This window comes from Centrocercus urophasianus, unplaced genomic scaffold, assembly GCF_019232065.1.
Source record: "Centrocercus urophasianus isolate 14NV4802_14NV808 unplaced genomic scaffold, USGS_Curo_1.0 seq_24, whole genome shotgun sequence".
In the NCBI taxonomy this organism is placed as follows: Eukaryota; Metazoa; Chordata; class Aves; order Galliformes; family Phasianidae; genus Centrocercus; species Centrocercus urophasianus.
Window position 1 is genome coordinate 2838033 of NW_024884800.1, and position 114120 is coordinate 2952152.

Sequence of the window (114120 nt, forward strand, 5' to 3'; positions counted from 1 at the left end):
TCCCTTCCTCCCTTCCTCCCTTCCTCCCTTCCTCCCTTCCTTTTTAATTTTGAATAATGCATTTGCCATGCAGCAACATGCTTTCCTTGTTTGTTTCTTGGAAAAATTCAAAACATATCCTTTTCATTGGAGGTTTATTTTAACGTCAAGAGACCCTGAGAAGCAACATGAACTAAAACGACTCCTACACTGCAACCAGTGCTGTTATCAATGTACCTCAGCTTACCTGGATGCAGCTAGTAGTGTACAGACTGCAGCAGAGCTACAAGTCCCCTGTCATCCTGCACACGTGTGAGCTGAACCCAAGCCTATGCTGCTGCTGTTATCTTTAATGAAGTATGCCATGCATTTCTCAAGTCACAGCTCTGATCTCACACAAGACAGTTTAAGATAGGAAGTAGCTGCAGTGACCTTGTCCTAGATAAATGTACATGAGATGATCAGTTGTACTGTGCTGTAATACAATGGTTTTGGTGTTACATCACCCTGCAGACCTCCAGATTTAGACATGCATTTTGATGGGGTGGTTTTAAGGATGTTCTGCATAGTTCAGAGGTGTAGCTCATGGGTTTAGGAAGAAGGGTTTTGCATGTACCAGCCTGAGATCTCAGTCTTTGCTACACATATATACAGAGAAAAAAAAAATCCTTCTGTAAATTCCTCTGGTTTTACAGCACTTATCTGTTAAAAGCATTAAGACTCAAATCATGGAGTTCTTAATTAACTGTTATCAAGAAATGGATGACCTGTCAGCGGAAACTGAAGCTGATGCTGTGTGTTCCTCAGCCCCCTCCTTACATGCCGTTACAACTTCTGCATAAAAACTGAAGTGCTGCCATCAAAGCAGCTCACATTATGGCAATGGTTGAGGTGGGGAAAAATAACCACCATGGAGGTTTCTCGGTAAACCTGTAGAACAGTTTTGTTCTCTTCCATCTTCCCAAAAAGACGATTTTCAAGGACGTGGCGAAAGGTGAGAAAGGCCGTGTAGAATGGAGCTCCCCCCAATTAAAAGGCCCCAACGCCCCCCCTGGTGGGCGAAATATGAAATATCACCGACATTCCCGATGGGATTTTTGGCCCTTTGTGGAAACCTTTGTTGCTCCTTTGGGCAATTCTGGTCTATATTGGAGTGCTTCCATACCAGCAGGTACAAATGTACACATGTGGATATGAAACACTTCCCTGGCATGTATCCCTACAAGCACTGAGACCTGCATGCCAAGCAAAAAAATCTGTATTTTTATATACCAGCATAGGATTTATTTCAACAACAAATCACCACCAGTTCATCAACATGCAAAAGATTCACTAAATCTACCCAGAGACTGAGCAAATATTTCAGATAATACAAGTTTTTGAATGCTGGCATGTGTTCCCTTCTCCCACTGCCTTCTATTTTTATTTGTTTTTAGCTAAAAGCCTTCTGAGGTTCCTTAGGGTTTGCCTATGTGACAAAAGGAACACCTGATAAATTATAAAGCTCCCTGTCCTGAAATAACACTCCCTTTTCATGAAGGAGTCCATCTAATACCTAAAGGGAGCCTACAAACAGGAAGGGAGTCAACTGTTTGAAAGGGTAGATAACAGCAGGATAAGGGGAAGTGGTTCGAAGTTGAGGGAGGGAAGATTGAGGTTGGATGTCAGGGCGAAGTTCTTTACAGAGAGAGTGGTGAGGTGCTGGAACAGCTTCCCAGAGAGGCTGTGGATGCCCCATCCATCCCTGGAGGTGTTCAAGGCCAGGTTGGATGGGGCCCTGGGCAGCCTGGGCTGGTGTGAAATGTGGAGGTTGGTGGCCCTTCATGTGGTGGGGGAGTTGGAGCTTCATGATCCTTGAGGTCCCTTCCAACCCAGACCATTCTATGATTTTATGATTCTGCCAACTAAAATGACTGTTATGTTGGAAGTTGCTTTCAGTATTCCTAAACTCTTGTTTTGTCTCTTGTTTCCCTAAATAGGATAAAATGGAAACACAATTGGAGATCTCTCAGTTGTTGCTTTTAGATACTCTGAATATACAAATGCATACTATTTTCTCCTTCCCTTCCCTTCCCTTCCCTTCCCTTCCCTTCCCTTCCCTTCCCTTCCCTTCCCTTCCCTTCCCTTCCCTTACCTTACCTTACCTTACCTTACCTTACCTTACCTTCCCTTTCCCAAGCACTCAATCCTGCTGAGTGCCATCCACATTTCAGGAGGCAATCTTTGCCCTATTTGTTTGCCTGTAGAAATGTCTCACCCTAAGTACAAGCTGCCCAGATGGGAAAACATGTTCTGAAACCACAGAACACAGACTTCATTCTGAGACTCATGTGGCCTTTACTATGCGTGCAGTACAGAAGGTTATTTCCGAGCACTTGTACAGAAGCTTCGGAAAATGATGCTCTTCCTTTGGAAGAGGAGTGGTTTTTCCCCCCTTTCTTTTTGACAAAAAGCAGAAGGCTGCTTGGCTGCCGTTTGTGTTCAGGGAGCAGTGCCAGAACTGCTGTGACCCAGAGGCAGAATGGTCCCCCAAAGTACTGCACTTCAGTAAGCGATCTGGGGGTGCTGAGGGACCATCCCACATGGCTGCTGTCCCCAGGACAACAAACTTCACTCCTGAGCAGGAGCCAAGTGTGCTTCCTCTGCTCTTTCCAGTTTTCAAAATGAGCCAAAGTCATTCACACAGAGTCACACAGAATCACAGAGTGGCCAGGGTTGGAAGGGACCTCAAGGATCACGAAGCTCCAACTCCCCCACCACATGAAGGGCCACCAACCTCCACATTTCACACCAGCCCAGGCTGCCCAGGGCCCCATCCAACCTGGCCTTGAACACCTCCAGGGATGGATGGGGCATCACAGCCTCTCTGGGCAGCTGTTCCAGCACCTCACCACTCTCTCTGTAAAGAACTTCGCCCTGACATCCAACCTCAATCTTCCCTCCCTCAACTTCAAACCATTTCCCCTTGTCCTGCAGTTATCTAGCCTTGCAAAGAGTTGATTCCCCTCCTGTTTGTAGGCTCCCTTTAAGTACTGAAAAGCTGCAATGAGGTCACCCAGATGCCTTTTTTCTCCAGGCTGAACAAGCCCAGCTCCCTCAGCCTGTCTTCATAGTGGAGGTGTTCCAGTCCTCTAATCATCTTCGTGGCTCTCCTCTGGACTCTCTCCAACAGCTCCCTGTCTTTCTTGTACTGGGGGCTCCAGACCTGGACACAGTACTCCAGATGCGGTCTCACAAGAGCAGAGAGGGACATCACCTCCCTGTCCCTGCTGGCCACCCCTCTTCTGATGGAGCCTAGGATCCTATTTGCTTCCTGAGCTGCAATGCACATTGCTGCCTCATGTTCAGTTTTTCATCCATCAGGACCCCCAGGTCCTTCTCTGCAGGGCTGCTCTCAAGGACCGCTCCTTCCAGTCCGTAAAAATGCCAGGGATTCCTCCGGCCCAAGTGCAAAACCTTGCACTTTGCATCCTTCGTTTGCCTACTGTATCTTTTCAAAACGCATTTTCTCCAGGGCGTAATAAACCCCGGAAGAATGGGATTCGGGAAAAGCGTCGGTACAGCGAGACTGAAGGCACTGTGCCCGGCGTTAAAGCCTTCCCAAGGATGCTGCTGGACTGCGTAGCGAGCTCGGAGCGGTGCGGGGCTGCCCGGACAGAGCCGTGCGCTCAGGGGCGGGGTGCCGGGCCGGGTTGGTGCGGTGCGGTGCGGCGGCGGTGCCGGCACATTCCGGGCAGGCGCACTGAGCTGCGCGGGGCGGCGGCACTGCGAGTTCGGAGCTCATGGAGGTGACGGAGCCGCAGCCCGGACCGAGCCCCGCTGCGGGGCCGCAGCCTGGAGCCGAGGAGATTGACATGTCCCTGGGTACGTGCGGTGATTGGGGAGCGGGGCTCCGCCGGGCCGGGGTTGGTGGGGCAGCGCGGCTTGCGCTGGGAAATGGGGTGCGGGGTGTTAGGAGGTGGTGGGGGTGAGCAGCGGGGCTGTCGGTGCTCCCAGCCCAGGGAGGGAAGCGGGCAGGGAAAGGCAGAGCCACGGGGGTGGCTGGAAGCACGGATTCGGCCCCGTCCCGGTGCTTTTCTGGCAGCACCCCGTAACTTCAAAGGGGAGAGGCTTACGTAAATGAGCCTCTATTGAAATAAAGATATGAGCCATATCCTCGGGTGTGCGGCTATTTATAGCAGCTTGCTCGTGATGCTCGCCATTCCTCTGGCAGCAGAGATGTGAACTGTGCACAAACAACTGCCCTTTTATTAGCTCTGAAGGCCTGGACTCCAGGGCTGGGGCTGTAGATCTCAGCGGATCGTCGTGTTGACATCGCCGAGGAAGGAAAGTCCTCCGGCATCTCTTAATGTTGGGTTTGTGTCCTAACACAAACCGTGTGTCATTTCTTCCCAGCGATGAGCCACTTGCTGGGGATAGCACAGCATATTCTCCTACAGATTCCTTGGTGCTGATGCACACTTATTTTAATGGCAGCATGAGGATTTTCAGCAGGAATTTGTCTGCCCCCTAATTTTTCATTTAATTTTTTTTTCCCCATGGTGTTGCCACCCTTGAAGATCTAATTCTGTCTTGAGGGCATCAGGGTACCTGAAGTGACCTCCCAGGATCCCTCATTTAGTACCCTCTTACATTGCTCTGTTAACCCCCATCATACTGATGGGAGAAGTAACGGTAACAACTGATATCCAGAGAACTGGAAGGCAATGGATTGGGCAGCTGAGCATCCAGCTCCTCTCCATTCCTTGCGAGCCCACACTGACAACCTCTTTGCAGAGGAGGGGCTGTAGGCTTCAAAGCAGCCTGCGCCCCAAATAGCACATGTCCCAGAGGCACACTTAGCTGGGAACATTAGCACATTCATACCCAGAGCATCGCTCAGTCTCTCCCAACGTGCTCTCCTCCTGGCAGACTTGATAGAGAAATCACAAAAGCAGTCACGCAGCTTATTCTTACATCTGCTCTCATTTGCTTTCCCTGGGCCTTATATTAATTTGAACATGGGATTTTCTTGATAGAAAATGACAGGTGACAAGCACTGGAGGTAAGATGTGCTGTTTGTGATAATAGCCCTTTGAAAGCTAATGGCACTTCTGTGCTTCCGCTCCGGTGGTTCATTAGGGAGCTGGAGTCATCGCTGCCTGGGAAAAGGCCTGATTGGGATGCTTCTTTCCTCCCTAATTTGGCAAAAGGCAAAACGTTTTGATTGGAGCTCACTAGATGCAGCTCTGTTACTCACTGAATATTGTCTGGGAGGTCTGAGGTTAAAAGAGGAAATTGTTGGAAAATATGAATTGATCAGGAGACGTCCCTTTGCCTTCGCCATTCCTCTTCATCAAAACAGCTTGAATTAAAAAGACCTCTTTGATTTCAAACCAGCTCAATGGGAACCAAAGAGTTCCCATACTCTACCACAGAATATGTGAGAAGCGGAATCTACCCAGATAAGTGAGAAAATCAAGAGTCAGCTGAAGATTGTGGCACTTAAAATACAAAGTACTTCTGATATTCATGGTGTGTGTTGCTTTGATCTGATCACATCCATAGCTGTGTTGTCTTTGGAAGATGGGAACCGAAAGGAAACCATCGTTCATGGCGAACAGTGAGTGTCTGCAGGGCCATGACATCCCCTCCTCTCAGTCACCCTGTATAAGTGAGGTTGTTTCCCTGCACCAAACCTTGGTTTTCCCATTTACAGATTTAGGGACTGAGCAGATTTTCACCCTGCAGTGTTTGTACAACCCACAAACAGCATTTGTATGGGTTGTGCATCAGGGGCTCCCATGTCTGGCATTGTTGCTCTTTGATGCTTTTGCCCATTCTTCTCCCTTTGACCACCTCCCAAGTCAGACCTCCACCAAAAATGTTTTCTGATGAGCACAATGTTGGTGTCCATGGAAAAATCCCTTCCTTTGTGTGGGCAGTCTTGGGGACTGGATCCTTCAGTGGGACATTCCAGGCTGGATGTGGCTCTGGGCAGCCTGGTCTGCTGGTTGGCAACCCTGCCCATGGCAGGGGGTTTGAAACTAGATGATCATTGTGGTCCTTGTCAACCCAGGCCGTTCTATGATTCTATGACATGGGTCTGAAATCTCCATCCTGCATGTAGTGAATACGTGCTGGATGGAGACGTAATTCACTGTGCTCTAATCTCCAGCATGCAGTAGCCAAGCAAATGGAGCCTGTGCTTTCCTAGCTGAGCTTAATCTCATTGTCTGGCAGCATCACTTACAGAACCACCAGCCTTGTTTTCACCATGGACAATTCCAAGCACCAAAAATGGGAATGACTTTGGTAGAAAGTGCAGCTTTGATAAATTTCCCCTTTGTGGCTGTGATTTTAGATGACATCATCAAGCGTCACAGGAAGGAACAAACAGATGCCAAAGCTGCAGGGGACGGCCGGAGACAGCAGACCAAGAACAGGAATTTGGCATATGGGTTCGGGCGGCCCCGCTCCCGTGCCTGGATGCAGAGGAACTTGCAAGGTATGGGAGTGCCGTGGGATGGCAGAGATGGATGAGAGGGGATCTCCTTGCTGTTTGTAAATATCTGAGGTGCTGCAGTCAATGGGACCTCATGATCCCCAGAACCCAACCCCTGCGGTTCTGTGATTCTATGGGATTCTGTGAAGCTGCATCACTGACCTGGAAAACATGTTTGTGTGACAAAATCAGCTCCTAAATCCTTCTCCTATCTAATTCCTGCGTGCATGTAATATGCACTTGGGTGCTGAATAGCTTTTCTCTCTGCAACAATAGAGTAACAGGACCCTTTCAGAGCATAAATCCATCCATTTCTCTCCCTTCCACCCTCCCATGAATTACTAATTCAAAGTGACTTAATATCTGTTCTCTATTCCCTTTGGCTTTGCATATTTTAATTATGCCTCTTCTGAATCCTCTTTTTCCCAGAACATGTTTAAATTACCCCTTCAGTAACTGCCTTTGATAGCTCCGTCATTGGAGCTAATTTATCACTTTCGCCAACCGTGCTATTTTTATGATGAGTTTTTTAATAATGCCGTGTGATTACACACTAATCTCTATTTGGTTCCACTAGTTTTATCTTCCAGACTAAGGAGATCTGCTGCATGAAATGCCATCTTTGTTTACCATCTTTTTCTTTTTCCTGGCTGCTGAATCACCTCGCTGGAGATTTTAGTGACATTTTGCAGCGACGCCTTTGCATTCATCCCCTTGAGTGCAAATGGCACACGAGGACAGGAGGATCACTGGGAGCACTCCCAGTTGTCTCAGATCCGCCTCCCACTCTTGCATTCCTGCTTTCCGCCACACATTGCCTCACTGAGATTTGTCCCAATTCAAAACAGTGCTGATATTTCCCCTTTGCAATTTGATTTCTCTGTCCAAAACGGAACGTGGGGTTTGATATTCTGCTGCTGCTCAGAAGTCAAACGTGGGCTATTTTTGCAGCCAACCTTCGAAAGCAGAAACTTTTGTTAGTCTAAGTATTTTATAGGTTTAACCGGGCCTGAATTCAGCCCTGCTCAGGGCAGGGACCCACTGTGCTCTGCAGAGCTGATGTCAGGAGTAATTTTAGGCAGCTCAGCATGGCTGGGAATTAAGCCCGTAATTCTTCAGGGGCCTCATTCCTCTTCAGTCCCTGCTGAAAGGCAGCCCCTCGTGGGCTGAGATGTGATAACTGTTATCAACACGCCGATCAGTACAGCACAGCACAGCAATGGCAGAGCTTTGGGAAGGTATTATGCTGATGGGAACAGCAAGAGAACTCATGCAAGCTCTTATCTTTCCTGGAATTCAGCTTAAACCATCTCCCAGTGGTGGGGGAGAGTGATGATTTTCAATGACAAGAGATTCCAATTTCAAATCTCCTCTGAGAAGTGGGCCTCAGGGTTTCTCCCCAGCCTGGCTAGTTGGGCAGAGAGACTCCTGGCCTTCACATGTGTGCTCAGAGCCAGGTTCTGAGCCTGCACCCACAGACAGGGTGCTAAAACTGGGGGATTTTATCTTTGATTAAGCTCTTGATTAATAAAGAGCTCTTTGATTAATAAATTGTAGAAACATAGAACAGCTTCGGTTGGAATGGACAAGATCCATTTCTGTCAACTGCTGTGGTCTGGGTGCCCCCCAGTGGATCTGATTGCCCAGGGCCCCATGCATGGCCTTGGGCACCTCCAGGGATGGGGCACCCGTAGCTCTGGGCAGTGCCAGGGCCTCACTGCTCTCTGGATAAAGAGACTGACATTTAACTAAAATCTCCCCTCTTCTAGTTTAAAGCCATTCTCCCTTGTCCTGTCACTATCAGACCGTGTAAAAAGTCACTCTCTCATCCTGTTTATAAGCTCCTTCAAGTACTGGAAGGATGCAGGGAGGTCTTCCTGGAGCCCTCTATTGTCTGGGCTGAGAACGCCCAGAAATACCTGCCAGACATTTTGCAGAGATGGAGCCTCCTGTGTGCCACATGTCAGGACACATATAGGACACATATATGAGGAAGCCCTGATCCCCAGCTGGCACAAACAGGGTGCCCTCAGAGCTGCTGGCCCTGCAGTCAGTTATGTGCATGGGCTGGGATGCGCCTGAGCGCACTGCTGAGCTGCAGCTCTCTAATAGGGGCTGATGGACAGCAGTGTGCTTTGCTGCTCAGGGTTGCTTTGTGCATCCTATTGCTCTGGTGGGAAATCCACAGATGGGCTCAGTCTCGTGCTGGAAAGAAGATGTTGTGTTGATAGAAGACCCTAACCCTAATGCTAACCCTTACCTTGTAACTGGTGTCAGCATGCTCTGTGTTTCACCCTGGGGCTGGAGCCTTCATTAATCACCTGCTGCCATCCTTCCTCACAACACTTCACTTCTAATTGCTCCAAGTCATTATAAATGTAGGAATCGATGGAGTGGGATCAATGCACACATCCGAGCATCCCATGGTCTGTGTCTCTGAGGTTCTCGTTGGTGTGGGGTTTTAATGCATGGTTACTGCCTGCTGAAATTCACTGCTTTTTTGCTTGATTTATGCACCCCAGTGGGGGTGTGCGCAAATTTCACTGATGGAGCACCTTGGAAAATGGCTATTTAATTATGATACAGAAGTTTATCTTATGGAGTAATTAGGCTTTAATGCACTGTGCCTCTCTGAGTGCTCTCCTCTCGATGCTTCAGCAACACTCAGAAATCATAAACAGGCGTAGGGGAAAAGTTAAATGCGAGATGAGAGGTTTCAGTGTATACACTGTGCATTAACATGAAGAAGCAGCAGAAGATGCTCCCTTCAATCCCTGCAGTAAGGATATTTCAGACCGAAAGAAAATAGATACGGGTGGGCTCATCCTCCCTAGTGGAGTAGTGTGGGCACTCAGAGCTGCTCCAGCAGCTGTGGGTTTGGCTCGTGGGTATCTGAATCACTGTATGTCTGTATGGAAAGGCTTTTCCATTTCACAGTTAATTCATGGCCATGTGAGCCCTGACGAGAGATTGACAGCTTTCCTGATGCGAGTGTTCCTCCTTTATTAGCAGCCAGGACTGTGGAGGGCTTTTTTCTTCAAATGATGCATTTGTCAGTCGCATGGATCGTGAAAATGTCGGAGTGAGATATTGGAAATTATTTTATATTGTGCTAAATTGATTTCCTTTTCAGGATCAAATTAGAGTGATTCTTGTCACGCTGTTTATACAGATACTCCTATATCATCCTAAGGCAACCTTGCAAGACATCTCCAGAACTGAACCCTGACGTGAGTTTTGAAGGTCACTGACACATTGTGTTTGTTATCTTAGGACCCAACCGTTTTAGGAGAGGCTTTGGACAACAACAGAACAACCGACGGCAATTCAGGAACGCTCTGCCCGGCCCCAGGAGAAGAGCAGCTGCTGCACTGAGTGGAGTGAGCCCTTTAAATCGCCCAGCATCAGCTCAGGAGGTATGGGAGGAAAAGAGTGCAGCTCTGCCCAATGATCATGTAGTGGTTGGCTGGGTTTTCTGCTCCTTCGTCACCCCTAAGGACAATCAGCATAAAAAATGCACAGGCACAGTCTTTTATGTGCCCATGTACAGCATTTGTATGCATAGGTGAGCACACATGCATGCAAACCAGCAATTTTCCCATTGGTTTTATAAGCATAAAGCTTGGCATGTTCATCCTGAATTGGATTCTATGGGTGTAAAGAAAAAAAGTGTCCTTCAAAGATTTGTTTAATTTTTTCAACTATTGCCATAAAATCCAATTCCTCACCATCCCCATCTTCCTGTTCTTATTTAGAGGTGACATGGATATGGTTATGGATGTGGTTCCCATATTATCCTTTAGATAATAGGGAAGCAAGATGACACAAAAGTGGTTTTAGTGGAAATATGTTGACGCCTTTCCCAGAGTTTATCTCTAAGTATCACTAAGATCCATCTGGCTTGGTGTTAATAAAAGGTGGAAATTGAGCAAGTGGACAAGTCCTCTGGGAGAAGAGGTTGTAAAAACTCAATTAGGAGGTCACATGTGCTCAGTGAGCTTTTGGAAACGCCAAAATGGTGACAACAACTTTAATGGCTGTGTCCAGGAAGTGTGAAGCAGAGAACCCCAAAGTAAGCATGCATGCACACGGAATGTGGTTATTCTTGAAAATAATGACTGCAGTGACTCAGATATGTATGGAGTGTGGCTGGATATTAGCAGAAAGCAATAAGCAGTTGCTAGGAGGCTTAATTCTGTGATAGCTTCCTTTTCTTTTGTAGGAGTAAACCAAGTGGGAAGGATGTGGAAACACATCTGAATTATTGAATAGCAGCACTGATGGTGGCTGTCCCGCAGAAATTGCCTGAGAGGCGTATGTGGTTGTGTGTATAAGGACATGCAGGAGAACTGTGCTGCTGATAAGAGCCTTCTGGTGCTTCAGGCATCAGACATTTCAACTCTTTGAAAGGGCAGATAACAGCAGGACAAGGGGAAATGGTTTGAAATTGAGGGAGGGAAGACTGAGGTTGAATTGCAGGGGGAAGTTCTTTCCTATGAGGTGCTGGAACAGCTGCCCAGAGAGGCTGTGATGCCCCGTCCATCCCTGGAGGTGTTCAAGGCCAGGTTGGATGGGGCCCTGGGCAGCCTGGGCTGCTATGAAATGTGGAGGTTGGTGGCCCTGCACGTGGCAGGGGGTTGGAGCTTCGTGATCCTTGATGTCCAACCCTGGCCATTCTGTGATTCTGTGTCTGAACTGGAAAAGGCCAATGACTGAAAACAAACTTGAGGCTATAATGTGTTGTGTGAGATTTGTGCTCCACACTTTTAGTTGTTTTTTTTTATTTCTATGCTGTTAAGATGAAGCATTCTCCCTCCGACTTGTGGTGTCATGCCCAGGACCTGCAGTACATGTTCCAGTCATTGTCAACGGTGTGTCACAAATCCAAAAGCTGAGAGTGCAGCAACTTGGTAGAAATATTCCAGCTATAGTTGCTAAAGACCGTGACAGACACCAGGTTTGAGTAGGTTTGGTAGGGAATCAACTTCCATTAAGAAAATAACAAAGTCTTTGCTGCAAGACAGCAAAAGCTGCAAAGGAAAAAACTGTTGTGAATGGCAATACGGGAATGGAGGGCAGAGAGCTGAAACCCCTCTGCCACAGCCACCAGCAGTACCCAAGGCATCAACAAGCATCAGTGCAGTACTGTCACTTCTCCTAACTTGTGCTGTCGCTCTGTCTTTGCCTGCATGGCATCAGTGCAGGTAGCAACAGCTGGCTTGTCTCTGCTCTTCCAGGGCAACAAGAATGAGGATGCTTTCCCCAAAAGCAGCAATGGGCAGCCTGAGGCACGGCGACAGCCACCACCCGGCCCCAGGAGGTTCAGAGCAGCTGCTGCCAGCACCAGCGCCCCAGGGAGAAGGTAAATGTTGGTTCCCTGTGGCTCTGATCACAGTCAGCTGTGTGCTTGCATGATGTGAGAGGAGTGCCCTGGGTGTGTTTGGAAAACACCTGGACACAAAGCAGCTCTATGTTAATAAGGTGGTATTCGATCTGTCACTGGATTTTAGTGAGCGTGGAGAACACGACTGTTCTATTGGCATTCAGCATCTAATCTGCCACTTTGGGAAAGCTTTGGAAGGATGATATAGCCTTTATTTTTACAAAAGCAGAGGCTTTGTCCCAAGGGGAAGGCAGGGAGTGGGGCTAACTCTGGGCACAGCCCCGGGGTCTGCCTAGATGTCCTCGCATCCTCCCAGCTCAAATGGAGCTTGGTGTCAGTCTTGTCTTTGCTGTAAGCAGAGCATGGACAGAATGGCCTCCAGGGGTCCCTTCTGACCATTCTTTTTTTTCCTATGATTTTGTTCTATCATTTTTCTTCCAATGAGAAGAACTCAAAGCAAACACAAGCTGTCCTTTCATTCAAGCAGAAAAACTTGTTTCTCTGAAATCCTTTGCTGGCAGAAAAACCCATAGTGCTGAACTTGGTCACAGATATCCTCATTTACTTCTAATGCTGCTTTTCATACCAAACTCAGCTATGTGCTACAACATTAAACTTTAGGAGAGACCCGATACAGTGCTGACCTCCATTGTTTTCTCTCCTGCCGCCCTGCAGGCCCTTCCTGCTGAACAGGGGACCAGGCTTCCAGCAGAAGCGGATGCAGCAGCGGTTCTCCAAAGCCTACATCCAGAGAGGGGTCAGTACAGAGGCATTTTTATACTACCTGCTGTGGATGACAACCCTTCACTTTTACCAGCCCTTGCCCAGTTTTATCTTTGCTTCCAAAATAACCAAGAGAGGTGGTTGCCAGTTGCTTTGCCTATGCAGCAAGAAACCCAAGAAAAACAAGTTTTGTGATGACACAGAGAAAGAGCTTTTCAAATATACCAAACAAAATGCTGGAAAACGAATCACAGGTTCTGACTGATAATTATTTAACTGATCCTTTTTGTCACTGATTTCACAGCAAATGGATGCTAATGCAGAAGGGAAACCACCAAGGATGAGAAGGTAATTGGCGACAAAGGCACAGAATGAACGTGACTTGCTCTTTCACGCTTGAATTGAAGCTGGAGACATCTCACTGTCTTGGCAGGTGGCAAGTGAAACCCAGCCCCGGAGCGGTTCTGACGGTTTCTGTGGCTAATCCCCAGGCGAGCCAGACCAACACGTAAGTAAATGAGTTGATTTGTTAGGATGGGAGCCCTACAAAAGCCATTGCTAATCCCTTTAGCGTTATCGCAGCTTCATGTTTTTTATAATAAGTGCAGAGCTAATGGTTCGGCCATCAAATGGTGAGCAAATGGTGCCTTGTTTTGGAGTATCTGAAAGGAGACAGTAATTATGTGTGGTTGGCTTGGTATCCAGAGCAAGGGGGAGTGGGAGCGCAGGCAGCACATGGCTGCTCACGGGCTTTGTTGGAGCATTGCTGAGCTGCTCGCAGGCACATGGCTGGAGGAGAGTGGCCTCAGGCCTGTGCTGTGCAGGGGCAGGATCTGGTGGGTGGGTGAGGGTAACTGGACCCAGAAAGCATTCCCTGGTAGCTGCAGTGCTGGAGCTCAGCTTGTACAGCTGCTGAGCACCTCTTCATAGAATCATAGAATCATTAAGGTTGGAAAAGACCACTAGGATCACCAAGTCCATCCATCAGCCCACTCCCACCATTTCCACTAACCATGTCCCTCAGTCCCATATCCCCATGGTTCTGGAATACCTCTAGGGACAGGGACTCCACCACCTCCCTGGGCAGCCTGTGCTGGTGCATCATCACTCTGAGAAGTTGTTTTTCCTAATATCCAACTCAGACTTTCCCTGTCACAACTTGACACCAGCACCTTTCATCTTACTGCTGGGAGAAGAGGCTGACCCCCACCTTGCTACAACCTCCTTGCAGGGAGTTGTAGAGACCAGTAAGGTCTCCCCTAAGCCTTCTCTTCTCCAGACCAAACCATCCCAGTTCCCTCAACCATTCTCCATAAGATTTAACTCCAGACCCTTCACAGATCTGTTGCCCTTCTCAGGACGTGCTCACGCAGATCTCTGTGATTAACACTGGGAGAGGCATGGGCTGCACACGGATCTCTCTTAACCCTATTAGTTTGCAGATAACAGGGAGCCACCTGCCTCAGCTCCATGTGTGACCACATACCTGTGCTTTCCCCCAGGCTTGGAGCCAAGCGCCCTTTCTTGCGAAACCAGAGGCCCCCGCCACGTATCACCAAGCCCCAACCCAAGGGGGTGATGCTGAGGTTCAACTTTCGTGCCATGGCCAACCAGGTAGAGGAGCACCGAGGGGACCGGCCACATCCCGCACCCTACAGGAGCCCTGTTGCTTGGTTTTGGGGCTGCCAGCTGGGTTTATCTAGCACAACCCATGAGGACAGCCCTGCGGCCGTGTTGGCTTGGGTGCTCACCAAAATGGCAGCACCTGAGAAGACTATTTGGCAGCTACAGACTCATCCCTGTTACTCCTGCTCTGTTGGTCCCTCTTGTCCCATTTGTGTGCTTGCTCGGAGTGGGGAGGTGCTCCCTGGGAGCGGGCCTGGGCGGGGGCAGCCATGTCACCGCTGGTGCTCCCCCATCCTCAGAGAGATGCAGCACCTCTGGGCTTTGCTCTTTTTTTGCTTTGGAGGACTTTTCAGTGCCACGTTTTCCATGTTTTACTCCAAGAGCCCCGGGGCGGGTCAGAAATCCTGCTCCACCGTCCTTCATCGCCAGCTCTCCTTGTCTGGACGGTTTGTTTGCTCCTGACGCCCTGTGCTCACACGCCATCTGCTTGCTCCTGTTCTTGCCAAGGACGCCCGCTCTCTGGGGGCTGGGCACTGCTTGGAGGTTTTTCAGCCGCACACAGTCTGTCGAGCTCCTTGTCTCCATGTGATGGGTGGTTTAATTGACTAACCGGCTGCGACGCACCCTCCCAACTGATGGGCTCTAATCAATACCCTGCTGCAAGCCCGGCTGCGCTTGGCCACGAGCCGCAGGACTGACATGCTCTCCCTTTCCCCCGCAGACCAGCCTGACGCTGGATGAGAGGTTCTCTGGGCTGAGGAATAAGAGGCGCTTTGCAGCAGCCCGCAGCGCCCGCCGGACGGTCACCATGCCCTAGCAGCACGCACTCATCATGGGGACGGCGGGCAGCAGCCCGGGCCCCGTAACAGCTGGCTCAATAAAACTCGATAGATTCCCTCTGAGGTAGCTGATTCGACAACCTGCTGTCTACTTCCTTCCGTGCACAGTGAGCGAGTGATTGAGGGCAGGGATGAGGCGGCACTACAGTCAGGGCTCTACGCAGTGTAGGGAGGTGGTGGAAGGGGGTGAGTGGAGGTGGACTTGCTGTGCTGGGCTCCATGGAGCGGGGGCCCCATTCCATCCCCCTGCCAGGCACCAGAGAAGGGAACAGCATTGAGTCCTTGGGCCTGCCCACTTGAGATACCAGCAAATATGGTGGCTGTGCCAAGGATGTGCTCCATCATTCTCCACCTGAAAGCCTTACAGCGTGCAGCCAGGACCCCCGCCCAAAAGTTTGCAGTGTAGGACCTTCCCCATCCTCACAGTGCCTCACCCTGCCTCGTTAGCAGCCCAAAGGCTCAGTTGGAGCGCCCTGCTATTCTGAGCACTGAGCAGATGGGTGGTCTCAGCCCAAATCTGTGCTTCCAGTGCTGTGTAGGTCTGCACTGGGGTCTTTGCAGGTGCAGCTCCACCCGTGCATAACCATGCTGATGTGGGAAGGAGGCCAGGCTACACAGCACTTGGCTGAGAAGTTAATGAGCTGAGATGAGACGTTTGTTAATGAAGCCCCGTACCAAACATGAGTTGCTGATCCATTCTCTGCCCACTACTGCAGCCAACACTGAGCGAGCCAAGCACAGCCTGTTACTGGGCCCTAAGCTGTAAGTAAAGAAGTAAATATTTCATAGACTGCTTTACATTTTACACTGAGTGTCTTTAACAAGAGACCGGATTCGGGGTTGATTTTATAGGAATGTGTGAAATGCTGCTAGCTGGTTGATTGAGCAGTGATGTATGAATCCAATGCACTGAATAAAAAACTTGTCAAATGGCACCTCCAGTTATTTCCTCTCATTTAACAGGGTTTGGGTGCAAGCTCAGCCTCTTGGCATGGTCCTCAAGGGGTGCACAGCCACCTTGGGTGCCCTCTCCCCGTTGCCTCTTTGACCACTCTGCACATGTAAGTGAGCACTTGGCCACCCCTTGGCAGCATCACTGCAGCATTTGACCTCCTGCCACCATTTCTGTGGGTCAAATGACCTGTGAAGCAGCAGGAGGTTTTAAATAGGCTCCTTGTAAAATCTCAGTTGTTACTCTGCTTCTGCTTTTAATGTTATCAGCAAAACTATCAGAGCAGACCTGGCTCTGAGTGCATCTGAAGCGAAACGAATGCAAACGGGTTTCCAGCCTAATGAACTGAGGAGGGGAACTCATCTCTTCATGCAAATAGTGTGGAAGTCACTGGAGATGAGCAGGAAATACAGTAACAAATGACAATAGACCTGACTGCAATTGTACCTTTGCTGTAAGTATGGACAAACGATGGGAGATGTGCTAAGAATAACCTGATACCTCCTTACACCATGCTACGAAGGCATGGAGTGATTCCGTCCTTGTGTTCAGCATCCCCTGGGTGTTTAGAGCTCACCCTGATATTCCTCTCCTAGGAGATGTTTATTAGCAATCCCTACCTTATATTTTTCTAAGGACTAAATTAAAATGAAGGAATTGATGATAAAAGGTATGCTTTCTTTCTAGCCTGATTCCTGCACAGGGCTCAGTGAATTTCCATGAAACAAGAGACAAAAAGTGGCTGCGCAGAGAAGGGCACCGAACTTACAAGCAGCAAGAAGTCACAGCCAACATGCTAAAAACACAGTAGGAAGGGGGCACAGAGTCAGTTTGCTCCAACAGGCATAAGAAATCCTTCTTCTTCTGTACTGAAACAGCAGAATAATGCTCTCTAAAGTTATACCAGTGCTGCATTCTTCTCTGCTCACCTTCTTTCCAGGAGCAGAGCCTCAGTACAGCCCAGTGCCCGCACTCTGGAGATTTATCTGGGGCTGTGATCGCCTTTGCAGCAATCCAGCTCTGCTATAGCTGCTGGAGACTGCAGGGCTGAAGCCAGCATGATATTTGAGATGGACTTGTACGGGGACTCTGTGTTGTTTTCTGTTCTTTCCTAACAATTCCCAACATTCCACTTGCTTTTGGACCCAGAGTAGCAGTTTGGGGTAGGAAATAATGCAACACACTTATGCTGGTTTAATGAAACAAGTTTCCAGGCATAGATTTCAGCTTCCCAGCAAACACCTTCTGCAGAAGCTGTTCTCACAGCACATGTAGAGAGCACACCTGGAACAACTGCCTGCAAGAGGTGGGCCCAAGGGACCCGACTTCTCTATCTGATCCTTCATGCTGACATTTGGTATTTGCTGTTCACTGGGTGCTTTGGTTTGATGCTAATAGTTGTCTTTAATGAGCTTAACAGGCAGGGAGAAAAGGCCAGCTTTCCCTGCTCACCAGTTCTTGTTGATTTTAGTGCTGTGTGACCGGGATTTGTGACTTCCCAATGTTTGGGGCACTGCTGTCCCAGTAGCACAGGGCAGAGGGCAAAGCAGTGCCTTGGGAACAGCACGGCTGTAGGGACCTTGAGAACAGAAATACTTTGGGCACATCCAATCTATCCTGGCAACAGAGCAGCAGCTGAGGCATGGAGCAGGGGGCTGGAGCATGTGCCAGCAATGGAAAGAGGAGCTGCTCTCCCCAAACGCCAAGTCCTCTCCGGTAAGAACCAGCTGCAATTGTACCTCCAGCACTTAGCAATGGCTGCAGCAATCTCTCTTGCATTGCACTGGGGTTCTTGTGCCACCATTTGCCAGGCTGGCTGCAAAATGAAGGCAGGCAGTGCATGAACTCACTGCCCTGCACGGGGTGCAGCCTGCTATCAGCAGCAGTTGCTGTGTTTTGGGGGTTCTTGAAGGCACTCAGCCAGAAGCTACAGGCAAAATGCTTGAAGAGAAACCTGAGATTCAAACGTTGTCTCAGGCACCACAGCTTCTGTGAGGGCTGGAATAAACTGAGCAACAAGCAGAGCACCAGCCAGGCAGGAACCAGGAAAAGAGAATCACGATGGACTGATAAAAGATTCTTAAACCCCCAGGTTGAATGGACAGGTGCCCCTCACTGTGGTATAGCAATGGGCAGGATGCCTCTGCAGCCAGCTCTGCTCCGTGCCCCACACAGATGGGGATGAAGCTCTGCTCTATTCCCTGAAAATGGGACAATTCTTTCCAGAATCTGACCAATAGCCTCTTCACTTCCATTTGCAAGAGAGCTGTTTTTCCTCAGTGCAGGTCTCATTCACTGAAGTCTTATTCCCTCTGTTCATCTTAATCAATCCTGACCATTTTTATAGGGAACATAAAGTGCTAAGACGTGGAAGAAAAAGGGACAGAAAATTAGATTTGTTCTTTATCCACTCAATAGCAGGGGTTAGGATTTAGCACTGAGCCATGTCCTAAAGGAGATCCTTCCCATCTACATCAGAACTGCTGCCAGCTCTCAGAGTTTTACTGGAAATCCTGTGATGGTGAATGCTGCAGTAAAGCCCATTTCCTGGAGACAGGTCAGGACGCAAATGTCTCAGCTTGCCTATATTAAAAAGTAAATTCCCAGTGCTGTGTTTGTGCATGGGAAACCATGGCCCAGGAGTAACTTAAAATCTCAGACGTCAAATTAAATTAAAAAAAAAACCGACGTTTTTTTGGGGGGATGTCATATTTCTAAATCTACCTCCTGAGGTTTGGAGCTTGACTCATGACTCTGAAATGCTCAGAGCACACTGAGAGACCAAAGTGAATCTACAATCACTTCTCAGTGTGGATGAGAATCTCTGCATTGCTGCCAGCACTTTGAGACCTTCGTCCTCTCATCTCCCAGTGTGCTTTGTCTCACTGCAGACCACGTTGGTTGCAGAAGCTCCAACACAGCAAGAGATCTGCTCTCTCTGTAGGTCAAGACCAGGGGAGAGTAAAAAGAAGATGCTTAGCTCTAAATCACACCAGGCTGTAGCTATTAACTGTACTCCTGCTGAACTCCAGGAGGAGGAGGGCAAGGCGTACAGCCTTCCCACCCCATGCCCTCTGAGCAATGGCACTGGAACCCTCCAGCCATAGAAAGTGAGGATGTCCCCATTTCTGGCCACAAATAATGGAGGTGTACCATGAGGTGATGGAGTGTGGTGACTGAGGGGAATCCTGGAGTGCAGCTCTGCCAGGGAGCACCACCACGTGATACCACTGTGCAGGACAGCAGTGTTTAACTCTAGCTATGTTACACCACATTAAGCCTTGTGAAGAAGGTGGCTGCAGCAGCTCTGGGCTGCAGGGAGCACGGACCCTATGTATAGAATTTCCCCGGCCCAGAGGCAGCGCAGCACAGTGATTCATCTGTGCATTTCCTCAAAGGTTCTCAGTGTCAACCAATCCTAGGTTTCTTAGTTGACCACAGTTAGTGCTGGTATGCAGAAAATGCCTGGGTCTGAGCAAAGGCAGGAATCCCACTGCAGTACAGCATCTCTGAGCTGCCTGCTCTGTATTAATTGACAGAGCAACACTCAGTGCTCAAGCCCCAGTTTCCATTCTACCATTCTGTAGTTATAATATTTCCACAAGATGGCGAATATCTTGTGAAAAACCTCACCTGAGGAGGGACTGAGCTGAGGTGTCCATCGGGGTCTGTCTTCTCTATCAGCTGTAGGAGCTTGTAGGTCCTCAAAGCAGCATGGACTCAGAATGAATGGTGCAACATGCAGCGAGCACTGGTGCAGGACACGTGGCACAGCTGAGTGTTTGCTCACTGTAAGAGAGGCTGAGGTCAGGTACCTTTATTTGCACACTAGTGGTGCTGGAAATTGCTTGTGTGCAATGGAGAAAGAACGCAACTCAACAGCTAGAGACAGGAACAAGATTTCCTTTCTCTCTGTATAAATCTGTAAGCTGTTCAGAATTTTTTATTTTTATTTTTATTTTTTTGCAAGAAACAGCAAAACCACCAACTAATTCCCCCTCAGCACAAGAGTAAAACAGATTCCCCAGGGATCTCAGGTTCTGGAAGAAGAAAAGCCTTTTGAAAGAAATCATCAGCATTCTCCAACTCTACATGAGTTCTCTCCCTCAGTGATAGCTGTGGGAAGGGAAAGGGGATCACTGAGGGGCAGGGGGATGACCGCAGCTGCATGCACAAAGCTCCCTCTGTTGCACATCCACACACAGATCTTCTGCAGGGCTGGGACACCAGGCAGTAGGAAGGAAGCTGATGAGACAGAGGCATTTTGCAGCCCACCGTGGCCAAAGGGTTTTTCCACAGCAGTCACAAAGTGCTGCAGGGGATGTCTGGGTGTCAGCATGTACCAAAGACCTCCTTGTTCCTTGGGTCTTCCAGGGCAGCACATCCCAGCGCTCATCCAACTGGCACAACCAACGCCCTGCTCCCTGCAGCATGCAGCTGCCATTCCTATACCCAAATGTGATGAAAGCAGCATTTAACCACACCTTTGGAAAACTGGGTTACGTTTTCACAGCTACCCAGCAGCACACCAGCAGCCCCAAGGACTGGCTGCACTGCCATTCTGGAGTTGCCTTGGCTTTACTCGGTGCAACAGGGCTAACATCAGGGTCAGAAGCACCTGATTCACACTACTGAACACATCTGATCATGAAGCCACAATGCAGATGAGCAACAGAGTGCTTCTGGAAGGAAAAGGGGCTTTTGTTTATCACCTGTGGGATGTTGTGGAGACGTATTTGTATCCTCCCCCAGCTCTTGAAGAGAACCAGAAGCATTCTCAGAAAACCACTGTGCTTCATCAGAAGCTTTCACTGCTACAAATGAAGCAGGTTTTTATACAGGTTATTACATACAAACATCCTGACAAGATGGGATATTCAGCTTTCTCTCTTTTGTATGCTTTGAATCAAGGCTTCAGCCCTGCTTGACACTTTGCAGTCTCCACCCTACACCTTATCAGCACCTGCAGGTGCCATTCTGGCAGCTCCCTTCCCATGGCCATACTGCCTTTGTCTGCACCCAGCACCCAGCCCTCCCCAGTAGCTGCTCAGCACTGCAATCTGCAGTTCTGAACACAGCAAAGGGAAATATTCAACAGCTTTTCAAAGAATATTCATCAAACTAGAACAGACAGGAACTTCATGCCATGGTCCAACTGGTGAGAGAGGTCCTACTACATCCTGCCTGAACTTGGCTGTTCATTTTTGCACTAAGACATGCAATGTCCCTGCCTGTAGCTACACCAGCCTTGCATTCCCTGCAGCTCTGACTTTAAGGCACCCTGCTGACTGTGGATGGTCCTTTGGCCATCCTCCTGCTTTGTCCCACAGCAGCAATGGGCTCCCATGGAGGAGGAATGGGCAAAAGGGAACACAGTTTGTTTCAGGCATGCCTTTAAAGGAATGCAGAGCATAAACCTTTTAAATCATATGAAAACCCAACTGATCATCTACTGTATTACTAGCACTGAATTCGCTTTGGCTCACTCAGGTCATTAAATTCTCTTTCATTCACTCTTGCTGACTTGGGTTAATCATGTTTACTAACCCACAGAAATGCTTGACACATTTTTTTCTCCCCTCCTCCCCACTTTTTTTTTTTAAATTCAGCATTCCCAGAAGTTGCTGGTTGCTTTTAAAAACGACTGACAAAGTAAAACCTGCACAATGCATGAGAATGCAATGCACAAGAATGAAGAGAGAAGCCCACGTCATTTTGCTCTGTTTGCCAAATCACATCAGCAGTATCAGTACATTTCTACTCCCTGTCCTGAAAATTGCACCATCTCAGCCCACTGTGCTATTTGCTTGCATTTTTGGGAGGAGACAGTCTAGAAACAGATGATGCAGTGTTACTCTATAGCAGGATTTATGCACCTTTGCACTGCTTGGCTTAGCATGCGTGCATTAAATGTTATCATAAGGGCTGGATGGTAAAGTGGTGAAATCATCTGAGGGTGCAACAGGCCGAAGAGGCACAACACAGTTCACATCCATTAGAGCAAATTCTGTCACAAATATTCTTCTGGTGGCATTTGCCAAGAAAATCAGTCACTTTCCCAGCAAGCAGAGGCTAAAAGGCAGACGGTGTTTTTCATCATTAGCTCCTGCTGCTTTCCTTGTGAGTTCTCTGTCCACAATGCTGATACAGAGCCCAAATGCTATGAAAGAACTAAAAGGGAAGCAAAGATTTCTCAGGCTTCTAGTAAATGCCTCAGGTCAAAGACCCTCTGAGCTCCTGTAGAGCTCTGGGGACAATGGGAAGGGCTGCTGGGGTTCAGGGGACCCATCGTTGCCCCCAGACTTTTCCCATTGCTCCTTTCCCAGATGGACAGTCAGATTTGGGCTTGCTTCTCGGGTACATCTTCCTCAAAAGTGCAATTTGCATTGAAGGCAGGGCAAAGGACAGCCCAGTGCATGCTGCCAAGCACTCTGTCATCCCTTTTCACATCATTTTCTATCTTCTACTGCCACTCTGTGCTGCACTGGCAAGTGTGGTGCATTCGTTCGTGTTATCCCAATAAAGATGTCAGCAGATTTGAGAAGACAGATTTGTTTCTGCTCTACCAACACCAACAAATGCATGCTTTTGTTTTCCTTTCAACACAAAAGTATGGCTTGCTGGGGTTTACCAACAGTTTCAGAGTAGGATTTGGATCTCCATTCAGATCCTGTCTAATTTTAGATCTAGAACGTATTGCCACTGTTTGGTGAGCTTTGAGTGTCTGGCTGATGCTGGCTGAGAAAAGCTTTGGGATTTATTAGAAGCCCTTGAAAAATACTGCATTTCACTTGGAGGAAGCCACTGCTGGCTTCTGCTGCAATTGGGGTCTGCAGAAGGAAGACTGCAGTGATCGGATCAACATTGCACACTCCCAATGCAATACTCAGACATCTGCTTTGTTCTGTAATAGGATGTTCCCAAGGGACTAATTAGTCTTGGCTTCGATACTATTTGCACAGCAACCCTGTTTGCCTTCAGATACCTTGTTACAGCAGCTTTGGGAGTTCATTTGTTTCATCTGATCAATGGAAGGAAGCTGGGGAGAGGAACACATTTTCCAAGAAGGAACACTAAGCCCTGATATAAGTCAAATATGTTGTGCTCAGAGCACCACCTGCATTCCATTATTGGGAAAATCCCCATTGTGCCAGGATCATCCCAAGACACTCACCCTTTTCCATCATTCTTTGCATCTTTGTCATTCCAGCCACAAAAAAAAGGCATCCTAAGACCTCTCCCTGAGCAGTCCGTAGGGTTATAGGTTATGGCATAGGAACCACAAGGCAGAGCCAGGCCCTTTGACTCAAGGAAGGTAACATGTAACAACCAGGTGGTGCTCAGATGTGCACAGAGTCCCACAGTCTGCAGTCAGGCTTGAAAGAAGGTAGCATGGCATGAGTAAGGAAATTGTGCATGAACAGAGATGCACAGAGCTAAATGCAGCATCACAGTGGAAAGATTGCTTAAAGCCAGTAAGTCTTCTCCTAAACAGAAAGGTTGAAATGTCTAATTCCTGCGGGAGAGAAACTCACTTCCCCAGCTGCCAGTTATTGCTGTGGCTGCAAAGCACACACTGCAGTGCTGCCTCTCTCCAAGATGCAAAGCTCTGATTTCCCAGCACTCACGAATCACAGAATAGAATCACACAGTCATCAAGGTTGGAAAAGACCACCAAGATCATCCAAGCACCAACCCATCCCCAGTGACCATGTTGCTCAGTGCCACGTCCACGGCATCGCTGAGGTTCACAAGGCAAACCCCAACACGCTCAGCAGGCTCAGCACAGCTCTCCATGCAGCACCATCTCCCTGATGTCCCCACTCTGAATAATCTCACTGAGGAGGACACCACATCAAGCCCCACCAATAACCTGGGGTTGGATAGTCTTGTTTCTTGGCTAAACAGTGAATAACTGAATGTGGTGCAAATAGCTACAGGCAAGTCATTTTGGGGATATGGGTGCACAAACATGTTTTTCTGCAGGGCCACGGCTGAAATGTCCTGTTCTTTCTGTACAAAAGCCTTTTCCCCAGCCCTGGCTGGCGTTTGCTCTTAGAAAGGAAGCTCAAGTAATTATTTTAAACAATAGCCTTGCTAAGTATCTTAGCATGGGAGGGAGACTCAGCTTTTGTTGCTGAGCCCCCTGGACAGATCAGGCTCATGGGTCGTTGACAAAGGGCATCTTCCAGGTTTTTATTTTGCCCTTTTTTATTTATTTATTTTTTCTCCCAGTTATGAATACCAAATCCTTCCATCTGCCTTCCCAGGAAAACACAACCTTCTCCTCAGTCGATAAATAGGGTTTTCCCTATTTTCCATGTGTAAGGGGCATTTTTCATTCTGCAAAGCCCCCAGGAGACATCACTACCAGCTATAAGGCGCTGCCCAATCCATGCTGCTGCTGGATGCCCCCATTCTCTATAGCACACAGCAAGGATCACACAGATGGAGCAGAGGGCCCGTGCCTGAATTTCTGAATTGCCTTCTGTGGGCATCTCTAGTCCTCCAGCTGCAGCTCCAAAGGAGCCTTTATCTCAGCGCTGGCACTTCCCTTGCTCAGCTGGTGGCAAGCCTGCCCTGTTGTTCTGGATAACAGCCCTACAGCCTCTCTGTGCTGGAACGTTGTGTCACCATATAACAGAAAATAGCTTCACTCGAGGATTAAAGCAAACAAAAAATTCCTAAGCTGCAAGGCCTCGATTGGCATGGGAGAAGCCATGCTGAGAGCACACAGGGTAAGAACCAGTCAGCCAAGGGACCAGAACTCAGGACAGAGCTGTGAGCACAGAGCCAGCACAGCTACCTGCAGCCAGGTGGGATTACACAACACAGCTCTGTTCCAGAATGAGTTTTAGGTATTGCAAAGGTCGAGCCAGGTCTCCAGGAGAGATTCATTGTGGTTTACTTGTTTTGTTCATATGAGATTTGTGAGAGTACAGATCAGTCTCATGGAAGAGTTGTTGGTGAGATCTCCTAGCCACAACATCCCATAAACCACAGGAAATACTGAAACAGTAAATAATAAATGTTTTACTGAAAGCAGATGCTTGTGCTCTCCCTGTGTCACTGTCTGCAACCAGCAGACCTCACCTATGGGGTCCCTTAAACACCACACAGCTGCCATCCCCACTGTCTGACAGTGCTGTGCAAGAGCCATAAACAGAGACAAAAGCTTGAAAGCAGCTTCCAGGCTATCAGAGCCCCAGCAGAAGGTCCCCACAGGGGCTGAGTGCCTGTGATTGCAGGGATGACACCCATTTTTTACAGGAGCACAGCAAGAAACATCAGAGCAGCAAGATAACAAAGCTATCCACAGAAACTGGGAACACCCATGTTATTTTGCCCTGGGATGACCAAACAAAGAACAGTGCTGAAATACCTGTGAACTTTTCAAAGCTGAAGTTCTTTCCAAGTTATCTCTAAGCACATCTCTCTTTCCTACTGCTAGTAGATAGGAAACTGCAGTTCTGCTCCACAGCATGCAGTGCCCTGCTCTGAAAGAAAGGCATAGATGTGCTTACAGCCGAGCTGCCAGCGTAGGAAAGAAGCAAAGAATAGGGGGAAATGGAAAGAGAGAGATGTTTTATAATGAGGTGCTTGGATGCAAGGAAGGAACAGGTTTCATAAATGTGAGCCACAGGCATTGCGCTGGTAACAAGCAGCCCTGCACCCGATGTGAGGAGCTCTGTGGGTCAGTCCAAAGTACTCCTGCAGGGTTGCATTGCCTGTGCTGCAAAGCACCTCTTCAGGTTTGCAAAGAGCAAATGGGAGGGAGCTGCAGCCAAGGGAATGAGACTCAAATCCCTCTGCACACTCCCCATTCTGCCTGACCTCATGGCTCTGCTCCCACCTGGGGAGCTGCAGGTATGGATGGGGGCAAATATCAATTATTCCCCTCTTGCAGGCACAAATCCTTGGCTGCACTTGGAAGCTTCTTGAGCTTCCGCACTTATGACAAGTGGCCGTGTGCTCTCAGCTCTCAGCAAACACCAGTTGTGCCTCATTGCAGGGCTGTGGCTGATCCTTGCAGGTGCTTGGCTTGCTACCAAATTGTTTCTTGGTTGCATTGCCTCATAATCATTGTTTCTGTTTGCTCACTGCCTCCCGAGGTGAGCTCCTTACCTGCTGCCTTAAGTCACATGGCGTTTGGATAGAGGAGCTCATTTCTTTCTATGAGGAAAGAGTTTGAACAATAAACAAAGAACAGAGGGAACAGTTTCAGGCTTCGTCTATGTTAAGCCATGGAGAAACCACCGGTTACTCTTTGACACTTTCATTGCTTGAAATGACAGGCATAGAGTGTTGTGTAAGAACCAAACCTCCTATTTACACATTTACCTCATTTACCATATTTGCACACTTCTTCGACTTCAGAAGTACCACATAGCTGGAATCTCCCAATGAGATCAGACAGGATGATTCTGGGATGAAGAAACAGACTGGAAGGAACTTCTTTTTTGAGTTCTTCTCAGAAAATGTGCTAGGAGTATTTTCTGCTTCCCATCTCAGGAGATGCTGTTTGCATCTTAGACTCCTCTTTCCCTTAAAAAACATAACAAAATAAAACAGGAGAAAAAAAAGCCAGCTGAGAAATTAAGACTTTAAAGCCAAAATACGCATTTTTTACATGAACCTTCTTTTTCAGCAGAGATACTTCAGGACAGTGTGCAGAAACTGTGTTTAATGCAGTTTGGTCGGTGTAGGTATAACACACAACAATAACACCACCTTTGTGCCTTTGCCACTGCACATATCCAGCCCATAACTTCTAAAGCACTCCTGCCTTTTCACAGAAACTGTGTCAGTGCACTGGGAAAGGTACACTGGCAATTAATCAGAGCAGTGGAAAGAAGCTGGCTTGCAGAGTGCATCACAGTGCCTGGCCTTGGAGCCTGCACTGCCACATCAGCATCGCTTGTGATGGCAGAGCCTGGAGGAAAGGCTGATGTTGTAGGGGAAGAGCAGCAGAGCCTCACTGAGTCCAGGGCAGCTCCGAGGCTGCCAGGCAGCAGGTTATTGCCTTGTATTATCTATCTCTCCATCATGCTGCTTCAGTACTTAGTGCACGAAGACATACAAAAGGTAGTTTTAAAGAGTAAGAGAGAATCACGTTACCAAGTCTACGACAGCAAGCAAGTTTTCATCTCAGCCAATTAATTCCTGGCTTGTGCTGTGTCTCTGACAAGACAGAGCAGGTACAGCAAAGACTGACACCACACACTGGTGTGTTTCAGCAGAGATTTTCAGAGAATGTGGGTTGGAAAAGTTATATAATATAACTTTTCTATAATAAATAGAAAATATATAATAAAAGCAAAGCTCAGTCCTACTAGGGATGTAGCACCATTTCCTAATAGGTTGGCTGATGCAGCCACCTTGGATAGGCTTGGATTTAACATCACCAGCGCAACTTGCTCCAACCCCAGGTGGGGTCCAGTGTTGCTCCAAAAGTTCTGGGATGTTCTGATGAATACAGTGAGCTGTTTCCAATGAGGTTTTCAAGAAAAGGGTGGAAGTGGCACTGAGGAACAGGGCTTAGAGGGTATGGTGGACATGGGCTGGTGGCTGGACTCAATGATCTCAGTCATCTTTTCCAACCTTAATGATTCTATGATTCCACTTTCAGACTCGACTCACTTTATTTGATGTAGTTATCAGCAGCAGAGTTTCATGGCACAAAGATGCCCATGATGATGTGGCTTCTGGTAAGTCCTTGCTCACAGTATTCAGAGAAAATCTGCCATCTGTGTTGCAGAGCCAGGCCAGGAGCTCTTTCAGACATGTGAGGGAAGTGCCATTAATATTAATAATAATAAATTATGCAAGTCTTCTTGCCATTAAAGGGAGGATGCTGAAAGGAGGAGAAGTCCCTCTGAGCCAAAGTTGGCACCACTTGCACCTGGGAACATCATATATGGCTATAATGCAAGCTAAAAGAAATAATATGGGATGTCATCCATTGAAAGATACGATTATGGGATGCTCAGCTACACTAAGCAACTTCTGCATCAAGCCCATTGCTGCAGAGTGTTTTGTAAAAGGCCAATAGCCACTCCTTCTATTGCTTTTCAATGAGACGTAAAAAGTACTTCCTGAATTTTCCCAATGATAAATGAATTTTATTATCATCTCTTTGCATTTGCACTGGAATTTTCTCATTCTATTTCAATTTTTAAAGTCTTTCTTCTTGAAAATGCATCCTCATGTTGGCAGGCTGTGCTGGAGTCACCCTCTCACATTCTCATGGTTTAACGGATTGCTCAGCTCTGTGCTCTCACACCAAATGTATGCTTCTAGATTCCAGATCATTTTTGTGGTTCTCTTGAATACCCTCCAAGCACTCAGCATCCTGGGACATATTTACATCATGATGGGAGCTGCTCGATGTTGTTTGCCTGTTTCTCTCCTTTCCTTTTCCTCACTTTGTTGAGCAAACCTCTGCTTTTTGTGCATAGGTGATATTTCTGCAGGGATCTCAATTTACCATGAATTAATTTGTGTTACATGAGCTGAGCCACTTGCATGCCCAGCAGGGAGCCAACTTGTTTTCTGAGCAATTTCCACTGAAAAGAAGGAGAAGTATTTCAAAGCACTGAGGCCAGCAATGAGGTTTCAGACCTCACCAAATACCAGCTCTGGGTTTGAGCAGTCTAGACAGTGTCAGGTGGCTGGAAAGCACCGTGCCTTCCAACCAGAGCAGGCCACCAGCAGTCAACAAGATGAGACACTTCTTAGTCCCATGACCCAAGGAAGTATAGCAAAACAACAAAACTTACCCAACAAATCACCTGCCTTCAGCATCATTTGTCAGCTACTCTTCATCCCTAAGTTATGCCCATGATGGAGCAGGTCTGACATGTTGAGCTCCATCCTCCTGGGACATATGGAAATGAGAAGGGATCAATTGCCTTGAGCTCGATGGGGCTGATGAATGGGCCTCTCTTCTTGCGTTCCTGGGTTCCAGGAATTAGAAATGCTGCTTGGATGCTTTGTTAGTCACCCTGAGTTGCTTCTCTTGCAACACTGCCTGGTGCAGGTGGATGGAGAGAGCTGGCTGTAGAGGGGCTGCTTGGATCATTGCTAACAGCCAGTGCTGCTGAGGGAAAGTGGAATGAGTGGAGAGGTTGAAAGGATTTCAGGAAAAGGGCTCTGCTGAGACTTAAACAAATCACAGCTATTCAGCAGCATATTTTAAAGGTTTTCTGCTCATGAGTGAAGATGACCACAAAGGCATCTGCAGGATTAGTTAGTATGGATCTTCCATTGCTACTATGAATACACGCTGGGGAGAGAAAGAGGGAACTGCTTCTCCTGTCCTTGTTGTGCCCTAAACTTTATGCAGAGAGGAGAAATGTATGCAGAGATGTTAAAGTCCTTCTGTGAGGTAATGAAAATCTGATAAGAACAGGAAAAATTGGAACACCTTGATTACTTCATGCTAAACCAAGACAGTCTGTACTGCAAAGAGGGCTTCTCACTGTGCATCAGATTATTTTGTGTTTCCCAAGAGCACAGCAGTTTGCTCTGCAGACCTTTGGGTCCCTGGTGGTTGATGATTCCCAGCAGTACAGGGGAATGTAGCAGCACTGCAGGATGTATTATCTCTGTTTCCTGGAGAATGGCACTTTCCTTGGTGAGAAATGCTCTTTGTAGGACACTGAATTTCAGCAAACACCACTCACAACCTCACCACAAAAGAAGTAGCTGGGTGATGTTCTACATGCTGGAAGCATTTCCCTGCTATAAGCTTTTGCTGCTTCATTGCTTCAAGCAAAGATTTTGTTACAGCAGAAGAATATTTGACCTTTCTTGTGCTTGTATACCTCAAAGAACCTCCTGACCCAATGGCATAGTCATACTGTCATAGTAAAAAAGCCACAGTAAACGGATGAGCTGCTTGCAGCACGAGGGATATAGCAAATTTGGGAATTGCATTTCAGTTGGATCTTTCCCACAGCATGAATTGATGCTATATGAGCAATTGGCCTGACCTAATGCTGCAAAACGTTCACTCCACATGATATGTTCAGCTTCGTGATTCGCCTTGTCTCGTTTGCTTTGTGCAAACACCCGTGCAAGCAGGGCTTGCTCGCATTAATGTTTGCAGCGGCTGCTCTTCTGCCAAATCAGGGCGCCTGTGATACAGAAGGGACAGTGGTTATCAGGTGTCTGCCATGTAAATGGGGTCAGGCTGCTCCGAGCTCACTCCATGCCTGGCTGCTCCCTCCCCTTTGCTCCCACCCAGCAAGCAACCGGTTCACAAACAGCTCTCTTTGTCTTGTATGTGCACAGGGCAGTTATTGACAAACAAATACATCAAATAAAAAGGAAATACGTAATAAAAACAAAAATAAAAAATCGTTTGTGGATCATTCACAGGCAGGAAAAAAGCTGGTCTTATTTGGCCTGGTAAGATGTTTGCAATGAATAATTCAATCAGCCAAAGTGCGTTTGCTAGTAAAAGAGAACAGGGAGGGAGATGTGCTAGCAGCAGCAATGAGTCGTCAAGCCAAGCTGAAAATGAAAGCAAGAAGTAGGGCACTTTGCTGCTTCCCCTCTATCCCTTGCATTAATGCCCAGGAAAGTCGAGGCCCTTGGAAAGCAGGAGTGCTTTGCACTCTGGCAGGAAACTCCAGCAACAAAAGAGAGGGCAAGGAATCATCCTGTTCATTGCTCGGCTTTCTGGAGCGGGTCCAAGCACATCATTTCAGTCCCTGCACATTTCTGTTGAGGTGGTGCCCAAAGGCCCCGTTTGGACAGAGCAGGGGATGAAGCACAGCTTTGCTGGAGGAGATGCAATGGCCGTGTCACCATCAGGAGGTGAGAGCTGCTTTCTCTGCAGCTGCCCATCCTCACACCAGCAGCAGGATTATGCGAACACCAGCTGGTTTCGAACATGCTCGAGTGAAATTTAGGAGCAGCTGGTGATGAGAGGATGGGATTATCGCAACAGGTTCCTCACCTCCCTGCATGGCAGTCAGCAAGGCACAGCACGCTGCCTGCCAGCTGCACCAGAGGAATGCTGCTCTTTGCATCACCTGTTGTGCTGGATGCACTGAGATGGGGCTTTGGGTGCACACTGGGTATGGTATGGAGCAAAGCTCTCCCCGCAGATTATTGTGAGGTGTTTTTCCAGTGCTGAGCCTCAGTTTTCTTATCTGTTCTAGGCCACAAGGGCTGTTAACCTCCTTAGTGAAGTGCCTGAGATATACAGGGGAAATCCCCTGGATAAGATGAGAGTTTGTTATTAAAACATTTCAAATTGCTCCATGACTGTTTTCAAGCCCTGTGTTGCAACACAGTGGAAAAAATGTTCTTTAATGCCTCTTTCTTCTCGTGGCTGCCTTGTTGCAGCCCTGGTTGATTGCAGTTGCTTTAATACCCTTCCCAGTTTATGCTCCATCCTCCTGCAACCCACCACCACATCTTGCCATTACCTGTGTACTTCCATCTGGGTATGGAGATGCACAGAGGTCCATTTGATGAGTAATGTGCTGTGTGCACGGCAGGATGTGTTAATCCTCTGTTTTATGAGGCTGGCAGTGCTTGCTGACTTCCTCTCCTGTGGAGATGAGATGGAAGCACTGCACTCCTCACCGGAGCTGCCTCTGACCACTGCTGCAGTTTGTTATCCATGCACCAGAGCCCCAAACTTGGGGTGGTTATTATGCAAGTTATTCAAGGATAGTAAGCAGAAATTGTGCTAACCAGAGTGTAGTGAAACAGTTCAGCAAAACTTATCTCAAGTGCATGTGGAACATCTTAGTGCATGGATGGGATCCATCCATCCCATTTCCCCTTTCTGCACTGCTGGTGCTCCTTGCAGACTGATGGGAGTCAAGGTGAACTTCCAGAGCAAGATTTCAAGCTTTGTTCTGGTGCACTTGCTCTCAGCCAGGATTTATGTACCTAGCATGCTCATTGCTTGGCCTCTGCTTCCTCTGCTGCCATTAAAGTTAAGGGACCAGTTAGGGTGACAGCAAAGAAAACAGCACTTGGCAGCTATTGCACCAGCAAAGGAAGAAAGCTGGGGAAGGACAGCACGTTCCCTCCAGGCCCACAACATATCCTGCTCCTGTTGCCATGGGGGCTGCAGAGCAGAGCCCCCAGGTAAGGCTGCCACAGCCACAGGCCAGTACACAGAGTTCCTCTTCGCTGCACTCTGCTGTTTCCATCCATCAGCCCAACAGCCATCCTCCAACTGGAAGCAGCTCTGTCATTCCCAGCCAGGCCATGGCACCCAGCACCGACTGCTTTGCATGATTTTTCCTCTGAACTTTCCCAGCTTTGTGTCCCATTGCATCTGAAAGGGACTCTGCTGCTTTTTGCAGAGGTGCCCCTCCTCGGCAACCCCCCACCCTGGTGGGCAAGGGTTGCTGTACACGTGGGGCACTCAAACGTTCATGAGCTCGTTGGAAAAAATGTCAAGCTGTGGGAAGCAATGATCTCTCCATAACCACAGAAAAGCGCAGAGTCAGACATTTAAAAGCAGACTTGGCAGAAAAAGAAAGAGAAACTCTGCATGAACAAATCCAAGAACAACAGAAAAAAAGTTTTCCTTTGCCCCTCTCGGGTTAGAGTGTGCCTTTCCATACCATCAGCTGTCTCCTGTCTCTTTTTCGCATGCACTCCATCCACTCCTGTCCAAAATGTGCTCGGAAAGCTAACCAACACTGCAGGAGTAATGCTAACTGATTTGCAGATTATCTGTACCAGAATGTGAGAGGAGAAAGAAGGAAAAAGTCAGCCATGGGATGGCACTCAGCATGGTGCCCATCATCCTAAAGCAGCTCTGTGGAACAGGGACACTCCAGGCAGCCCTTATAGCAACAGCTCTGGGTGTGTAGGATTGGGGCAGTGATGGTCGTTTCTTCCTAACCTCATAGAGCTCTGGGATGCGGAGAGCAAATCTAGAGTGCAACCGGGAGGTGGCTGCTCAGTGAATAGGGGAGGAATGGGAAACAGTTACTTGGTTGAGCTCAGTTTAGTAACATGTAATCACAGCACGTCACAAATGATACAGCATTGCTTTGTAAATAGCTCGGCTTGAGCTCCCAGCAAGGCAGGACTGGGTTTGGTCTCCTCAGAATGCACCTCTGGTGAGGAGGCAGGGCTGCCTCCTGCCACCTCTACATAGAAGCACGGAAGTGAGCATCTGGTTTGCTTCCAGGATTTGAAAGCCTTCATCATCCATTTCTGCCCTTGGGTCCCAAAAGCAGACTGTTTCTACATCATAACAATTCAGAGTGAGGCACCCACTGCATTGCCCTCCCATGTATGTCTAAAGGGTTGCAATGAGGAGGCTCAACTACAGCACGTACGTACCCCTAGTGGGCCCAGAGCTGCTCCTCAAGCCCAGAACTCAGCTCATAGGGAGCAGGGTACAACACTGCTGCGGGCAGCACTCTGCTGCCCTGTGCCTTATAGAGGCTGATCAGCAGGGAACAGCACACAGCCGTGCAGCCCATTTTTCTGCCATAGAAGAGATGGTGCTCCATGTGTCTGAGCATTTATCTGCTCCTGCTCCCTCCCAACCTCTCTCCTGTTTTTTCTTTCTGCACATTATCTCCTCGTGCCATGTGTCAGCAGCAGCTTCCCTGTTCAGCATGTGTTGTGCCAACCCCTTCCCCAGTGCAACCTGTTCCTGCATCATCCAGCACTGCAGCCAACATCTTCTGAGTAGTACAACAAAAACCAGCACCCAACCCAAAGCACACAGTGCTCTTTCTTCAGAGCTACTTCAGACCTGGGCTACTTTGGGAGAAGAACATTGTCCCTCTGGTGAGCCACCCAAAAGCTGCTCCTTCATGTGATATCCCAAAACATACACCCAGCTCCAGGAAAAGCTCCAGAAGTCAGAATTAGAGAGGTTTGCTCTGCACTCAGGGCTTCATATGCTGCCATGTAGCAGCCCTCTGAAGTGCTCAATGCTTTTTGCTCTTTGCACAATAGCAGTAACATGAAGAACTCTCCCAAGCACAGCTGGTCTAAATAACGATGAGTATGAAATATAAACAGACTTTTGGGCTGCATGCATACATCCTGCTGCTCTGGATGATTTCCAAATGCAGAACACAGTGAGCATCAATTGACTACTCACAAACTATTGAAAAGGGATGTTGAACTAATTCTGTATCCTGAAAGTACGCTGTTTGGAGAAAAGGTGCAGGGATGGCTTCAGTTTTGAGTTCAAATTTAGTGAAAAGATTGAGGCAGTGAAGTACATTTAGAAATATCTTGGCCTATAGTTCCTTCCCTTCTTCTGGAATACCTATTAAGTGGCAATGCAGCAATGTGCTAAAGCAAACTTGCAAACAGCTCAAGCTCAGAAGTGCTTTGAGAATTCTTTCTTAGAAGAGAGTCAAAGGAGACAACCTGCAGCTCTGCATCTGGGACAGTGCTCTCTCCCTGCTGCTGTTTTACCCCTCTGTGCACCCATTCACTGAACCAGCAGTGCCAGCAGTGCTCCAAGCCTGCACTTCTGCATGACCCATATGCATCATCCAAAAATGAGAGCGTTGCACCCAGGAGATCAGCCCTGAGCCATTTCTGACAGGAGTTAATCTATGGCACGGGATCTGCTGAGGGATGGAGGATTACAGGGTCATTCATCAGCCTGTCTAATGCAGTTGTCTTATGGATAGATTTCAGCATCACAAATATTTTGCAAGTGCTGCCTCAGCCAACCTTACTGCACTTCTGCAGACACTGCCCTGGCGGCCTCACTTTGGGTAAGGAGCCACAGAATCACAGAACTGCAGCAGATAACTGAATAATGCTTCATCAAATTGAATAGTGCTTCATTGCTGTCACACCAAGCCCTGGGGAGGGGCTCTGTACCTCGTATTGATGGTGCTGTTGACACCAAAGCCAAAAGCTGCATGTGGCCAGTCATAGGAATGAGCTAAGTGAGAGGTTTGTTTCATTTCTTTCTTTGTTGGAACACAGAGGGAAGTATATCTCTACCACAGTTGTTTATTAGTGGTTTTACTTTTCTCTCCTCCAAAATTGCATGTGGCACAGCTATTTGACTGCTCAGGCAGTCGTTATTTGATTCTTCACTGTGATGATTTGATTCTTAAAAACATAGTGGCAGGCAGAGGTTGTACTCCATGTGCTATTGTAGTGGAAATGCTAAATCAGGGCCCTGGGCAACCTGGTCTGGTGCCTGATTTAGTGGGTTGCAACCCTGTTCATGCCAGGGGGTTGGAACTGGATGATCTTTGAGGTGCCTTCCAACCCAAGCCTTTCCATAATTCAAAGATATCCACTCCATAAGCATGACTCAAAAAGCTCCTCTCTAAAACTCTTCAGAACCAAAGATCTTTCTTCACTCTGTTGTTTGCTCAGTGTTTTATTTGCCGGAGAACTCATATCTTGTTTCTGAGCAAGGGGCAAAGTACTGTACAGTGAGATTCAAACACTCCTGCATGGGGAACCTGCACAACACTGTTTCTACGTTGTCTGTTTTCTCCTCTGTCTCACCTGGGGACCTCTGTAACTATTAGAATTTCCAATGGGGGTTTTAAGATGCGTTTTTTCCACTGAAAGTCACCTGAGGCATAAGGGGAGTCAAGCACAGCATTAGGAAACACAGCAATTAGATTTCAGGTTGAGCTGAGTGCTTTTGGTTGCACAAGATGACATATTCCTCTCCACCCCATCCTGCCAACCCAAACCTGTTCTTTTTTTGTTGTTGTTTTGTTTTGACCACTGAGCTGATGAACACTCCCATTCCTGTGGCTGTTCCTGGGTAGCTGCAACATCAGTGCAATTTATGTACTTGGTCACATGTTTCATTTTTCCCAGCTCAGAATTTTCTTTTGCCTCGAGCCCTTAGGGATGAGGATTTGAAGCCCTTGTCTCTGCTTTCCAGAACATTTTCTCCCTTGCCAGTTGTCAGTCTGACCTCAACAGGTCCCCTGAGCATCATTCAGAGCCAAAGCCAATGGATGGTGTGCCCTTGCTTTGCAAGATGAGAGGTTTCAGAGGATGGTAAACTTGGCAAAGCATTACAGAGATGCATCACAGCACAATGAGATGCTTGGCCTCTGCTTCCTTTGCTTTCTGCACTTTCTTTCACACTGATTCTCAACTCTTTCTGCTTCAGAATGGTGCTTCACACACTTGAAGCCTGTTTCCAGCTCATCAGGACCAGCCATTGACCCAGACCATGAGTCTGATGGAAGTTCCAGCGTCTGTGGCTTGCTGAGTTCTCCTGATCTCTCAGTATCAAATATTTCCACTCTCCTGATCTCTCAGTATCAAATATTTCCACTCCTCATACACCTGCCAACACCTGCTCAGGGTACAGAAAGGTCATAGGAGACAGTCCTCACTGACAAAACCCCAAACATAGGCAGCTTTACAGGAAAGCTGGCATATTATACATGCTGCAGATAACTGCGCTGCTAAGAGAGAGATAGCACAGACAATAAAATTCAAACAATTTGTGTTTGCCCAGCACAGCAGGCTGCCGGAGGGAGCAGGGAGAAGCTCGTTCACGGTCAAGGCCAGAGAAGCAGTAAAGGAAAACTCGGGGGTGACTTTATGGACCTCTGATTAGATGTGCATGAGGGAGTGTAGACAGTCCCCATCTAGACTGCAGAATGACAGAACCATAGCGGTTGGGAAGGACCTCTGGAGATCTCCCAGTTCAACCCCTCCTCCCCCCCCCCCCAGGGGGGGGTGCCGAGGGGAGGCTGCTTGTGCGGTGAGGAAGGGAGTACCACAGCCTCACCACAGAGCAGCTGCTTTTAATAACTGCCATTGGGGCTGCAAATTTGGTGCTGAGCTGGGTGTGCAGGGATGGGTGCAGCAGGTGAGCCCTGCACTGCCGGCTGTCCACACTGCAGCAGCTGCTCGCACCAGGCTCTGCCTGCACAGGCTGTTTCAGCAGCTGTTCTCCCTAATCCCCCCCAGAACTTGTTCACACTCCCTTGGCACGGCAGTGCTGGTGGCAATGGCTGCAGCTCTGCTTGGCTGGACCAGCTGGGAGTGCAGGGAAGGGCGGCCTCCAAGAAGTCTTTATTTTCATGCTGATAAAGATCAAAGTTTTTCTCTGTTGCTCCGAAGCAGTTCCCGGCTGGAAACTGAATCACCCTTCCCCAGGGTGGGTGCCACGCTGATAAGGCAGAGCTGCACACGATGCCTGGGGCAGGCTGCAAGGGGCAGCTTGGAACAGAGGGAATCTGTGCCCAGGCCAGAAGGCAAAGCTCTTGCTAAGGTCATTTGGATCACAGCATGTGCATCACCTGTGGACTGGCCTGTAAGAAAAGTATATTTGCATTACCATTGCTTTTCCCTGTTTGTCACCCTCTATCAGTGCCATCACCACTGCCTCCATAATTATGGCTCTAAGAAACCCTGTGCACTCACCAGGATGTCACTGTAAAGATGGCACGTGGGCATCAGACACGATCATCTTTACTCCAGAGCACAGAATGATAGTGATAGAACCATAGCACGGCTTATGGAAGGGACCTTAAAGCTCATCCAGTTCCAGCCCTGCTGTGGGCTGAGTGCCACCCAGCAGTTCTACATACTCTGAAAATAGTGAGAGAGGCAGCAGACAGATACACAGGGAGGTGTGACCAAGGAGGCAACATGTAGGAGTGGGCTGAAAATGTGAAGAATCATACAAAAACAAGAAAATAACAAAAAAAAACAGCAAAAAACAGCACAAAATGTTGGGCACTGAGGATCTAGATAAAAGGCTGTGTTAAGGGGAGCACCTACCTGAGGTCTGGGTGAATACAGCAGCTGGCATTCGCTAGGGTGAGACTCAGTAGGAGAAGCCTTAAGAATCCTGCTTTATTCATTTGGAGACTATTGGCATGCTGAGAAGAAGCTGGAACTCCAGCTGAGTTTTAAACCTGGTGAGCTGCACATGGATCAGAAAAACAGATGCATGAGGAAGAACCTTCCTCCCAAATGGGGCTGTAAAACCACTACATGCTTCTCCCCACATAGCACAAAGGGTTTCTTTGGCATGTCCTACACACGGGGTGCCTTCCAGCACCCAGTTCTTTGAGGCTATGGTCTCCAGTGGGAAAATCAGAATGTTTTTCCCACTTACATAAAGGGAAAACAAGTTTGGCTGGGGGAACCAAACAAGAAAAAGATCGGCATTGCTGGGTTGAAAACAGAAGTTTTATTTTGAGTTGTCTTGAATGCTTTCAACACTTTCAACCTCTTCAAAATGTTTAGCCTCATATTTGGAATGAAGTGTCAACTGATGCTGCTTAAAAATTCTTGCACTTGAATGTATTCCTAGAGCTTCTATTCCTCAACGTTTGGGGTGATATGAGTGAGATCTCTGGGTCTATCCACCAGCATCACCTTCAAAGAGGAGTGAAAAAAGGAAAACATTTGTCTGATCTCCTGTTCTTCTGGTATAACACTTAAATAATTGTGTTAATAAGTAAACAAAACCCACACTGCACATAAGCCATCACAATCATTGGCAAATAAAGCCAGATTTCCCCAGCACACGGTGTGGCTAGCTGGCCTGACAAATCCATCAGACAATATTGCAGTCATCACCATTGGATCAAGTGTGGTTTCAGAAGACAAAGCTGGTATTAGCTGCTTAGCAGCTGCGTGAGACAGAAATCCACCTCAGATTTTCTCCCAGTACCAATCTGATGGATCATGAGCATATAATGACTGGAAAAGCCTCTTTCCGTGGATCAGGAAGGGATATTTAGTGGCTGAAAAATATTTGTATGTGTTAATGCCTTTAGCAGTGCTTCATTCTCAAATTCCTTATGAGAGACACATGCTGACATAAAACAAAGTCAATCATAAAAAGATTTGGGGTCAGTGAAACCTAAGGCCAATTGTCACTTGTTGCTCGTAGCAGCTTTTCTTTCCATGACACTGTGCTTAAATACGGGATGAGATCTCTTTGGGGGATGTACGTGTTACTCTGTCCTTCAGAGGAGCCTCTTTCTCCATGTGGGGCATGGGGTGTTGGTAGCTCGTAACATTGTGCTTTGTCTCCATCTGGAGCACAAAAGATGCTGGAGTTGGGATGGCCCAGCTCATGCCATGCCTCCATGAGATGCAGAACATGGATGTGGCCAACTGTGATGCAAGTGGGGCCCTTGAAATTTCTTAGACCTAACAAAGTAGGTCTCTAGACAAATGCAGCTTTGGGTTCTTTGGAGTTGCTGCTGGGGCAAGGGTATGAGAGAGGTGTGTACAGACCCAGCCCTAAATGTTAGAGCCATAGAACCAGTCCTTTGGGGATTACCCTTGGCTTGGCAAGGTCAACAGCAGAAGTTTCTAGTGCCCATCTGAGGACCAGTTTGCTCTTTCTGCATGGGCAGTGTCCCCAGAGCCTGCTTCCCTCAGGACCACTCCCCATGCAAAAGCAGAGGACCTCTCGCTGACTGGAGGACGTGGAGTTTCCTTGCTTGAGGACAACACAGCCTGTTTTCTAATTCTGCCAGTGCTTAGCCCACTAGAGCTAGAATGCCTTTTTTTTTTTCTTTCTTTCTTTCTTTTTTTTTTCCTCCCCAAGAATATCTTTTTCTTCTGGTTTTGTGCCACGTTGCAGCCATGAATACCCTTCTGTCCCTATCAGCATTAACAAAGAGAGTAAGACGGGCTGCTGCTGGGAGGAATTCCGTTCTGGAGCTCCTGCTGAGAAACACTTTTTATGAGCTGTTTACTGTCCTTTTCCAGTAAATGACTTTTCTTTTATAGAGCATGTTGGTTAAAACCTGCAGACCATTGTCAGGCTGGAATGTGAAATGCCAAGACAGCTCCAGACAAAAACTGCTGGGATGGGAGCTATGGCAGTGCAGAAGATGAGGTTTCTGCTCACCCATCTTAGTTGGCAGAAATGCTTTTCAATGCCAATAGATCAAATATCCATGCAAAAGACACTGGTCAAGAATTCATAGACATTTGCTCATCCAAATGAATTCTTAGCCTTCTGCTGCCTTCTCATTCCTAAGCACTCACATTAAAGTTAAGGCACAGCTTTACTTTTTGGTAACCCCTCGCACAGACCATCTCAAGACTGCACACTGCCCAGTGGACAAGCTGAAATACAGCCTGAAGGCCTGGGCTTGCTCTCAGACCTGGAGACTGCTTTTGCAGCAAGGTTTCATGTTTCCTAAGGTGGCTGTCATCACAGTAGAGCTGTTGGCTTGTCCTCATCTTGTCCTGCTTAGGAAACATTAAACATTAGCTACAGACTACTGGCTGAGGAGGAGGCATATGGGAAAGACTTTCTGCTCTACTGGAAATAAGTGTGGTTATGATTGCAGAATGCAGACCAGAGGGGAAATGAGCTGGGCTCTTGCCATCTGAGGGTTTATCATTTTACAACACAGAAATGCAATTTTCTTGTTCTTATTTGAAGAAAATAGGCCTTATTTTTAAAATGAAGCTTGCAATAGTTTTGATGTTGATTGGTCACTGTTCCAAATGAGGTATGTGGAGGGTTACTGACCTGCAGCCTGAAGCAAATGATTTCAGCAGCTGGCAGCCATGGACTGCAATGACCCAGCTACCTAATAACCTTGCCTAGAGTCAGGCACCAAGATAAAAAGTCGTTTTAACACGTCTAGATCAGCAAAAAAATAGAACACCAAGGACTGAGTGCAGGGAGTACAGCAGTGAGGCTGGGAGGGAGGAAGCTCTGCTGCCAACTGAAGCCAGCACTCTGTGTGCTCCTTCCCTGAGGACAGATCCATGCTGCTGTGCAGTGAGGACAGAGCTGAGCATTTCTTACTGGGCTGAGGTTGGGGCTAAACCCATTGCATGCACATCCTGCAGCTGCTCCATGCATTACTGCTATACTTGGTGTGCTGTGCAGGTGAGAAAAGGTAGAAAGGCCAGCCTAGCTGGTGTTGCAACAAACAGAAACTGCAGTCCCAGGACAAGGGGCTGGAAAGCCCTTGGAGAAGGCAACTGCTCTGTTCCATTCCCCATAGCAGGATCACCTCAACCCCAACCACCCCGGACTGATTTCTGTTTGCCCCATCCCTGCAGTTGCTCATGCTCTTCCCATCCATCACAAGCAGTTCCTCTGCTCTCTCCAGTGTCCTGCACATCAGTTACCATGAAAGTTGCTTTATTCTCAGCCACTTCTCTCTTTATCTTCTGTGACAACAGCAATAGCACTTCGAGTATGCAAAGCTCTGATATGTAAATGTTGGCCAAGGCACCAGCAGCCACCCACCTGCACACCCAGGAGAGCATCCCAGCTCAGCACCGTGCTGAGACACAGCAGCTCAGCCCTGCAGCAAAGCAAGTCTGCAGCTTCGGGGTGCTTGGCCAGCTCTGTGGGACACAGGAGGAGGCAACAAAGCCTTGCATGCACTAGATCTGCAGGAGAAACTGCTCTACTCACTGTGCCCTGGCCACTGCTTCGGGTTTCCTGTGCACTGGACCCAGCTAGAGCTACACAGGCGTTTGCTTTGGCAGATGTGGTGCAGTCTGGCCTCGGAGCTGTGGACATCCACCTCCAACCCCAGCCTGGCACATGGTGACAGCAGGTCCCCAGTCCCCTCTTGGGTAAAAGGCATGCATGGCCTGGGCAGATTGCCCCCTGCAGCCCTGGCTGCACTGGAAGCAGCTCTTGCAACGTGGCCTGAGTGCTGCAGAGCCGTACCAGGCAGTGCAAAGGCAGACATCAGCACTCACACTGCTGCCTTTATACACAGCGCAGCGCCTGCGCAAACACATGTGTGGCTGGACAGAGAGACATCCAATTCAGGACAGGCTATTTTTCCCCTTTGGTAAATATCCTTATCCAAGATCAGCAAGTGGGAATTCTGTGAGTCTTATCTCGGTCTGCAATTTTCCTGCTTTGCACAGTCATTAATAATTCCCTATTTATTAACACTGGCATATGTCCACACTGTCTTCCAAGCCCCGGGCTTGCAGGAATGCAGACAGCACTGCTCTGCTTCCGTTCACTGTGGGGTTGGGAGGTGGTGGGATTCCAGAGTTCTGGAGGAGCCAAGGGAGCTCTAGGGCAGTCTGAGTAAAGTGGGGGAGGAGGCAAGAGGTAGAGGGAAAAATAAAACAGGAAAGGTGAGAAATAAGTTTAAAGGAGAGGAGAATACAACATTCAAAAATGTATTATGGGTTAGAAAAAAAAATCCCCAATTTGGCTATGACCAAATAGGGGGAATATGAAGAGCATTAGAAGCGGTCAGAGTCCTTGAGAAGCAAAAACACTTCCCCAGTGGTTGAGCACAGCCTCATATTCTCATCCACAGCTGACGGATGCTATTCATCAGCTGCTACACAGCTCTGTTGTGCCTTACTTTAGCTTCAGCCAAGGGAAGGCAGAGAATGACAGTGAGGTTGTTGCTGGCTGTGAGGACAACATCCAGGTCTTCCCATCTCAAGCTTCCTTACACCATGCAATGAATATTGGGTGTTTTATTCCCCTTCCTGTCCTGTCCCAGTGCAGAACCAACTGCATGAAATTCTGACATGGTATCGCTCCCAGCACGACAAACAACCTGCCTCCTCCCCAGCCAAACTCCTCCTAAAAATTCATTCTGGAGGAATGTTATCCAGCTCCAAACATGTTGGCAGGATTTAAGAAGAAGCCACAGTCATTACCATGCTGGCATCTGCAAAATAGTCAACCTAGATATCTGACTGAAGTGATCAAAAGCAGTTGCATGTGCAGGGACTGTATACTCCACAGCTTGCAGCCAAATCTGCTTGGTTCTTCTGTCCAAATCTCTGTGTATTTGACCTTCTGCTGCTGGTGCTCTCTGGAAGCACGGTTTGCTGTGCAGACAGTTGTTTGTTCCTTAGAGTCTGGCCTTGTTGAGTCAGAGAATTAAGTAAAGAGGCAAGAACACCTCCTTGCCATGCTGTGTTTTGCTTTGGGTTTTTTTGGTCCACAACAACGAAGGAGAGAAGTTCATCCTGTTGACTGGAACTGCAAATAAAGGCTCAAGGCACCCACTCTCCTGCAGGCTTCCAAGGTCCAAGGGCCATATTAACAGCAGGTAGGGCTGCACAAAGACACGACACACAGCTCTGCCTTGCTGCTCCCAGCTATGAGCTGCAAAGCTCTCCTCACCATGCATGGGCCACCACTGCAAAACTCCCCTTGACAAGAAAGGCATCACTTCGTATGGTAGAATGTAGAATAGAGACAGTGTGAAACCCCAGGTGACCCCAAAGGCCCACAGCAAGGAGCAATGGTGGTTTCACAACGTGGTGCAGAGCCCCACATTGCGATGTGCTGTTGGGCAGTGGGGATGGCAGCAGTGGTTGCATGGACCAGGTCTGCTGGATACACTGATATTTATTTCCCCCAAAGCTCTTTTTAAGCAAGGAAGTGGCCAGAATTATTTGAGTAAGCATTTCTAGCAGGACGTAATTTCAGTTTGCTCTGCCTCCAAAATATGATGCAGATTTTCATCTGCTTTTTTTGCAATAGGAAAAAAGCAGTTCCAGCTTAATAACACGTCCATAGTGCCGCTCCGTTGTTCTCCCTGATTGATGACAAGTGTTTTGGACATTAATATTGCGGCTCCTCAGTTCTGCTAATGTTGTGAATGCGTACCCACAGAAAACAAAACAAAGACCTAGTTGGGAACAGATGCCCTAATTCTAATGGAAGAGCTTCCCACCAACTCCTTTAGAGCCTGCTTCTTTAAAGCTTGCTTCTGATGTGGGCTCGCAGCTCCTTCCGTATGCTTTGCAGCTCCTTTGCACACCCCACATCCCAGACACACATTTTTAATTACCCTGCCTTCCTTCCTTCCAGATCATTGCCACCCCCCAGCTATGTTCTGTAAGGGTTTAAAGGAGCTGGCTTATGCATGGGATGTCAGGCATACCTTGCAAAGATGCCCGCCATAACGCTGCTGGGCTCCATCTCTGAGGGTTGTGGTGTTTCCTCCGTGCTGGTTTCAAAAGGCACTGTTTGCACTTAAGCAAAATATGGTTTTCCTTGGCAGTGGTGCTGGCAGCAGCTCTCAGCCTGAAAGCAAAGAGCTCTGCCACCAAGGAGACAAGCGTTATTTATCCTTGCAGTCCCCTCATTTCACGTGACTATTGCCACAGAAGACAGTCCTATGTAAATGGCCATAATTATCTGCTAGAAGTAGGTATTATTCAGTAACACAGCCACGAGAGAAGTCACATTGGTGCAGTTACATCTGTGCAGGAAAGCAGTACAGATTTATTACTGAGCTGCCAGAGGAGGCTTCCATTTAAACAGACATAGTTACTACTCGTGTAACTAACTTGTGAAGCACTGAGCCTGCAGCAGCAAGGCCTGCAGAGGGCTGGTGCTGCTCCATCCATGTCCAGCTGACACTCATTTGCAAATTACTTAAGGACGTGCAGCTTCTTTGGCTTTGGAAAGTGGGCATTCATTGGTTATATATAAATGAATCTCTTCTGGACAGGTTTTAGTACTTCACTCAGAACAGAGAAATTAGGCTGAGTGTGCAATAAACATGGTGATCTGAGCGTGATGTCCATATCAGGATAATAAGGGGCGGTTGTATTCCTGCTGAACGAATGGACTTGCCCTCTAGAGCCAAACTTCCACTGCTTGTGAAGGGAAATCCTAATGAAGAGACAACTGGTAGATGTTCAGTATGTTTAATACTTTACTCCCTCATTTGGAGAACAAAGAGTCGCCTGTTTTATACTTCTGCTTTGGACAAAAGCAGGGCACGGAAACATGTAATCTGCATTTTCTGAATAGTCGAGATCTACAAAGATGATTTCATGTCTCTCGCTCTGTTATGCTGGCATGCTTCCAAAATCTGAAAAAAAAAACCAACAAAACAAAACACCACCAACAATCCAACAACCCTTAAGTGTCTTTCTTTTTTTTTTTCCCCCTAGAACTCATAACCAGAATCAAAAACATGGGCAGTTCTGTTGTGTCGGTAATGCAATTTATCTAATAGCAGCACAGGACCCCCACCCCAGAGTGTAAAATATAGATGGCCATAAAATTACTATTGCTACCTCCTGAGAGCTGCTCTGATAAACTGATACATATGCAAACATTTCTGACATCCAATGGGAAATTCAGCTGTAAGAGGAGAATAAAAGGACGGGAGCAAGAGAGTCTGATTCTCCTCGGGAGCTGCTCCAGCTAATGGGATGAGGAACCTCCCACTGTGAGCCGTGTTGTTCCCATCATGTGGAACCACTCTGCCAGATCCTTTCATTTCATAGCTTTGGAAAATTAGCTGCAAAATGATTTTTCCTGATGGTTTTGACAATGAGATACGATTTTCTTTATTCTTTCATGACCGGACCGGCAGACTTCCTGTAAATAATTCATAGAAAGCCATATAATTTTGTGACTGTACATGTTGCACTTCTAACGTGCATAAATATTCATCACAATGGATCCTGCTGGCCAGTCCTAGCTAAATATGTCCTACATTTATTTAATTTTTAAATAGAAGAAAGAGAATGATCTACTGCTGGTGTGGGCCGTATCTAATTATAGTTTGTTAGGTAATTGTAGCCTTTCTGCAAGTTCAATTTTCTCACAGTGGTGGAAAACAGTTAAGCACAAAGAAATGGGACACGTGCTATTGCTCTGTAGAAGACCTAACACCTCACATTTACACTCCTGTTTACACCTGAATTTATTACTTTGTGCTGTTCTCATAGACATAGCTTGTCTTTCTGACCTGAAAAAGGTTGTGTGTCCTTGAGAGCACGCCTCTCTTCTCCCAAAAGCAGAAGAAGGCTTTCAGGCCTCAGCCTGTGTTTTGTGCTGCTGGAGGTGGCAGTGTCATGCTGGTGGCTCATGGTGCTGGGAGGAGTGAGGTCCCTTATTTGGGACACAGCTTTCTGACCCAGCTCTGTGCTGCAGCTCCAGATCCCTGCTTTCTGTTCACCTCCTTTCTCCCAGAGCAGATTGTGTTTTTCTTTCTTAGTTCAAGGCTTTCCTTTTGAATTAACTTCTGCTCTTCATCACTTCAGTGCAGGAGCATCCCTAGGGCCCTCGGCTTCCCGAGCCCTTCCAGCAATTTTCAGTGTGAATGTCTGTGCAGCAAACACAGAAATGAGGCCAGTTATGAGGTCACCTATCCCAAATCGGCTGGCTGGAAGCAGGGAGAGGCCACAGCAATGCTCCATGTTCAGGAGTGCAGAGCACGGAGAGCAATGAGACAGACACCTGCACACACCCCCCGTCGGGGGGGAAAGGAGAGGGGGTCTCTTGGAAGCCCCCCACCTGCATCAGCTTCTCCTGGGCATCCTCAGCACCTCCAGCTCAGGGTGGAGAAGTTAAGATTGCAAGAGGAGCCCTGAGCCGGGAGGAGGAATGCATCCCCAGGGATGCACGTAGGACAGAAGGGATGGCAGCCAGTAGGGAAGGAGAAACGCACACAAGGGAAGAACGAGGAAAGCTTGCAGGACCGGAACAACGCGTGCATGGGAACTGAGATCCACGGAGCGGGGATGTTCGCGGGGTAGCAGGGCCACGCGGAGCAGGATAAGGCAAAGCAAGGCAAGGCAGGCGGTGCTCCGGGACGGCCGGCTCCTCCCCACCCTGAGTGACTCCGCCGCCGCCTAATCGCCGTGCTGGGCCGCCGTGATGTGCGGCCTCCGGGGTCCAATCCGGAGGGGCGATGGGGCTGGGGCACAACGAGCGCGGGCAGCGGGGCTGAGGCACGGCACGGCACGGGACAGGACTGCTCGGCTTGGCTCGGCTTGGCTCGGCGTGCGGGCGGTGAGTGTTGCTGGGAGTTCTCCCCAGCCCGGCTCTAACTTGGGGAAAAAAAAGTTGCTGTGCACTCGTTTCGGGCCGAGCATCCTTCCAGCGGCCGCGGAGGTTCCGCGGGGTTCCACCCGGCCCTGCTTGTCCCACCCCCCGCTTGTCTTCCCCCCCCCCTACGTCTGGTGAATGGCCCCGGTGCGTTCCTGGTGACGACGAGGCGCTCCGAGTCCTTTGCGGTCGTGAAAGGGACTTTGGGTGATTGAACCCCGTAGAAAATGCCCTCCCCCCCCCCTCCATCTCCATCCCCCTCCCAAGCCCGGGTCGGTGAACAACCGGAGCCCGACTTGTGCTAAACTTCGGGTTTGTGAGAGCTGGGAAAGCAGCGACCGGCTGCGAGGAGCCGAGCCGTGGGATCCCGCAGGGCGGCACTGAAACGGGGACTGCGCTTCACTTTGGTCTTTTGTGCAGAGGAACGTGGCCGACGGCAGAAAGAGCGAGGAAAGCGGTGCTGGTGGAGTGGGTGGGATAAAGCGAAGTCGTGGGGCGAGCGTGTGGGGGTTTATTTTTGTACGTTTTTAATTGGGGCCGGGAGAGGAAACGTCCCCGCGCTGCCCCGAACAATGGCTTCTTGTTGGGAGGCTGCGAAGGGAAGGGGAGCGGTGGGGGCTTTCAGAGAGGGTGAGGCTTTGGGCTTTCTTTGGCATGGGGGGAGGCTGGAGAGCCCCGGTAGGAGGTAGCATCAAATCCTGATGCTCACAGAGCTAACGTGTCCTCTCAGAGCAACAGAGTGACTTTTAAGTTTTAATCTGAGTGAAAATAGTGGAGACACACGGAGGGGAATCTAGCTTCCTTGGTAGTGCTTCCCTGGGAGAGGCTGCACGCATCTGCTCTGCAGGAGCATCCGCACCTTGGAGCAGAGCATCACTTGGGCTCGTTTTGCTCATTTCAGGAGAGCTGTTGCATAGCTCTGAGCAAATGCCATTGAATCAGCCTCGGGGTTGTTATTGCTGTTACACAATCCCAGAGGAATGTGTGTGCAAACTGGAGCTGGGCTTCCTGTTTTTTGGTCAGTCTGTGGAAGAGACTATAAAAGATAATAGATATCTCAGATAAATAGCTTTAGCACGAGAATTTGGAGCCGTTGTTCAGCGGGTAACACTTGTGACTCCTCAAGTGAGCTGGGTAACTTGAGAAGAAAACCTCCTTCGTGCTTGGGAGACTTACAGAGTCACTTTAAAGGCAACAGCTGGAACCTGGATATAAAGAAGGAATAGTTGCCGAGATCAACATATGTTAGTGCTGTGCATAATGATGTATAGAAATTCAATCTGTTTTGAAAAGGCATCTTGTTCAAAGAGGAGCTGCCGGTAGTCTGGCGGCGGGCAGCAGCCGTGCAAGGGATTAGCTGACACAAGGCCCATCCCCTGGGTGCAATATTCTGCACATTTCAGCCCCAGGGGCACTGTGGGGTGCAAGTAGAGGACTTAAGATTGCTGGTTAGTGTTGGAATGCTTTTAAAAAGATGTATTTAGGATAATTTGTGAAGAGAAATCTTTCTTTTTTTATTTATTTTGCGGCGCTGCTCTTATCGCAGCTCGTTAATCTCGGCCGGGAGTTGAACAATTTGAGGATGTTGCCCGGGTTGTAACTGAGCTCCTTCGGAAGAATTCTCTGCTTGTGAAAGACGAATTACTCATTCTTTGTCTGGTGAAGAGATCATAACATGATTATAAAATTCGGTTATTCAGTACTAGATAGAAAGAGCCGTGCTAAGCCGGGGTCTTTGTTCTCTTATCAAAGCTAATCAGACCAAGTCACCCCTCCTATAAAGTAGGCAAATATCCACTCAGATTATAGAATGCCCAAATCTTCAGAAACCTATTTGCTGGTTTTCTCTGGATTAGCTTCTCAGTGGGGAGAGCTGTGGGGACTGAAGACTTCATTAGATGTTTGTCTGATGGATGCTCAGGTTTGGGATAAAGGCAGAGGACCCCCATCCCCTGGGGCTGCCTTACTGCCTCCTGTGCTCTGGGTTTCAATTGTTGAGAGATTAAGACGGTGAGTGAAGGAACTGCAGCCTGGTTCAGTGGATTTGCTGCCACATCCACTCCAGCAGGACCTTCTCCAAACTTTTTCCTGTGTTTTCTTGGCCCTTGTGCAGCAGCTTAACTTGCTGTACAGAAATGAGACGCAAAGGAGAATTCCGCTTTTAATGACTGTTCAAAAAGAACGTTAGGGACAGTAATTTTACTCAGCTGCCAGTGATCTAAGTGTACACTGATACACTTGTGCTTTTATGGTAAAACTTATGTAGTAAAACTGCAAATGCTCCACTTGTAGCATCAGTGCATCCATTGCATTTTTTTTGCTAACGTGGTTGGCTTTATGCACTGAGGGAAGAGAAATGCTTTTTGTTTTGTACATGGTTGGCAGTGGGCTGAGGGAGGGAGGGCGTGCCTGTGATGTTTCTATACCTGCATGGATATTTTAACCCACTTTTATATTAAAGTTGGTGGTAGCGATCAGTAGCGAGCACCGTTTATCACTTAACGCGGCCCCATTTGGCCCTGAGGTTGTTTTGGTGGTTCTGTGTCAGATGCTAGAAGCTAACCTGGTGAAGCTGCCCCTACCTGTGTCCTTGTAACCTGTTTTACACAGCATGGAGTGATAGGTGGGGTGACACAAGGAGGCCGTGTGCTCAGCAAAACCACACACCCGCTCTGCATACTTCTGCGTTTCATGGCACATTTTTCAGATTTTTCTTTTTTTTTCTTTTTTAAAGTTACAACACTTTGCATCCCTCTCCTTAAAATGCTGAATGCTGGAGACCAGAGTCCTGCAGGGAGATCCGTCCCTCTGTAGACATGGCCCTGTCGGCTTGGCTTTTCCTTGGGAGTGGGTTTGACTTTCGATGCTACGTTGTTTCCTTGCAGTTTGCCGATTGGGGTCATTGCAATTTCTTTCCTGGGAAGGCCGATGTTCCTCCTTGTAATCAATGCCCGCTGTCAGAGCATGTGACTGACAGGCTATCAACCCCATGGTGCAATTACAAATATTAATTTGTAACTTATTACAAGGCAGAAGTTCCTTGCCACCCTGGGAGCAGCAGCCATATGAGGCATTAGTATTTAGGAGCTGGTTGCTAATCTTTGTGTGCTGGGTACTATTGCTTCTGAAATGTGCTGTATGTGTTCAGCTGCTCTGTGAGCTCAATGTCCAAAAAGCTGAACGTAAATGTAGTGATAGAAGTTCCTGGATTCACGTCAAAGATAAAGCTGGGTGCTAATTTTGGAAGAAGTTCATTAAACAACCTTACTTCATACTTACAGAACAAAACGTTCAATCCAAGCAGATTAAAAAGAGTTGGTCTTAGTTGTGTGATGAGGGTGATGCAGGGGTATATCAAGTAATGCTTTTTTTTTTTTTTTTTTTTTTTTTTAATTGGGTTACTGTAATGAATGACACAATATCACCTTGCTGTGCTCCTCTCCCAACCCTTAGATAGGCATCTGTTGTTGACATCTTTGCACATACGTTTCTATTGACCCTTGGGGAGTTGGAGCATTGCACAAGCAGCTGTGGCTGAGCTCAGCATGCAGTGCTGGTGGCTGGGTGTGCATGAGGACTGCTGTCCCCTCCAACATCCTGAGATTTGCTCAGGCTGTAACACACTGCCAGCATTACCTTGCCTACATCCTTAAGGCCTTTTCCAGCCCAGAGGCACCTGCTGTTCTCACAACTGTTTTGGGAACAGTTGGGAAGGTGAGAGGTGTGATCTCAGGACTGAAGGCAGCTGAGCAATGATCTGGCACCAGGGCTCTGGGTGGTGTGGCTGAGAGATGCTGATGGCTCCAAGCAGAGCAGCTCAGCTGACAGTGAGTGCTATAATCACTGCCAGCCCTGTGACTGCTGTCCATCAGTGTGGCACTGTTGTGTCCTCTGCTGCACATGTTTAGGTTTTGTTCAGCTGGATGTGTTGTTTCTCTCGAGCTTATTGGATGGCAAGGGTCTTAATGAAGGTGCCCCTGCTGTTGGCTTCTCTGGGGGAGTGCTGGGATGCTTTGGGATAGGTGAGGCATGGGTTGTGATTGTGCATGCCAGCATTTAGCATAGCTTTAGTCTTAGCCTGCAGTGCTGGCTTATGCAGCCCTGCAGATACCCAGCCCTGTCCCGGCGTAGTCAGATGGTACAACAAGGCTGATGCCATGCCTGGGGGGGATCAATCCCCATGCCCCCTCCTTTACATCAGTGCAAGGGATCTTGCTGTGCTGCTCAGCTCCTTCACAAAACTCATTTCTACCAGGTTTTGTTTTCTGCACTTTAGCAGCAAGCAGCCTAAGACTTTGTAGCATTGCCTACTGCCAGCGTGGGGTCAGGAAATCCTGTCTGTCAGGGATGGTTGAGCCCCATCACAAACCTCAGGATGGGCACTTTGCAGCACTGTGTGCCTGATGCCCCTGTTCCTGACAAGTAGTGGTTTTGACAGCAGCCCCAGGGTGGGACTTGGGCCTGTGTATGGCTGCAGGATCTAGTGCTGGGCAGCAGGCACCACTGGCTGTGTGTCTGAGATACGTTCTGGCTCTGGGTTTAACAGGATTGGTGAGCTCTGTGATCTGTCAGCCATACACACGGCAAACCCTCTTCTCTGAGTGAGAAGCAATGGAGCAAAGAGGCAGAAATCTCTGCTTCAAAGGCTGGGGGAGCAGGACATGCCAGCGTGTGCTCTGCCAACACCAGGATGCTCAGTCCTGAGGTATCAAAGCTCTTTGTGCAATGGGCAAGGGCTGCTCCCAGCACGATGTGCCCAGGCCAGGCAGGGTGCTAGGGCATCCCACCAGCCTGACAGCTGTTGGCTTTTTTGGCCACAGATTAAAAATGTAAAGAATGACAAGCAAGTCCTGTCTGGCCCGCTTGGAAGAATTAGTTCAGGTGTGTTCCTCTAACAACCAGTGGGTCAGATCTGTGTTTTGTGGGTCTGGCCAACTCAGCGCTCTCTTTGTCACTGGGTTTGCGAATGACGTGGGGATGAAGAGGCAGCCCGCGTGTCCTCAGTAGGGTTACTATCAGCAAAGAGCTGTTCTTTCTCTTTTTGTATGTGTTGCTGGTTGAGCCCTGTTAGTTTATCTCTGCCTTTCAGCAGCTGGGAGTCACGAGGATGGCGGCTGCCTGTGGAAGTGCAGCGTCCCAGGCAGGCTGGTTGCTGGGGCTGTGCCCAGGTGGGACGCAACACACTCTTGCACCACCACAGCTATCCCCACAAGGCACGGTGGCCTCAGCATTACTGACATAAATAAAATAATTGCTGGTTTGACGTGCAGCTGAGGATGTGGGGAGCAGGACAACTGTCTGAAATGGGAAGCTCTGGTCAGGGTTGCGGCCGCTTGCTCATGTCAATCCATATGGGCCAGATGCTTATAAGCAGTCTCCTTGTCTCATTTCCTCCTTTGAAATGCTTACAGCTGTTTTTCCTGCCTCTTCAGTAGGTTTTTGTTCCTGTCAAAAGACTGACAGCTCACAGATGCTCCTGGGAGTCCCTGCTGCATAGCTGTGAAGAGAGACTGTTGCTGTGATCTTCAGAAGATAAGGTGTAGTGTCTCTGCTGGAAGGCTAATTTCAATGTTTTGGAGTAAGCTGGTTTATTTGTTTCTTTTAAAGCTGGAAGTGGCTTGCTGTGATGGGAGGTGGGAGAGCAGGTAGCAGGTGCTGTCCTTTGTGGGTGGAACAAGATGGGAAGAAGGGATAGTGATGGTGAATATCACCTGGTGTTAAAGGGTATCTAGGGTCCCCTCATACTGCATCACTAATGAAATCTTAGGTTGAACTTCACAGCTTTGTGTAGCTGTTTACCTTTTTCCTTGGAGACCAGTGACTGAGATGCCAGCAGTGCTTGGGGTATGTCAATGCTGGTCCTCAGCTTTGTTCTGGTTCTCATTAGTCTACAGCTCACAGATGGTCATTATTTTTCAGTGAATATTCACTTCTCTAGTGGAGCTGGATTATGAGTGCAATTAAAGAGGATAGCTAAACAGGGAAAATAATGGAAATGCACTCAGCCCAGCGTACTTTCTTTTCTCTTCTGCCCTTTTTTGCATTCTGCCAAGAGAAGTAATTGCATACTTCTGTAATGATGTTAATAATCCAGTCCTGGTCAGGCAGAGAAGGGACTCTGGAGATACTCTTGCCAGTGTTTTGCAGTTTGTGAATGGATGTTAAAGAAGCATCTGAAAGCAATAAGAGAAGCTGTACATACCCTGTTTTAGACAAATTGTGCTGTAGGGAAGGTGGAGGTAACATGGTAGAAAGAAATGGCTGCATTAAATTGGGTTGAGTGCCTGTGTCTTAAGGAGTTGTTGGGGTGTTGCCTGTATTAAGCAGAACCTAGAGGTCCAGTTATGTAGGAAGTCTGTGTGATTCTCTTGTAGGTGCTGAGAGCATGTGAACCATTTCTGCCCATGGTGGGTTGCCTGCTTTGCCATTACCATAAATATGCAAAACTTCCCTTATTTTCCAGTCATCAGGTCACTTTGGCAACTCTGCTTTGTCTTTTTCTTGCAATCCCAGCATCAGAAGAGAACAAGGTGTCCCAACAGATACTGTAGTGGTGTCAGAGAGGAAAGCTCCTTGCTTGGGATCCTGGTTGTATGTCTATGGCTGGTGGCTGCTTCCCTGCCTCATCCTCCCAAGGGCCCCGCTGTTGTGCAAGGAGCCATGGTTTGAATACAAAATATTTTGGGGCTGTGCTCTTCTGTTCTCAGCCCATGATATAAACGATACCTTGTAAGCTGTGTTTGGAAATAGAAAAGAAAGCGATTCTGATTCATGGTCTTTAGAGCGTTGTTCTTTAGACCAAAATACACAGGATAAATCTGGCCCTTCCCTCTATTCACTTCTCATAGCCGCCTTTGTTTTTTAATTTATATATCTTTTTATTCTAAATTTCTTCTATCCCCAAAATAGAACAGACATCAGTCTGCAAGCAAAGGTTGCCAGGCATTGGTCTTGTGGATTGTAGTGGTTTTTTTGGCCTGGTTGGACACTGAGCTCCACCCTACATGGACTTGGATTGAAAATAGCTTTTCTGCTGAAAAGAAAGGCTGTGCACAACTCATTCATGTCTTGGCTCCTAGGATGCTGGCGGCTATAGGAAGCTCTTCAGCTGCAAAATGTCTTAGAAAATCTGCTGCCAATGCATTGGAAAGTGTAGGGGTGACCCCTGTCAGCAAGGTGCGCAGTCAAGAGTGACTTCCTACCCATGCAGTTATTGCAGAGATGGAGTACAGTTTTTAGCTGTGCTTCTTGGCAGGAACTGAGAGTTGAAAAGTGTCGGCTGGCAACCATGAGCTCTGCAGTCCAGTGGCCTGGAGGAAGCTCCTGGTTCATCCTTATTAGTGGAGAGGGTTAGTTGGATGGGATGACCCCAGCTCTCTGAGAGGAGAGTCTGGGGCTGGAAAGGGATCCTGGAGATGCTTTCACAGAGGGGAAGGTGCTGCGCTACCTAAATCTGTGAACTTGGCAGAGAGCCTGGTGAGAAATTGTATCTGTGCTGCGCATTCATTGGAGCTAGCAGCCCTAGCCCCAAAGCAGAACCTTGTATCATCCTGAATTCTTGGTGAGCAGCATTTTGATGCCCAGCAAGAACCACAGTGATGTTTTAGAGGGTGCTTTTGGCACTGGGCTGCCAACTGAGGTAAGTCTCAGCCCAGAAGAGCTGTAAGGCTTGGAGGCTGCTCCTGTCCTGCAGTTTCCCACACAGTCCTGTCTGTCTGGGCCTGAACTGCACGATTTTCCATCGTCTTATTAAATTAAACAACTGAAAAGAAACCAAACATTAAGGGCAGGAGATTGACCAGTGTCTGGGATGATGATCTAATTCTGCCCTATGCCTATTAGAAAAGTCAAGTTCTAAAGCTAAGACTGCTGAGGCAAGTTGGAGTGGTTGGCTCTGGGATTGCTTTCTTTGCTTTGGGCATCAGTTCTCTGCCTAGTTAAAGCTCAGCTGTTGACTCCTTGCCTTGTTTTATGTTGTTTTCCATTGTCCTTGGCCATGCTTATGAGGCAGCGAGTTGCTTCAGCAGTGCCAGCCAGTTGCTGTCCCCTGCCTGTTCTGCAGGGACGGTGGCACGTGGTGTGGGACTCGGGCAGCCTCCATCCTGTACGGATGTTCTGGGTGAACAAAAGGAACAGGGGAGCATGAGGGAGGAACAGAGACAGGAGGAGAGCAGGGAGCCCCTGCCTGGTGCCTGTTTCACAGCTATTTCTGACTAGCATGCTTCACAGGCCTGGAATGGTTTACATGACCTTGATGATCAAACGTCTCTCTGAAGTGCCTTTTTCTCTTCAATTTCTGTGGACTCCGCCTTGGCCTGTTCTGTTTCTGGTTCTTCTAATCTAGGCTAGACTGCAGAAAAAAAAAAACTTCAAGATGAGGAAATATTGTCTCGTTTATAAAACCTTTGTAAACAATTGAGAAGCTGACTGTGGAAGGGCACCAGGAGGATTTTTTTCCTCCTGAAGTCTAGAGACAGAGCCTTCAGCCTTTGCCTAATTCAGCTGTGTGTTTTTACTTAAGCTGAGAGTCAATAGTATATTAGTTCACCTCTCAATTTCTTAAAGTGGAAAAACTGACTCCTGCAGTTATTTCTTTACTACAGACATTTTTGTAATAAAGGGAGTGATTTCTTTTTTTTTTTTTTTTTTTTTTTTTTTTTTTTAAACTTGAAAAGAATGCTAGCAAGGCTGCTTTTAAACATTGTATAAATGCAGGAAGTTTTATGAGGGGATGTGATTTGTTGCCTGTTGCAGAAGCAAGTCAAGAGAAGGAAAGCCTGCAGAACACCAATGCGGGAGCAATTGCAAAATAAGCAGAAGGAAGCAGAAAACATAAGGAAGAAAATCTAATGATGTGGGGTGCCTCAGACAGGCAGTGTGAATGTTCTGTACCTATTTTTCCAGCACCAGGTGCTGGTGAGGCTGTGGTTCGGGGGGATGCTATGCTTTGCAGGAGATGTGGTGAAAGCAGTGCAGCAATGGTGTGCTTGGCTCTGGGTGCTGGAGGTCATCCTCCCCTTGCTCTGGGGCCCAGTTGTGTGGCTTCTGCCAGGTTTGGTGGGCACAGTTTCTTCTCTTGCCTTGACTCCAGGTGATGGGAGACTGTCCTGCTAGGAGAACGTAATGACTTGCAGGGCACTGGGGATGTCCTGTGAATCCCTACTGGATTTGCAGCATCTCATTGTGGTGGCAGGAAGCAAAGCTTAAGGAAAATCCCCTTTTTTCTGCCTTCTTTAAAGGTCGACATATGAAAAGTATTTTCTTCCTAGAAGGGGAATAGGAAGGCACGTGATTCTGCACTCAAATTTTTACATGTGGGACTGATTTTTTTTTTTTTTTTTTTTGCCAGTACATTTGTGACTGATTTAGGGTTTGCCACAGCTGAGTGCACAAAAGATATTTAAAATGGAAGTTGAAGATGATGATGGATAACAAACTCGCACCTATCTGGGTTAGATGGAAGGTGATGTGCAGTGGGGTGCCTGTGAAATAATTGTGCTGTCATCTGTGTGCCACCTGTATGTTCTTCTGTGCTTGTCCTGTTGGAACCAGGGAATTGTAGCTAAAATCCTACTTTTCTATATGCCCTTTACCTAAATGTATGTTTGTAGCTTGGCAATGCAGGAGCTGACAAGTTGAGGTGTGATCCTGCTTGTGCATGCTGCAAGTCCCGCGTAACACTGGCTTGTCAGTGGCAGGAAAAGGGGCTGGGAGTGATGCTGTTCGTGGTGATGCAGTGGTCAGACAAGTCCCAGTTGCTCCCCTCCTTTTGCTAGAGGAGGTGAAGCTGCTGGGTAAACACTGAAATTTTCAGTGTCTCCAGAACAGCTCTGCCCGAGTGGAAACTTAAACTCAAGCAACCCACCCCTGTGATTGGCAGTTGTAATTCATGAAGCAGCATTTCAACTGGCTAAACAACATCTGAAGGGTCATAAATCCCAGGTCCTTGTTTACACTGCCGTTGCAATCTTGCGTTCCTTCTGATAATCAGCTGGGAAGGGTCTGCAGAGTATTGTTTGGGTTTGGAGCAGGGCTGTGGTTTTGAGATTCCAGGATGCTGAGTCTTGTCCCAGGGATTGGCTTGGATGCTCTCCTGCCTTGGAGCCTCTGTGGCAGGACCCTAATGAGCAGGCTGATGCTGGAGTCTTGTAATAGTCTGTTGCTGTTTTCTTTGAGTTAAAACAGTGTTTGCCTTCTGCTGGGCGGCTGCAGTGCTGCAGTGGAATATACATGCACACATTATATATGTATAATATATAGTAGTAATATAGTAATATATAGTAGTATATATATACTCCTGTAAATCTTGTAGTTAAACATTTCCTTGACCCAACATAGAACAAGGTGCTTTTTTTCCAGCTGCTCACAGGATCAAAGGAAGTGAGTTGAAAAGCAATATTACAATTAAGCTTTTTGTTCCTGAATTCTGCACAAAACATTTTGCCTCCAAAAATAGACCGTGAGGACTTTATTTTTGGGAAATGCATAAGGTGTATGTGGAGTTATCCCATTGTGATTGGTGTTGCAGACAGGCGGGGAGAAGGTTGGTCTTGCTTTTAAGAGCTTTTTCTGTGGTTGTAACACTTCTGAATGCACGTCTAACTGTCTTTCCATTTGCTCTCCATTGACCTCCTTTAAGTTCCTTAGTGCACTTGGAAATTATGAGCAAATTTGGTCTTTGTTAAGGTAAAATCTACCTCTCCATAGAGGAGAGAGGGGAAACTTTACCTTCTGAGGACTGAAAATGTTTTGAGTGAGTGTCCTGGATGTCTGACCTCAACTTTCGTCTGTTCCTTTCTGCTCTGCTTTGCCAAAGTTAGGCCTAAGCTCTCTCTGGGGACACAGATAGGACATTCCGGAGCAATCTCGCCTCTGTCCTGCTGCTGCCCACCCCCTTTGTAATATTCTCGTCGATCTGATTTCCAGCTGGGCTCTTGCCACTGTTTAATACAAACCAAATGCTTTAGCAAAGGCATTGTAGCCAGACTACTTATTGAAAACTTGAAAAATGTACATTGCTCCTGCTTGGCTAAGAAGCTCTTGGGAGCTACCATTGCTCTCCTGGACGGGTGGTTATAGCAGCCTCCGCTTATAGCCATCGCTGATGGCATGGTCTTGCATGCCTCCCTCCCTTCCTCTGCCTTCTCCAAAGGGTGTATGACCTTTTGTTGGGTTATAGGGGATTGTATTCAACAACTTCTGAAGGTTTATATAGGATGATTTTGGAAAGCCATTAAATGCAGTGAGGTTCAGCAGTTCAGCCCTACGCTAATGGCCTTGAAACCCTCTCTTACACAAGCATCTTTATGTCTGGCACCAGTCAATAATTCACTTTAGTTGTTAATACCTTGTCTATTGAACACCTAGTAGAGTAGTGCACTTCTAGTGCATTGCTGTTTCATGCGTTAGGCTCCCAGATAATACTCTGGGTCAGCATTTGGATCTCTTTGGCCTAATCTGTGTTGTACCTCCTGATATTATTGTTTGCTGCTAGAGCTTCCTGCCTGACCTCCAGTTGCTTTGTGCCTTCTATGAAGTAGTCTGCCTTGCTTAGGCTTGGCTTCATGTAGGATCTGTAAATGTATGTATTTATTTTTTATTAAACTTGGAAACATGAAGGTGTTTTTTGTTTTCCCCCACAGCAATTCATGTATTATTATACCCAGTAGCAGCAATGGACTTAAGAGTGCAAGGAATCAGCAGTCAAAGCAAATAATGGCTTCACAGCACAGAGATCAGCCCGCTGCTAGTAGCTTTCTTTATGGTCTGGAAAATATGAGGAAGCTTACTAATTAACAGCATAATGAGCTGTATGGTGAAGATGGCAGTCTAGAGACCTGAAGGCTATCTGTGACAAATTGCACTTTATGTGTGAGTCAGTGGCAATCCAATCTGATGCTCTCATCTTTTTACACATCAGAAAAAAAGTGCAGTGGATGTAGGGCTGCTGGAATTGGCCTCTCCAGTAGATCCATCCTACAGGAGATTTTCTGTTGGGCCTTTGGGGGGAACAGTTCTGGGAGAAGCCAACAAATCCAAGCCCAAAGCTAAATACCAGGAAAAGCTTCAAAGTCCCCTGAGGTAAAACTGTGGACTAGTCCAACGCAGCTCAGTTTGTAGGCCAACTTGCACAACTCAAAGAGCCATGTGCCAAAACCTTCATGTCTAATGGCTCTTGGCTACCTCCAGCATGTGGCAGGATGCCTGGCTGAGATACCATTAAGTCCTTAAAGGTCCTGCAGGGCTGGGCCGGGCACATGACTGCTCTGACTGCATGGTCTTTGCTTTGACTTGCCAGTGGTGAAACCTTCCTGACAGCGATGGTCACCTGCTGGTGGGTTGTGTGGGGCTGAAGAGCCATCCAATGGCTGTCTCCCACAGCCTCACCACTAACCAGGATCATTCTGCAGCAAACTGGTCTGGACAGTGGTCAGCAACTGGTCAGATGCCCACTTACTGGTCTGAGAATGCCGTGATGACTGCAGTGGAGTAATCTCATCTTGCATATAGGTGGCAGATATGAAGCGATTCTTGACCTCTTGTTCTGCATAATTGCCATCTTCCTACAGTCCACATATTTATTTTGAGAGCCACATCCTTTTTGCTGTTATAATCTTGTTTTGGATATTATACCAATTTACTTTCTGCTTAGTAATCTAATAGGCTGCTTCTGTAGGCAAGTCACTGGTTGCACTTGGCACTGGAGATGGCTCTTGTTTGCTGTAGGCTTTAAATCAAAGTGAGGTAGAGTTGGTGGCTTTTGTACCAGTGTTTTAGTATTTGCTAAGTGGGTCCACTTGGAAAACTCCAGCTTGAGGTTGCTGGAATGTTTGTGCAGATGTTGCCACCAATCAGACTGCACAGCACTCATCGGTGGTGCGAGGTGACAAGGCTTATGGCAGACTGGTAGGAAGACACAAATCTGTACTGTACTTTGTATTGTGGTTCAATACAAAGAGCTAGGTTTTGATAAACATTTTGCAAGTTAACCTGAGTTTATTCCATGAGCATACAGTCCGTGTAGGCTTTCCAGGTTTCTCAGTTGTAAATGTGACTCAATTGGGCGCTGCCAGATAATGGAACAGAACAACTTCTCTGTTCAGAAATCATCTATTTGGGCAGTCACTTGTGTTCTTTGGTGGCATGATTCCAGTGTAAAGCATTATATCCTTGAACAGCAACTATGATGAATAGTATTCTAGACTTAGGTGAGCAGAAGAATGCCTGAGCCACATACAGGCTAATGGACAGTCCTGGTATTTCAAGTGAGAGATGCAGAAGTGTGTTTGTGCCAACTCACAAACACATTGCTTCTTGCTTTCTTCCCCTGCTGGTGTTGTTCTACTCTGTGTCAGATCCCCTGCTCTCTGCTTGCTTCAGTCCTCATCAACCTTCGCCATGTGCCATTGCAATCACCCAGAGAAAACCTTTTCCTTGAAACAGGCTAATGTAAGATATGTTTTGCATTGGGTTAGGTGGAGGTGCTTAACTAGCTTCAAAATATTCTCTGCTCCAGGTTCATTTCTGTTGCCTCTGCTTTGGCTGGAAGAAGGTATTGCAGGAAGGATGGGAAGTGCTCCATACTGCAGGTGCCCAGCTCAGCCCTATGCTGATTGCTTCTACCCATGAAATGCAGCAGTCTTTCTGCAGTGACAGTGCAGGAGGGGTTCCCAGCCCATGTGTTGTTTCTTGCTTTACAAACAAAACAAAGCCCTGTACTCTCCTTTGCCTATGATCTCGAGAGAATAGCTTGTTCTTTATTGTTATTTTTTTTTTCTCTGCTACATGTATCCCCTCTCCACACCCACCTCTGTCTTTAGAATTTAATAAAGTGGGTGACTCAGGACTAAATATAAAGCCTGCTTCCGGCATCATCTGCCTGTGTCTCATTTCCTGGAGCTGACATCAGTGGAGCCTCTGATTTCCTTATGAAATAGCAAGACATGAGAGATCCTTTGCACGGTGTTCTGGGCATACTTTCTGACTTCTATGGTGACTACATGGCTCCCTGTTCTAAGCTGGGAATAACTACTCGGTTAATTGCTGTGCTGAGCTTTGCTGGAGCACAGGGTGGATTGGGCAAGTCCTGGAGTCTGTTTTACACTAGAAATTCAGATTCTGGTTTACGGGCACTTTAAAAATGAAGACAAACTTTCAGACTCTACCACATATGCAGGTTTTTATTAAATAAGCATGAGCCTGACTAATGTCTTGCTTTCTTCCTGATGACAGGCTTGTTGAAAGAGTGGCTCAGAAAGCTTTTAAGGGGCAAATCTAGCAAAGACATTTCTTTTTTCTTCTTTAAACGGACTGATAAATTGAGGAGCTAAGGTCAAATGTTTGTTCCTTTGTTGTCAAAGCCTTATGTAGATGTTTGCATTGATGAAATGTACTTTGCAGTTGATCAGCCTCAGAAGGTGAAGGCAAGAAATGCATAAAACCTCGAGGTATGTTAAAAAGCACAGGGGAGAGTGCTTCTATCCATCTGTATATAGCTTCATTAAAACCCTTATCTTTAAAAAGAATGTGCACAGAATGGAGGAGGGGGGAGTGGTGGCTTGGTGAATGGTTGCTGATCCCAGCTACAAAATGGGATACTGGCTGGTTATCAGCCTTGCTGTCTAAATCCCTGGCTTGCAGTGTGTGGTGTTTTTGCTAGAAATGACTATTTAGGCTTCCTGGTTTCTCTTCCACCTGGTTACTTTTTTTTTTTTTTTTTTTTTTTTTTTCCCCCCCCTTATATCCTCTCTTTTTGAAGTAGGAGGATGCTCTGGAAAACACTTGGGTACGGCAAGGAGCTAAGACAAAGCATGCAGGATGTGTGCCTGTACTGCTGTGGGGAGGCTGAAAAGTTTAAGTAACCTTGGCTTTTCAAGCTGCTTGTGACTTGCCCTCCTGTTTTCCATCTCACAGAGCTGACCTGCAGCACCAGAGCAGGCATGGGACGGGCATGGTCCCTGCAGCAAGGAACTGGAGATGCCTGCAGGCAGAACCCTTCCCATATTGCACCCTAGGGCTGCTACAATGTGTTTTCTGGGAACTTGTGCTTCACCTTGGGTTTCATTGATTATCTTATACAGTTTCCATAATTAACACAGCATCTCTTGGCGTTGCTAACTAGGGGTAGAAAAAGTCTTCTGGAGAGACAGGAAAGCAAAGGGTCTGGGAGCAGGTGGAGGTTTTCCAGGATGGTGTGAGGAGGGGGACGAGTTGACCTCTGTGCTGCCTCACCTGGCTGGCAGCTCCTGCTCAGTAACCTCTGGAGGGCAAACACGCTTAGTGGCCTCCCAGTGAAACTTGGCAGCTGGAGCTGGGGAGGAGACGTGCCCTTACCTTGCGCAATGATGCTCTGGAGGGATCCTGTACCTGTGCGTCAGCATCAGCACCTCCCTGTGCTTGAAGGGTGTTTTGCTGACCCTGATAGCACCGCTGTCCTCCCCCCTGTGTGAATCTTGTGATTGTGACGTGGTCTCTCCACATCCCTCCTGCACACAACTGGTGTTGGCAAGCTGACAGGGAGGGGAAGTCTTCACTTTAACGTTGTATCCTCTTGCTACAGCCATGCAACTGGGTCTCATGCAGGAGATCCTGCTCTTTTACTGGGAGAATGGTAAATCTTGAGTGTGTTGTCGTCAGATTCCACTAGGTGTGTTGTGTGCTCTCAGGTGGCTGGCAACGATGAGGGAAGGGCTCCTTGCTCTGGATATGTCCCTTACTGGGGAAGGGGTGGCTTCTGCTTTGTGCAAAGAGGTGCTTTGTCACCCAACCAGAGTGACTTCTGAGCTCCTTGGGCATCCTGTGCTTCCCTAAAAGGCTTTCTTAGAGAGAGAGGAAGAGGAAAATACGCTGGTGTACTGAACTGACCATAGAACTCCTATTTTGGAAGAGGGCAGGAGCTGTGTTCTGGCTGTGCTGCAGGAAGCGGGCTGGGAGCAGCGTGTCCCCAATGCCGTCACCCACCCGGGGTGTGCCGCAGGGAGAGAGGCGCTGGCACTGCCTGAGCACTATTTTGGGCTCGGGTGTAATTGCAGGTTGCACCAATAGGGCTGGGTTTGGAGTTATTTAGAGAGCTGAGTGCTTTTAATTCTGGCTGCCACTGGTCCTCTGCAAATATAGTTTCATGCACACCCTGTGTGCGTAACTTCAGCTTCTCCTCACCCTGGAGCTGCTGAGCATCTGAGCTGGCTGTGGGGCATGATGCCTTTTCCCTCCCCAGCAAAGGGAATGCTGTAGATATTTGTCACCTAGGGAGCATGACTGCCACCTGAATGAGAAAATGAAATAAGTGAAGTGAGAAGCTGCCCCTGCAGCATGGGGCTGCCACTTACAAACCTGCAGGTGCTGCTTTTCCGTCCCAGCACCAGGGATATGCTAGAGGCAAAGGGAGGCTTTCCTTTGCCCTTCCCTATTCCTGTGACAGCTCTGCCCTCCCTGCAACAGGGCTTGATAGATGAAATTGTCATTTAGTTTGGGGGCCAAGCTTTTGTATGATCTCTCCAAGACCTGTGTAGCCTCAAAGCCTCAGTGCATCCTAACACAGCATGAGTTTTTACTGTGTGCTGTACCTGCACGTAAAGCAGAAACAGAGAGGGTTTAAACTTCCTGGAATAAAGTTCTTTGACTCTGATGCGTGTTTGTGCCAGGCTCCATCCCTGCTGTGGGTGAGCTACTTGGAATCAGCTCTGCCATGATGCTGAACCCAGCTGCTGCTGCAGCAAATTGGAGCAGTGCTGAGGCTGCTCTCCCCGACCCCCACCTGACATGCAGACAACCTGGTCCTGTTGGCCCGAAAAGCACTTTTGCATTCCAACTTTTGTTTTTGCATTTGCAATTTTGGGCATAAAAATGTCTATTTTGGATTTCATTATATTTACCATCCCGAGGAAGCTGGCAGGTTGTGGGCTTGGAGCTGAGGTTTTGTTTTGTGTGCGTGCGTGTGCTTTTTTAAAAGCCTCTTTTTGAAACCTCACAGCTGGAAGCTAAATTTTCAGGTAATGCCCAAGAACTGGGGCCAGGCAATGACTCACTTTCCTGTCTGATGTAATTAAAAATAAAAAAAAAAAAAAAAAGGGAGGGGGAGAAAAGAAAGGAAAACAATGAGAAGCCTATTGGTCAAGTATTTTTTATAATGGTCACAGGTTCTTCAAATTCTTTACTAATACAAGTGTTCTGCTTCTTGGTAAGTGACATTCTCTCCTTTTTGCTCTCTGAGGGCTCAGATGCTGTGGACCTAACAGGAGACTTCTAACATATGCGATTATTCTTTGGAAATCCTTTTGACCTTTTTGATAATGGATCAATTAAAAAAAATATATTAAAAAAAGTAGTGCATGATAGCATGGTGTTTTGGTTGGTTGTATCTTTTTGGTTGGGAGCAGATGGTTCTGTTTCCTGTGGAGCAGACGGGGCTTAATTGTTGAGGTAATGCCATATAGTGCCGTGCCAGCTCTGAGCTTGGAACTTACAACCACGTTTGTGTTGCTTGCTTGTTTTGGTTTTGTTGCTGGATGGGGTCTTTTGGCTGCATTGTTTTTTGTTTGGAAGAGCAGTGGTGTGAAGCAGTGGGCGCTTGGCTGCGCCTAGAGGTCTGGCTCCTCATCGCATCCGATGGGCTGAAGGCATCCACCAAACAAGAGCACCAAATCATAGAATGATAGACTGTCATAGGGAGCACAGGCTCTTGGCTGCACGCGCTGGGAGTATTTAATCTGAAACAGTGAAGATAACCAAGAAACGAGTTTGCTTGCCTAACTTTCTCTCTCAGTGCCTCGTGCTGCTGAGCAATGCTGGCACAGGTCCTGGGCTGGGGCTCCCAGTCTGTGGGATGCTCAGTGCCGCCCCGCTGCCCGCTCTCCCCATTGGGTGGCAGAGCTGTAGGCTCTCCCTGTGCTGTGGGTGTGGGAGACGCAGCAGCTGTGCACGGCATTGAGTCGGCGCAGCGGGAGCGAGGCGAGGTAAGGGCTGTGTGCTGCTCACTGCCCTGCGGCTGCCGGCGTTGCTTCTTGTTGCTTTCCTTATTCTTCCCTCTGCAAAATGTATAGCGATTGCTGGCATGGTAGTGGCAGCAGAGGGGTAAAAAGACAAATAGCGAGTCTTTCATCTGGTGGAGAATCGTTGCTTATCTGTGCACCTGATTGAGCCGGGAGTGTAAACAGAGCACAGCGGGTGCTGGGACCGACTTTGCATTGCCAGAGCGTTCTGATCATCAGTGAGCGCTGAGGGTGTGCCTTCCCAGAACCCGTATGGGGCACGTCTTCCCCTCTTTTAAACTGCTTCAACTTGCAGCCGGGCTGGAATATTTTAAACTTATGCCTTGCAGAAAGAGTGGGGAGCTGTGGGGAAACGGCTGCTGGCTTTGGTGGCTGCTTGGCTTTCAGGCTGTGTTGCTGCGGGGGTCGGGCTCCAGCTGCTGCTCTGCTGTGCATTGGGAAGTGCACGTGGCACTGCAGGCAGCAGCAGTTTGTTTCCAAGCTGACGAGTTCATCTCGGTTGCAATGTTTTCTGGCTGTGTGTCTGTGGTGCTGGGAGCCGGGATGGACCTCCCCAAATGCTGACTGTAGCACTTCTGTACACCAAATAGTGAATACAAAATACTGAAATGCTGGAAAAACGCGGACTTAAGGTGTTGGAAAATCATGCAGCACTGCTTTTTCATAGCCTGGTTTTGTTTATGCTCAACCTTTCGCTCTCAGGTGTCACTTAGCGATGTTTCATTCTTACCCTGCAATGGTTCTACGAAACATCTGGCTGGGAGGAGGGATTCTGCAGCTAGAGCTCTCCTGCCCTCCCAGAGCTGGAATGGGCTGAGTGCTTGGGATGGGTTCCTTCCCTACACGTCTGCCGCCCGAGAACAAAGCAGTGTGGGGTCCCAAGAGACCCAGCTGTGAACTGTGCTCATCAAGGTGTGTTCAGCAGAGATGAGTGCTCCAAGTACGAGCGTGCGGCTGTGAGTTTGGTACCTTTGCTCCCTCCTTGCTGTTTCAATTTATGTTATGGAGAAGTGTGGGGAACACCCTGCTGTGAGTGTAAACCTAATGTCACTCTCCCAACAACCTCCTGGGAGGCAGAGAGCAGCTCCCTTCTGTTCTTCCAGCTTTTCACATTAATCTTTGAGATTAATGTTTCTGCCTTTGTTAAGGGTAGACAGGATCTCTAGCATCTTCTCTAGAGAAAATGAGTGTTGAACGTTTTTTTTCTGCTTCCTAAAGCCACTAGGACAGTCATGCAGCAGTGCTGATTTATTGCAATCTGGCATTGTTTCTTGCTATGAATTGAATTGCTTTGACTTCTTTCCCCTTTTCCCAAGTACTTTCCAAACAAGATTGCAAGTAGCAGAGGAATAGTAGAAAAAGATATTTCTCCTTTTATCAGTAGCTCTGTTCAGTAAGAGATCAGCTAGGGTGGAATTTGTGTTCTTCAGATGCTTCTGAAACATAATGCAGTGTGAAACATAATGAGACATTCAAGGTTTGGTTTGTAGTTTCTGATGTTTTGTTGCAGTATTCATTGACACACTTCTCTCCCAACGTTCATTGTCTGCTGCACGGTTGTTGGGATTTCAGTCCTGGCTGTGCAGCCTCAGGACAGCTCTGTTCACTTCCGAGCTGATAGAACAGTCTGCAACAAATAGTTTGGCTGTGGCTGTGCCTTTTGAAGGACGGCACAAACCTCCCACAGCTAATTGCTGAAGCGCCCTATCATCCAGCTCACCAGGGACCAGCAACGTCACGCTGGGTGTTTGGCTTGCGGGAGCTTGTTTGCTGGCATGGAACAAGCAGTGACTGTGCTGTGATTTAATTTAGGGATTGGGTTGATTTCTCTTCCTGGAGAGGCAGGAATTGTAATTGGCGGACTGAGTAACACTGTTCTTAATAACGAAATATTCATTATCAGTAGCTCCACCTGCCAAGCAGAGGTGCTGCCTGGGAATGGCTGTTCTGTAGCAAACACGTGGGAGAAACTCTCAGAGCGTGGAGCTTTTAGAGCCAAGGAGCCCAGCCTGGGGCTCACTGATGCTGTAAAGGCCCTTGGCAAAAGCAGCGAGCTGTTGTGGAAATCGTGCAACGGCTCAAGCATCTGTTGTGATTTCTCAAGGAAGGGAAAGTCTTTTGGACCAAGGAGCAGCATCCTGCGTGATGCAGGGTGGTGGGTTGGGATGGGTCTGGGCTGTGTGGCCACATCCGCCTTGTATCTGTGAAGGGCTTTAGCCAGCTGTTGTGAGCCAGAGTGCAGCCTGAGGCCCAAGTTTGTCCTTGTAAGGAACTGGGCTGATTTCAGGCTGAATATTGGGAAACGGAAGTATGCATGCCTGAAGAATGTCGGGGGGTAACATGCAGGTTTCAGCAAGCAGGCCCCAGTTGCTCCTGGGGAAGGAAATTCGCTCTGATTCACCCTTGTGATCCTCATACCTTCTTGCTCATGCAGGCGGGGCATCTGCTGCTTTCCCACTAGTGCTCTGGGGCTCCTGCTGTAGGATGAAGGCTGCCTTGTAGGGTTTTGTGCATAGGTGCGAAGAGAGGACCTACCTCTTTGTCGTTTGTGGTTAAGAAGCAGAAAAGGCAGAAGGAAACGTTTAATGTTCTTCTTTTCTGGGGGGGGCTGCATAAGAATGAGGATTACTACGAGCGTAAGAATTTCCTGAGAGGTTAGCATGACTTTTCTGTGCCGGAGCCAGGAATTAAAATCAAGCCTTCTGAGGCTCAGTCCATTAGCTGACATGTGACCCCTGTCATTCCCCTTCTTGCATTTAGGTTTGAATTCTCTCTGATGGATTGGTTTTGCTTTTGCGAGTTCCAGACGGGATGAGTCTTCAGCTCTTCCTTTCCTGAGAGGTCTTGAAAGATTGACCTGGTTCACTCTCTAATAAGGAATTAATGGGCAATATTTTTCATCCATCTCTTGCTGATCTCAGGTGCTTTGCAAATGACCCTGGTGGGCTTGGAGCAGTGAGGCAGATGGGGTGTTGTACTTGGGAGCCTGCAGTGTGGTGTGGAGGTGGCATCCAAACCTGAGAAAGACTTTTCCTCCCTTGTGCAGATGGAGTGGGGTGTTTGTGTTAGTTTAACTACTTTTCCCATCCCCTTCCAGCCTTTGGGCAGTTGGGTACTGTGTGGCTGAGCATCCTCAGATTCTTGCTGTTTTTCTGCTTCTGTATCTACAAGACAGAAAAATTTTCTGTTTGGCTGCATCCCAGAAAGATACCTCGGCTGAGCTGGAGACTCTGAGGCATGTGAATTGGCTGGTGGCTTCAGCAGTTGTTTTTAATAAAGATTTAATAGGATCAAAGCTAGTGAATCTGGTTCTATCCTGCAGAGAGAGAAAACAGTTTGCAAAAAGCGAGGGATTGGTCCTTCCAGGTTTAGGAAAATTAGTTTGCTGCAGTTTCCATACAGCTGGAGTTGTCCTTGCCTCTGTGCAGCACTGGTTCCTGCTGTGCATCTGCACAGAAAAATCCTGGCGTTCTTCTAGCCAGATCTAGCTGGGAAAAATTAGGCTTTTCACCTGGACCTGCTGGAGGAAAGTGTGTAGCCAGAGGTGGGTGCCCCGAGGGCACTTCTCTGGATCCAGAGAGCTGCTGCTGATCCAATTGCAGGAATGGGCTCCAGAGTGCTCCTCTACTCCTGATGGCTTTGACAGATTTTCCTCATAGTGGTGAGGAGTTGTGTAACAACGGGAGGGAAGTCTCATCATCTGCTCCTGGATGAAAATAAGCATAGCAGTGAGGGATCTGGAAAAGCAGAGCTGCTAATGGGATTTGTGCTGGTGTAGAGGCGCTTCAAAAACAGCAGCAGGAAGTAACATTGTATCAGGGTGGGAAGGAGGGGACCTTGGTCCTTCCCTGCCATGCAGTGAGCTGCTGGTGGGGCACAGATCTGGGATGGACAAGTTGAAGGGCAGCTATTTCAGGGAGCAGGACGTGCTTAGATAAAATCTGTATTAAAATCTTCGGCCTGTGTGGTGCTATGCTTGAATGGGGAGAGCTGCTGTCCCATTGAAATAAAGCTGAGTGTGGGTATTTGCTCTGCAGGCATGAGAGCCTGGTGCTGTTCAGTCATTAAATAACACAGGCTTAGGGAGCAGAGCTGAAGTTTCAGCCTGGGGCGTGTGGAGCTGTAGAAATTGGTTGGGGTGGGAGAGCCACAGTTGTAGAATGCAGCTCAAGTCCAGCACTGCAAAGCAATGCTTGCTTGAAGCCTGCATGCACCTCTCCTCCCAAGGTAAGGAGGCAGCTCACCGAGGTACTGGGCTGCTTTGCATGCAGGAGTGCTGTGCTCGTGCAAAGAGCAACAAGCAGCAAACTCACTTCTGGGAGATGGTTGTTGCAAGAGGGTCTCACCACTGTCAAGGTGTTGGGTGCGGTTGGTGCAAGATGAAGGCCTGGCAAGGTGTGGTTTCAGCCTCTGGCCGGTGGCTGTCTGGAAGGCAGTTGCCAAATTTGAGTCTCTGCGCTTCCTGATTGCTTGCCAAAAACCACACGTAATGAGTGAGCACGGTCCTGGGGAGGAAGCTGATGAACAAAACAGTTTCAAATGCACACTGGGAAGGAATAGGAGAGGATGGATTGCTTGAATTGGTTTTCGCTCAAAGGCCATCAGTCCCTCCGCTTCCCTGTCTCCCCAAAAAGCAGCAGTGAGTGTTTATCTTGGAGGGCTCCCCAGACCAACTCTGCATGCCACAAGCTCTCACTTCTTCCTTCAGCTGTCAAGTTTGAAGCTGCTGTCTGCAAAATCCCAAAGGCTTTGCCTGGGCTGGACCAGAAAAAGGAGCCAGCAGAGCTGCTGGGTGTGCCGCTGCTGAGTGGGGGTTGGTGTGCATGTGTCCGTCTGTCTGTCTGTCCCTTGGCAGATCAGAAGCTTGCAGCATTGTGCTGGGTGGGCATGCAGCTGCTGGCCCTGTGGGATGGGCTGAAACACACTTGTAGAGGACTGCAGGGGTTCTCATAGCCCGGCTGTCCGGCATCTCGTTCCTGAAGCAAAACTGACACTTGCTGATTAGTGGTCAGAGACATGCAAGTTCTGAAGTATTTTTAATTTACTAATGCTGACTGATTTGCCTTCTCGTGTCTGGAGCCTTTGTCATGAAATGACAGCAAAACCACAGGTTCCTCTGAAAAGGGGAATGCATGCTGCGTGAGTCACTGCGGGTCCTATCTCCTTTTCTTTGTCTGTCTTAATCAAATGGAAAAGGGATTTTTTTAATACATTTTTGTTGACACTTTAATGTGTCTCTGTGTGTGCCTGTTTGAGTAAATAAGTTGGTGTTGTTAATCAGTCAGTTGTAGAGGTATTAGAATGGGGTGGGCCTGGGAGGGACAGAGCAGCTCAGTTTTCAAACGAGTGCAGAGCTGCTAAGAAAGCAAATTCTTCCATTTGGATCAGAAGCAAATTCCAGCTCTGTTTCTGTTGGAAGAGTGACTCGCTGTCAGGAAATATATGGTTGTCGCGTCCTTTTAAAATTGAGTGAATCCTTCATCTTTCAGGAAGATATGCAACTGTTTTATTTCCCTTCCCACCAATCCTCTGTGTGGGACGCAGCTCCCAGCGCTTCCCTCCTGGGTCTGTGTCTGAAGACCCTTTATGTGGATGGCAGTGTCTGGAGCTGCTGTCTGAGCAGTCCAGAGGCCCCAGCTAGCTCCTGGTGCTTGCACCTGTGCTGCAAGTGTAGAATGTGAGCAGAGGCTCCCATCCCTGGGATGGAGCATCCCTGCTTCGGCTCGTCTCCAGGTGGCTCACAGCTGTGGGAAGCACAGGGGCTGGGGGGACTGGATATGACCTGCCAGTATGGCAGTTCTGTTTGGAGCACAAATAAATGGGCCCTGAGTCAGTGGTTGTGGTGCATTTAGAAGCTATAAAGCTTGTTTACACAGAAATATGATGCAGCTCCTATCTGGGAAGGGAGTTGATATTAGAAAACCTGAGATGTGCTTACAGCAGCTCTCATCTGCAGCAAAGTGAGGTCTTCCAAGTGCAGTGTGGCTGTGTGCTATGGGAAGCTGCTGCTGCACCGTGGTGGCGGGGAGCCCCACAAACTCTTGCTCCATGTCCAAGGGATGGAGGTAGGACTTGGGGTGGGGTTGAGCAGGAATTGCATCTCTATAACGCTCTGTTTCGGTGCACATTAACCAGTGAGCCTTCCCGTTTATACTTTTACACCAAGTGTACAAAATGGGTGTGGGATCACTTCCTTCTGTCATCTTTTGTTTCCCTCATTCATTCCTCTTTCTTTCGGTCCTTCATCTACAATGGGACTTTTAACCACAGTTTGTCTCTGGCCAGCGTTGCATGCCCTGCCATGTCTGAGGCTTTGCCCAGCACAAGTCAGTGGGACGTGGTGAGGCATGAGGACTGCAGTGCTGAGTCTGAGACAGCTGATGTGTGATGGCCAATGCTGCATTACAAAGGGGGTTTATGTCCATGAAGACAAAGCCGATTGTTTAAAAATACATCTGAATGAAAAACACAATTCTGAATGCCCTTGACTTAGCTATTTAAAAAAAAAAAAAAAAAAAGAAGAAACAACAAAGCAGAAAACTGAAAAGCTTTTCCAGCCTCTCCAGCCCCGTGTGCCAAGTGGAGGTGTAATCCCTTCCTCTGGGGGAAAGGAGGGATGGGGGATCGACCCAAACATCATCACCAGCAGCTAATCCTGCTGGAAGCTCCCAGCCTGTCTGCTTGTAGCTTGCTTGGCCTGCTGACCTTTTCCTATGCTGTGTTGTTGTATCTTGCTATGCTTTTCCCTTCTTGGGCTGTACCAAGGTCAGGTGTCTGCTTTTTTTTTTTTTTTTATTATTTATTGGTTCAAGTTGAGAGGAGGAAGGGAAGAAGGAAGAAAGTGATGGCAAAACAGAGATCTCTCTTATAGACTTGCAAAGATGAAAAGCATAGGGACTGGAAAGGAAATTGTTCTTTAAGTGAAAATCCACACCAACAACAACTGCAGGGCGTATCCAGAGTGTGATCATTCCCTGATAAAGTCAAACAATGCAGCTTTTATTTTATTTCAACTGCTCATTCTGCTGTTAAAGATGGGAGAGACAGCAGCAAGCTAAGTTTCGATTAGGGGTTAGATTACTGATGTGTTTGGAAATCTCTTTTTAAGGGAAGCTCTGATGGTTTGAAGGTGAATTGGCATAAACGAGGCTTAGGCAAATAGTGAGCTCAGCCTCTCCTGCCAGGGTGATTCCATGCCTAGCCAGAACTGCTGCTGATCTTGATACCAGCATGTTTCTGCCAGTTGTGAAATCCACCTTTGGTAGCGTGGATCGCTCAGTGATCGCTCAGTGCTGACTTTTCTTGCTGAGCAACTCTTCTGTCCCTTGGAAAAGCACCCAGGTGTTGGAGGCTTTGAGGATGGGGCTGCACAAGTGCTGCAGGGGGAGCTGGCTCACTAACAGCCAAGGTCCTGGTCTGGTGGCTGTTACAGCTTTTACCATGGTGCTTTTTTGCTCCATCATCCTGACCCAGGTTTTGCAGTAATTCCTCCTCTGCCCTGTTCTTGCAGTACAAGCCTGGCAATGAAGGTCATTGAGCTCAGAGGTGGGCTCTGCTTGACTCTCCTCTGTGTTCTGCAGTGATGCAGCTTCTTGGTGCCTCTCCCTGCTGCTGGCACCCATGGGTGCTGCGTTCCCAGGGTGCCACGCCTGCCCATCACTCTCATCTCTAACGACTTTCCTCTTTCCAAACTGAGTGAGGTGTTGCAGAAAGTGATTATTTACAGATAGGCAAACTCAGGGTTCTTAACCAAACAAGTGCTTATGGAGCAGCTGGGAGCTTCAAACAAAAGAAGTTTGCTCATCACAGCACAGGCACTGCTGAATCCCAGCCTGGGTTCTCACTCCAGCCAAGAGACAGCCCTTTGGGATCCCCTTTTCTGAAGCTCTGTAAATCTGCATTCATCCCTTTGCTCGCAGAGAAGCAGGCTACGTCTGTTCCCATAGGCAGAGGAGGAAACCTTTTAGTCTTTCGCTTTGTAGGTAACAAAGTGAGAGCTGGAAAGTCTTGGGTTGCAAATCTCTTTGGAAGTTGCATGGAGCCTGCCCACATCCCCATTTTTAAAAGCGCTGGGCTGTGTTCAGCAGCATGCACCTTTTTGTTCCTGAGAGGCCATTGCACAAAGTTTGTCCTGTTTGCACCTTCAATAAATCACCAATCTCTTCTGTTTGTATTGACCAAAGTGCCAACATCATCTACTGCTGCTGTCACAAATGTCACAGGAAGGGTACGTGGGCACGTCCCTGGCATTTTATCATCCCTATGACCATACCTGTTCTCCAGGCTAGCAGGTAGCACCGAATTGGATTTTGGAAAAGAGGATTACAACACATGCAAGAAACTGACTCCAGGAAATCAGTGTTTATTCAGTTTTGTTGTTGAAAAACAGTCTGTTTCCTTTGAGCAGAAACTATCAGTATGCTACTGTGTGCAAAAAGACCTTTTTGAAGTACTATTCAGAATCTTTGTTGTTTGTTTTTGGTAGTTGTGTGCTTTTCTGTGGGCAAATGGGCAGGCAGAGCCAGTCCTTCACTCTTGTATTAACATTTAAACTCTAGGTTTGTGTTGTTCAAAGCTCTGAAAACCCCTGGATGTGGGAATTCTTCCCAACTGCAGCACACACCTGCAGTGGTTGCCTTAATGTGTGCAGAACAACAGACTGTAAAATAAATACACTGAGCTAAATATTAACAAAGCGAATGGGATTTCTGACTTGGTAAGGAGTGCATTTCCCACTTCCAAGTTTCATGTCTAATTTTCTTATTGGAAAGGCAAATGTGGCTTTGAGAGCTACAGTGGCCTTGGTGCTGCTTATTACTATACTGCTGTTCAGAACTGCCTGTGTTTGAGTACAGCTTGGTTTCACACAGTGCCCTTTTCTCTCTTTAGGTCCTCCCTAAATCCATGAGATGGCTGTCACCATGCAGATCTCCAAAGATGAGCTGGAGGAACTCAAGGAGGCCTTTGCTAAAGTTGGTAAGTGGGGATGGGGAGGGCTCCTTGCCTCTGTCTACTGTGTGCTTGGAGCGAGTTTCTCCCACCCCTGGGAGTAGCAATGCCAGCAGGACGTGGACACTCTCCTGCTCTTCATGCCCAGGAGTCACTTGGCAGCATCACTGCTTCTGAGTGTTGCTTCTAGCCAAGGAGCACAAAGGGGAGGCCTGGTACTTTGGCCAGGCAACACTTGATATCATAGAATCATAAAGGCTGGAAAACACTTCTAAAATCATCTCATCCAACTGTCAGCCCATCACCCCACTGCTTTGGGACTTGGTGCTGGGAGTGCTGGTTTGGGCTGTTTTGGCAGAGGGGAAATGTAGATGCTACACTTCTGGTGTATGGAGGCACTGAGTTGGGTGTGCATGCAGCAAAGCCTAATTAGTAGCTGCATACCTGGCCATCACCTTTGGTGATGATAAAATGCTGTGTGGGTACTGTGGGCCCTCTGGTGGCTCCATGTCTCTCTGGGTCCCACCTCCCTGGCAGCAGGAGATGCTCTGGGTTGCTCTGCCTGCTCCCACCCTTCCCCTGGGCTGGTGTGGCAGGAGCCCATTGCAGGCTGTATAGGGAAACTTAGATGGGCAGAGAGCTAACATGATGGAGAGAAATTGTTTTCTGCTGCTTTGGCTTCCTCATAGAGCTTATGGGAGGGAGGAGTGGGAGCAGGGTGGCAGCAGCAGGCTGAGGTCAGAGTCTGCAGCTGGGGCTGGGAATGGGCGGGAGTGGGTTGTGCAGAGGCAGGCCAACCCCCACTCCCCTCCCAGCTGCACATCCGTGGTGCTCAGATCTGCCTCGCATCTGATGAAAGCTCTGGCTTGCTGTCAATTCACAATCTGCAGCAATAAAAGTGGATTTCAAAGGTAACCGATTCTCACAGAACAGTGGTGGGACGTGAAGCAAGTTGAGTTTTTGGCAGTTTGCTCTCCCATTTTTGCCCTTCCCCTAAGCCTTTAGGGCAGGTGGAAGTCAGTTGGCACAGAGGGAGGAGAGTGACCATCGTGCTTCTCAATGCATAATGTACTTCTAAGTGCAGATGTTGTTGAAAATAGGGTGCAGGTAGCCCATTCTGACCTTGTAAACTAAAATGATTAACCTGTTGCAATGGATTGGCTTTTTGTCAGTGAGGTTGATTGTCTACCTTTGCTCTGGGAAACCTATTCAGATAGTGATTTATGTTAGGAAACCAGCTTGCTCTAAGGGAGTTGGATCTCTGTTCAGTATAAATGGAAATGTCAAAACTTAAGTAACAAGAAATGTGGTAATTAACCATTAGTATATACCCACAGGTGTGATGAGCTCTGCTTGTCCTTTTAAAAAGCGTTTGGTTTGTGTGGTTTAGGCATGGCACAACCCACAGACACTGCCGTGGTGTTTGTCAAGAGCATCTTTACTGCTCTCTTTTGTGCCTGAAGGAGCCACCTCCACCCTGGGCTCTATAACTGTCTAGGATGTTATAAGGTACTGAAGTTATCTAAAGCTCGGACAAGCAGCTCCCAGCACTCAACAACTAGATATTGCTGCTTCTCTGTTTGCTCTTGGCCAAATGGTGGCACTTGGTAGAGAAGGAACAGCGCTACAGAATCTGCAGTCTTGCTCTGCTTATTTATCTTCCTTCTCCCTGTTCCTAGTAAGCAGAGATAAGGATCTTTTCTGGAAATGCGAAGCGCTTAAAAAACAGCGCAGGCGAACATTTTGTTCGATGCTGCAAGGTGGTAAAACAATGCTCTGAAATGCTAGCTTATGGCAAACAGGGATCTGTGACCCCGCTCCAGCGTCCTGCTGAGAGCCTATGTCCTTAAAAGGAAATGTGTGGTTACTTTCCCCTCTTGCATCCTGTTATTTAAGCTATTTTAAGGACGTGTCTGGAGGAAGCTGAGCCAGAGCTTGAAGCAGCTTTTGGGGTTTTGTTTTTTTTTGTGGCTTTGCTGCGCCACCTGCGTACGGGCAGAAGATGGAGCCATCTATCACTGCTGTGACCTTTGGCAGGTTGAGCATGCTGGCACGATGCATCTTTCAGTGGAAATAGGAAACTTCAGATGTGCTGTAGTTTCCTTTCCATCAGGCAGATTATAATGAATCCAGGCTGTAGCTTGTCTGGTAAAACAATTTTGCTTTCTTCCATTAGTAATTCTGGATCGTATGCTGAGGGATTTTGTTTGGGGTGGCTTCTATTTTGACAGCCTCTTCAGCTGTTAGATGCCATTTCAGGTTTTGTTAGGAGCAGGATTTTAGACCTCCTCCTGTCTGAATGCTGGCCCTGTTGCAGGACATCCAGCAAGGCACCATATGGTGGATTAGCAGTAATGCTGCACACAATTGCAGCTTGCTGGTGCTGCAAAGGTGAATCTTGTAATGCTGCTACAAGATATACTGACCATGTTTTCAGAGGGGGAGCGTGAGTAGGGAGGGAGCTGCCTTGTGGGATGGGGTTTCAGGCCTATTTGTCGTGCTGACAGGGCTGTGGCATTACACCTTTTTGACATGCTAGGGAAAGAATGGGTCCAAATTCCACTGCACAGTGAGCTGCTAGTTACTGGGCTCTGCTGCCAAGCCAAATCCATGGGCTGGCACATCCAGCAGGCTTTAACGCTTGAAAGTGCCTTTCTGTGGCTGAGCAGCTAGAGCTTGACATGAGACTGTCTTTACTGGAAGAACTCTGGCTTGGTGTGGGGTCTTGCATCTGAGCCAACAGACCTGCTTTGCTGGTAGATCCCCTCCCACAGAGTCTGGGACGTAGGTATCCTTTTAATCTTTGAAATAAATCAGTGACGCTTTTTCCCAGGATGCTGTAGGAGAGTAATTCCTAGAGGTGAGTGTTTGGGATGCTGTTAAGCGTTGGAAGGACTGCGTGGTGGAGACCCAAGGGTTTGGGGTGCACTAAGGTGTGTAAGAGCTCTTCTAATTGGTTACGTTTTATGATGTAGAGTTTCATTTTTAGGTGGTGAGCTGACTGGAAGGTGGGATGAACAAGTGTTTCTGGATTCACCTGTTTATTTGGCAGCGTGGCAAAGGATTGTGGTTGGTTTATCCAAGCACAGGCTCAAGCAGTGGGTGTTGGCTTAAGGCGTGCTAGAGGTGAAACTGAAGTTCTATTTCAGGTTAATGGGCCCCGGCGATTAGCAAATCTCTTCCCTATCTATGTGTGTGTTTGTTTTTTTTTTCCTGGATATGAGATAGGAAAAAGATGCATATTACGTGGTTAGATTTAGCAGTAAGAAAGAAAGCTGTAACGGAAGAAGCTGTGATTTATCTGCAGGGGAAATAGCTCACTGATGACATCTCAGACTGGACTGTTTAATGAAGCTTGCCTTTGTAAGCTTATATTATTTTGGAATAAAATTCTGAAATTGAAGGCCAGACAGCAGCCAGTTGCTATCATTAATCATTGTCCCTTACCACTTTAATTCATCAGCATTATTGTAAACACTGACATCTCATGAAGTAGTTTAATGTATTTATTAATTGGCTGGACTTGATGTTGTTCTTTAGTTTGAGAGCTAGGGACTGTTCTTTTGGACATCTGCCAGCGAGCATTTGAATTTCACTTTCTTGCTAACTTCTGAAAGCAATCTTAAAATCCCATATGGATGTGGAAAATGAGGAGGGCTGGAGTGGTGGTGAGGACATGCTGCTTGCTGGAACTTTTTTTTTTTTTTTTTAAATACAACTTAAAAACCACTACTCACACATCATTAAAAGTAAACTGACTTTCAAAATTTGCTAGCAAACTGGACTTCTGAGCCACCCTGCCTCTTTTACTGTAGAAAGTGTCTCCCTTGAAGCATGAATACCGACCTCTGTGACTGCAGCGTGCGATTGTCTTGGGATCAAAAGCCAGCATTGCTGGGGCTGGTGAGGCTCTCTTACTGTGCAGGCTGCTGTCTGCAAGGGTGTCTGGGGAGCAGAAGCTGCTGCTTGAGCTTGATTAAATTCTGTGGCCTTATGGAGAGTCTGCTGCCTTATAAATAGCACTCAACCTGTGCCCTTCCGTGGCTGCAGCAAAAGCAGCTGGGTTTGTGTCATCCGTAGATGTGACACTATCTGCAAAGGGGCTGGGATGTGTTGACATGCAAAGCTCAAGGTTTCCACTTGCAGAGGAAGAAAACAACAAGCAAGTCATGTAGGTGATCACATCTTGCTAGGCATGCCGTGCTGCTGCGTCTTGGTAGCTGACTAAATGCCATTGCAGGGCATTCATAAGCATCACTGAAAGATCTGGCATCATTTTGTTTGTCAGCGATAAGTGGAGAACATTATTATCAGCGTGATTAAAAAGTAACTGCTGTGCTGACTTAGTCTTTTCAGTTCAGAATGCAAAAACGTGCTGCATTTCATGACCTTCTATTTTTGATGCAGAAACCAGCTGCGGTGCAATTCAGATGCAAAAAGTAACACTCTGGAAATGATTTATGGCAACGCAGATGTTCTCTTGTGAAACTTTTAGGCCAGGATTGGTCATGTGCACTGAGATCAGCCTTGCTCAGTCCTGCCTGGAAGCTGCCATTGCACAAAGCCAGGCTGAGCTTGTGGCTCATGCTGTGTCCCTCTCTGTGGGTGAGCTTTGTGCACTGAACTCATGCTTCCTGGGTAGTGTCTATTTAATGCGTGCTTCTTGGGTTTGGTACTTTCGGTGTGGGTTTCCCACTGTGTGCCTGCATCCTACACAGATCCTGCCATCAGCAGAGATGCATGGTCCTAAAACAGGTGCGCTGTGACCAGTCACACTAGGACGTCCTGCCTAAACTCTGTGTCTCCTGAACATCCATCTCCATAAAGCACATTTGAGCATGGGAACGGTGTTTCTCCCCCACTTTCTGGAGCTTGTCCCATTGGATGTCTGGTGTGTTTCTAATTTACCTTCTTCCACCCCTTTTCTTTCCCAGACCTCAACAGCAATGGGTTCATCTGTGACTATGAGTTGCATGAGCTCTTCAAGGAAGCCAACCTGCCTCTCCCTGGGTACAAAGTGAGAGAGATCATACAGAAGCTCATGATCGACAGCGACAAGAATAAGGATGGGAAGATTAGTTTTGAAGAGTTTGTCTATGTAAGTGCTATTTCTGAATTTCCAGCATCTAGTATATGGTCTAAGGGTCTTCTTTTAGACAAAGTCAAAGAAGCAGTCTGAAAAGGTTGACCTTGGCCTAATTCTAGTTTTCTTTCCACAAACAGATTGCTTTTTGAGGATTTTTCTGGTAACAAGCAGCTCTTTGGTCGTATAGAGACTTCTACAGTCTTCTGTGCTGTTATTATCAGGCTGTAGATTTGGACAAAGAGGAAATGCACTGTTTTTGAAACCAAACAAAACAATTTTCTTCTACATGCTTTTCCTTTATGAAAAACCCATTGGAGGCTGGAACTCTATTTCCATGTGGGGGTGGCAACTGGACAAAAGACTTCCAGTTCTCCAAGCTCTGAGGACTGACTGGAAGCAACTCTTTTTCCAGGCACGCAGATGAATGCTGTTTTCCCAGAGAAGCAGCGTAATTTCCTTTCTTAATTTAATCAGACTACAAATACTTGCTAAAGATTTGAGAAGACATTTCAAGGCATACTTTGAAATTACTCTACATGCCGATGTAGGAAACTTCAGATCTTTCAGATCTGTGTGTTGCCTTAAAAGGGAAGGACAGGACTAGGGAGATGGGAGAAGCTGGTTGATGGGTCCAACATTCAGAAATAGGTCAGATTTTTCCAATTAATTTGCTTTATTTTGTCTTCTCAAAAGGACAGTGCTTTCTCTGATGTGCTGGTGGTTCGATATCCATCTCTTCATCCTTTTTATACACAGAGTGTTGGAAGAATAATATCATAAAATGTAGAGGAGCTGTTCTCCTCCTACATTCAGGGAGCTGTTCTCATGTCAACTTAGATTCACCACTTTCTGTTCCTTAATTGTTTTCAGACCCTCTGAACTTTTGAGTTCGGAGTCGACTAGTAAGTTGGAGTTTGTTTGCAGTTTGTGAACACTTGCATGCTGGGTGCATGGTTCAGCTGTTGGTTTGAAGTGGTCCATAACTCTTTGCCCTAGGAAGGAAGAAATAAATCTCTTCTGTCAGACTTGAATGGTACCAATGATGAAGTAAACATCAAGAAAATGTCTTGCAGGCAGCCAGGCTACACAGCAGAAGCAGTGGGTAGTTGTAGGATTTTTGTGAGCGGAACTGTTGTTGTTTTTCAACTCTGAGCAATTCTGTTGGGATTTCTGGTACCAGGTAAGCCATGAACCCCCTTGAATTTGGGGTCAAGCGACTTGGTGATACCTCAGAATTAAAGCATGTATTTTCAATGAAGCTGTGTAATCCCACTACTCCAGCAAATACAAAAATACACACACTTTTTGATTTGTATTTTCAATTTGGCTGGAACCAGTTTTGAGGGAATTACAGTAGGCTTCAAACCATTCAGTATTTGAATGACCTTCTATTCAAAGGTCATTAATTTGGCCTTTCATTTGTTGAATGGTTTCTCAGTTCTATAGGACCTCAAGGCCACTAATAGTGGCATGCAACCTGCAGAAACCACACGGTGTAATCCTATGCTTAAAGAACTCTTCTTCCCTTAAATGCATTTTGACAGGTAGTCTAAGCCTGCTAGAAAAAAGCTTACCTGTTGTTACAGGTTATTGCAGATTAGGTTGCATAGACAGTGTATTGTGTTGATGTATAGGGGGTTTTTTGTTGTCTTCTGTGGGTTGTGGACAAAGCCTTTTGTGTGAACTAAAGCCACATGAGCACCTGGCTTAAGGTTAAAATTGCACAACAGCTTTGGATTGTGGAAGCTGCTGCATGTGTACCTGCTCTCCTACTGCAAAGTTCTCACTTTTTGCTCCTGGTCTCATGAAATCCACGTGGGAAGGTAAATGTGTGCAGGTTACTGCAAACCTATTGCTGCTGCCTCAATGGCCACTTGCAGTTTGTGTTAGAGAGTGGGTCTGCCCACTGCCCTTGTTGCATTTAATCTCACTACAACTTTGCTAGGCCCTTCACGTTTGCTGATTGTACCGCAGAGTTTGCTTCAAAGCTGAGAAGCAGAACGCAGCTTTTTTTCCTGTTTCTTTTTTGCAGCCCTCTTTCCCCTGTCCCCCCCCCCTTTTATGAAGGCATTTTTTGTCACTCTGAGCCCTTTCGATTGCAGATATTCCAAGAGGTGAAAAGCAGTGACATTGCTAAAACTTTCAGAAAAGCCATCAACAGGAAGGAAGGCATCTGTGCCATCGGGGGCACCTCAGAGCTCTCCAGTGAGGGGACGCAGCACTCGTACTCAGGTACATCTCTGACTCTCTGCTCTTCTCTTGGGTGAGGGGAGGCAAAAAAAAGAGCAGATTTCTGCTGTCTGCCACATACTGTGCTTTCTCCAATAGCAATAATCACAGATTGAGGTGAAGAGCAAGACTGGATGCAGGGTAAAGCAACGTGTAAATTAAACATGTGCTTATTTGTTTTGTTAACCGTGTTTGCTGATGAAGTCCTTGTGCCACATTTGGGATGTGGCTAAGATGCAGTGGGTAAATGATGAAAGCGTTCTGATAGATGGAAGTTTAATTTCAGGTTTTTTTAAACTCTGTGTATCCAATAAAATAGTGGCAGTGTGTTGTTTTTCCTGGGCTATCGTAAGCACTTCTGGGAAGATTTTGCTGTGTTGTGAAGAAGCCTGTATTAAATTTACATTAAATTGAATTAAATCTTAGAGGAAGAAAAATATGCCTTTGTAAACTGGATAAACAAAGCCCTGGAAAATGATGCTGACTGCAGGCACGTTATTCCAATGAACCCAAATACAGATGACCTGTTCAAAGCGGTGGGAGATGGGATTGTGCTGTGGTAAGTCATGACGGCTCCTGACTTTAAAAAAACAAACAAATCCCCCAAATTCCATGGGTAGGGGAATTTCCATTGCATGCTAGGCTGGTTTTGTGTGCCAGTGTGTCTGTGTAGTGTTGCATGTATGAAGAAGGGCTCAGTCACCCAGGCTTTACTGTCTATGTGTCGTGCATCTGCTTTGGTACAAGCTTTGCTTTACCTTGTAATCTTTATTTCCACAGTTTCAAGTAATTCAGTTATTAAGGCGAAGACTGAGCAGGAAGTATTCACAATATAAAGTAAAAACATGTTGTGTTTTCTGTTGATTAAAAATCCATTTTGCTCACACCTTCCCCACTAAGCTCTCAGTGTTTGCACTTTCTTCTGGTGCAGTTTTTCTTGTCAGCAATAGTACATCTGTACAATAGGAGGAAGAGCGTTGTCTTACTACACTGCAGCACCTGACAACATAGCAATGAGTGTTCAGTAGTTCAGTGACTGCATTTGTGAATAATTCATGTGCTGTTTTTGCTCCAGCAGCTGAGATCAATGGTGGCTGGGGAGATGTTTAAGGTTTCAGGCTTAGCTATTAGTTTCAGATACATTCCAAATACGTTCTTGATAACATAAATATGAACATCTGATTTACACAACCCTGGTATAGAAAAACAAACCAAAATAACCCACAAAGGCGAGGAGATAAAAGGAAATGTACTGTGGTGAGCATTATAGGAATGCAACAACTTGTTGAGATTAAAAACTGGATGTTGTTCAAACGTTGCTATTTTTCCTCCTGACAGCAAAATGATCAATCTTTCTGTTCCGGACACAATTGATGAAAGAGCAATTAACAAGAAGAAACTCACACCGTTCATAATTCAGGTATGATACAGTTCTGTGTGTTGGCAGAAATGCACGTTTAGAGTAATGGGAAACTCAGCACAGTGGCTCAAAGAATTATTGTGGAAATACGGAAAGGAAAGAGTTTTATAACTTGGATTGAATTATTAAAGGCGGTTTTGTCCGGTGTGTTATTGGCAGTCACAGTGCTATGGCTACAATTCAAAAGGCAAGAATGATAACTTCATGTCAAAATGGATAAAATGCTGAAATGCTGTTCCTGTGGTGGTTAGATACAGTGCTGTCTTTTCAAAACCCTATGGTTACTGGACTCTTTGAATTGTTTCGTAGCAAAGCAGGTTGGTTTTGCACAGATGCCCACACGTGCATGTGCTTGGATACCTTCATGCTTCTCCATCCATGTTCTTGTGGATTCCATTAGATACATCTGACTAAAAGGGTGAAACTAGATACCAGAGGCTGAAATTAAACCCTTGTGCCTCCTTTGGTTCTTATTGATTCAGCCTGCTGCTGGCAACTCCATTAAAGCTTCAGACCAGGGCAGCTGGGAGCGTTTCCTCCGAGCTGTTGAAGTGAGGACGAGGGGAAATTCCCCACTCTGCCAGCGCTGGATGAGAGGCAAAGTGGCATCTCCCTGGGCAGTGTCTCACGTGGTTGTGTTGTCTGCAGGAGAACTTGAACCTGGCGCTGAATTCTGCATCCGCCATCGGGTGTCATGTTGTCAATATTGGTGCGGAGGACTTGAGGGAAGGGAAACCCCACCTGGTTCTTGGGCTTCTCTGGCAGATCATTAAGATTGGCTTGTTTGCCGACATTGAGCTCAGCAGAAATGAAGGTAAATGAAGCTCTCTAAGTGATAACTTGCAGAGCATGAACGCCGACTTGCTCCCACGCTGCCGAGGGGCTCAATGTGCTGCTGTGCCTGCTCCGGCCCGCGCTGCTCGTGCTGCTGCTTCTGGCCCCATCGTCTCTTCCCTCCCCTCTGCCGAAAGGGGAGCACTGGCCATCAGCTTCGTCGAGGGCCTGCGCCAGGCCGGGTGCCCGCCAGCTGGTTTGTAGCTGAGAAGTTGGTTTGCTTGGGTGTGATGTGCATGTTTGATGTGGTCCAGGTGGATGCTATAGAGCCTGTAGTTTGCTTTCGTAGAATGGCTTGGGTTGGAATGGACCTTAAAGCACGTCCAGTTCCAACCCATGCCATGGGCTGGCTGCCCCCTGCTAGTTCAGCTGCCCTCATCCCCATGGCCTTGGGCATCTCCAAGGATGGGGCACCCACAGCTCATGGCAGCAGTGCCAGGGCAGAGGAAGGCTTCAGCTCCTTGCGAATATGTTTGTGATGACTTTATTCTCTTCAGATCCATCTTGCTGTGGGAACATCATGCTGAAGCAGTCTCACTGTACTTGCTTGGTCCTTTGCTGAAACTCCTTCCTTCCATTCACAAGCATTTTTCTTCCAGCACTGGCTGCCTTACTTCGTGATGGTGAAAATCTGGAGGACCTTATGAAACTATCCCCAGAAGAACTGCTCCTAAGATGGGCAAACTTCCACTTGGAAAATGCAGGCTGGCACAAAATCAATAACTTCAGCACAGACATCAAGGTACTGAGAGCTCTCCTGGCCGCAAGTGTCTGGGAAAAGGCTGGGAGTTGCCAGGGCTGTGTTTGCACATGCATCTATGAGGCCGTTAATGCAGAGACAGGACCTTTCTTAACCTTAATGCTCCAAATAATAGGTTTAATGGAGGTTTCATTAATAGTATATTTAAGGTATCATAATGCTGCCATCTCTTGCCATGAAACTGTATGAATGTTTCCTCCAGTGGGATCCTGCTGCACAGCTGCTGTGTGTTTTACTCAGTGGTGTTCTTCATGCATTTTCAGATGTTCTTAATCCATCTATTTTCTTTTTTTTTTTTTTTTTTTTTTTTTTTTTAAAAATAATTTCCAAGAGCACTGGAAAAAGGGCTGTGCTGCAGCTCACACAGACAGGATGCAATAACGAGCTGCACCCCTGGGGAGTGTGATTTCCGTGTTCTCTTTGTGGGTGGTGACATTTCATCCAAAATGTCACAGGCCTGGGAGAGGAAGGGAGATGAGACCCCTTGTTCTCTACACTCTGCTGAGTATTAATGTGAGAGGGGAAGCTCACAGATGATTTTTCAGATGCAACGGGTGGCTCTCTTCTCACTCTTTGTGGTAGTGAAAACCAGGGGATGATGCCTCCTGGTCAGTAGGGAATTTTTGCAAGCTGACCCCATCACATTTCTGGAGTTTATTTGCTTGGCTAAAAATTGGGAGGAAGGAAAGGACAACTGGGCTGGAGGCCCTTAGAAAAGCACACAGCAGAGTGTCCAGTAAAGACAGAGTTCAAGCAGTTAAAAACCATAATTATTCACCTTAAATATTTCTAACCTCTTCCTTTTGTTTTCTTTTCTGCTGCCTGGATTTCTGCCATCATGCTCTGTTATTGTCTGTCAAGCTTACAGATTTTGGTAATTCAGTAAAGGTACATAAGCCAATTAGACATGGTGACTTGATAAAGATGAGCTTGAAATGAATTGTTATGGTGTATGCACTGCTGTGCAGGAAACCTGAGCTTTATTTTTCACTCATTTCAGGATTCTAGAGCTTATTTCCACCTTCTCAATCAAATTGCACCCAAAGGGCAGAAAGAAGGAGAGCCTCAGATCGATATTAACATGTCGGGTTTCAATGTAAGTATTCAGGCTGTTGTGTCCTCACACTGTACAACTTGTGACTTGCTTGTGACCCAGCAATTGCCCTCATGACTTCTAGGTAACCTGGTATCTTAATTTCAAGCGTGTGTAAAGTGTCAGTGGGCATCTACACACCTCGGGTATGTTTTAAATGAGTGCCTCTTGCAGTCCTGGTCACCGTCTGCCAACATGAATAATTGAGAAATATTTTGCATTTTTTCTGCGTTTGGGGGCATGCTGAATTCTGCTTTTGACCCAATCATTTAAAAATAACGGAAAGTATAGAAACTTGGGAAGGGCTGTCCTAAGAAAAGCAGATGCAAACTGGGACAAGCGTATCGACAGCAGGATGGATTAATTGCGGATGCTTCATCTCTTCAGTTGCTGAATTGATGAGCAACCTAGATGCCTAGTGAAGGCGGGTGGAGTGGTGACTTTGCAGCCTGATCTCTTCTCTGACAGCTCTTGTCTCTTGTGTTGCTGGCAGGAGAAGGACGACTTGCGCAGGGCAGAGTACATGCTGCAGCAGGCAGACCGGCTCGGGTGCCGGCAGTTCGTCACGCCGGCTGATGTGGTCAGTGGAAATCCCAAACTGAACCTGGCCTTCGTTGCAAACCTTTTCAACAAGTACCCAGCGCTTACCAAGCCTGAAAACCAGGACATTGACTGGACTCTGCTAGAAGGTGATGGTCACAAAATTAGTAGGAGGGAAATATCTCGAGTGAACACTTGTAGCACAAGAGGCTGTGCCCTGCGGAGGCACCTATTGATTTAACACTTGCGATGTGATGTTTCAGTGCTGCAATGGTTGTTTACTCATTTTGGGCAGGTGAGGAGGTACTTGAAGGCCTGTTTGGCTGCTCCAGGTCTGGAGGAGCACTGTCAGTGGCTTCCTGTGCCAGGGCTGGGAAGGTGGTTTTGTAATTTCCTGCCACAGGCAGAAACACCTCGATAATGTGGTGAGATGTTCATGGCAGCACAGATTGTTGGCAGAACTGGGAGAGGGGTGTTAGCGAGCTCCGTATGAAAGACATTCTTGCTCCATTTTGTTTCAAAACGTATGGAACTCATGCCTGGTGAAATCAATCTGATACCAAAACAAGATCAGAGCGATGCTCCTTCTTTGAAAAAGTTATAGTGGAAATAATTATATTTTTCCACTCTGAGCTGTGCTGCTCAGAACTCCCCCTCTTGCACGGAGGAAACCCCTCTCACAGCTCTGAACTTGCAGAAAGTTGCATGAACTCTGTCTCTTTCTTTTAGGAGAGACTCGTGAGGAACGAACCTTCCGTAACTGGATGAACTCCCTTGGTGTGAACCCCCATGTAAATCACCTCTATGGGTAAGTGTTAGGCTCTTGGGAAAGACCCAGCTTAGGTCACACTGGAGATGTGCTCACACCAGTGTCCTGCTGCTCACAGTGCTGAAGAAGTAGCTTGAGAAAGGCTGTTAGGGAATAGGCAGTGCTCACTGCATCCTCCCTGCAGCCCTTAGCTTAAGGAATTCTGGTGCTGGCACACCAGCAATCGGTTTTAAGGGCTGAAGATGCTTTGTTTTCTCCTCCCCTTTGTAAATTAGTACACCGAGTTCCCAATGCTTGTACATCTTAAGCAACAGGGTCTAAATTCATATGCCATCTAATTTTCAGGCTTGACCAAATCGTTGTAGTTCAGAGGCAGGGTATTCTGGACCCCCGTGGTCAATGGAAAGAGGTGACTACCTCTGGGTATTTTGTGTAGCAAAATTATTTCCTGGATCTGGTGGTGGTTATCATGGGAAAACCTGCATTAGCTTAGCAGCTACCCAGTGTTAAGCATGGAGTATTTCTTCTGCACTGGAAATCACAAAATGTTTTCCTTTTTAGAGTTACTAAAATTGCAAGGACCTGTAAATAGTAGTAATTATCCATGACATAACAATATCAGAGTGTACTTCAACCCTTACATGTCACGTTTTGTTCCATTTTTAGTGATCTTCAAGATGCGCTGGTAATACTACAATTATATGAGAAGATCAAAGTTCCTGTTGACTGGAATAAGGTTAACAAACCCCCATACCCTAAGCTTGGAGCAAATATGAAAAAGGTAAGCATTTTTATATAATTTCAAAGCAGCCATGAGCACCAGGAGCAGAAATAAATGTAAACTATCTAGAAATTCCTATTTGAGGATTGCATTCAAGCGAGTGTGTTTGTGAGTGATTATTCTTTGCACTCTTTTCCTGTGTAGCTAGAAAACTGTAACTACGCTGTTGATCTGGGAAAGCATCCAGCCAAATTCTCCCTGGTTGGCATTGGAGGACAGGATCTGAATGATGGAAACCCAACATTGACACTAGCCTTAGTCTGGCAGTTAATGAGAAGGTAAGGCCTGTCTCAAACACATAAAACTTTCAATTGCAGTACTGGGCTTGTGAAGATTTCTGCCAGGAGGGCACTGCAGCAGTGGAACAGATCACCCACAAAGGTTGTCAAACCTCTGTCCTTGGCAAGGTTTCAAGACTCAGCTGGATGAAACTGGCAGGGCTCCTCCTGCTGCTTGTGGGAATCTGGAGCAGAGACCTCCTGAGAGCCCACAGTGGATCTGTGTGCATGCTGCGGTCTAGAATCACCTCTCTCACCTGTTCAAGGCTGACCTACGTGTAGGAACCCAAAGCAGGACTATTTACCCAACATCTCTGTTCCAATGTTTAGTAGAAAACTGTGATGAGAGGAACGTTCCAGTGCTGTTTCATAACCCCTGAAGTGGAATAGGGGGGAAGGAGAAACTTGAGAAAAATGGATGTTAACTTAAAACAGATGATGAAGTTGATAGCCTTTTCTCTTGTCCCTGAATTCTTCTAAGCTAGATGAACAAAATAAGTTATATCTGCAGTCCTGTTGTGTGTCATCTCCATACATGATGCTGAGGCCAGAATACTAACAAGAGATTTGATCCAAGCCTCTAGGAAGTGTGCATTACCCCTCTGAGCAAATTGTCAGTGCTCAAACAGCTTAAGAGCGTCCTGAGCCCAGGCAATTTTGTGAACCTTCATTAAAAGACTTGAAAGACTAAATGCTTTAATATAAATCACATTTCAGGTAAGATAGATGGCTCTTCCTCTTTGCTGAAGGGGTTGCTGCCATGGATTTGTGTTGGCTCTTGTTGCATCCAGGCTGTGTGCTCTCTGTGTCTTAGCCCAGGCTCTGAGCCTAACGTTGTCTCTGCTTGTGCTTAGGTACACACTGAACGTCCTTGAGGACCTGGGTGATGGTCAGAAAGCCAACGATGACATTATAGTCAACTGGGTAAACCAGACACTGAAAGAAGCTGGGAAGTCCACCTCCATCCAGAATTTCAAGGTGCAGGTTCCCCTCTTTCATCCAAAACAAGAGAAGACAGTGTCTTGTCAACCTTGACAAGTTCCCAGACAGTGATGGGAACAAAGTGGCTTTGGGCTGCCATAGAGGAGTCTTTGAGGACTGCCAATGGTGGAAGCATAGCAGTGAGGCTAGTGAGCTGATGGGATGTCACAGGAGGGGAGGAGTGTGATTGGTCTCTAGGGCAGCGGTGAAGGGCTGAGGTGCCATCAAATGTTGAAGCTGGAGTTGGCAAATGTTTTAGGCATTGTCCCCTGGGGTCTGGTCAACAGGATGGATCTGCTGCCTGTAAATGCTTTGCAGACTGGTTACAGTAAATTGGAGTCCTGATCTCATGTTATTACCAAAAGAAAAGCAGCACTTTAGTTTCCCTGTGGTCCAGCTGGAAATAATCACTCAGTGCTGCTTGGAAATAGCTTGTTTAAAGCTTGTTTTTTTTGCTCATTGCAGAGCAGTTGAAGTGAGGTGAGAAGTACGCTTCAGGATTAGATATTCATCTTTGCTTCTCTGCTTTTATTCTCCAGGACAAGACTATCAGCACGAGCTTGGCAGTTGTGGACTTAATAGATGCTATACAGCCTGGCTGCATCAACTATGACCTTGTAAAGACTGGTCATCTATCAGAAGATGACAAACAAAATAATGCTAAGTAAGTCCATCATCTTGAAAGCTGCTTTGCTCTGGGAGAGTGCACCTACTGTGCCATGACTTAAAGTTTGCAAGTGTTTTTACTGTATTTCTGTGGTTTGCAATCTCTTTTAACACTTAATCTTTTAGACAGGAAGTGCTTTTTGGAACTGAATTGCTCTTCTCCTCAGCCTGAGGAGTGCTTGGCTGGACTCTTGCCTGTTTAGAGGAATGCACAATAGCCCAAGCACTTCTTAGGAGAGAAACAGAGATCGCTGCTGTTTGTTCAGGCTTGTGAAATGTTCAGCCAGTGATCAGGGTTTTGAGACTTGCAACCCTTGCCTGTCTCTCTCATCTTGTTGAATCATCATAGATTGTTAAGTTTAAAGTATACCTTTTAAATCCTGCCTTTGGAATGTGTGTTCTGCAGCTCTTCTGCAGTGGCAGAATGACAGGAAGTTTTCACGTAGATAATAGCCTCTCTTGATTATTCCTAAGAAGCAAACAGAAGGAGGAATATAAATGTTAACTGATTAGTTGTCCATTATGCATGCTAGCTATTAGCCCTAACAAATATAAATGACAACTTTTAACTGTTGATAAAGTGAGCTTGACATTTCAGTTTTTTGAAATTTGACATTGACATTTGAGTTTGCACGAGAGACACTTGCCTGTGCTGTTGAAAAGGAACATGGCAAAGGTTTCAAACAGGTGTGTAAAACTGGTGTGAGAGAACTGCTGCACATCCTGAAGGCTGAGCTGAATCCTAGCACAGTACATGAGATGGTGTTGGAGAGGGCAGGAACTGGTTTGTTGGTTATGGGTTCCAGTCCATGTGCTGACAGTGTCTTCTTTCCATGGCAAATAGGTATGCTGTATCCATGGCAAGAAGAATTGGTGCCCGAGTCTATGCTCTTCCAGAAGACCTTGTAGAGGTGAAACCGAAGATGGTGATGACTGTGTTTGCCTGCTTGATGGGCAGAGGGATGAAGCGAGTATAAAAGGGCTGATCCATGTAAAAATCACAACAAATAAACAACAAAACGCAACAAAAACCCAACCTGCCACCCTGGGTGCATGAGTAGCAGACCAGCTGTGTCCATGTTGAAATGCTGTTGGCCTAGGAACTGCTGAAGTTCAAGGGATGATGTTTTGCTTTGCAAGACAAATGTATCAAAATTCTCAGGGAGAGGAGTCTTAACCAACAGATGTGCTCTTTTCCCAAAGGAAAGTTGAACTTATCAAGAGCTCACAGAAATGCATTCACAACAGACCAGCATCTTACAATGCTGCTCTGGAGCTGTTTCACCACGTTATTCTCCAATACTTGGTGTGAAGTTCTTGATTATTTTTTTTTTCTTTATTCCTTTTTTCCTTTTTTTCATTTTTCCTTCCCCTGAGGGCTATATAGGGTGGTTGGTATTAATTGTAATGGGAATGAATTTTATTTCTATCTGCAATCTGGTTTAATTGCTGTCATTTGGTCCAAGCACGTTTTAGGTTTGACCACTTCCTTAACATTGCAAACAAAGCTACCACACAAGTTGGGGCCTGCAGGGCAGCTCACAATGCTAAGTGAGAAAAGTGTGACTTGGAAGATGGATCTTCTTCTGGTATTCTCTTTACATGGTGCTTTTTTTATACACCTCACTATTTTGATTACTCTACAAATAAAGCATGGCAGTTTTTTCTCTTTCTGCTCATAAAAAGGGTTGGGTTTTTTTTTTTTGGTATTTTTAAATTAGACTATATCTGAGAATACCACCATCCTTGAACTTCTCACAGTGACACCTGATATCATGTTGCTGAGGGCACAGCTGCACGTGAGAATGGAAGTGAATGCATTTTTGTATGCATCTTGGTTCAGTTGTGTGTACCTAGAACATAATTTTTACAGAAATCTGCATGAAAAATATAACTTTTTTTATTTAAAATGCTGTTGGATATAAAACCATACTACGTTGTGGGGAGGTTTTGTGCAGGGAAGAGGCAAATACTATGAACAGCAGGGTTCAATAAACTGAAGAGCAAATGTGCTGGAATAGAAAACTATTTTTACAGATGAAAGGAAGCATTGTCGCCAAAGAAGGAAGATGCTGTATCCATAGGAGTTAATATTATCTTGCTTTGGCAAGCTGTTTGCTATATTTTGAGATCATATTGCTATTCTGAGCTATTCAAAGTGATGTAATATGGTGGCAAAGCATTAGTTGAAATAAAAAACAAACAAACAAACCAAAACCATTTAAATAGAATTTTCTCTTTCTTTGCATTGGCCCAGCATGGCAGCCTGCTCTCAGTTGCTTGTAGCTTTGCGTGTCTGTATGTTCTGCACCAGCTCCATTGATCTGTAAAAGCCTTCAAATGCAGGTGTGCTTGAGGGAGTTGTTTGAAGCTTGGTTGTGTAACTGACAGCAGTTATTTTTGACTTGTGCTCTTACAGATCAGTGGATCTTCTTGTTGCTTCTGTGAAACCTTGCTCTTGAAATTGTGACTTGCTGTGTGGCTGAAGTTAAGTAAGAGTAGAGTAAAAGCCCCGTTAGCTCAAACCACAGGAAAAGCAGGATGAAAAGCTGTTGCCTGTCGGAGATGTGCTACCCAGGTTCAGGAGTAGACTCCAGGGATGAGGGGAGGTAGCAGCAACCAAACGTGGTTTTTAAGCCTCGCTGTAGTGTGAGAAGGATTGCCCCATAGTCACTGTTCACTGGGGAGGTGTGTCCAGCTGCCAGAGGGAAGGAATGACCCCAAAGCAGATTTCTTCTCTAGTACAGCACACAAGTGAGTGTGGGTGTTGGGTGAGCTTTGCCAGAAAGTGAGCAGCTTGGCAGGGCAGAAGTGCCCAGCACAAACTGGGGCTTCAGTGAAAACCAAGAACAACTGGAGTGTGGGATTGGTGTCATGTAAACAAACTTGTGACCCTAACTACATCAATCAGAGGTGGGTTTGTCCCCTTTTAGACCTGTCTTGCAGCTATGTGAGTGACTTTTGTTCAGCAGAGAAAACAAGGAGGTGTGTTTTGTGCAGCACAGGTTGCAGCTTGTTTGCTGATGAGGTGGGAATGAGCTCCTTGATTAACTCAGATTACAGGTTGCTGCTGGAGCCTCTCTTGGACAAACGAAGTTTCTCAGCTGTGGCTTTAATCCATTTCAAACCTCCCATCTGCACTGAGTCATTGTTGGAGGAGGGTATGGGAATCCAGCCACCAAACATGTCATTCTCCATCACCACCCTGCAGCGGTGCCGGTGTGAAGCTACTGCTGTCATCGACAGTGCTCCTGAACCATCTACACAATCTCGTTCTCGTTTTAAGTAAGGACGTATTGCAGTGGATGCACGTCGCAAAGAGACAAGCTGCAGACACAGAGCCAAAAGGCTGCGGAGCCACGAGATGGAGCCGTGCGGCCCCAGCGCTGCTGCAGGGCCGGGCTGCGCGGGGTGCGGTGCGGGCGCCCTCCGGGGGCCGCTGCTCCACGCTGCAGCTGCTTTGCTGCTTTACCGCATTTCTCCTTCGCCTAACGTGTTCCCTCTCTTGTGCTTATAACATCCAATTGGATTGGGACTTAGCACGTATTTTGCACAAACCTGTCACAAGTCTGAAGCGCGGGCTCACAGAGCACGGTGGTGTTTTATTGTGCATCCACACTTCGTCCACTTGCACGTGCTGCAGTTGTGCACTACTCTTCACAACAGCTTTGCTTACAAACTACAGAACGATTTGACGTTGACTTGATGTCGACAGCAGGGCTTTGCTCCTCTGTGAGGCAAGAACCTACCATCATCACACTGGGTGTGCTGCAACCACCCACACCTTCTAGTATGGATTTCCTAATGCTTGAACTGAGGCTAAGTCCAAAACAAGGTGCTGTCAGACTTCTTCCAAAAAACCATCGCTATGACACTGCAATACCAACTACTACAAAGATTACAAAGGAATGGGGCTGTGCCATAAGATTCATTCTGTGTCACAGCCACGCTAATACTAACTTCACCTGCCATAAAACTGGCACAATCACACCACAGTACATCACCTCTGATCACCACAATACTCATTGAGCCAGGATGACTCCACTCCAGCCAAAAACCTCTACAGCCACCAAGCTACTGTAACAAACTGACCAAGGGCAATGCAACAACCATACTCTAATCTCAGATAATGTTCTGGTGTTGTGCACTATAGCAGTGTGAGTTTAGAAAGAACTAATACCATCTTCCACCATAGTACATTCACACTGCTAGTCTACTATAATTGTAGTTACTATATAGTGAAGAGAGTTTGAAAGTCATTTTTTTTCCACTCTTTATCCTCTCCTTGCATCTTCTTCCTTTTCCACTGGTGCTGCAAAGGAAGGAGAACACAGCTGGACAAGGAGAACAGCAGCTCCTACACCTGGAGGAGCTCCATCCCTAGGCACCACCTGAAAACCAGCTCAACCCCAATCATCCTCCACCTCACCCCCAGAGAAAACAGCATCAACCAGATTTTTGCATCCAGCAGATGCACAGCAGAGCTCCAGACACTGCTGGGGCAGTGGGCACTCTGGGCAAGTAGAGCTGGGCATGCAAAGCAGTGGCAACCGTGCTTACAGGGGGTTGAGCCATAGCCTGAACAGCAAAGCACATAGGACACCAGGACAAGGGCAGCCCTGGTCCCAAAGGCAGAGTCCCTCTGTGTGATTCCAAAGCACCCTGCTCCCACTGATGGTCACACAAACTACCATTGCTCCCTGACCCACAGCTCTGATCACAGGCAGGCAAACACAGGGCTCAGCTTCCCCCCCAGCAGCTGGAGCTGATTTCAGCAGCCATGCAAATGAGCAGCATAACCAAGGGTTGAGACCCCAGCCCTGAGCACAGAAGGCACACGAGGCCCCAAACATCTCAGTCCACACCTCTGGAAGGCCAAGGCCAGAGAGAACCACCCTGCTTACAAGGGGTCCATCCAAGGCACTTATAGAGGCCATGCCTACAGGACTCTCCCCATGCCATGCTTCATGCAGCACAAAGTTCCAGCCCAGGACTGAGGTGGACCAGCCCCCTATCGCCCCTGTCTTCAGCAAGTGCTTCCATGCCAACAATAAAAAAATAAAAACCTTCTTTTTTCTTTTTTTTTTTGTATTTTATATTACCTCAACTCTTTCCTCAGAAAACATCACCTTTATCCCCTGTAATTTACTTCAGCTTTTCCATCCAAGATTTCTCATTTTGTGACCACTAAATCACCTCATTTTTTCCTTCACATTTTCCCCTATTTTCCCCTCCATATTGCCTCAGCTTTTCCTCACAGAACATCACCACTGCACCCTCTAATTTATCTCACATTTCTCATCCTAATTTACCTGTTTTTCCCCCCCAAATCATCAACTTTACCACATGTTATCTAAAATTTTCACTGAAAAAATGTCTTTTTGTACTATCTGTACTCACCCTTTTTTTTTTCCTCTTTTCCCTTCTCATCTACTTCAGCTTTTCCCTATAAGAATACTCCTTTTTTGCCCACTAAGTGACTTCAGATTTTACATCTCAAAAAGCCAGCTCTTATCCCTTATAAATTACACCAGTTTTCCCCTAAAAAACATCACCCTTATAAGTTACTTCAGTTTCCTCCTCAGAAAATGTTTATTTGTGCTCTCTTCCTCAGACTTTCCCCATGAAATTCTTGCTTTTTGCAAGCATTAGTCTCAAACTACTCCCTGAAATGCTCACTTTGTGCCCTCTGTATTGCCTTTTCTTCCCCCCCCCAAACATTACCTTTTCCTCCCAACTCCATTCTTTTAACCTTTTAAATTACCTCAGATTTTCCATTAAAAAAATCCCATCTGAGTTATCTGACTTTCCCCTCAGAAATCACCTCTTTTCCCTGTAAGCTTACCTCAGTCTTTTTGTACAACCTAAGCTCTGCTATCTACATTACTCCAGCTTCCTTCCCCCCCAGCTCATCTGTATTCCTCTTAATTTACCTCACAAACATTCACTGTACCCAGAACCCAAGTTTTTCCCTAAAAAAAACAATTATTTTGCTCAACATCTTACCTCCATCCTCTCCAAACTATCTCAAGTTTTCCCTCTATAAACTCACTCCACACTTTCTCAGCCCCCACCAAAACATCCCTGTGCCCTCTGTAATAGCGTAAATCTTCCCAGGTGTGACCTTTCAAACATTTTTATTATGAAATCCTGGCTGCCCCAGCTTTCTGGCCCTTGCTAAAAGGCAGAGGGAGGCACTGCAGCTTCACGCAAGAAGAACCCTGCAGAACAGCCTGGTCCCTGCAGTGACACAACAGGCACTAACAGCCATCTCAGGGCTATGCACAGGTGACTTGTTTTTAGGGCTGAGATTGCTCTGTGGTTGTTGTTTTTCATCTCCTCTTTGCAAATCATTCTCTCCATCTCTAGAGGTGCCCAAGGACAGGCTGGATGGGGCAGACTGATCTGGTAGGGGACACTATACAGGGGGTTGGGACTGGGGGGGTTGTATGGTCATTTCCAACCCAAGCCATTCTGTGATCCTATTCAAGCATTAAGCATAGTGCCACTTGATTAAGTCTAAAAAGCAGACAGGGGAGGAGGAATGTAAACATTGGTCCCTGATTCTACATGCTAGTTGTTAGCCCTAACAAGTATTAGTTATGATTTTTAACTGTTGGTAAAGTAACGCTCAGAAGTCAGCTGATGCATTAAAAGGAATGCAACAGAAGATGAAAATGCAGCTAGTAAAACAGATGGGTGTGATCAGAGTGTTGCACATCCTGAAGACAAGATAAATCTGACTGAAGGGGCTGGTAGGGTAAGTTGTGTTGGATGGGGCAGGAGCTGGCTTGTCAGTAGTCAACAGATGTGCTGTTTTCCCAGAAGGAAAGTTTCTGGGATTGAAACTGGGAGTGAATAGCCAGAACCCCAGGGAGAGATGCCAGTGCTGCTACTTCTGTCTCTTGTGAGCTTCAGGGAAGAGAGTTAATGGGAGGGCTGGCTGAAGGGCCAGCTGGAACTTTCCACTGGTACAAGCTTTTCTTAAGAAAATGTGTAAACAGTGCTTCCCACAGGAAATTGCATGCGTTTTCACTGAAGATGGAGGAACGTGCAATAAGCCAAGGCCCATCCATCCCACTGAAACAGTGACCTCGTGCTTTGTAGCGCTGGCCACAGGTACGGTATGGTCAAGGTCAACGTTTTAGAGCTTGGAAGTGACTGTGTCCCTCTGTCCTTTCAGGCCTCTGCCTTTTGGTGGCAGGATAAAGGTAGCACAGGGGTTGCTCTGATATGCTCCTGTATTTGCCTGATGGAAACAAGTCAGGTCAGAGAGAGCTTTTGAGTTAAAGCAAAGCAGAAATCTCACAGCAAAGGTCCAGTGTGGCTCAGGCAGGATAAGTCCCAAAGCTTTCTCAGAACTGATCTTGGAAGATTGGTGCTAGCAAGCAAGGCATTAAATCAGTTCTTATTTTGCTGTTTTTTTTCTCTTCAAATACATTTCCAAAACTTTCTGACAGAAGCCAGAGCTGTTAGCCTTACTCAGCACATTCCTTTGTCCCTGCAAGTTGTTTTTGCTTTTTAATATGCAATTATCACTCAATTTGTTTTTGTTTCCAAGGTTTTTTGGCAGCTTTGGTGCTCAAATATTTCTTGTAGCAGTCATCAAGATTTAATACATTAAGCAGTTGTTTAGGAGTCATTGTACACTTCTGAAAAGTTCTTCTGTCTTTTCTTAACACTGTAAGAGATCCAAACCTGTGGATGGGTTTGTTGGAGGGGGCAAGAACTCGGCTCTCTCTTTTTTGGGGTGAAAATCATATTTTCCACCTTTGGGAATAATTCTTGCTTTGAAACTTCAGTAGTTGTTTGTAGTATCTTTCATGGTAACTCCAGGGTTGATGTGTAGAATTAAACAAAACATTCTGTGTAGGACAGAAAAAAGCTCTGTGTCATTTAAAAGAATCACAGAGTGGCTGAGGTTGGAAGGGCCCTTAAGGATCATGGAGCTCCTCTGCTTGCTGTGGGCTGAGTTGCCCCCCACCAACCCAGGCTGCCCAGGGTCCCAACCAGCCTGGCCTTGGGCACCTCCAGGGATGGGGCACCCACAGCTCCTTCTGCTTTGACTTCTTTTTTTTTTACCCTAGTTTAAGAAGAAAATAGGAAAATCCCTTGTGCTCAGAGAAGAGAACATTCCTTCCCTCTTCATTTAAGAAGAGGATGCCCCTTTGCACCTACAGCTCTTCAGAAAATGTTGGCACGCTGAGTGACTTTGTAACTTTGGTTCAATGAATCAATGTTTAGGGGGCTTGATGCAGCAGAAGCATGGCTTGATGTTCTGCTGGAAGTTCTTTTCCTATTCCTTACCAGTTGTTCTTCAGCGTGCTGTGCATGATTTCCTAAGTATATTACTCACTTCTTTGTGGCAGCTCAGAAGGTGGGAATTTAGTTATATTCTTGTTTAGTGTTTATTGAGGTGCTGGTGTAACTGGCAGAAATATTTGCTGCAGGCACCCAGAAGCAACAAGGCTCTCCATAGAGAATATTCACCAATTTATGCTTTTCAATGGCAAAATCTAATTTGGTAGCAACTTAAAAAATGACTGAGGTGGGTTTTGCTTGCTTGGTTTTTTACTTTGCTTGTTTTCTATTACAAATAGACCAAACAGAAGAATGCAAAAGCAAATGGGAGATTTTTCACAATCTATCTAAGTACTTGAAGCTAAGGAAAGTGAGGAATGATGCTGAAACTATTGAAGCTAAGGAAAGTGAGGAATGATGCTGAAACTACTGAACGGACACAGAAACAGTGCAAGCAAAATACAAAGCAAAAATGTATCAATCATTTAATGCTTGGCATAAATCTAATTAGAAATCTAATAAGTGGGAAGATGTAGCATATATTGTTTCGTTGTGCAGACCTGGTTTGTCATTTCACTGGTACTGCTGTAACAGCAGAGATTGCTCTCATTCCGCATTTCTGAGAAGGTTTCTGTTGTCAGTGTCCTGTTTTGTGTGGTTTGAGCAATAAACAAAGGTTTATTTCTCTTATTAGCTTGGGACTATTCCTCTAAGGATAGGGACAGATGTTTCCCACACCTGCTATTACCTCCTTTTATGTGCTTTCAGTAGACATTGGGCAAGTCTTGTGGCAGTTCATAGAATTGTTTGAGTTGGAAGGGACCCTTAAAGGTCATCTAGTCCAACTCCCCTGTACTGAACAAGGATATCTACAGTTGTTTCCACAGTGATAGTTGCTGAAAATTTGATTGTTTCTCTGCAATATTATCTAGTTATTCTTACATTTATAAGTCAAATGAGACAAGACAAGGAAGCATCATGGAAAAAAAGCCAAGTGCTATGAACAACAATTTTTCTTAGAGCTGGCTGAGCTGCCACCAGCCCACAGGGCAGATGGCTGGAGTGAGAGGCTCCGTCTCTCCCCTAATGGTCTTAGGGGGCATTCATAAATGTTTCTGTATCAGCCCGAGGAAGGATGTGCCTTTGACTTTGTGCTGCTGAAGCTTGCAAAACTCCCCTGTTCTGGTGTGCCAACGTAGGGCACTGATTTGCCAGTTAAACAAAACTGAGTGGGATGTTTGGAGCAGCTGTTTGGAGCTGGGGATGATGATTGAGGAGCTCAGGGGAAGGTATGGGCAGCAATGAAGCTCTGATCAGATTAGTTTAATCATAGGGGAGGAAGGAGTCTTGTTCAGCCTTGAACTATACGGTAAGTGTAGTAGATCCTTGGCCATGTGGCTGCTACCAACCCTGAGACACAGGAGTTCTTTGCAGAAGCTCCTGCAGTGTTTTATTAGCTGAGGCCAGTATTGTGAGGAGCAATGGAGGGCTGAATGTGTTATTTTGGGTTGTTTGTGCTCACTCCTTCAACACTGTCTTGTATTCTAACAGCAAAGCAATCCACACACCAGCTGTAGGAAGCTACTGCATGCTCACAAAGACACCAACAGGCAGAGTCTGTTACAGGGACTCCAGATGTGCTGGAACACTTGCAAATTATTTGTATTTCAGCAATCTCACCAGTATGAAATGAACAGAGGAAGCTCTGCCCCAGGAGAGCACACGTGGCTGCAGTCAGTCAACAAACAGGGTGAACAGAGGCTGCACTGGGGCCACACTGCCATCCCCCAGCACAAGCCCCAGCCCTGTGCTTGACAACATTTGGTTTTATTTGCACACAAATGTTACCACTGAATCTCAGTATCAGCATCTCAAATTTAATCATTGCCTGTGAAGGAAAGCATTTATTCCTATTTAAAAAGAAGAAAAATAATATTGTTCTATTTTCATAGTAAAAAGTTACCTGTTCCGAAAACCATTGTTCACATGGAAATAGTGGGAAAATGAGTAAATAAGTGGCCTGCACTTTGTAACAGAAATATTGTCAAAGCAAGGCTGTTGAGCTGTCCCATCTCCTTGCAAAATACCATGAGTGGCAAGTGACTACCAGCAGGAAGACCTTACTGGTGGGGGCATGGGACCCAGGAGCCATGCTGATACCAGCTGCCCCACACTTGTCCTTGCTTTCCAGCTCAGGTGGTGCTGTGCAGTCCGTTGGGTCCCCTGGTTGGGGGACACCGAGGGCTGTTGTGTTGTGGCGGCTGGGGAAGGCGCAGTCCAGGCCTTCGAGTGCTCCCCTGAACATGGATGTCCACCGCAAGAACCAAAACATCTTGCAGTCACACTTCCAGGGGTTGTGGGACAGGAACACGTACTTCAGTTTTGGCAGTTCTACAAACAAGCGGAGGGGAAGTGAGCTGAGGTTGTTCTTGCTCAGGTGAAGGAAATGTAGCTTGTTCAGGTAAGAGAAAGCAGAGCCCGAAATAGAGGATATCTGATTATTGTTCAGGTACAAGTTTCTCAAGTTAAGCAGAAGTCTGAAGGTGCAGTCAATATCAGTGATCCTGTTGGCTTCGAGGTGCATAGTCTTGAGCTGGATCAGCCCATCAAAAAGCTGATTAGGTAAATCAGCAATGAAGTTGTGTCCTAAATTTAAGACGCCCAGTCTGAGAAGCTTTGTAAAAGCGCCGTTTTGAATGATCCATATCCGATTCTTCCTGAGATTCAGATCGTACAGGGATTCCAGGTCCTTCAGGGAATCTCTGCCAATGGCTTCTATGTGATTGCTTTCCAGTGACAGCCTTGTGAGGCTGGAGAGATTGCTAAAGGCTTGTGGAACATAGCGCATGTTATTGGAGGCTAAGTTGAGTCTTTCTAAAGAGGGCAGGTGTGAAAACAGAAGTGGATGGATTTCAAAGATATTGCAGTGAGACAAATCCAAGCTGATGAGATTTAACAGTCCTCTGAAGGTGTTTGCATGCAGGTAGGTGAGGCGTGAGTTCCTGCTGAGATCCAGCTCCCGCAGCTTGCTGAGAGCATGGAAGGTCCCTGGGGAGAGGAAAGTCAAATTGTTTCCATCCAGCCAGAGGCTGTGGAGGAAAGTCAGGTTTCTGAATGTGTTGGTGGTCAGAATCCGCAGATAATTATTGGAGAGGTTTAGAGAGACTGTGGATGCTGCAATCTCTCCAGGGAGGGCTCTCAATCCAGCTCTGTTACAGTGAATAACCTCCTCCGGTGCACATTTGCACATACTTGGGCATGAATCAGAGATATTCACACTCAGCCCAGCCTTTGCTGCACAGTCAAATATAAATATAACAAGAAAGAACATGATCTGCCACAAGTCAAACACCACATCTAATCACAGATAGTAGAGGAGACAAGAAAAAGAGCATGTACCTTTTGGATACGTGAATTGCAAGCATTGCAGCGACCTTTGGGCTGAGCTTACAGTGAAATTGAATTAGGTAGTTCTGCCTGCTGCAGACCAATGGGGATCAAGTCTTAGGCAGATAAAAGCTGATTAAGTGTTGCTGTGCTGCAAAGAGTATTACTGAGAGGCAGAAAGATTTTTGCAGTTGAGCATCATGCTCTAGCAGTGTTTTTTTTTTTCCCACCTCCTGCTCTCTGCAAACAGCAGCAGGTAACAGACTTTCCTCCAGATCTGAGCGACCCTCAACAGCTCCGTGGATGATTGTGGCTCCTCAAAGGGAGAATGTCATGAGCTGAGCAAACCTTGTGCTCACTGCCAGCCAGAAACATGCCGGGCAGTGCCGTGTCCTGATGCTGCATTGCTTCTCAGTAAGCCCTGAGCCATCTGTGGGTGGGAAATGATTAACCCAGGGGCAAAGCTCAGAGCACCCAAGGGCATGCTGCTCTTTCCTGTGTCTGAAGATGCCACTGAACAGCCAGAGCTGAGCTGGGGTCCCTAGAATGTATGTCTTTATATTTCATCCTATATCCAGAGTGCAGAGAAAAAGCTTTTGTTTTCATTTACAAGATTCAGTGATTCCATTCTTGCCATGTAGATATTGCTTTCTGAAAAGGACTGAGTGATTGGACCCACGTGAGGACATTGCAGGGCCCTCCTCAAATTCCCCTGCTTACATCAATCCTCTTGTTGCTTGTGCTCTGGAGGAAGTGTGAGCAATCTGTGAGGTCCCTCACTATTGGAGTGATGAAGTTTTTGAGGTATTTGAAACACCTCGTCCCAGCCCCTTCCATCCAGGTGCTTCTCATAGCTTCTTGGTCTGCCAACTCTTCTTCCTAGTTTACAGATTTGGATTTCCTGTCACTCCCCAGCACTTTCTCCTCTTAAAGCTGTCAAAACATGGTCTGTCCCCACTGTCCAAACAGTGGCTAAAAATATCTGATATGCCCAATGGTGTGAACTGGGCAAATCTGCAAAACGCACTGTTTTCAGTGCAGAAACAGATTAGATTTCCTGTCCTGTTAGATCACTGTGTTCTGTTTTCCTCCTCATTTTTTCAGGCAACAACCCTCCAAAGAATAGTTGCTCCCTGTAAGCTTGGCTAGGACAGCTGTGTTGTGTAACAGAGACCATCTTCCAGCTGTAAATAACATCATTTATTTAGTTAGACAGGCTTTGCCTTGGCCGAATGCTGGTTCTCACCCTGGTAGCAGAGGTGTCATGGCCTTGGCGAGGGGTTTGTCCTGGGAGCACCAGAGAAAGATGGAAAGGTGCTGCTGTCACCTTTGGGGCCACATCAAAGGTTTTAATGGTTGAACCTTTGTGTTTTCTGTTTTCACGGCTCAGTTGGGACTGCAAAGGAGCCAGCTTTCTGCTGGGCTCCATGTCCCCAGCCAGGAATGGTGTATCTTGCCCCTAGCTGGAGCCTTGTAACTCAGGCTGGAGAAGACAGATCACTTGCCATGACGCCCTTTTAATTTTATGCAGCCTTTTTGGTTGCTATTCCCTCGGTGTCGCCACATTTTAGCCCTTATTTAAGTCCATCTCAATCTCTCTCTGTGGTTGTCCCACCCCATCTGCTAGAAGAGTTTTCTGGAGTACATCATGCATTTGGCTGTGATGGCTCATCCTTCTGGCACTGATGGAAAGGCTGAACCACTGCAAGTCTTCTGTCGAAATGCACTACACCCACACCATGACCACGAGTGTGTTCTGCCTTTTCTTCACTAATTTGTCTGACATTTGGGATTTTCAGACCAGCACACCCACTTCAGAAATTATTTGTAGCTGATGTCAAGTGCCCTGCCTAATACTGTAGGCTTTAAGGAGCTGTATTTTCTTCACAGAACGAAGAGCAGTTCTAAGCAGTCCACAAGCATCTACTTCAGGATTGTCATGTGGGCCTAATGATTTAAAAGAGAAAGGTTTGCTTACTTTAAACTTTCTGGTGAGCAAAGGTGAGATGGATGGAATCACTGAAAGAGGGAGATGATGTGATGCTCACAGTGAATGCAGTTCTGAAAAGAGGGAAGATTTTTTTTTTTTAAAGATCTCTGAGTTCTCTGGAGTTCTTAGCTGTTCCTAAAAAAGCACTTTGAGAACATAAAAAGAAACATCCTTTAAATGCTGGGTTATTTACAGATGTATTAATGCTAGTAAAGCAGAGATTAGACACATGGGAGCTCTCTTCTACAGGCTGTTGGCATTGATCTGTTGGCTTCAGCAACCAGTCTGGGGGAAGGGAGCAGGTGAAAACTACCTCTGATGAAAAATTGATATTTACAAATGCTGAATATGAGTTCCCAAGGGTTCCCATTGCATTCCAGCTGAGTTGGCCTTCGTTCCTGAAATGCTTTGCTTTGCCCATAGCAGCATCAGTGGGAGGTGGGCTCTGTGGCCGTTGGGGACAAGAACTGGTACCTGGTGTTTTATCTCCTCTGACCACAGCTCAAATCTGTGCAGTGCTTGGGCATGGAGCTCAGACCAGGTGTGCTGTGCTGCTCACCCTGAGCTGCCAGGGTGTGAGTGCACGCACTGCTTCTAGTGGCACTGGGTGCAGCGTGATTCCAAAGTCATTTATGTGCTTGTTTTCTTTACTGCTTTTAGTAACTTGTAAAATGCTTGAGGCCAATTATTTGTACAAGCAATGTCATACTGGATAAGCTCAGTCTTGGCAGTGCTATCGGCTGGACACAAACATTAAATAAAAAAATAAGCCTTGAAAGCTTTTTTTCTGCATATTGGATGTGGAAACAGCATCCCTCTTGCCCCTCTACTGCCTCTGCCATATGGGCTGCAACTGAATTGCTTCAGAAATTGTTGCCTTCTAGCAAATGAATGGGAACAGAGTTCTCTGATACCATATTCTGGTGGATCCTGGAGAGGTGGTCCTTATATTCACTCCACTGTGGAACACTAAGGATCCACCACCTCCCTGGGCAGCCTGAGTCAGTGCTAAGCCCCAGCACAACGCAGCAGGGGCTGCAGCTGCTGTGTGCGAGCAGGACTTGCTGCTTCAGACATCAGTTTTTAATGGGGGACTGCTCCCCCATGTTTTAATGGGGGACAGCCACATCCTGAAAGGGATGAGAGGGTCCTCCAGAAGTGCGCTGAGAAGAGGGGAAGTAGGTACTTCTACCTTACAGTTAATCCCTAAAGTAATTCTTAAACAAACAGAAGTGGGAAGGAAGAATGCATATAAACGTTTATGGAGTGCACACGGAGCCGAGCTGTAGGAGGAACAGTTTTGGTGTGTGTGTGTGTGTGTGTTAAGAAGACTCAGTGTCCAGCACGATGCAGCCACATCACGCCCAAGCTGTGTGATAGCACTGAGTCCCCATTCTCTGCTGCTGCCCTGGGACTATGGTTTTTTGTGTTTTCTTTTTGTTTTCTTCTTCTTTTTTTGAAGGGGGGGGGGGCAAGAGGGCAGTCAGGGAATGCTGCTATAAATCAGTACTGAAGGGATCAGAGTCTTTCTGACCCACACAAGGCGACTTGTCTTGGGGAGCACATTTACAAGAGCCTTTCTCTCTTTCTTTCTCCAAAAGAAACAAACCAAGCCCTTGAATATGCTCTATAGCTAGATCCCTTGTTGCCTCGAGAATTTGGCAAGGTTTAGCCTCAGGAGCTGGCTCTGACCGTCTGCTGGAACTGATACATTGATTGCTTGGAATATTCCATCCCTGACAGCAGCACTGTCGTGCTAAAGACCAAGACCCAGGAACTGGACTGTGTTAGTTCAGATTTTTGAAGCATGCACAGTTGATCAGAAGTTGCTACTTGAATAGTGGACATGAGTTTTGTGTGGTTGCTTTTTGTATGCTTGCTTTTGAACACATCTAATGACTTCTTTAGGTGTATAGACTTGAGAGTAGAAAGGAAAGCCTGGGTTTGCTCAGAAATAGCAAGAGAAAGAAACAAGTGACATGGAAATAGAAGAGGCAGAAGTTTTGCATGTGACTAAATGGAGCTTTGGAGCAGGACTTGGGATCAGATAGGGGATCACATGCATTGAGAAATGACAGGGGAAGAAGAAGAGCAGGATTTGGCAAAGGGCTGCCAAAAGCAGGACTCCCACTGCAATGACTGCATCAGGTCCAGCTCTTTTCTACCAAGACGTGTGGACCCAGGATACAGTTTTAATGTGTTTTTGTGATAATGATAGAACAGGAAAGACTGCCAGTATCTGTGAGGATCAGAAGTATATCTGGAAGGGAAAATGTTAGATTTAAATCTAAACAATCTGAGGTTGTTATCTTTGCAAAATAAACATTCTCATGCTTTTGACTTTTTTCCATGCTTACAAAGTACACTGTGGATGATAGATGAAGGACAGAGGAAGATCTTTCAGCAGCCGTTTGCATGCAAAAGAATTAGCAGCAACAGCTCCTAGCTGAGAGCGTCCTGTCACATATGGTTGGTAAAATATTTAAAGGATTTGGGTAAAAGTGAGTGCTGACAGCTCTTGTCACTCTTAGAGCCTGTAGTCCTCCAGACCTGTGGCGGGGTGTGTGAGAGGAGGGTTGGCTGCATTTCATTTGCTCTGCAGCAGGGCGTGCATCTGTTGCATTTGTACATCCTATGTGCTCCAGCTGACCTGGTTTGTGGATGTTTGGTTTGAAAGAAGGATGGAGTTCTTAGAACATGTGTTTAATGCCCCTTGAGAAAGCTACTGTCTCCCAGCACTGGTTGTGGTATGTTGGAACTGAATGCAGATTTTTTGTTTTAAAGCTTATTAGTTAAGTCTTGACTTTTTCAGCCCCTGAGCTATTATGGGTATTATCATTTGCAAGGGCAATCATTGGGGCACTGCATGGGGGGCATTCTGTGGCTGCTTTCACCTGGCAAGTGCAGCCTTCCTGCAGAGCACAACGCCCATCTACCCCAGTATGTACCCCAGTAGATGGGCTGCTGCTGCAGAGATCACATTCACAGTACAAAATGTTTAAGGCTAACAGATGATTCCTTTGCCTCAGTTTTTATTCTCCTGCAGTCCTCTGGGATGAGGCAGGAACTTTTAGAGGGAGCCTAGGGTCAGGCAGAGAATGAGAGGTGAGGAGGAAGCAGATGGAAGAACTCAACTTTGCGTGGATGGGAAGTAAATATGACTTCACAGTCTTGCTGATCTGCTAATTTTGATCACGCATTCCCTCACTGCAGCCTCAGATCCAAACTTTTCTCTGCCACGTGGAATTTCCCTGCTGCCCTCTTCCTTCTGAGCAGTTTGTGCATCATTTCAAGGACTTGGGCAGCATCTTTCTCGTGCCGCTAATTGAGAGACAGGCTCAGCGCCCTTACACAAGAAATGCTGGTGTGGATGCTGTGATGTTCCTCTGCTTTCTGCCTCTGGATGTTCACATTGCAGTCAGTTCTGCCAGCACTAACAGCCTATTCATCTCTCAAGTGTGACAGCAAGTACTGGGACTCCATACAGTGTGTGGGAATCCCCTTGCCTGCAGAAAAGCACCAATCCTTGCACTCAGGCTCACATGTGTTTCATCTTCAATGGGGGGTGGAGGTGGGGCAGAAGGGAGCTCTGTCTGAGCGTATTCTCCTGACCCAAATGCTGCTGGAGAAACTCGCAGTGATACTTATGTGGATTTCCTTTTTCTTGCTTGCTTTTTTTTTCTTTTTTCTTTTTTCTTTTTTCTTTTCTTTTTTTTTTTCTTTTTTTTCTTGTTCCTCTCTCCTGATTTACTGCATTTGCTTACGTGGCTTTGGAAAGGGGGGTTCTGAAGGCGTTTTGCTTCCAAAAGGAAAAGGAGCTGGCAAGCATTCATATTTTACTTCTCAAGTTATGTAGGGTAAAGTCTCCCAGTGGGAAAAGGGGAGATATAAGAGAGCAGAGAGCTGGCGGTGATATTTGCCAGAAGGAAAACGACAAAGAGGAGTGTGTAACTCTGGAGCTACATCCAGACCAAAGTGAAGTTTCAGAGGTATGTTTTCTGTCTGTTGTTGGGAGATAATTTTTGCTGATTTTATACAATTTGTGATAAAATGCCTCGTTGTGTGTAAAAAGGAGGAATGACTGTATTTTAGAAACAGTTTCTAAGCTATGAGTTGTTTGTGTGCAGGGAAGCATGCATCTTCACCAACGAAACGTTACCATTAATGTAGCTCAGCCCAGGTATGTTGTGGTCCCTGTATTAAATCAGAGATATCAGGTTGTTTTTTCTTACTAGATCCGAGATTTAAGCTTCTGGCAGTTGATGTGAAGGGCTCAGGACGTCAGAGATAAGAGGCGACAGACCCTGCCCTGCATCTTGCTCTGTTTAAGACCTGTTTGATTATCCAGCATGGGTTTGTGATCCCGTACCTGCAGCACGCTGCAGAAATATACCTTAACATTTTCCTATTGAATTGTCATTACTGTGAGACAACACAATTAAAATTCAGTTTTGTCAGTGCATTCAGTGGAGTGAATCGCATATTTTGCATTGAGCAAATGATGAAGGGTTGTATACTAAATTGTTAATACTGAGAATACTTTTGAAGTGATCAGCTATCCTCTTTTAAATGAGACATCATTACTCAATTCTGTTGTCTTTACTTGGTCAAAATTTCTGCTGCTTTAAGGGCCCTTTGAAAATTCTTAAATGCCTGACTGGTTCCATAAGGACTTAATTAAAAAGGAATTGTCTTTTCATTAAGTAAAATGATATCTTTGAGTATGATTTCTTTATTAACTAAAATGTCTTTAAGTTTGAAAAATGCCCTGCTTGAAGTGCAGGAGCAAAGGCTGATCTGTCAAGAGAATCTCCTATTTCAGATGCTTGATAGCTATATTTTTCTTCACCGAAAACAAGTCCTAATCTTTCTAACTGAAGAGTAAATAATGCTGTTAAATCCATGCCTGCGTGGACCACATATTTGAGTGTACTGCTTGAATCTGCATGGAATATATTTCTTTTACCCTTCTAATTAAAAGTCTTTGCGGAAGCAAGAGATGTGGATTTGCTTTGATGAAGACTCTAACAGTAAGTGATGTTCTTCTGCAAAGACCCCTTAGTGTCCTTGTATCCAGCCCTGTGAATTAAAAAAAAAAAGCTTGCTTTTTAATAGCCCTACTAAAAGGCTGCTTTCATGCCTATGAAATCCCAGGTGATCTTCAGGTGTGAATGACTTGATCCCCGCTGGCAAGGGCTGCCTTTCTACATTATTTTAACTTGTCAGAGTGCTGGAAATAGAATGAAATCCAAGAAAACGATTGCAAGGAGCTTCAGTACTGCCTTTTGTCTTAGAAGTTCCTGCAGTATCTGTAGTTCCTGAGTCAATCATATTTCTGCTCCGCTGGCCACAGAAAGCACCATCTGTAGCAGCAGATAAAACCCAGCTGCTCGCTTTTCTGCCCAGCTAATTAAAAAGTGCCATGACCTCCCCAGTGCTAATTGCATCCTATTAGTGGGATTGAGGAAAGGAGTCCAGCAGGGTTGCCTGATATTTCAGCTCCCAGCTTCCCGACATCATTTTAAATGATTTTATTTTATTATGACTGTGATTCCAGAACTGAGATGGCTGCAGAGCGTATGTCTCACAATCGTTTTCTGATCTGCAGGTGAGCGATGTGACAGCAAAGTGCTGATAGCACATGCATTTCCTACAGAACCTCCCTTTCTGCCAGAACCAACATGCAGAGCAACTACTCCATGCTCATCACCACCAGGGAAACTCTCCAGATCTTCTATACAGCGCAGGCAAACTCATCGGCTGCGTTGCGCTCACCGCCTCCCTGCCCACTGACCTCTTCCAATTACCAGTTTTCATTAATTCCAGCATTCTTCTCTGTGGTTTTTGCTCTGGGTTTGGTTGGCAATAGCGTGGTGGTTGTGGTGCTCTGTCATTGCAGCAGCCCCAAAACAGTTGCTAATATCTACATTTTTAACTTGGCTATGGCGGATCTGCTGTGTCTCGCCACCCTTCCCTTCTGGGCTGCCTATTATGCGCAGGGGTACAACTGGATCTTTGGATCTCTCATGTGCAAAATCTCCAGTTCTGTCCTGTGTCTGAACATGTTTGCAAGCATATTTTTCATTACGTGCATGAGCGTGGACCGGTACCACGCAATTGTCCATCCTATTCGCTCCCAAAGAAGGACTCCACATCAGGCGTATTTTATCGCTTTGGTTGTGTGGGGCCTTGCCTGTTTGTCCTCCCTCCCAACTTTTTATTTCCGTGACACACACTACATTAAAAGCATGGAGGTGAAAGCATGCATTATGGCATTTCCTCATGAGAGTTATGCAGAGTGGTCTGTGGGAACAGCCTTCCTGAAAAATGCACTCGGCTTCTTCATCCCCTTGACGGTGATCACCACGTGCTATGTCTGCATCAGGAGGCACTTGATAAAAGCACAGGAGTTTGGCAAAAACAAGCAGAAGAGGGACAGAGTCCTAAAGCTGGTGGCTGCTGTTGTTGTGGCCTTCTTAATTTGCTGGCTCCCATTCCACATTTTGACGTTTTTGGATGCCCTGGCTCATATGAACGTCATTGACAACTGTGATGTGACAGGAATCATCGACACAGCACTGCCATTTGGCATCTGCATGGCTTTTGCCAACAGCTGCATCAACCCTTTGGTGTACTGCTTCATTGGGAACCAGTTCCAGGAGAAGCTCCATCGCTTGTTTAAGCGGCGAGTTTACCAGTTCAACAGCCAACGAGAGAGCTCTTCTTTGAGGAAAGGGAGCTGCCTCCGAGACACTGAGACAGCAGTGGGCAGGGAGAGGGAGCCCGAGTCCTTGCTGTAGGCATTGTGACATGGGGCTGTGTCAGTACAGCTTCTGCTGTGGGGACACTCCTCCCTCCTGTTCCTTTCATTTTGTGATCATTCAGTCAGCACCTATTCGAAGGAGAGTCTTTATCTCATCCATGAGGATCTGTTCTTCCTTATTCTCCACAATGAGCACTCAAGTTTTATGGAGAGGGAAGATTCTGGCTAGGAACTCAATTGATGGCATTTTAAGTACCAGCTTATACGTGACTGAGATCAAGCAAGTGCCTTAATGTAACACAGAATAAATACCAAAGAAACCTGGCACTGTAGCTACAACTGCATAGGTATTGAGCATCACATCCTGGCTAAACTGATTTTCTAAAAGAGATTCTCAGCTGAGAATGTGTAAATAAAGCAGTGATGATCCTTTTGTATCTGTATATAGGAAAATACTAGACTTTTATTATATACATATGTATAGTTTTGAAAGTGTGTTGTTAATGTATGTTAAACATATCAGATACGCTTCCTGCTCCTGCCCAGTATCCTGAGAGCACGTGGAGACGTGGATCTACAAATTGTGCCAGAGGCAGGAGAGCATTCCTAGGGGAAAGTACTACCACATGCATGTTTTTATGACTTTCTCATAGCAGGTTGCAGGTTTACAGGACAGATGGTCCTTAGTTCTGCTCCACTGTGATTGTTTCTGATGGTAACAGGCTGGGAACTGAGCATGCCAAGTCCCAGTGCTACGTGCTTAAGTCCCACACACTGCCCAGCAGATTCAGGGAAAGGACTTTCTGATTGGACTTTTGCATTTCAAATGTCAATCACTACTGTAATTTTTAGGTACTGCAAGCAAAAAGACTGTGACTCTGTCTTGATACCCATAAACAAAACCATGGTGGGACTTCGAAGTCTTACCCTCATCTCAGTGTATGCATTTGTAAATAAGAGAAAGGGGAAAAAAGAAAGTATTTGGCAAAGGGGGATTTTATTTTGAGGTCATGTTAGGTTATTTAAAATTTGCTTTTGTAAGATACTGATCCTAAGCACCATCTAGATTTTTTTGAAAGGATCATGTTTGATAGGCTCATTATAAAAGAGGGACCTGACAGCACCGTGATCACCTTCCAGCAGGCTGTTCCCAGACTGAATGACCCAGAGTGACCAAAAGATTGCTGGCTTCAGGGAAATCTATCCAGCAAGTTACTTTTGAAGCTTATTTAAGCACTTCTGGGTCCATAGGTCAGAAATTAAACGTGCTGGCAGGGTAACCAAGATTCTGGCCTCTCTGAAATCCCAAAGCTGGTTGCTGCCTGCAGGCCATGGGAACGTGATGCAAGAGCCATCCATCGCTGTTAGGGTGAGGGTCAGTTTCTTCACTGGTGTCCACGAGAATGGGATTTTGTGAGGAAATCTGCCAGCCTCAAAGTGATGTGGGATGAGGAGGCTGTGAGGAACTGGGTAGAATGAACAACTCCTTCCTGGTGGTTCCTGCCCCGGTGTGGCGTTCTGGTGATGGGGGGGATGTGGTTGGAGAGGTGCTCGTTCCAGAAAGTGGAAGAGGCGCCGCTGAGTTTCCCCTGGAATGTTTGTGTTGAAAATGTTCCGACGAGTTAATAGCGTCTGGGGCGTTGGATATTTCTGGAAGGACAAACTGTTAATTGCTTAGCAGTGAGCAAAACAACGCAGTGGTGTTACAGCAAAACAAATAATTACATAAAGAAAATTAGCAGGTGTTCAAAGTGTCCGGCTCAGAGAAGTAATAAGAGGTTATCGGAGCCTTTTTTACCTTTGCTGCTTTACAGGTCAGTAATGAGCACAGCTGTACCACTGATTGGTAATCTCTGTAGTCACAAAACAAAACAAACTACAGGAGTTGACCCCAATGCTGCCCATCTGCTACCACGCTAAGACACGGGTTTAGTGCGTCAGTTTGGACCTGCTCAAAAAGAACGGCTTTTAACAAGGCTCGTGCCTTCTGCCTTTGATGCACAAACTTTCACAGGTAGGAAAATATGAGAGGAATCTGAAGTCTGGCTGCGGCAGCATTGATGCCTGCGAGGGGCTGGGAAAGCTTTCCGGTTGAGAGCAGCAAAGCAGAATCTCCCGTTGCTGCAGCCAGAGGGCAGAGATTAGCGAGCGCTTCCTGGGGCTGAGGCGGTGCGTTCATTGCTATCTGCTCGGGAAAAGAAATGGAAACAAGCAAAGTTAGGTGGGAGGCAAGGCTGAGAGGGGAGGAAAATCGCTACTTTCAAAAAAAGCCTACCCAGAAGGTCACCTTCTGCAGGAATGACAGAGCAAGAGACCCTGCTAGCTTGGTGGTGACGTTTCTTGCCAGATATTCTGTGTATCTCAAATAGGCTGTGAGTTCGAGCACCTGGGTAAAACAAACAGCCCCAAAAGTCTGTCTGCAGAGGAACCTGAGCTGGGAGCCAGGGAGGTGCTGTGTCAGAGTGCTGCTTAATTTTTAGAGCAAACTGAATATGGGTGAGATCTGTGACTTACAGTTTCTCATGGGATTTTTCAGGCTTTTTTAAATGGAAAATGTGATTTTTCCATAGCTTCAGTGTGTTTTGGGTTTGTTTTTTTTTTTTTTTAATTTTCTGACAAAAAATAAAAAAAATTGTAAGGTTTTTTTTTTTTTTTCTTGCAAATTTAGAAGCTGTTGTTTTCCTTTTAAGTGAACAGCTCCCTGATATTTGCAAATAATTCCAAGTTGTGCGATGCTATAACTTTTCACTGTCAAAACCCAAATTCCCTCACATGCCCCAGTCCTTTACAAGTCTTGTGTTCCCTAGGGATTGCCAGAAAACAGCCAGGCAGCCCAAGGAGCTCTGTGGAAGCTGGGGATCCCCACTGATGGTGCTTTGCTGCCCTGGAGTGATGCACACAATTTTTACCAGGGAAATGCAAGAGTGTGTCTGGTTGCTCATTGTCTTACTTGCTCTGTGAGTGCAGTGAGATGAATTTCTGAGCAACAGTTGGAATTCAGAGGGCTGTGCCTGCTCCGTGTATCAGTGGTGAAGAAAGCTGCAAAGGGGTGAATGATGCTCTTCCAGATGGAAAAGTTAATGGGTTTGGAGTCAAAGCTGAGTGGCAGCAGGGCTTGTTTGGATATGGGAATGTTCTGGAACAATTCTGGGCCTGTTAGTGTGTTCTTCCCCAGAGATGGCTGGAAGGGATGGGTTTTCCTCAGGTTCATTTGGTCTCTGTCATCGTTGTACATATAATCCTATTTGCAGCTTCCTTTTCTGGCCGTATTTGATTACCGTTAGCTTAAATGAATTGCGAAGAGCCTTGATCCAAACTGAGCATCCTGTGCACATCTCTTAGTTGACTTTAATATGCAACTTCAAAACATGAAGCAAGGAAAACCACTGGCATTTATTAGCACAAGCCAGTGCCGAGTGGTGAGCTAAATGTCTTGTTTATACAAGATATACAATAAGAAATGTTTGGTACAGCGTGTTCTCCCTGAGAAGTCAATGCAGCTTGAGCATGCCCTGGAACACACTCAGCACATTTGTCCTGTTCCTCAGGCCAGATTATGGGCAGAAATATCATCTTGCTGCCCCACGGCCAACTGCCACAGCTTGGCTGCTGTCTGTGATGGGTCCCCTTCTCCTGCCTGTAGGGCACAGAGTACCAAGGGGTGAGCAAATTGCTGTGCTTCCCCATGAAAATGAAGGCTTTTGGATATCTTCTGGGAGCTGTTTTGGCAGGAACACAGGAAAGATGCAACATGGAGATGAGGTGGTCTGGCAGCCTTCTCTTGATGCTGGCAGGCTCACTGCTTGCTTTTTGACTCTGCTTCTCTCAGAGAAAAATGAGTGCTCTTGTTGTGATGGACTGTGCAGCCTGTCCTGGGGTGTGCTCTCCTCATGTCTCTTGTGGTTTTGCCTTACCTGTATGGTGCCTGTATGTGGAAGGAGCCCAGGGCTGCTCTGTTTAGCATCACAAACCCTTTGCCCCAGATACAGTGGTTGACAGATTGCAGTGTTTACTGAGGTGCCTAACAGAAGCAATGCTCCCCCGTATTTCTCAAGAAATAAGATGAAAGAAGCAAATAAATTCAAAAAAAGCAAGAGTCAAAACAGGGATTTGCTTATTGGGAAAGCGCAGGTTTAGTGAGAGGAGGTTCAAGTGATGCCTAATCCTGTGAGATACCCAGCCAGCAGCCGCAAGCTTGGGTGCATTTCCCTCACCTAGCCAGGTGCTTGCAGATCTTCTCCCACACTATCATTTCCACAGCTGTGCTTTGCACCATTCTGCATCATTGGAGTGCCCTCACAGGAAGCAGGGCTGGGTTTTGGTGGTCTCATGTGCAGAAGGAGGTGCAAGTGTGGCTGGAGACAGCAAGGACAGGAGCTGGGAGCTGTACCTCTTCTACAGGGGGAGCCCAGAAGCACCTCCCCGCAGTACTTGTGTCCTCTGTAACCCACGGGATTTCCATCCACCCACTCACCCATCCTCTCATCCATCCTCTCATCCATCCTCTCATCCATCCTCTCATCCATCCATCCATCCATCCATCCATCCATCCATCCATCCATCCATCCATCC

General features: G+C 46.8%; 4 protein-coding genes across 9 annotated transcripts; 3 read left to right on the plus strand and 1 right to left on the minus strand.

Annotated features, from left to right (window-relative positions):
* Window positions 1-3740: 3740 nt before the first annotated feature.
* On the plus strand, window positions 3741-15969 carry LOC122163879 (UAP56-interacting factor-like). The gene is made up of 9 exons (XM_042825427.1): window positions 3741-3843; window positions 6323-6466; window positions 9737-9879; window positions 11701-11825; window positions 12522-12603; window positions 12874-12917; window positions 13003-13077; window positions 14072-14183; window positions 14917-15969. Exons 1-9 carry the CDS (start codon window positions 3762-3764, stop codon window positions 15010-15012), a joined length of 903 nt encoding a protein of 300 aa, XP_042681361.1. The 5' UTR covers window positions 3741-3761; the 3' UTR covers window positions 15013-15969.
* Window positions 15970-46621: 30652 nt separating this feature from the next.
* PLS3 (plastin 3) lies at window positions 46622-91327 on the plus strand. 6 transcript variants are annotated; one of them, XM_042824837.1, is made up of 17 exons: window positions 46634-46695; window positions 52164-52309; window positions 73611-73697; window positions 78605-78768; window positions 80859-80988; window positions 81412-81544; window positions 82324-82405; window positions 83054-83219; window positions 83839-83981; window positions 85000-85095; window positions 85586-85781; window positions 86362-86440; window positions 87068-87182; window positions 87327-87460; window positions 88315-88438; window positions 88981-89105; window positions 89952-91327. In XM_042824837.1, exons 3-17 carry the CDS (start codon window positions 73631-73633, stop codon window positions 90082-90084), a joined length of 1887 nt encoding a protein of 628 aa, XP_042680771.1. In that variant the 5' UTR covers window positions 46634-46695; window positions 52164-52309; window positions 73611-73630; the 3' UTR covers window positions 90085-91327. The 6 variants fall into 6 exon arrangements, with proteins under 6 accessions (XP_042680775.1, XP_042680771.1, XP_042680773.1 ...); XM_042824839.1 differs by having other exon boundaries at window positions 52164-52268; XM_042824840.1 differs by having other exon boundaries at window positions 46677-46695; window positions 52167-52309.
* Window positions 91328-99452: 8125 nt separating this feature from the next.
* Window positions 99453-100658, minus strand: LOC122163844 (nyctalopin-like). The gene has a single exon (XM_042825368.1). It carries the CDS (start codon window positions 100656-100658, stop codon window positions 99453-99455), a length of 1206 nt encoding a protein of 401 aa, XP_042681302.1.
* A 5582-nt stretch (window positions 100659-106240) lies between these two features.
* AGTR2 (angiotensin II receptor type 2) lies at window positions 106241-111379 on the plus strand. The gene is made up of 2 exons (XM_042825180.1): window positions 106241-106774; window positions 108394-111379. The coding sequence occupies exon 2, from the start codon at window positions 108467-108469 to the stop codon at window positions 109583-109585; it is 1119 nt and encodes a 372-aa protein (XP_042681114.1). The 5' UTR covers window positions 106241-106774; window positions 108394-108466; the 3' UTR covers window positions 109586-111379.
* The last annotated feature ends 2741 nt before the right edge of the window (window positions 111380-114120 follow it).

Coding starts and splice junctions, on each gene's coding strand:
- LOC122163879 (XM_042825427.1), top strand. CDS start 3,762: ATGGAGGTGACGGAGCCGCAGCCCGGACCGAGCCCCGCTGCGGGGCCG. Junction 12,918..13,002: donor AAACCACCAAGGATGAGAAG/GTAATTGGCGAC, acceptor CTGTCTTGGCAG/GTGGCAAGTGAAACCCAGCC. Junction 14,184..14,916: donor TTCGTGCCATGGCCAACCAG/GTAGAGGAGCAC, acceptor TTTCCCCCGCAG/ACCAGCCTGACGCTGGATGA.
- PLS3 (XM_042824841.1), top strand. CDS start 73,631: ATGGCTGTCACCATGCAGATCTCCAAAGATGAGCTGGAGGAACTCAAG. Junction 78,769..80,858: donor GTTTTGAAGAGTTTGTCTAT/GTAAGTGCTATT, acceptor TTTCGATTGCAG/ATATTCCAAGAGGTGAAAAG. Junction 83,220..83,838: donor TGAGCTCAGCAGAAATGAAG/GTAAATGAAGCT, acceptor TTTTTCTTCCAG/CACTGGCTGCCTTACTTCGT.
- LOC122163844 (XM_042825368.1), bottom strand. CDS start 100,658: ATGTGCAAATGTGCACCGGAGGAGGTTATTCACTGTAACAGAGCTGGA.
- AGTR2 (XM_042825180.1), top strand. CDS start 108,467: ATGCAGAGCAACTACTCCATGCTCATCACCACCAGGGAAACTCTCCAG.